Genomic DNA, 143257 nt, shown 5'->3' with positions numbered 1-143257 from the left:
ATCTCCAGCATGTATTTTCTTGACTGGGTTTCCGTAGCTGAAGCCATGGTCCGTATTTGAAAGGCAAATTGCCATCACCCTTTCCGTGGCTGAGGGAAACGGCTAGCAGCGTAGACCTGCTGGCACAAGTCCTGCTTCGGTAGCCACAAGACGGAGCCCTCACGCAGTAAAATCCCTAGCATGCTCGCTTAGGGCTACTAACAGTACCACAGAGGGTGAGCTGTAGGAGTGCACTGAAGGAACCCTCAGCAGATCCTGCTCAGCTCAAAAATGTTAAAAAGCTATGTGCTTCTTCTGATAATGGTTCCTCCAGATTCAGAAAGCACCATGTCATTCCTTGGAGGCGGTAGGCTCTGACTTAAGGCAGCCTTTCCTGAACATTCTCTACAAAGCTCTAGGCTGTAAATTCATCTAGTTTCTTTTCCCCAAGCTGCCAATGTCAGCACACTCTATCAATTTCATCCCCATGGCTGTTTTTCAAGCAAGACAAAAACTAGAGAAGAACACAGTCACTACACAGTCGCGGGTGGAAGCGTGCTGGAACATGGTAATACTTTCCCATGGGGACTGGTGGATCAGTATGGTAGCAAGGAAGGGCCACAGTGACTCTTGAGGTGTAGTGGAAGGGCATTCCATGATGGAAATACTTGTGTCAAGGTACTAACCCATATCCTCACTGTACTTCTCACTGGTCAGACTGGTGATCCACAGGGGATACTCATTTAGCTCATACCCTGATGTGTGTGGCAGTTTCACCTCACTTACTCATTTGAAAGTGGATATAGCAACACTAGTAGTGAGTTTGTCTAATTTTGTTTTCTTTTATTATATTGTTATAGAAAATTGTGTTCATTTTAGTGGTGGGGTTAATTTGGGGAGTTTTTGGAATGAAATCTGAAATTACAGGTAGTGAGATGGCACTAATAGTAAAACCTGTTGAGTCATCGAAGCAATGCAATACAGGAGAATTCAAGCTCTGGAAATGGGTGCTGGGGTAATAAATAATAATAATAATTACAGTTCAAGAACTTTTGACTACATAGATCTTAAGCAATAGTTTGATTTACGTGTCTGTGTGAGTTAACAGGACATAAATTTGTAAGAGGATGGCAAAACTTTCTATTCAAATTATTGTATTTGTGTACATATGTTGTGTTGAAAGAGGCAGAGGTCAACAAAGGGACAAAAATATGGCCCAGCTTAAATATTGCTTTCAGATTCACCCAAATAACTCCTGGGCTTCAATTATTTTATCTGACTGCCAGGTAGGGGTTTGGGGGCACTTTTTCATTTGGTTTGTTTTCTTAATTAACAAACAAACATGTTAAAGACATAAAGGAGAGGATAATTTCAATGTTTCTGTTGATTTAAAAGTTAACAGTAGGTGACGGGAAAAAGGGGGAGTCTCATTTCTTGAGTAAATATAAATGAACACAAATCACTTACTTAAGATCAGGCCATCAAATAAGGTTGTTCGATTTTGCAAAACAAATTGCTAACCTTAAGCATGCCAAATGTATAAGTTGTTTCAGATGTTGGAAATTACAATGCGATTTGGGGCTTCAAAATGGCAGAGGGGTTTAGTCACATAACTTCCATTAATTTCAAATATAGCTGAATGGCTAGGTACCTTGGTTAACTTTGTAAAACTTTTTGTCTTTTTAAATCAAAGCCTAGTTTTAAGTAGTATTTGATCTCAGCTTAGCTTTTCTTGCAGATGTTTCAAATCAGCAAGGAAAGACATTAGTGCCTAACCTTCTGTTCAATTACTTTGCTTCTCCCCAGTTGCCTTTTCCTATTTATGCTAATAAGCAAAATACTAATAATAGCTTTTAAAACATTATTATGTTCCTAAGAACCAAAGCGAGGCCTGTTTGAGTTTACTTAGCAAGACCCTTTTTATTTGGGAACACATGTACATGCTGCTTAATTGTGAAACACAGCTACTGAAAGAAAGATCCAGCAACCAAACAAGAAAGGGCTGAAATGGTCTATAAACTCTGCTTAGTCCAAATTAGTGATGTGGGCAACAATAGTGTGTTGTGTTTTCATCTTCAGTTGCATATATTAACAGCTACACAGGCAAAACAAATTCCCCTTTGTGGAGAATGAATTATGTAAATGTAATTTATAGCATTAATTTGGACTTGTAAATTTAATCCACTCAAACATAAAAAGGTTTTCGTGCACTGAATATTCCTGAGGTGGTTTAATATGCTTAAAATAAATATTGAGCAGCTGACAGAAAAACATGCCTTCCATATCACAAAAGATGTTTTAAAGCAATAATTTAAGTGCCTAATTAATATTTGTTACCCAGGGATTAAACTCATAAGTAAATTTTCTTTCTAAAATATTAATTGTGCAATCTATACAGGTGGCAGGTATTGAGGGGAATAGATTGCAAATGGGCAAGGCAAAGGCACATTATAAATGCTGCTATATTCAGAAATACTTGCCATGACATAAGAACAGTTGGCACAAAAGAGAGTTTGAGTTTCAGGCCTTTGGTGTATGAAGTGCATTTCCATCAGCTCCCAAGTTTCCTGAGTATAAAGATAGTATAATTTCAAAAAAAACCCCTTTTGTTTGAAAAGATTTATGTTAGTAAACGTCAGCAAACGCTTGTTCACCACAACAGAAACTCAGTGAGGCTCAGCCCCAAGCAAAACAGTGAAGTTGCTGCATTGTAGCTGTTGGGCTACCCTGTACTTGTACCTTTCTTCAACCATCAGCCACTTCAGCTTTTGAGCTGATCCATACCTCAGAACTGTTTAAACTCTACCAGATTAAACTAGCTTGTCTTTCCTTTTGTTTCTAAAATTCAAAAAAGAAATTTGACTGGGTAAAACAAGGTAAATCTCCCAAATGAAACGGCACCAATTTGTTTCCTTTGCTTTTTAGAGTGGAGAGGAGAAAGAAAGAAACCTCTGTAAGTGTGAGTTCTCCGCGATTTCTCTCTCTGAAGTTCATCATCAAGTATCTATCTCAGGGACTATAGCATGCTCTTTTACAGTCAGTCGTCTTGCCTTGCTTCAGCCAAAGCCTCCTTATCCTCAGTGATGGATTAGTTTGCATTTAGTCTACAAACAGAAACCTTGTTTTATTTTTCTGAGCACTATCTTTATTTAAATATTGTGTTCTGCAACTTCATCTTCATGCACAGCTAGTAACTGAATAATATTAAACCTTGCTGTATGTCCAGCCAACTGGAAGCAAGTCTGAGGAAATCAAACCTCCCAGCAGATACATGAGATCCAGGCTTGATGGAATTAAACAAAGCTGCTGGTGGGAGGACTTTTGTAATTTGATGAGGTTTTTTTTAAGATTGAAGATGCTCATAAAGGAAATTGGTTTAGATAAAATCAAGGTTCTATCATGACCACTGAAAAAAGAAAAATGTAAAGAGCCAGGGTGTTGCAGAGGTAGAGGTTCTGTTAGGTGTTTGACCACTGGGCTTTAGTGTATGTAAATGGCAGGACATGAAGAGGGTGAAGCAATGCTTTGGAAACCCCTTCTGATCTGAAGGAGTGATACCCAGGGACAGTGGTGTAGCAGCATCAGTTTGTCTGTATTTTCTTATTTGTTTGGCGTTTCAAGCCAGGCTGTGTGAAAGGAGTGTGGCCTACACTGCTAAAAGACAAGATGGTTCCCATACTCTTAGGGTATTGACTAACAGCCTGCCAGTCAATCACTATTAAGTGGAGAAATATGATTAAGGCAATCAGTGATTTTTATAGAAATATCTGAGTAGTTACCTATATACAATATACTCACCCAAATACAAATCAATTTACATTAGTTAATTTAAATTGTATTACACATTCAAATAAAAGGAGGTGATAAGTTCATCTGAAGAGGCAATAATTCATAGGCTCTTAATGTCTCTTCTTTATAAAGACAGACAAAATACCTGCAGATGATGATAGTACATTGGAGGCACATTCATACAGTTTTTATGCACTGATGCCAGAAGGCACAAAGCTGCTGTTTCTCTATTATGAAATTTAGACATGTTTTGCTTTTTTGTAAGCATTGAAGTTAAGTAAGTAAACTCTAATGACAAACTGTCTTATTGTTGTTTAGCTTGTAATAGGTACAAATCTAACCCTGGAATTTTTGCAATCTGTGAAAAAGAAAGACAAGAAAAAGATTAGCTTTAACTCAAGACTATTCCTCATGGTTCACTGAAATTACTTAAGGCTTAATAAATTACTCTTCTGCTAAAATTAAAGCAGAACTTTATGATTTCCTAAATCATGTTAAGAGTTTGGACAAGACTTATAAAAGTTATTGGAAGAGTCTTTACCCCAGCAGCTAATGAGTTCAGAAATCATTTTGGAGTAGGGGTCTGCAGCAGGCTCCTGAATTTTTTTCTGAATCACTGTTGGCCATCTTTTAAATGGGATTCATACAACCTTGTATAGTTTGCTTAATATTTAGGAAAGCTTTGAAAATTCTAGCAAAGAGCATTTTTCAAAGAATTCAAAGAGTTTATAAGTCTAATACCTCTAAACGTTTGTTTTTAACTACTGTTATGTTTTGATAGTTGTGTATTTCCTCTATGCAATCTGTAGCAGGACTGTAGCATAGGAAAGAAGTGGGAAATATTAATTCTAGCATAGTAGTTTTGTTTAGAGTATGCAGCACATCTTATTGCACTGATGCAAAAGGAAATGGTAATAATACAGTGGCAACCAAGTGTATTGAAGCATAGGACAGCAAATGTTGCCAGTTGGCTCTTGCAAAACCTTCTAGAGTATACGTTTCCTGATGCCTTTCCCTGTTGTGACCTCTAAGCCAATTTTTTACAAATAAGGGTGTGTGGTGTAGCTCAGCAACATTTGAGAGCTCAGCCCCTTTCTTCTCCAAAGAGCCTATGAAGGCTTTTGGCTGGTAATCAAGACTCTTGAGATCTCCTTGTGACTCTTTCAATTAAACGTGGGGATAACTGAGAGTGACCTTAAAGATGCCTGGGACCTATCCTTTCAAGATAATTAATAGATATGAAAAGATGCCATCCCCATGTGATTCTGCTATGAAAATGATCCAGGGTGACTTAACAGCCACCACGGAAGGCATCACATGGAGCAAAATCTGTAGCAAAAGCTGTCCTCAACAACTGACATCTGATTCTGGACTGTTTCTTTTGGTGTGAGACACAGGAGGACAGAGATCATACAAGTCCATGGCAAGCAGGGATTATCATCAGCAGGAGTCCTGGTGGCAGGAGAACAGGATGCAATGGTGGGTACCAAAGAGCAAGAGCTTGTCTCCTAGCTGCAGCTGATCATGGGAGAAGGGGCAGCCATGGGTAGGACTGAGGATGAAGACCCACTCAGGCACAGGGACTAACTGGGAAGTGGAAGACTTGTCAAGGCTGAGGGTCTGCACTGCGTCCCAGGGAGAGGGGCATGCTCACAGCAGGAGTGTATGAAGGGAGAAGAAGGGGGTTCTTGTTACATTTCCTTTAGCTGTTGTAAAACTTACAGTTTTACTTGTGCAAGAAAGAAACAGGTTCTTCACAGAATGTGACTCCTAAGAATTACAAGGTGTAATAAAGGAAATCTCTGATGCAACAGTTCTGCCACAGACCTCATATTTCTTGCCTGGTGGGAAATCTAGTATTATCCCAGTGAACTACCCTAATTGGCTCCACTGTGGCACGAGTGACCTAGCAAATTGGCTGTGCCCAGCAGTGAGTGGCACAATGCCACCTTAACGTGTATGTTCCTGTGAAGTTGTTGAAAAATGAGGCCACATAGTACCTTGTTAGACCAACTCTGTGTAACTGACATTTTCCTCTCCTCCCTACTCTCCGCAAGGATTGTTGAGTCTCTTTGGCATAGAGAGCAGGCCGACCTTCTCCATCCTTACCTTCACTCGCAGGACATGCCTATGATGTCCCTGCAAATCACCCTATGCATATGGACTGTTGGGCCTCAAGGTACAATGCAGCAGGAATGCAGCACATCCTCTGAAATAAGAGAAAAAACACCCAAAACCTTTAGAAACCCAAAGCTGCAGCACTGTATTGCAGCAGACAATTTTGACATTGACTATTCCCAATTATTTTTTTATAAAACAGATTGCTTTAGAAGGTGAATAATACAACAACTTATTTCCTTAAGTAAGGCCTTTAAATGCACAATTTGTTATTTAATTACAACATTCTTACTTTATTACCACTAGTGTGTCTGGAAGAATTAAAAAGTCTGCTATGCCTTTTACCTAACATATAAATTGTTCCTGGAACATACTAAGAATTCCATATTACTCTTACGAATTCAAGCACAAGATATGCAACCAGCTTGGTTTTAATTTCTTTTAGTTAACAAAAATATATGTTACCTCTAAGAGATATGGAAATGTCTTCCAGCATGACCCATAATTAGAAATAAATTAGAGTTTTATCTGAAATAAAAAAGCCTCATGTTTATTGCTGACAATGTTTAGTAGATTCATCTTTGTTAATTGAAACAGCAACAGAACCCTTCTCTTCTGCTTCAGGGCTTGTCTTTGTGTTTCAGAGTGTCTAACAGGGTTGTGATATAGCTTTGGATTTAAAAACTGAGACTTGTTCTGTCATATCAATAACATTTACACATCAGGGAAGGCTTGATAACAGCAGGAAAGACAGGATCCACAATGCAGCTAAGTAATTTCATTATTATTCCCAGAACTCTGAATACTGAAATACAGGAACTGCTAACCCTGGCAATTATGAAAACCTGTTTCCAGATAAATTATACAGATAAATTACCTACTGAAATAAGTGTGCATTAAAGACCTTCTTTAAAAAACAAGTAGAATTGAGGACAAATCACCTAAGACCCCCTCCACCCAAAAATCTAAACAGCTATTTTTAGGTTTGTTTAAAGCTCTGAGCTCCTAGGGAGAAGATTTGCCTGGCTAAACAAAAAATGCACTGCTTTTCTGTATCATTTTCAGAAGAGCTTTCACAGAATAAACAAATTTTTTTTTATAGTAGATGTAGTGCTTGCAAAACATGACAGACTGTCAGATTTCAGGGCCACGAATGAGGCAGAAAAGAAGCATGTAACATGCACATTATGAAGCCAGTGCATCTTTGCAGGGGACAGTTTATGCTTGTGCTGCAAGCTTTTTTGGCTTTTGCATTGATCCCCACCAGGAGCATGTTGCACAGGAGCCAGTGACCTACAGCACATCTAGCCTGGGCAGGTGCTGCACAACCAGCATGTCCCTCAGGCCACGCCATGCCATGCCATGCCATGTGCTGTCCCATGCTGTGTGCTATGCCATGCCACACAGCTCCCTCGGCCTCAGGATGGACACAACCCATGCATGGTGCTGGAGGAGCCTGCAGGCAGCTCCTGCTTGGCATCACGATTACACCTCCTGCCTGGACTTGCCCTTGTCTAACAGAAAAGCAAGGAGTTCTCATGGGATGGTCCTTTAGAAACAGAGCTGTTTTCTTGTAAGGAATTATACATGACCTTGAATGACTGAAATGGAGAGTTTCTCCCCACGGACAGGATCTGCTCTGCACAGCACACCTTGGGAAGATCCACCAGGGAGAGCCTGGTGCTTCACAAATGTGGGGCGCCCAGCATCTGAGGGGATGTAAAATGTTACTCACTACCTATATTCCTTTTCTTATTCTGTCTTATTAAAGCAGTTATCTTATTAAGTCTCTTGTTGGGCCTTTCTTACTGAGATTCAGAAAGATCCCTGCACCAGCTCACTCTCACCTTACCCCACCTCCCATGCAGTTGCAGAACAACTCTTAGGTTAGCCAACAACAGCTCTGGAGATTGTGGCTTTTTACTTCTAAAGGGGTATTTGTTATTAGGAACTGAAATAAAACTGCCTCAGTCTTTTCCATTAGCTAGCCACCAACAGCTTCATCTCCAGACAGCCTGGACTGAATTCAGTGCACAGACAGGGAGGTGAACAGTTCTGCATCTCATCACCAAGTGCCTAATCTACCCACTTCTTCCACATGTAAACATTTGTGAGTGTAACAAATTACCTTGCTAACAAAGATCCTAGATGTGTCATATCCTCACTCTACTGGATGCTAGCAAAAGGGTGAAAAAAATAGCCCAGAGAGCAATGTTTAGATATTTCTACAGGCAGTTGTATTTGGGGGCAGTCTTTGACTCAGTAAATCTGGACCCTTTCAAAAGTATGCAGTAATAGATCTTCATGTTTAGTAGCATGTTTAAATGCTGGGTATTCTTAATATTGAAGCGAGTACAGCCTGAGAAAAAGGGACCTGAAAGGGATTTTGTCTTCTGCATTATTATGGACTCTCTTACTTTCCTAGCTTTCATTTAGGCCATTTTTGTTTTAGAAGATGCCAGAGGAAGGGGGAAACCAGCTCAGCAGTCATTTCTAGTTCAGGCAGTTCAGGTGATTAAGCACCAACTTTTCTTCTGAACTGAGATCTGTTGGTCTGAAATCCCCAAGTGACAACATTAACAACGCTCTTTTTTAGAAGCTTTGCATTTGCATGTGCAAGAAATAATGGCAAAATTCTTCCCAAAACAGCGATGAGAAATGCTGTTCTGACATAGCACCTGCTGAGGTGCTATTTTGAAGCTACAAGCTGGATAACAGAGTTCAGAGCTACCATTAAGATTCCTCTCCAGCTGGCACCATTCGGGCATGATAGGATGGGAGAAAGCAGCCCAAGACTAAGCTAAATATGGGTGTGTTGGATTCTGTCTTCCAAGAAGAGGAGGTTTCCTGTAAGGTAAGTACTGTTATATCAGGTCCTCAGGCCTACAGCAAACTAGTGCTATAAGAGTACACCAGTGTTGTAGATACAAATCTGAAGACTGATGAGTGAGTCAGAAAATGTGCTTTAGTTTGAAACTTGAGGGCACAGGTCAATAGCTGCTTTAGAGAATGTGATTTGCTAATTTTACAGGAGCTAAAATCTGCTTGCACAACAGAATGGAATAGAATAGAATAGAATAGAATAGAATAGAATAGAATAGAATAGAATAGAATAGAATAGAATAGAATAGAATAGAATAGAATAGAATAGAATAGAATAGAATAGAATAGTTCAGTTGGAAGGCACCTACAACAATCATCTAACCCAACTGCCTGACCAATTTAGGGCTGGCCGGAAGTTAGAGCATGTTACTAAGGGCATTGTCCAAATGCCTCTTAAACACTGACAGCCATGGGGCATCGGCCACCTCTCTAGGAACCCTGTTCCAGTGTTTGACCACCTTCTTGGTAAAGAAATGCTTCCTAATGTCCAGTCTACACATCCCCTGGTGCAGCTTTGGACCATTCCCATACAGCCTGTCACTGGATCCCAGGCAGGAGAGATCAGCACCTCCCTCTCCACCTCCCCCCCTCAGGAAGCTGTGGGGAGCAGTGCGGTCACCCCTCAGCCTCCTTTTCTCCAAACTAGACAAGCCCAGAGTCCTCAGCCTCTCCTCACAGGACATGCCTTCCAGCCCTGTCACCAGCTTTGTTGCCCTCCTCTGGACGCATTCAAGGACCTTCACATCCTTCTCAAATTGTGGGGCCCAGAACTGCACACAGTATTCAAGGAGAGGCTGCACCAATGCTGAGTACCACAGGATAATCACCTTTTTTTGACTCTGTTGTGCTTGATGCACCCGAGGTTGTGGCTTGCCCTCCGTGCTGCCAGGGCACGCTGCTGACTCGTACCGAGCCTGCTGTCAACCAGCACCCCCAGATCCCTTCCTGCAGGGCTGCTCTCCAGCATTTGTCTCCCAGTTCATACTTGTGCCCAGTGTTACTCCATGCTAGGTGCAGAATCCGGCATTTGCACTGGTTGAATTTCATGCCATTGATGATTGTTCAATGCTTCAATCTATCTAGATCCCTCTGCAAGGCCCCTTGCCCCTCACGAGAGTCAACAGCACCTCCCAGTTTGGCATCACCAGCAAACTTGCTAATGGTGCATTCAGCTCCTGCATCCAGGTCATTGATAAATATGTTGGCCAGAACTGGCCCTAGAATAGAGCCCTGAGGAACATTGCTGGTGACTGGTCACCAGCCAGGTGTAGTCCCATTCACTACAACCCTTTGAGCGCTACCATTCAACCAGCTCTTCACCCAGTGCACCATAAACCTGCTTATCCCACAGTTGGAGAACCTGTACAGAGGATGCTGTAAGGGACAGTATCAGAAGCCTTAATAAAATCCAGAAAAACTACATCCACCACCTCCCCTTCATCCACTAGGCAGGTGACCTTATCATAGAGGGATATCAAATAAGTCAAACAGGTTCCTTTCGTGAACCTATGGTGACTGTGACAATTACATTATTCTTTAAATGCTTTTCAACAGTACCCAGTATAATCTTCTACAGATTTTTTTTCAGGAACTGAGGTTAGACTAACAGGTCTGTAGTTCCCTGGGTCTTCCCTCACACTCTTTTTGTAGATTTGGATAACATTGGCTAGCTTCCAGCCAGCAGGAATCTCACCAGACTCCCAAGACCTCTGATAGATGATCAAGAGGGGTCCTACCATAATATCCACAAGGTCCTTCAGAACTCTGGGATGAGTCCTTTCAGGCCCGACAGCCTTGTGAACACTCAGCTGATACAGTTTATTGCTTACAATTTCAGTGTCCACAAATGGAAAGTCACAGCTCTTGCAGTTGTGATCCTCCAACTGAGGGGACTGGACAGCCCAGACCCTATCTGTACTGTTAAAGACCTAGGCAAAAAATGGCATTGAATGCCTCTGCTTGTTCTTCATCCCTATTAGTCAGACGACCATCTTCAACAAGTATTAGTCCAATGTTTCCTTTAGACGCCCTCGTGCTACTAATATACTCACCCAGAGGCTCTCAACCACATCATCACTAACTGTAAAGGCTCTGCAGTCAAACCTCTCCCTTACATATAGTGCGACCTCCACCTCACCTGTCCTGCCTATCTCTCCCGAACAGCCTGTAGCACTCCATCCCAGCACTCCAATCATGGGACTCATTCCCCCACGTCTCACTAATACCAAGGATATCATAGCTCTGGGAGCTGACCAACACTTCCAGTTCATCCTGTTTGTTTTTCACGCTGTGTGCACTGGTGTACAAGCATTTCAGATATGCTCCTGAACTCTCCGTGCTCCCAGAAGCAGTGTAAATGTTCCCACTACCATTGCCACACTCAGGTGATGCAGTGCCAACTCCTGCTTACCTGATGCAATCCTGTTGGTATCCTGCTTCCCAATCAGTTCACATTAAAGCTCTCTCAATCAGCCCTGCCAGTTCACGCCCAAAGACTCATTTTCCCCATCAGGACGGTGGATCCCATGAGGCCCCAACATACCTTGTCTCAAGGACTCTTCCATGGTTTAAAAATCCAAAGTTTTGGCAGAGGCATCTGTCCTGGAGCCAGGTATTGATATCCTGGGTTTGCCTGTTTCTTTCAGTCTTCCCCCATTATTGGGAGGATTAAGGAAAACACTACCTGTGCTCCCAAATTTTTTAGCATTTTTCCCAGGGCTCTGAAATCTCTTTTGATTGACATCAGGCATTTTGTTGCAACGTCATTTGTACCCACATGAAAGTGCAGGAATGGATAGTAGTCTGAAGGTTGTACTAGGCTTTTCAGTCTTGTGGTGATGTCCCCAATTTGGGCCCCAGGGAGGCAGCAAAATTCCCTGAAAAGAGAGTCCAGTCTGCAAACAGGTGCTTCTGTTCCACACAGGAGTGAATCATCAATGACCATAACTGTTGCTTCTTCTCAGTGCTGGTCTGAATACAGGTTTTGTTGTGAGGGGTATATAGCTTTAATGACACATAATCACAGCATAGTTGAGGATGGCAGGCACCTTTAGAGACTGTCCAGTCCAACCCCCTACTAAAAGGATCACGTAGAGCAGGGTGCCCAGGACTTCCGTCCAGCTGCACTTCGAATGTTGCCAGGTATGAAAATGCTACAACCTTTCTCAGCAACCTGTACCAGTGTTGACTACCCTTCGAGTAAAAAAAGGCATTTTCTTTTGTTTAAATGGAACTTTCTATATTTAAATTTGTGCCCACTGTCCTGTTGCTGGGCAACAGGACATCAAGTTGATCAGGCATGACTTGCCCTTCACAAATCCATGCTGACTACTCCCCGTCACCTTCTTGTCCTTCATACATGTAGAAATTATTTCCAGGATTAGTTCCTCCATCAACTTTCTAGGGACTGAGGTGAGGCTGACTGTCCTGTAGTACTCTCGTCCTTCTTGCCCTTGCTGAAGACAGGAGTGACATTTACATTCTTCCAGTCTTCAGGAACCTCTTCCATTTGCCACAACCTTTCAAAGATAATCAAGAATGGCCTCACAATAACATCTGCCAGCTCTCACAGCACTTGTGGGTGCAGCCCATTAGGTCTCATGGGCTTGCACGTGTCTAGTTTATTTAAATACTCCTTAACCTGATCCTCCTCCACCATGGGTAAGTATTCCTTGTTCCAGACTTTCTCACAGGTCTTAGGGGCCTGGGACTCCTGCAGACAGGCCCAGGTCCTACCACTAAAAGACCAGGGCAAAGCAGCTGGCCCACATTTTTCCCTTGTCTTCCTTGTGCTGGTTGTATACCCACAGAAATGCTTCTTGTTGCCCTTCGCATCAGAATCACAGAATCACAGAATGGTAGGGGTTGGAAGGGACCTCTGGAGATCGTCTTGTCCAACCCCGCTGCTTCAGCAGGGACACCCAGAGCAGGGGGCACAGGAACACATCCAGGCAGGTTTTGAATGTCTCCAGGGAAGGAGACTCCACAACCTCCCCGGGCAGCCTGTGCCACTGCTCTGGCACCCTCACAGGAAAGGAGTTTTTTCTCATATTAAGGTGGGACCTCCTGTGTCCAACTTGAGCCCATTAACCACTGGCCCGTAATCGGCACCACTGAAAAGAGCCTAGTCCCATCGTCCTGACACCCACGCTTTAGATGTTTATAGGTATTTATGAAATCCACCCCTGAGTCTTCTCTTCCCCAGGCCAAACAAACCCAAGTCTCTCAGCCTTTCCTCATAAGGGAGATGCTCCAGTGTCCTGATCATCTTGGTAGCTCTCTGCTGGACTTGCTCAAGCAGTTCCCTGTCCTTCTTAGACTGGGGAGCCCAGAACTGGACACAGCACTCCAAATGCGATCTCACCAGGGCAGAGCAGAGGGGGAGAATAACCTCTCTTGATCTGCTGGCCACACTCATTTTAATGCACCCAAGGATAGCATTGGCTTTCGTGGCAACAAGGGCACATTGTTGGCTCATGATCAGCTTGTTGTCCAGCAGCACTCCCAGGTCCTTCTCAACAGAGCCACTTTTTAGTAGTTCAGCCCCCAACTTGTACTGGTGCATGGGGTTATTCTTCCCCAGGTGCAGGACCTTGCACTTGCTCTTGCTGAATTTCATGAGGTTCCCCTCAGCCCAGCTCTCCAGCTTGTCCAGGTCTCACTGAATGGCAGCACAGCCTTCTGGTGTATCAGCCACTCCTCCCAGCTTGCTATCATGAGCAAACTTGCTGAGGATGTGCTCTGTCCCATCATCCAGGTCACTGATGAATATGTTGAACAGGGCTGGACCCAGTACAGACCCCTGGGGAACACCACTAGTGACAGGCCTCCAACCAGACTCTGCCCCATTGATCATGGCCCTCTGAGTTCTGTTGTTGAGCCAGTTCACTGTCCACCTCACTGTCCACTCATCCAACCCACACTTCCTCAGCTTGTCTATGAGAATGTTATGGGAGACAGTGTCGAATGCCTTACTGAAGGCAAGATAGACAACATCCACTGCTCTCCCTTCATCAACCCAGCCAGTCACACCATCATAGAAGGCTATCAGGTTGGTCAAGCATGATATTCCCTTGGTGAATCCATGTGACTTCTTCTGATGACCTTCTTTTCCTCTACATGCCTGGAGATGACCTCCAGGATTAACTGCTCCATCACCTTTCCATGACAGAGGTGAGGCTGACTGGCCTAGAGTTCCCCAAGTCCTCCTTCTTGCCCTTTTTGAAGATTGGAGTGATATTTGCTGTCCTCCATTCCTCGGGCACCTCTCCTGTCCTCCACAACCTTTCAAAGATAATAGAGAGTGGCTCAGCAAGAACATCTGCCAGCTCCCTCAGCACTCGCAGGTGCTCCAGATCTGGAGTTGAATCCTACACCAGATTCAACTCCAGGTGGGTTTTGGCTTTCTTAACCACATTCCATTCAGGCAGTGTTTCTCTGTTCATCCTGAGTTACCTGATGCTATTTTCACCTCTTGAATGCTTCCTTTATATGCCTGAGTTTTGTAACGAACTCTTTGTTCACCTGTGTAGGCCTTCTGCCATCTGTGCTTTAATTCCTACATGTTCTTGGAGGAGGTGATCCTTGGAAATCAACATCTTCAGTTTAGTTATACCTCACAGACTGTTAGCCTTCAGTATAGGCCTTAGGGTATTTTTTTTTTTTTAGATAAAGAAAACTGGAGAAAATGGTCATGGTTTGAACACGAGTACAATTACTGTCCACTTGTCTATTAAAATAATAATGCCTTCAGACCGTAGTTAGAAAATGTATTAGGAATCATCCTTCATTTTTCTAAAAGCATTAGGGGAAAAACTTAGCAGGGAAGGAAAAGAATGACCAGGTTATTTTGTGAACAAAACTGATCACATAGGATAAGAGGAAAGGTGGATGTCACCCTAAGACAGCTGAAGGAAAGTGACTTGTCTGTGGGCTGAGTTATTTAAGAATCAAGCAAGATTTTCGGAAATACTAAAGGCACTGGGGACCTCCTTCATCTGTTGCTGCTGGGACTCTATAAACATAGCTCACATTTTCCAAACCTTTGTATCATCTAGCCCTTAGATTTGTGCTGGCAAGGAATCCTATTTGGAACAAGGGAAAAGTGTCTGTAAGCAGTAATTTGCAGAACAGGGGACTGAGACTATTAGATGCTTACAAAGAGGATCTGTCTCTCCCTTTGTTTAAAAAGTGCCTAAAAATGTAATTCCATGACTCTCTAAATGCTGCTAAAATTCAAACATTAAAATTATAACAATACTATGGTAATTTCAGTGATCTAGTCTGTCTGCATTTCATTATTTTTTTTACATGCTGCAGTCTTGATAGTTCTTAGCTTACTATATTTACACTTCTTAAAATTCAAAGATTGGGAGATTAAACTTTTTAAGTTTGTGCAATATTTTGATCTTTGTAAAGTCACCACTTACCAGTAAAAAATATCCATAAATAAGTAAATAAATGTTTCCTTCATGATGCAGTATCAAGTAAAAGGACAAGAAATGGAAAGGAAGGTCAAGTCTTACGTCACTCTTAAGATAACTGATTTTAAATGCTAGCCAAGACACCGAGACATTGAAAAATGAAAATTAAGGGAAAATAGTATGTAGAAGTTTCAATTTAAACCAATATTTACTGGTGTAACTCTATTTTTGGATATGGCTTTAAGTATTAATTTACATTTTAATATGCAGGCCTTAAGTACAAGCTGTCACATTAAACTGATACCATTGCCTTTGGAAGTGTTATTCTCCGAGTATCTGAAGAACAGCAACTTCTTTAAGAGGAGCCTACATTTTACATAAAAAAAGCTCATTATTCAGCAGTTAAGTAACATCAAACCTCACTAACCTCTGCACTTCATGAGCTCAGAAATACCATGGCAAAATCTGCTGTTACATAAGGTAATTACTCATTCTGACCACCTGCTTTCAAGATCCTTTGCCAAATCTCTTTACGGTCAGTTTTCATCCCTGAAATGAGCAAGAGTTAGAAAGCATCACTTCTTCAAAGGGTTTTCATTACAAAGGTGGGGAAAAGAGTATTTGTTGCCCCATGCCTTGATTTTGTCTGTTTAATAGCACATAGTACTTGCAGCTATTCTTCAGTTCACTGATACAATACCTGTGCATACTTGGGACTTCTTAAACTCAGTTTACTTTACTTAGTTTCTTTAAAAAAAACCCAAAAGATTTAAGCACTCTCCAGACACCCAGGTTTGAAGCCATTGACCACACTAAATAGATTATTTTAATAGCAGGATTGAAAACCCACCAGTTTTGAAACTTGCAGCATTTATTGTTACAATGACCTAAAACTGTTTCATGTCATAATGGCAACACCTAGCCTAAGTGATTTATTTGCAGTATTTCATCTTATTGCCAGACAAGAACATAGCTGTGTTTCCTCACACAGGCAATTATAGCTCTAAAAGCTTTGGAAAAGAAAAAAATATGTATTCATTCATTTGTGAGTAACCCCTGTGCATATGACAGCAAGAGAGATGCATTTTCAGTGTTGTATATCACCTTTAAAAATTGCTATCTACAGAGTTCCTGCTCCTACAATGAGGACAGAAAGATGATGACAGAACTAGAATCTAGTATTCTACTCAACAAATGAAACTTTAATACTACAAGTTCCTCTTTTCATCGAAGTGAATATTATTTTGTCATGAACTGCAGTGGCGGCAGTATTTTGCCCCTAGCAAATACAAATGCTGAAAAGCAAGGAAGAAATCTAATCATGGAAGACAACAAAAGAAGCAACGCGAAAGGATCAAACCTTTAATTACTTAATCAGCTATACAATATAACCATATAGGGCTTTCCCTGCCCTTTCCAGCAAGGTACATTAATAAATAGCCTGCCTTAAACAAATACAGCTAAGATGTACTCCAAGACAAACTAGATCCAGTTAATGAAAGAGAATGTGGTGTAACATATGCATGAGGAGGTGCTCTTTGCATCTTAACAGTGATTTGAAATTGTCTGGTTCACCTGGACATGTGTGTTTTTTAAATGTCATTGGCGAAGGAAAATTGATTAAATGTAATGCTATAGTAAACAGGAGGCTGCTGTGGATGGGTCTATAGTATAACAACAGATGGCACAGGTTAAATCTATTTATTAGCAGTCCCTTGGCAGGGAGACTGAAACAGAGAAAGAAAAGAGACAAACAGATGCCAGGTGTAACATAGCACTTGACATAATGGTTCCACAGCTTAAAACTAAAATACATTTTATTTTCCTCTCTCTCTCTCAAACTTCCCTTAGCCTTCCACCAGCAATTTTAAAAATTTACTGTTTCCAATTAGGAATTTAAAAAAATATTCACAACATTTACTCTAGGATATTGCTGGACAGCTGGTTTTCACTACTGAAAAACAGGAATTTTATTTAATTATTCCAGTGGAAAATCAAGGACCAGAAGTAATGCAAAGTCATCAGTGACGGAGAGCTAGTTTACAGGCTTAACTGCCTGTCAAGCGCTTTCACACTAAACTCCCTCCCTTCTTTGTTTATTGTACCACTGCACAGTAGTTCTTTAAGACTGAGGATGCCATTTTCCACAGACATTATTCTTGTTTCTCTGTGAAGTTCCTAAAGGGATTAAAAAAAGTATTTTTAGTGTTTTAACCTTGTTTTTAGCCTCAAAAAACTAGAGGGTAATACAGTGGTCTGTGCGTTCAGAAGATAATTATCCTATTATTGTTCCCTCAGAGCTCATTAAAATGGCAACACATTTCTTTTTTTAAGGGGACAAGGCTGCTAACTCTGGTGCTAGTAATATAGTGATCATCTCTCTGGGCTTTTTTCCCCTCTTCTTTCAAAGGTTTGGAGTTCATGGGAAAAAGGGTAGTTTGGTCTCCATTAAATCAATCTCACCTCATATCCTTTTGTAAGTGTGAAATTAATTCTAAGTGATACTGATTATAGCAACTGTATCCTGGCCTTGGTCAAACCTAATTACTATTTCATGTGGTGTTGCACTCCATTATTTTTTCCAGGTAATGTGGCCTCCTTTTCGCTCAGCAGCCTTTACAGGCAGCTCCTTGTTAATGAATAGTAAAAGCTGAATAAACCTACGAAGAGTCTCAAATTACCTCTTTTGCATTGTAAAAAGATATGTGGATTGATAAATACACTAGGATGTGTTATTATCCATTATTCAGTTTTACAATTAGTGAACACCTGGCATGGGGAAGGTGAGACGGCTGTTTGCTTCCCATCAGTATTAATGTTAATTTCCAACAGGCACCGGAGAGCACACCAGTTTCACCCTTTTAGAGGAGATAAAAATGTGAAACAAAAAATAATTTTACCTAATATTAAGAAATATAGATTTAAATGTTAACTCTAAAGGTTATGGATTACATGCATTTTCTTAAAGTATCATTTGTATGAGGCTTCCGTGTAGACTTGAAAAAAGACTAATGAGAATTGTGAAAGGTCAGTCTATTTCAAGTCTACAAAATAACAGGAGAACAATAAGATAGGTCAAGTAGGTGTAACACTGCAGTTGGGGATAGACAGACAGAGAACATTTTGTCTTGCTAGCTGATATTATTCAGTAGAGCTGAATCAAGTTGGGTTTCAAGTATAATTTAAAAAAAACTCTTCTGTAAATCACAGGTAGGAAAGCTTGTTAATGTTTGTTTGACCTCTGCTGGCTGTTGATTGGTTCCATGTCTTCGGTCCCCAGATGTGTAAGCTACAAATTTCAAAGAAACATATGGATACAGCAGGCTTGCCAGTCAATGGTATCTTATAAAAAAGAAATGCTGAACAAAATAAAGGCGAAGAGAATATCTGTTTAAAACAGCCTTTTGTATACCCAGAAATTCACAGCTAAGACTGCAAGTTAAGCAAAAGACACAGGTGAAAATATTCATTTTAACTTTGACTAGTCTTCACGGAATAAAGGAAAATTTATGCATAAGGTTGTAGATTATTCTTCTTCAATGCATAGAGGGGTATGTTTTTCTCGGCACTGAATGAATTTCTTTGATGGTTTATACTGAAAGCAACATGACCCTCAGATACCAAGTAGTATATTTATCAAGAGCACTGATCTTTTAGATCAATGTATATATCAAAGTAATCCAGAATGCTTTTCTAGAGGGAATGGGCAGAGAAGACAGAAAAAAAGAAAGGCTTATTAAGGACTTAGGAGGAAGAAAAAAGAAAGACATGTTAAGGAATATGTTATAAATACAAAACTCACAAAAATACAAGACTCACTCATTTATAGTGCCAGTCCACATAAAGTCCAAACTGTTCAATGTGTTACTAAACAAGGAATAGTCAACCACAAAACATTAAGGCACAAAATGTTCTGCATAATAAGCATCTCTTAAAATGACAGTGTGAGAAAATAGGCTGGAGTCTTTCAGTGCAACCTGCAGACATTTTCACACCAGAGGATATTTCAGCTGACTTCGGTAGTCTGCTGAGATTTGTTGTTCTGAGTTTGCGGTTAAAGGGCACTGATCATTAGAAGGCAAGAGAGGCCTTGGTGCTATTCCAACTCATAAAATGTACTGACTAAGACTCAGCAACATAGAAGCTCATTTATACCACCATCTCACAGGAGAAAGCATGTTTTTGCTTTCCTTTCCTGTTCCTGCCTCACACTCTAGCCTGCTTATGGGATCTATAGGATGTGCAAAGCCTGACAGCCAGACACAGCAATGCCATAAGGAAGGGCAGGAGTCAATGTCAGTGCCTCGCCAGACTGCAGGAGCCCACAGCTCAGCATAAGCAGGTCTTCCTTTTTTCACCAGGTAAAACGTTTTTTGGACCAGGCTTTGAAAAACTCAATGCTGTCTTTTAAAGAACAAGTGGAAAAGCTGCTGTCTTTAGACATACAGTTGTATTTGATGTGTACAGATTATTTTGTCTGCTGGTTTAATGCTAGGATAAAATAACTAATATAAATATGTGAAGTTTTATTAGCCATGAAAGTCACATCTCAAATGTATATGCATTGTCATTTTTATGGCTGTAGTATCAATCCAAGTTCATGAGACAATAAGTTTTTAATAAACCCTTTTTATTAACATCTCTTCTACAGAGCACCTGGAGCTAATATATGTTTAAGAATACTTCAGTATTCAAATGGTCTTATAGCTTGATATTCCCTGACTGATATTAGTTCTTCCACAAGTACTATCCCAACTTTTCTTTGCAGATGCTTGTGTCGATGGAAGAAGTACATTGCTGCATCTCAAAGCAGCGTTAGAACTGGGGAAAGTGATACCACTTTTATAGTGAAACTATATCTCTACAGGTGAAAAGAATTACAGGACACAAACATGAACAGAGTAAGAGGCCGTTCACGTGGCCCAAGGAGACAAAATAAGACTAATGAGGATTAGTTCTGTGAAATACCTCTTCAGGATACAGACATTAAAAATAAATGTAGTCTGAAGACACTTGAAAACTTAATATATTAATAAATTTGCTATAGTCTGAGATGCAAGTTTGCAGCCACTGTTCTCCTAACCCTAAACATGCTTGCTGGGTGCTTAGCTTCAAATTCATCTGAGGAAAGGCACATGAAGACATTTGCTTTGGATTGGTCATTTAATAAGCATACTGCTTTAGATATGGCTAAGTGTACCAAATGCCGCTCTTGGATAAACAGGTGTGGTTGTCCTGAAAGTCCGCTTGAACAACAATCCTGTGCAAGTCAATAGACATCCATTTACTGTGAGTTCTGATGATCCTACAAGCCAGGAATAAAACAGAAACACTTGTGTTCCAGCCTCTGCAAAGTTAATAATACTGCCTTTTAACTGCTCTTTAAACTCCTCACATCTGCTTGTGGTCATGTGTATTACATTAGTGTCTGGGCATTTAGGTCAAGTCTGGGTATGCACCTGCTAGGACCATACAAAAGCAAGATGGGTAGCTGCAGGCTGGAAGGTAGTGCATCTATTTGCTGAATATATTCCACTTCAAAGTGATATCTGAAAGATTAAATCTTCTAAGATTGGGCCTTTTCAGCATTGTCTTGAAACAACAAAAAAATCCCATACCATAGGACTGAACATTTCCTAAATGTGAATGCAGGGCTTTCTAGAATCCTTGAAAATATCTCACTAGAGATGCTGTAAAGGTTTACCAGAAATAGTATGTGACGTATGTTCCAAAAGAAGTTTTCTCTTTTGGGGCAATAAGAAGAACAGTACTCTATCTTTTTAAAGCAACTACAGAATTCACTTTCATATACTAGTCACTATGTAAAACTTGTTAACCTTATCTTGACTATTACTTCATTAATACGTATATGCATTCCTTGCTTGCTAAACACCATGTCAATATTTTACAAAGAGGTTTTAATCTTCTAGTGTTATCTAATAAGATAGAAGCTCTGTGTTAAGATGACATGATATTCCATAACTTAAAAAAATTTGTAGGGCTAGTAAGGCTTTAGATGTTCTCTTCTTAATTATATTTGGTGTTAATTCAAGAGCAGATGTCTCCTTCCCTATTAGTGCTGAATATAGGGAACCTCAAGGGATAGGGACTGAGAGAAAAATGTAGTAGCTTCTCTTCTCTTTGACTTTGTGAAAAGACATCAGTGCTGGAGGCTAAACATCAGTATTTAAATAAGTGTAGGTGCATGTAGAGTCAGCTGGAAGTTTATTGGGGTATACAGATTGCTTAAGCAGAGAAGAAAAGGACGAAAACAGACTAGAATAGACTATTTCAGTTGGAAGGGACTTACAGCGATCATCTAGTCCAACTGCTTAACAAGGCTGAATGTGCCAACAGGAAGAGAACAGCAGGCTACCCAGCATGGCTTTTTAGTAAAAGATGGAGAGAAGGGTCTGAGCCAGACTTATACCATTATGTAACCAGAAATCATATACAACTTGACTTCCGCAAAATAAAATTTTCAAAGTTTACTGAATGGTACTTTTTGTGGGAGGTTCAGGCCAGGCAAGGAGGTGTTTCATTCTTACTGGTTCTCCTGAGTACATTCTGGGCAATGGTGAGTTTAAGGGGTCCTAGAAGGGCAAAAGATGGCTCTTAGCAATAATGTTTACAGGTTGCCTGGCTATTCTTCTAAGGGGAGGGGGGAGGGAGGGAAAGTCAACAAAGTAACTGGCACCATGTGATCCCAAATTTCTCCATCAGCAGCTAGAGCGATTCGGCCACCATCTAGGGTGATGTCACAATGATGTGAGAATACTGCAAAGCCAAAGTAATAATCAGAAAAGTAGATTTTGAAGGTGTTGCTGGTGAAGATGTACAAGAACAAACTATATCCAGCAGAAAAAAGCCAGAGTGGGTTTCTGCTACCTACAAAAGCAAAGTGGAGACCAGCCTTTTCTGCCATGCTGTTAATCACCTATAGATGACTCTTCCACCTTATTACATACTTATTTTACAACTGGCTTTTCAAAGCAGGTGTTCCCATTTACAGAATCCCTCCCCTGAGAGGCCTTTACTTCTCCACCTACAATTAGTATTGCTAATGTTGTTCTGCTAGGCTCTTTCATTCTCATTTTCCTTTAGTCCTTACATTATATTGTGAGATTTTTCTTTTCTTCTGAGTCTTAATGCTTTTCAGCTTTTCATCTTGGATTAAGAATTTCTTCTTGATTTGTTACCAACTCTGTCTGGCTTTTTTTCTATCTGAGGTGTGTTCTCCAGGTGTATCCTATCCTAAGAGAAATCTTACACTCCCAACATTCTACACAAATGTACTTCCTATTCTATTATTTTTTGCCCATTCTTCATCTAATGAGGCTTGAAAGACTGTCACTCTCTTTACTACCAGGCCTGCCGTATAGTAAGCATTGCCTGCTTCCACCGAAGTAAGTTAAGGATGCTCCACTCATTTAAGAAGGTACTTAGAACTCTAAATTAGAACTCTAGATTATATGTGCTCCATAAAACTGTATTAATCTGTACTCTATCAGACAGACTAGATTCAGAAAACTAGTATAACTACATGGTAGCACATCTGTCTGCCAGTGTCCAGGGCATTTATAACAAAGTACAAGTTCAATTGTATAAATGTTGCAGTGCCACAAATAAGGCATGTTTAATTTTCAGCGATTTCTTTTTAATCTGATAGTAACATGGACAGAAGAATAAGATTTTATAACTGTGTTAGAGGAGAAGATCAGTGATTACAGGAGGAAACTTAAAAGTAGAGTATCAAATTAGTGACAAAACTGGGAACAGAACCGAGGCTTTTCTGTTCCCAGTCTCAACCCTTATGCGCCTACTCAGGCTATAAGACTGTGAAATAAAAAGTGTTTGTTGTTTATGATAACATCCCTGGCTTGCCTATATTAGTTGGCAAAAAAAAAAAAAGAGATAAATGGAGCTTACCCACCTCTATATTGAGGAACAAAAATTGTCAAATGTTACTTACAAATTAAAGATGAAGTTGTGTTTTTACCACTAAGGTAGTGACTTGGCATGTTTTGATATGTGACACCTTTAGCACTGGAAAATCCGTATATACAGTTTGGAAAGGCTCTGAGATTTACAAACCACTGTCATAAGGTCCACTGGTACCTCTTTGTACTTAAGAAATATTTTAGTTTTGGTAAGAAATTTCAGCCACTGATATAGGAAGAGATTAAACTACATAGACCAAGTGCTCTGGAAGATAACACAGACTCTTCATTCCAGTAAGAAGAGTGGGTGGATGTTGGGATGGGTAGTTTGATGCAATTATCCTTAAAATGCATTTTGCTGAAACATTGTATAAGAAGCACAGTTCCTTCTTCTACTTACTTCCGTTGCCTATCATACAGTATGAAACAATTAAGAAATGCCTCATTAAAATGTTTGCTATAATTTAAAGCTAGCTCAATTTGGAAAAGATTTGACTCTTTGTCTTGCATATAATGTTGTGATTCATCTGTTTGCAGTTCCTTGTTGTTTGTTTCAGTGTTGCCATAGCAATTCTTGCCTTTCAAGTACCAAGTAAATTGTTGAAAATATATATTTTCTTGATTATGTAAACAGCATGCTTCTATAGAAGGAAATACTTTACTATTATGTGCGCTAACATTTCATCTATTGTAGCTACAGTCTCCCTCTTCAATACTTAAGGTCTTATTTCCAAATTCTTTTTTATCATGATTTCAAAAGACTCTGCCCTCACAATGACATTCAGAAGATTTGCTCCTCAAAAAGTGCACAGTAATCAAATTATAAATTTTAATGTATTTCTTTTTTCATAACTGTTTTGTAGTATCCTTGTGCAAGCCAAACGCTTAACAACAGAAGTCTGCAACACATGTGCCAGAATTGCAGTCTAGTATCTCTCTGTAAATGGAATTCCTTTCATGCATCTGAGCAACCCCCAAAACAAAAAGAAATGCATCAGAAGATACAAAGCTCACAAATGGTTTGGCATCTTCCTGCATAAAAAAAACCCGATGTCTTGTAAGAACTGCAAATAAACATAGAGGGAAAAGGAGACTGGATATTGCACAGATAGTGTCATTGGCTTTTCAGGAACGGGGCTTGGGAAATTTTTGGTTTTTCAAGATCATAGGATAATCTAGGTTGGAAGGGACCAAGGTCTCTAGTCCAGGCTTCTACTCAAAGCAGGATCAGGTTTGACATCATATCCAGAAAATCATGTTCATTTGCCCGGTGTGCAAAACACCAAAATACACACAGAGCAGAGGTATTTTTTCCAAGTCATTTTTGTGCAAAGTTTGGTGCTAGGTAGTAACCCACAAAGCTGGCCCCTGTACCAAGAAACTGCAAGGCATTTATACAGTTAAATACGTCAATCACAGCTAATATTCACATGCCTCAGCTAATAATTGGTTAATTATTTCTTGCTTTGATGTAACAGTACAGCTCACTTTAATTTACTGTGCATGCTCATAGATTAAGGGATTTACTAGAGCAGGTGGTGGTTCCTGGCCTATGGGCCTGATTTTCAGTATTACTACAAGGATAGTCCCCCTACTGGGCACTTTGTTTTAGTTCTCATCCACATTCCAATTAGTTGTTTTCCTTGACTACACACTTTATCACCCAGTTCTCAGCTGCTTCTGAGGTGGGATGTTTGCTTTAATCCATCTCTCAGTTCTCCTCAAGCTATCTCCTCAAGGATATAGTCATGAAAGAGGTGTTCCCTGTCTCTCTCCATTTCTGTCTCTGGCCCTGAGCTTCTGTTTTGCCAGGCTCGCATAGTTCATTGTTATCTCTTTAGCCGACAGTTCCAAAAATTCCATTTTCTTAGGGATATCAATACAAGACTGCTGAAGTCTTTATCAGGGAAGACTAGAGATGGCACGATCACCTTCAGGCACCTGCTAACTCTGTGCTTCACCTCATGTGGAAAATATTTCTTATGATATCCTCATTATATGAACGTTTCTTGTTTCAAATTATGTTTGTTGAGCTTGTCCCCCAACTTCCTGCCATGGACCACTGTGAAGAATCTGGCTTCATTTTCTCAGTGACCTTCCCATAGGTACTGGAGAGCTGCTGTTAGGTGCCCGGCAAGCCATTCCTCTAGCACCCATCCTGCAGCCTTGTCACAGGGCCTGTGCTCCAGCCTCCAACTGTCTTGGTGGCCCTCTGCTGAACTCTCACCAGTTTATCAATATCTTTTCTGTACAGGGGGCCCAAAACTCACTGTAGCATCTAGATATGGGCTAACAAATGTGGAGTAGTGAGGGATAATCACCACCTTCAAACTCCTGGCCCTGTGCCTGTTCACACAGCGCAGAAGGGTGCTGGCCCTTGCTGCAGCCCACACACACATATTGCACCTGCTCAGCTCCCTGCCCATGAGATGCCCCAGACTATCTACACAGTGCTTCCCTGCCATTGCCAGGTTTGTGTCATTTCCAGGGTCTTAGCCTTCCCAGGACTCAGCACTTGTCCCTGTTGAATTTCATCACGTTTCTGTCAATGTGTTCCTGCAGCCTACCTAGGTCCCTCTGGATGGCAGCTCCTTTCTCAAGTGTATCAACTGGTTGCCCCCAGTCTGGTGTCATACACCAAATGGATAAAAGTGATGATGGACAAAAGTATCCATCACCCCCTCCCCCACTCGTCGATAAAGTTGTTAAACAGGAAGGTCCCAGGACAGACCTCTGCTGTACCCCACTTGCTACCAGCCTCTGGGCAGAGTAAGATTTGTTAACTACTATCAATCATTCAGCTATTTTTTAATCCATCTGATTGTCCACCATAATGTCCTAACAGGACTATTGTGGACAACAGTGCTAAGAGCCTTGATAAAGATAAGTGGCATCCACTGTTCTCCCCCTGTCCACAAATCCAATCATTTTGTTTCCAAAGGCAGCCAGGTTGATCAGGCATGATATATCCTTAGAAAATATATGCTGACTGTTCACAGCTTTCTTTACCTTCACTGGCTCAGAAATGGGCTGTAAGAAGAATCTGTGACTTTTTCAGGAACCAAACTGAGGGTAATCCCTTGTAGTTCCCCAGGCTGACTTTTGGCCTTTTTTGAATATGGGCGTATTTTGCAGCATTTTTATTTCTTTGTTTGCAGAGATCTTTCCCCATCTCCATGACCTTTTGAAGGTGACAGAGGGCAGCCTTTCAGGGAATTTGGACACTTCCTTCAGCACCCTTCAGTGCAGGCCACTGGGTCCCAGGGACTTGTGTGGGTTGATGTCTCACAAGAAATTCCTTACTCAATCCTCATCCCCTGGAGAGCCCCTCTCTTCCTTGAACCCTGTCACTGAGCACAGAGGCCTTTCAGACCTTGCTAGTGAGACAAGGAAGGCCACAAGTAATTCAGCCTTACCTGTGTACACCGTCACTAAATCACCCCCAACCCATCTGTCAGCAGCAGTTTCACATTTTCCTTGTTCAGTCTTTTACTGCCAATGTCATGGCAGAAGCTCTTCCTGCTGCCCCTGACATTTCTTCCATGTCTCAACTCTATCTGAGCTTTCACTTTCCTGATAACATCCCTCCTTCAAAGGCAACATTTCTTAAATTCTTCCTTTGTAGCCTTGCCCTCCTTACCTCTCCTGTACATTGCTATTCTGAAACGGGCTGTGCTATGAGTTCCCCATTTATCCAAGCTGATCTCCCAATATATTTACTTGATATCCTGAGTTTAGGGTGGTCTGCTCTTGTGTTTCTGAATAAGCCAAAATCTGTTCCTCTTAATTCCAGGATCTGTGCTCTGCTGCTCTCCTTCCTCACTGCTCTTGGGATCTTAAAAACCACTATTTCATGGTCACTGTTGCTGGGGTTGCCATTGATTACCACATGCCCAACCAGTGCCTCCTTGTTAGTGAACAGCAAATCCAGCTGTGTGTCACCCTTGCTTGGCCCATCCAGTATCTGACAATCCTCAGAAATTTTGCTTTTTTGTGTCCTGCCAAACTGCCCTTCCAGAAGTTGTCAGGTATGTTAAAGCCCCCCAGAAGACGTGGAGTCTGTGACACAGGGATCTCCTTGTCTTGTTTAAAGATGGCTTCACCCACTGCCTCAGCCAGGCTGGCTGGTCTGTAACATATTCCCACTACGTTGTCAGTTTTACTGGCCTCTCCTCCGACCCGGGCCCACTAGCTCTCCCCACCTGCTGTCTGTCCCACACATCTGACTGGTCCTTTGCATAGATAGCATCCCCCTCCTCCCTGCCCTGTGTGTGCTTCCTGAAGGGCTTGAGTCTGCCCACCACAGCACTCCAGTCCTGTGATCCATCCCACCTCCTCTGAGAGATCCCAGTGGTGTCCCAGCTGTGTGACTGCACATGGTGCACTAGTCCCTCCTACTTGTCTCTCAGGCTGTGTGCGTATATACTGACACACTTGAGATGCCTGTCTCTTCATTCCATTTTACTGTTTCTGAGGTTTCTCTTCTTCTTGATCCAACATCTCCTCACTGAACTGTGGGTTGCTACCTCTTTTTTCCACCATTCCTAGTTTAAAACTCTCCTCAACCGTTTGGTCAGCCTGTTGACAAAGATGCTCTTCATCTGTTTTACTAGGTGGATCCCATCTCTTCCTAGCAGTCCTCAATCCACAGATTGGATCCTTTGGTGATAAAAGCTAAATTCCTGTCCATGACACCTGCTATACCTCCTGTGCAATGATGCATTCATTGGTTCATGTTGACCTGCAGAATCCATCAGCTCCCTTCCAAGCCTTTCTGCTAAACCAGCAGGCCAGATGAGACCCAACCTGGGCTATCATGCCCTTGAGCCTCACCTCCAGAGCCATGCCATCACCCTCGATATATCTTGGCCCTATCACTGGAGCCTACACAGCTGAGCAGCAGGGAAGGATAGTGCAAGGGCTGGGTAAGCCACAGATTCCCAACTCCACGTTCCCCACAAACAGCAAACCTCCCCAGACAGCACATCAGGTTAGCAGATGTGGGCCTCTGGAGTCACCCACTATTACTGATTCCTTCCAGTGCTCCTACAGGATTAGGGCTCTGATGCTTCTCCAGATGGGGCTTTCTGCCCCTCACCTACTATCAGGGCTCTATGTCTACTGTGCAGCTGCAGATCTGCAGGTGGAGCAGCAGCTGTCCTCTTGCAGCCAGAATTCACAAGCTTCCGGCATTCAACCCCCGCAGGAGTCTCTATGTGCCCCACGGCCAGTCACAGTCTGCCTGTCTCTCCTTGAGGGCAGCTGGGCTTCCTGCAGAGCCTCTGTGAAGATCTTGTCAGCACAATGCCTCCAACTGCCCCAGCCCTGGGACAGCCTGCAGCCCTGGCCACAGGGACCTGCCTCCTCCCCCTGGAACTCTGTCTGAGTCCAGGCCTCTGACATGTTTTACCCGCTGTAGCTCAAGTAAACTGTCAGAACATCAAAGCAGGGGACAGTCAGTTCCAAATACCAAAATATTTCACAAAAATTCAACTGCATCTCAGTGAAACATGTTGATGGTAAAGGATATTCTGCCTCTTATCTTCCTAGTCATGGTATTTCAGACTTTTCCCACGAATACAGTATCCAATATTTCCAACACTATTTGCCACCAGGTGGCTTGGGCAGAATAGCCTTTTCCTGCAAGGCTATTTCCTGCTGCCAACCATTAAGGTGTCTTCTCACAGCAGTCATTCAGTCTGGCGTTACCTCTCGTACGTGTCCTGCACCTGCAACCTATGTACCTAGCCCCACATAGAGGACCTCACCATAGAGGAAGATTTTGATGCCTTATTTATTCTAACAATTTTCACAGACAAATTACAAGGTCATATTTTGACCACTGTAGTTTTCCACTCCTGTTAGCTAAATTTCTGGTGTTTACAAGCAATCCCAACACCTTGTCTGAAACCCAACTCTTGGTGCCATGTTGTCCCCCCTCAGTTTGCTTCACTTCCACAAGGCAACAGCAGCTCTGATTAGTTAGTGAATTCCTCCTGGTGAATTCCTCCCATACTGGTAAAGAAAAGCATAGCAAGACATTGAAGGATGAATAAATTTAATCAGAATCTGAATTCTTTGTCACAGACCTGCCAGAAACTTTTGCTGCCTGATGCCCAGCTGAATTATTCATCTTCTCTTGAGACTAAGAGTAGCTCACAGGAAATTCTAGACCTTTTGTCAGAAAAGTCTGTTGACTGAATTATTTGGAGAATTAATTTCCTATGGGTAGATTCACCAATGTGCTCTTCCTCTTCTCTGCATATGAGAGAGAGATACTGGAAAATACAATCCTTTCTGACTCCTATTTTTCAGGGACTCCTAGTAAGATGTAGATCTGACAAGCTCTCCTACACTTTTGCCTGTGAGACCAGTGTGGAAGACTAGAAGAACATGGCTGCTGTTCAACTGCCAGCCCCTGTAAGCTTGAGTCTCTAGCCAAGCCCTAATTAGTTTTGGGGTTTGGGAAGCAGATGCAGTCACAGAATCACATCTGCAGCCACTTCTGAGTGGAAGCTACGTGGGACATATCTTGGTTTCAGGCCCAGTATGTTGAAGTGCATGCTAAAAAGCTGTTGATTTTCTTTACAAGGTGATATTAACCTACAGTTGTGGCCAAGGTGTCCAAGAAACAAAACATGTCACCCTTCCTAGAAGTTGATAGTTGCAAGTCAACAAACAGGTAAATAATTCAATTTATTAACTCTTCTGTTTCTCTGGAACAAATGGAATAATGTAAACATCTGTATTTATATAAAGATTTATACACCTATATACCTTCCTGTTTTTATGCACAGAAATCCACACTTCCATGCTGATAAATGTGGTGGCAGCTAAGCTAACTCTACATCCCTATTTAACAGGAGTTTCAAAAGGTGTAGTAATATTCTTCAAAGCTCCTGTAATACTGGTACTAAGCCCTATTTTCTTCTACCTACCTACTTGCTTTTCCTGGGCTAGCTTATAATAAGCAGGTCCAATACAAAGTAGACCTGTAGTCTTCCACCCTAGTGCAAGTAATGCTAGTATCACCTTATTGTTTACATTCCAAATTCTGTTTCAGCTCTAGCCAACCCCTTATCTGCACTCATAAACACTAACATTTTCCAAATATTTCTGAAAAATCCCTCCCACACACATAAGCAATATAGTGTTCTATCTGGAGCTGCAGGTGTATTCATAAATGGGCAATGAACAGCATTTCTCATCTGATGTTTGAGACCCAAACTTGGAGGCTGTGTGATAAAACAACTGACCACTATAAGAATTTTTCTGTAACATGATTGACTGCTCAGCCCACATTCCTTCTCCCAGCATTCTGGAGAACCAGACAGACACATCCTCTGACCACAGACAATCTTTGGAAAACCTGCAATAACTGTGCGCTAATGGCAACTTTTACCAATATTAGATATAAGGTCTTCACAGATTAGACTCTACTTTCACTGGCCTTGAAGATGAGTTTGGAAGGATATAGAAATCTCTGCTGTTGTTCTGGGACATCTTCACCTAAAAAGATTAACACACCATAAAGTTCCACTCTAATCAGAAATTTGCCCTACAAAATTTCCAGCACAAACTTTCTTTTTGATTGAGTCCAAGAGGCTTCCAGTCTAACTCTTTTAGCCTTAAAAATTCAACCTGGAAGTTAGGAATTTGGATTTTTTTTTCTTTACTTGCATGTTGTTCACCAAGCAAACCCTGCAACTTGAATGTGAATTTTGGTTGCCTGTATCCATCTATGAGTCAGAATGGAACCTGTTCACTTGCTCACGGCTCAGCTCTCTGGTGCCAGGAGCAATAGTCTGCTTCAGGCATTAAAGTCCACAGGAGAAATTTTCACACACTCTGTACAGAATGATTGCATTAATTTACTTCTTAAACAATTACAGAAGACATCTACCTATCTTAATGGACTTTCAACTTTCAAATATTATTACTGCATACCAATAGGAACATCATGACATTCTGAATGTGATTTATTGGCAGTGCCGCTGCTTTCAGCAAAAATAAAAACGTATACGGAAGCCACGGTTGAATAACCTTGTATCATAACTTCTTTGGGAATGTGTGCAGGTACATCACAAGTAGGATATAGCTGGTCAGGAAATATTTAAATCAGTATATCCAGTAGCAACATTTTGAAAACACATTTTTTTGTGAAAATATCATGATTGTCCAAGCTGAAATGTATGAAAGACACTAACTTAGCTCTACAGAGTTTTTGTTGGGAAGCTTTTATAGCATCCCAGGTCAGACTGTCATTCCAGATGAGAGAGGATGACATTGAAAATCTAAACATTTTATCCAGAAACTGATATTTCAATGCAATTCTGCTTGGGCAAATGCTTTAACAGTTCAGCTTTTATTTCAATGCAGAACAGAAACAAACTCAAAAAGCTTGGCTGTTATAATGAAATTGAATTCTCATCTTTCACCAGCTCTAAGAGTTTTATTATTTTCCAGAGGATTACAAAACTGGACTCAAAATTTTCATGCAGACAACAGTACTTTTTAGTGCCTATTTCATCAGAGGATCTCAAGTGTAATTAATTAAGCCTTGCAGTACTCCAGCCATGAACATCATACCTACATACTACAGAAAATACAGCACAGCACTTAAATAATTTCTCACTGTCAAAATAGTAGCCTGCCATGGAAATTGTATCTCCTGACTCCCAGTCCTTTTACCTGAACACAACAATCCTGTCAAGTTGTGGGAACTAATGACTATCATTAAACCAATCCAAAATATTACTGTCCACAAAAGCAGAAGTTACACTGTAGGTCTCAGAGGAGACAAAAGCTAAAAAGAACCTGTATTTAGTAAGTGACTTGTTATCTGTCAACCAGGAAAGTTCAAAATAATTTCTTTTCTTTTTCAAAAAATGAGCTATTTCAGTGTTACTGTCATCAAGCGATTCACCATTTATTTGTTGAATAAGAGACCACTGTTACATCTGAAATGTGGACTAATTATTCTAAAAGCATTAATCAATTTGTTAAGAACTCCTTGGTAATAATATAGTCTCTTTGTTGCTACCACAGTAAGATTTACCTCACATAACCATAATCTGCTTACTGATACAAATACTACCTCCTTTTAGTTAATTTCAGGAAAACATTTTAGAAGTGCTCTAGGCTGAAAGGGATGATAAATAATTTTTAGACTGAAAGTTGAAGTGGATTGATTAGGAGCAATTTTTTATGTTTTACACAATAAAAAGATGAACTACATGGTTCACGGAGCCAATTTGCAGAGCAACCTCTTCTCTCTAATTGCTGCTAGACTAATGTAGAAGCACACTCCTAGGAAGTAGAGAAATCCATTTAGCCAATCATGTCATTTAAGCAGCGAATACAAGTAGTGGATTTTTCCATTACCTTTCATAATAGCCTTGCTACATTCCACCTGTGACCCTCATTTTAAGAGTGCAATGCTCTTTTATACAATTTTGTAACCATAATAAAGGTCCTCTTCAAAATTTTTCAAAGTGGACTAAGGACATTTTTTAAAAAAACATAATTAGGGACATAACCAACCTCACTAATTCCTGGTAATGTATTGTAAAACCAAATTATTTGCAAAAAGGTCTAATAAATTCCCATCTTCAGGAGTAGATAAGAACATTTCCTCTATTTCCTTTGGCACAAGAATCTAATGACTATTCTCTTCTGACTACTTACTCTGTGGTTGTCCCAGTTACTGAAAAATTTGTTTTAAGAATTGTTTGGGTTTTTTTTAACAGGAAATGGGCAGACTCCTATTTAAATCAGAGAGGATTTTTTTTAATACTGTTCACATGAAAATAGGTAATATATTGTTGGAGGGGAAAAAAGCATATACTTAGCTCCACCCATTATAGCAAATCAGAGTACACAGAATAATTAACTTTATGTTCCAGGTGTCTTGTCTAGGGACCATTTCTATTAACTGCTGGAACTACATTAAAAAGAACAACATAAGTAAAAACAACCCTAGGAGCAGAAGTGTGTTCTGTGCAATGCTTCTAAGCTGCTTTACTGAAATAAGAACATGTTTTAAATTTTATTTTTCATAAATACCTAGAAAGAGAATGCAAACATGTTTGAAGAAAGTGTTCTTCATTATTTTAGAATAAAAGCAAACAACATCATTGACAATGTCAGGTTATAGAGAGTTTCCTAATAGACTGAAATACTTTTATACAGTGTTTTCTGATCTTCGGCTGCTATCTATTAAGTAAGTGTGAGGTGTTGTGACACTGTTACCACGAAGTATTTCTATGTCCTAGCAAGACTAAATTAAGGGAATGATTCAGGAATAACTGTGCTAATTCTGCATTATGCACACAAAGGTCACCAAAACCTGAAAAACTGTTACAGCTTTTGCTGCAGCATACAAATGATCTGTGCAGAGAAAAATAGAAGAACTGGTAATGCCAGGTTATTTTTTTTAATGACAGCAGTGCTACTTGTAACACATTAATACAGCTAACAACACTCCTGTTGCTTAATGCTCCACTTTAAAACATTATTAGAGAAACCTGCCACTTTCTGAAGGCTGTACTAACATTAACCACAGCAATTCAAAACAAATGTTAAATATCTGCTACTTGTCTAAATACTGATTTGAATGTGCTATTTAGATACCATAACACCAAGACTAGTATGGATACATCTGTTTTGTAGTATTTGCTGGTTTTCAGCAGCACCTGGGTTTTTAAAACGGGCCTCACAATGACCTGGTTGGGATGTTAGAAAGTAGTTAGTAAATATATTTTTACGAAGGCACATTTTAATGAACATATTGTACATACTGATAAAGACAGGGCATAATGCTTTTAAAATAATTAGCATCTTGAAGAAGGGTCAGTAGTCATGGTCTGCCTGCTGCATGCGCTGGTAATCCCACTACAGATATGGGATTTACTGAAGACTTACATAAAATGAGCTAAGTAACTCAATCTTCAAAAGAATATGACTTCTCCAAACTGCTAACAGCTCATGACCTGCTCCAGGGAAACCAAGGAACAAGTGAAAAATGGGCTATGATGTCCTATTTGAATAGCAGGAACTGAATTAGCAAAGGCTGTTTCAGCCAACACCTACAAGTCACTTGGAAGCACAGCTGTGGGTTGGGCTCCACCCTGTATTAGTGAAGTGGCATCTGGACAAGATGGGTATAAAATTCTGCCCATGAATTTCTTCTAAAGGCTCTTCTCTTTTGCTCTTTCCTGAGACCCTTCCTAGCAAACGTTTGAAATTGAGTAGGGGAAGTTGTGTCCTGAAATGTTTATACAGATGTTTTTTTTCCCAAACACTGTTGTGGCAGCATAATTTCACTGTCTCTGTTAGATTTAAAACTGATTTATATCAGTAAAACTGGGAAGAGAAGCAGGCAAGCATATTTACTTAGCATTAATGTAAAAATCTTAAGCAAGAACAAACTTTGCTTTTAAGGTGCAAAAGGAATTCTCACAAATGAAGTTTCACACTTGCACAGTGTGGATAATATAAGCATTTTGCCTACTGATTTTCTGAAACAATTTACTAAATAGGCAACTTTTGCAAAATAAGATAAATAGTGTTTTAAGATCAGACCGTGGCTCTGAAAACTGGAAAACCTCAATTTTTCTAGTACCGGAGGCAGTCATCAGCAGTTAGCTTCTTCATGGATTCAGTCCTTGATATCAGGGAAGTTTCCCTTTCTGTTGCAGTAACCATATCTTCTTTACCATTTCTTGCTAATATATTGAACAGGTTGCATTCCTAAAGTTAAAATTACCCAAATAAACCCAGTTATTATCAGAGATGCCTGCTATATGTGAAGTGATATGATTGCTGAGTGATAGTAGTTGTGCCAGCAGAAGTCCCTAGTATAAATAGGATGCCACTGGCAAAACTACATTGATGATTCCAAGTGGTAGATGTAGAAACTATACAGCTGTGGATAAGCAAATTTGGCACATTTGTATGTCATAGTCCTCTTTTGTCAGGATAAAAACAAGCCTTTTAGGTAAGCCCACTTTTTCTAGGTATACCTGCATCCAACCCTGGGACAGCTTTAGGAATATCTATCTCAAGCATTGGAACTGCTCAACAGAAAAGGACTCTGTATTTTAATCCTAAAAAATGTTACAGCTGCTTATAATTTTATAGTAATAAGAAAATACATTTGAAGGGACCTACCTCTGTTCTGTAGCTCCAAACTCAAAGCTCAAGGCTTTCCCAACCAATCTGGTCTAACCTGTTTCTAAAGGCCTCCCAGCCATGGAGCCCACCACCTCCCCAGGTTCATAATAGATTTATTTGAGATCTTTGCATATAGTATCTTTAAGAGTATTTTCACCCTGTCTAATCTGAATCTTTTCTGCAGTAATTTAAACCTGTTACTTCTTGTTCTATTGCACACACGGAGAACAGATTGATTTCTTTCCCTGTAATAATCTTATGTAAAAATCTTATCTGTATTTGAAGATTATCATGTTTTCCCATTTCTCCCTCCCATCTTATTTCAGGTAAACAACTTGATTTCTTTCAACCCATCCTCACCACATTTTTTCTCTACCAATGACCATTCTTGCTGCTTTTCTGGACTTTTCCCGTTTGGTTCACACCTTCCCTGAAGCATAGTTCCTCAATCTGCACAGGGTAAACCTGCACAGATTTAGCAGTGCTGACCACAGAGTTACTTCATTGGTTTTGGTTGGGATGTAGTTAATTTTGTTCACTGCCCCCTGTTTTGGATTTGTGAACAAACCACTGTATATAACAGAGGGATGTTTTAGTTATTGCAAAGCAGTTGCTAGGCAGCATCAGGATCTTTTCCTTTCTCACACTGCCCCACCACCAAGCAGGCTGGCGATGCACAACAGGTTGGGAGGGGACACAGCTGGGACAGCTGACCCCAAATGACCAGTGGGATATCCCCTGCCACATGGCATAGTGCTCAGCAATTAAAGCTGGGGGAAAGAAGGAGGAAGGGGGGATGTTTGGTGTTACAACATCTGTCTTCCCAAGTAACCATTACTCATGTTGGTGCCCTGCTGTCCTGGAGATGGCTGAACACATGGCTGCCCATGGGAAGGAGTGAATGCATTCCTTGGTTTGCTTTGCTTGCATGCACAGCTTTTGCTTAACTTACTAAAATGTTATCTCAACCACAGGTTTTCTCTTTTACCCTTCGATTCTCTCCCCCACCCCACTGGTGGGGAGGGAAGAAGCAGCTGCTTGGGGCTCAGCTGCCCACTGGGGTTAGCCTAGCACATGCACATTTCACATTTTAATGCTTTTCATATTTCTCTTTTGACATCTGTCCTTTTCACAGTCACAAGAGGCTGAGGTCTGCTACATACAATAACCCCCTTCCTGAAGACCTGCTCCCTAACCAGTTACTGCCCACACTTAATTTGAGCCGTCTTCAAGCTTAATTTGCTCCTCTCCAAGTGTAATACCTTGTACTTGTTCTGACTCGATTTCATTGTTGGTTGTTTTTAAATTATATGCCCCATTTGCCAAGGTTGTTTTGAATCGTATTTAAAACATTCAAGCATTGTCCCAGATTCCGACCCCAGGTTAAACCCAGAGAAATTTTAACAGAAATAGATAAGTAATTTCTGAGAGGAGGATGATGGAAAAAACATACTATTTTGGCAGTGGCTTGACAGATGTTTTAGAAATACTAGTGCATATGATCCCATCTCTCTTACCTCTGTAGTCATAGGCAGTATACCCCCAGCCTGGCTGCCTGTCCCTTTCTGTCACACGATCAAGCTTCCTTTTTCCCAGCTCTGCAAGTTGCCAGTGTCCCAGCTTTCAGCTTCTGCCCATCTACCATCACCTTACAGTTCATGCTGAGACCCTTTCCCACGTCTGTTCAGTTTCTCACCTTAGCTCTCCTGCCCTTTTACCTCTGCACGCCTTCACATACCCAAATTTCCTTTTTGTCTATTTATCCAACTCTTGCCTTCTTTTTACATGTATCTCCAGCTTTGCCTTCCTGTTCTTCTGTCCAGGTTCTAAGAAACTCAGGACTGTCCTCTGCCCCTGGACAACCCTTTACAAAAATATGATTTGCTGCATCTTTCATACTTTTGCTTCCTCTAGCCTCTCCCTTTCACTTACTGTCTGTCTTCTGAAAACCCAGTCCTCTTCCCTGCATTTGCTTTCTCAGACATTGAGGTCTGCAGGGCAGGAAGAACTCCTTTTCTCTTAGCAGGTGTGCTAAGTGCCAGGCTCCTGCTGGCAGCCAGTGATGGCAACTATGGGGAAAGCCCTAGTCAGTCATTTCAGTTTTGTCACGCAGCACACAACATGCAGTACAGTTAAAACAGAAAGCCTCTAAAGAGAGGGATTGTCTGTGTAAAGTGGTTACTATCAGACACCCTACTTTATTAACAGAGTATCTACAAATATAGGAGGTAGAGTAGAGTGAGATGACAGTGCTGCCTCCATTCCAGCTCATACGTGATTACCTGAAATCATATGAAAACCATAACACTTGACTTTGGAGGAAAGTGTATATGGAGGAAGGTTTGAGATTATGAATCCGCAGGCTCAACTATCGGGAAGTAGGCAAAAAAACTTCAATATTTCTGAGATGTAAGATAAAAAAATAGTTATGCCAGTCTCATGAGTCTTGGAGCAGAAATCCCATCCCTAATTGCACTATTGCTTTCCCATTGTTCATCACTCAAAAGCCTGGAACAAGGAGGGCTTGTGATGGAACAGTGCCACATTCTGATAATCTCCATCTTCTGAAATTAGTAGCTTCAACTGTCTTCTGGATTTTAAATCACATGGCAGAAAAACAGGTTTTTCTGAACAATTCTACTTAATTTCCTGTATCTGAAAAGGCAGACTTCGGAGGCAACAATAAATTGCCTGGGGTACTCAGCTCGCTGAGTTGGAAGACAGAGATGGGGAGCAGAATGAAGCCCCCATAATCCAAGGGGTAATGATTAGCGACCTGTTACACCACTTAGACAGACACAAGTCCATGGGGCCAGATGGGACCCACCCAAGAGTACTGAGGGAGCTGGTGAAAGCGCTCACCAAGCCGCTTTCAAACCTTTATCAGCAGCCTTGGCTAGCCGAGGTGGTCCCAGTTGAGTGGAGGTTAGCAAATGTGATGCCCAACTACAAGAAGAGCAGGAAGGAGGATCTGGGGTACTACAGGCCTGTCAGCCTGACCTCAGTGCCAGGGAAAGTTATGGGGGAGATCACCTCGAGTGCCATGAGAGCAGGACCAACTATATTAGACCATTTAGTTAACAAATAAGTAACTAAAAAAACAATAGTACAAATCCTAATGAACTTACAGTTCAAGTAAACAAAACAAAGAATAGGAGAAAAAAGTATAAGTGGTATACACAGCAGGAAAGTGAGAAACTGAAAGAGAGGACTAAATTATTGGTAAGTCTTCTGTGTGATTGAGATACTTGTTCTTAGCAATATAACTAGTTCTGTGTATTTACTTCTCTAACCTAAGGAAGATTTTCTTTAGAATGGCTATACCTTCACTGAAGTTAACAATTCTCAAAAAGATCTTTCAAAAGAATACTATATTTACCATTTCATGTAACATTGCTATGAATTCCAAACAATTATTTATTAGTATTATGATGATTAATCTACCACTACTTATAAATGTTCAGTTAGTGTTTTAAATTAGTTAGTTTCCATGTTTACACAGATTAACTTGTGTAGAGCTTTTTGTTTGTAGTTGGGGTTTTTGTGGGTTGTTTTTAAGGTTTAAGAAATTTTACTGATATGGGGATTACAGCATTAACTGTACTTCTGTTAGTGACTGTGAGCATATCAGATTTTTTTAAACAGATTATCCTGGATAAGGCCTGTGTTGTAAAAGAAAGGGATAGCAATGACAGCAAACTAGGGATACATCTTACATTGACAAAATATTTGTTCTTTAGATATAAGTTTTTCAGTCCCTGATTCAGAGACAGTACACAAGAACCGTATTTTTGGCCAACATTTGTTATTCACCAAACCTTCTGCTGTAGGTCTAGTCCAATTATTACATTTTCTTAAATCCTACCAGAAACTGTTAAGTGCAGCGGTACAACCTCTGGCTGAGGGGGTCCACAAGTCTGAGACTGTTGAAAGAACCAGGGAGGTAGCACTATATGCTAGCCATGCTACCCTTGGTACCTAGTACTAGGCATTTTCAGGGACAAAATACTGAATTACATGGGCTGTTGCTGTCAACATTTACAGACTTCCTGTATTTTTGTTTATTAAAAAAAATTTATTAAAGATTTCATGTAGTTGCCCTAGTATTCCAACATAAGTTTATAACTGAATTCTTGTGTGTGAGTTTATTTATTTTGTTTACAAATGGTTTTCTACACACTGGAGTTGTTGAAAATCACATTTTGTGTTCACCATATCATTTATATATTTTTAGTAATGTATTCTGAGAACTCATTAGGACACATGGGTGGAAAATTCTCATTTAAAGTAGAATAGTTGTTAACCAACTTTAAAATTTAATTAGAACCCTTTGCTGCATTTCATTATGAGGTTATTTCATAATTACTCAGCAGGTCCTAGGTATTTACTAATGCAGAAGTGACAGTACATGATACTGCTGAATTATAACTGCACAGCTGGAGAAGATACTTAGAGAAATAAAGAACAGATAAATGCATCATTTAAAAAGCATCAGGGGAAAACACAGCATTGAGCATCCTTCCCTCCCCGCCTTTGCAGTTGTAAATAATGCTACAAGATTCAGCATGGTTGTCTGTCTTCTAATGGCTTAAGGAACTGATCAAATAGAACCAGTTCGTTCTTTACTTAGGCAACTTACACGAATTGGGATAATAGTACCTGGAAGAAAGCTGTGCTCCTAATCAATGGCAAACTGCTACAACTGGCCCTGTACTCTCTGCTTTCAATTTAGTGCAGTAAGTCAACAGGATGGGGTAGAATTGGGTCAAAATATGCTGAGACACAGTACTTTTTTTTCCCTCTGGGGAAAAGAACCCCTAAACCTACAATTCCTTTTGCTTGAGTAACACCTGCATTGCATACCCTCCCAAATTCTACCATGAAAAATGAAGTTACCACCATCATGCAAAGCTTTTTAAAGAATATGGTAATATATTATTACCTTTCAGAGTGATAAAGACATGATTATTATCCAGACATTATTTGTGCACTCATTCACAGAAGTACAGTTTATATTTCGACGCTTCCAGACATAAGAAATGAAAGTTCAATGGAACCCTTATGAGAAAACAATGATTCGCTGTGCCTTCCTTCCTCTTTTGACTAGGAAAATTCCAACAGTAAACACAGTTTAGATACTGAAGCCCCTCAAATTAAGCAATTTCTTCCAATTATTTTGTGTATCTTCACTGGTATCTTTAATCAGCATGTAACTGATAAATATGTTGAAAAACATAAACTTGTATGTTTTTCATTTTAACTTCTCCTGCAGTCAAATTTGGCTTTCTGCAATCACTTACTCTTTTTCAACATCCCAAACAGCTTTGAATTTCCCTTTTTTTGCCTTCTTCTTTGCTTATTATTCTTTACTGGTCCCAACAAAGCCATTGTTTGATTTATGGAAGAAAACAGAGGATACAGTAAGCTTTTTCTCATTGTGATATTCAGAGCTCAACTTCTTAGTTTCCTTCCCTCCTGTTCTTTACTTGGCCTCTTCCTATATTTTAATCCGATTTTCCTCCTGCTGGTTCCAGAGGATGCGTGTTGCAATCCACCAACAGAACTGTCGCTGTGGCTGTGGTTTCACACGCATTAAAACAGCATATGCAGCTCTCTGTGACCCTCCCCCTGCTTCTTTCCACCCCTGCACCATTTCCTCCTTTGTACCTCAGGGAACTGATTCAAGCTAAAATCAAACCCAGCAACTAAAGAGAATTTTTAACCCAGCAGCATTATTGTGATGTTTTTGATAGTTTTTATTCTAGCACAAAGAAGATGGTGTGTAAGCATGAAAACAGGGGCAGGAAAGGTGTAATAATAGCTTCTTTTAATGGTCAGGTGGTTCATATAGATCTAAATTAAATGCAGAACTACCATATGAAGGGATCAGCTCCTTAATTTTTTGCAGTCAGCCAAATTCCACCCAAATCTTAAGGTGCAACACGGATGCTATTTTATTAACTGGGGTTATTACACAGCTTCTCCAAACTGGCACAAATTATACCACCGTATGCATCTTTATACCAATAGCACAGTGTCCAACGATTGCCAGTCTGTGTCAATTGTATCACAAGTAATTTAGTTGCACTGAACCTGCCCCCCATAAAAACCAGCAAAACTCACTTTCCATGCCTGAAAGGCAACAGGTTATCCCAGACATCTGAATGGTTTGCAGGCTTCTTCCATAGAATAAACATCCAAGTTTTTTTCCAACAATATCCTGGATGAGACAGTACAGTCAAAAAACCCCACAGCAGCTTTCAGTTTTGACACACACAGTTTGTAAGTACTATGGGAAATATTAAGGAGCACTTCTTGTAGATGAGTTCTGCTATGAGAGCGCCCAATAAAAATTTTGCTACTGATTGCTCTGTGCACACCACTAGTACAACATCAAATACACTATAAGTGTAAGGAACTCTGCTTCCTTACCTAGAACAGCAACCTTAGTTTAAATTTATTTTTCTACAGAAACCAAATTAAATTAAAACTAACAAATTATGTGTCTTTTTTTAATGTTGTTTTATTTAATCTTTTGCCTTTTTTCTCTACTTAAGAAAGGAAACATCTTGCTAAATTACACTTCCTTTAAGATATCTGACCTTGTCATCAATCACCCCTTATTTTCCACTAACAAATTCTCTTCTTCTAACAATCTCTTACGCTCCCAAGATGAAGTCAGAAATGCAGACACACAATTTCTCAATATCAGACCAACACAAAATCTTAGCTGACAAAACATTAGAACATGCCTCTGTCATGATAAAAATTTGGTTTGCTTACTTCCATCACTGAATGCTTTTCTTAAAAATTTTAAATCCTTGGTATAATACAATAAGAACAAACTGAATGTATTTCTCAGGAAGATCTGAAGTATTAAATTACACTGAAGACATAATATTGGATTTACAGATTCAAACATATTCATTTCACAAAATAATGAGTCTTCACAAATAATGTCGAGCTGCACATTTAAATCCATTTAAGATTATAAAAATATTAATATTTTTTCTTATCACACATTTTCATGTATCTGCAGCTGAAAAAAACTTCCTGAAAGAAAGCTTCCCTTTACAAAGAAGCGGCAGCAGAAGCTACAATATTTAATTCCTACCTACAAGACAGTGGTTTTGTAAGAGTTCCATCAATATATAGTATACTGTTGAAGTATATCACATTCTGTGTCACAAGAATAAACCACCATTAGAAAAATATATTAAAAATGGATAAATACATAGCCATACTGGATTTTTTACATTTGCTTCTGTCTATGCAGACTGATCAGCTCTACTTATATATGAATAAATAGAACTTAGCTGTGCCTATTCACAATTATTTAACTTTTTAATTTTTGCACATGTACCCAGAGCCTAATTTACTGGTTATTATAAAGGCCGCTACAAAGATATCATTAGATCAAACTAATTCCCTGTTCTGTTTTTCAAACAGCAGAAAAGGAAGAATGAACACTGAATCAGGAGTTTTAAATGCAATTGGAAAAAAATAGTCACCGAACAGGTATTACCTGACAGAAGAGCACAAGATTTTTTTCTTCTTTTTTTCTTTTTTTTGGTCTCATGAGTGGTCACCTACTATCACCAATACTAGAGACAGTAGATGCGGTATTTTGCTGGAGATGGGGGATTATTTCACACCGTTCTCCCTTATTTTATATTAAAAGATTATAATTACATTCTACAACACTAGTACTAGGAAACAAGAAGGTCATAAATAAAAGCTAATGTAGTTATTAAAAACATCACGTTGCACCAACCTCATGTTGTTTCATGAATAGCAACAGACCCTGTAAGACATCTGCTTTTCTCCTATTTTGGTTTTGCCTGCACTATCAAATGTGATCACATTACAGTATTTAACAGCTGATGCCTGTCAGCTTTGTATATGACCACTTGTGAAACAAAAAGCAAAACTTATTTCAGTGTTCTTGCATACTTAACATGTATTTTAAAGTAGTATATAATTTATTTTATATAGGCCCTTGCTGCACATACGCTTGGCAGCATAGTCTTGGCAGCCTAAGGGTATTTTTCCTCGATATTTGCATTCGAGTAACTGACTTGCAAGTAAAAGGTTCCAGGCAGTACGCATGTGTTTTCACAAAAATGTATCATCTATTGAATGATTATTTGCATGTTTAAATAAAAAGTAGATCCTTATTTACACTTTCTATGAAATGGCATTTTCTAGTTTGGAGAAACTGTATGAGGGCAATTACACTAATAGCTGGTACCAGGGGGTAAATTACCTAAGCATGTGCTTAGGTAGCCAGCAGCGCTGGGGCTGCTAAGTCTGTTTTTCTTTAAAATAAATGCCAGATTTGTGGTTTAATAGCAATAATGCTTGCCCATATTTTATATAGAGTACACATCTATTACATGATGATTTTATTGTAATTGTAAGTATTAAAAGAAACTGTCCTAAATGCAGAAAACTCAGTTGTGGATATTTAGCTTGTAATTACATTTATTTCCTAAATGCTTAGAGGAACAAAACATTTCCTTTTAATTATCATAAATCACACTCTTTTCTGTCACACATTCTTTGAACATATGCATATTTTCACCTCAGTGTTTTAAGACTTTTTTAATCCAAAATAATGCTTTGAGAAGGTTGTGATTCTGCCAGTGCTTTAGAAGTGAGATCAGACCTTCATGTGCTGCAGTAAATGCTACCATTGCCTCATATTTGTCCTATAATTATCAACATCATTAAAGAAAGCCCTTGACCCTTTATGCAGAAATAATAATCTGCTCCCCCACCCCCACCCCCCCACTCGATAGCAAAGGCTGCTCTCACGCAAGAACAAAATTCAAAACTACCAAGAATGCAAACACAAAAAAGTTGCTTAAGACATCAGGGCTAACTGTACCAGCCAAGTTAACTGTGTAGGCTCTCCGTGCAGGCTGTGCAAGGAGTTAAGTGCTTCTATAAAAGGGCTAAATCACTGGGCAGGGAAATAACTGATTTAGCTAGTAAGAAGCACTAAGAACTGAATGTCTCCCAGCTCCCACCTCCATCTACACATATGGTTCTTAACAGAGCTGAAAAGCCACTTGGATCGAAATTCCTACTGCTCTTTGAGTAGCCACAGAATTGAGGCAAATTTGTTTTCCTTTGCCGCAATGAGCTTGTGAGAGCTCCCTCAGGAAACAGGGAAATACCCTTGCCCTGACAGCCCTCTATCTGTAAAATCCTTATATGAATGTCCCCCTCAGTTCATCCTACTCTGTTCACTTCTCTGGGTCATTCTGTACTACCAGGCTGTACTATCGATACACATGGTATTTGGGAAGCATGCATTTTGCCCTTTTTCACATTAATGGAACCTTGTTGGAATCAATGACAGTTTTGTCCTTGGAAATAGTGTAAACGTTAGATTTTTTGGTATTCGTCTGCCACAAAACAATAGGCTGTATATTGCCATTGCCTTCTAAGTAGTATTGCCTAATCAAACAAGTCATGTTCTTCCACCGTCCACTCTGCCAACACAGTAAAAGGTATTAAACTATTTTAAAGCCAGCATTAGCTGTGACTTGTATTACAATATGAAACTATCATACAGTCCTTCCCCTGAAAAACTTACAGCTTACACAGGCAATACAGATAGATACCAAAAGAAGTAGGTGATCCATGAGCGGATGACAGGAAAAGCTCTGCAGCACCTGCCACTAGTGAACAAGAAATACCTAAAGATGGGAGGGTTGAGGGTGTTCCTGGCTGCAGCAGTCTTGACATTGTGTTAGTTTAAATGCTCAGTAAAGTGAGCAAGTTAAATAACACATCTCTGAGCTTCAGGAGATCTGACTGCAGCTTATTTAGGGATCTGCTTGGATCCAACAGGAGACTGCCTAGGTAAGCAGAAAGGCGCAGTGCAGTGGGTTGCTTTTCCGGAAAACCTCTTTGAAGCACACAAACACTGGACAGTGCAGACAACCACACTGGTGTGGCAGGAAGCCAGCATGGCTCGGCAGGCAACTCCTGACTGAGCTGACATGTGAAAAAGGAAGTACACAGAGGGAATTTCAGAAAGAATATAGGGACACAGGCCAAGCATACAGGGATGAGAAGGGCAGCAAACAAGGCTTCTGTACGTTCATCAGGAGCAGAAGAAAGACTGAGGCAAATGGAGCTCAGTGAGAGAGGGGACCTACTGACAAAGGACATGGGAAAGACTCAATTCTTTTTTCACCTTGTTTTTCACTGGTTAAGGTCTGCTTTCTGGCCTCACATTTCCCCGAATCTACAACAGGATCTGCAGAAAGGTAGTACAACCCACGTCAGGGGACAGGGGAGGGAGCACAGCGATCCTGACCAGAAGACCATTACACCCTGAGGAGCCAGTGACCCACATCATGGTTAACCTGAGCGGGTGCAGTGTGGGCTTCAGGCGGCGTTAGGCTGTGATGGGCTGTGCAAAGCCCTTGGCCGCAGGACAAGCTCAGGACACAAATGGTGCCAGAGGAGCTGGTGTGCATCTCCCACTTGGTACCAGAGAGATTATGCCACCTGCATGGCCTTGCCTTTATCCAAAAGTGTTAGCTCTAATAACTAGCATTTTAAATGGTACTTCACAGAGTCCAAGTGAGATCATATGTACCAGTACCTGCTGGTGGAAACAGACTACTTTACCCTGCAGCCACATAAAACACTCCATGGGACCAGACAGGGTGCTGCTGAGGGCGCTTGCTCATGGCACCACAAGGCCACTCTCTACGGTATTGCAAAGCTTACGGCAATCAAGAGGTTCTTGGTGGCTGGAAAAGGCAAGTGTCACACCCATCTTCAGGAAGGAGGATCCAGGGAACTACCAAGTGGGCAGTCTGAGCTCAGTCCTAGAGGTTAGAGCAGATCCTCTCAGAATCCATACCTAGGCACATGAAGGGGATGGTGACTGGGAACAGCCGGCATGGGTCTACCAATGGCAAATTGTGTCTGCCCAACCTGATTCCCTCTAGGGAAATGTTTCTGACTGTGTAGATATGGGGCAAGCTGGGGAGAAGTTACCAGACATGGCAGGGAGGGGCAGGGGGAAGAAAAGGGAAGCAAGCAGTCAGTGCTAGAGAACCAGTGCCATAGGGGCTGGACACATGGACTGATAGAAACCTCCTTAAGTTCAACAAAGGCAAATGCAAAGTCCTTCTTCTCAGCAGAAATAACCCCACGCAACAGTGCGGGTTGGGGGCCAACTAGTTAGAAAGCCTTACAGAATAGGCCTGTATGTCCTGGTGGTCAGGCTGAACCTAAGTCAGCAGTGTGACTTTGCAGTGGTGACAACCAGCCACAGACGAGGCTCTATCAGAGAAGCAAGCAGGTCCAGGAAAGCCAGCCACCTTCTGCTTTCAGCACTGTGTGACTGCATGTGGAGTGCTGTGTCCTATTTAGAGCTCTCTAGCACAAGAAAGCCACTGACATAGTGAAGCAGGTGACCAGCAGACAGCTGCCAAGGTGGTCAGGGAGGTGTAGCACATGCCATCCCTGGAGAGGATGAGAGAACAGGGTTTATTCAGCCTTAAGAGAACACTAAGAATCAGAAGCAGGACAAATTCTGACAGCAACACACTGTAATTTTGCCCTGTTAGAAAACCCAGTGTAAATAGGAGCAAAATCCTTAAGGACATAAAAGATTAAAAAAATGGCACGCTGGTACAAACGTATGCTACACATACTTCCGACGATGGAGAAGCTGATTTATAGGAAACTTCTACCTCTTCTTTGAATTCTTTGAATTAAATTTGAATGCAATGTCAGGCTGCTGTTAACCTCTCATTTGTTGGCATTCTGCTCCTTCTAAGACCATAATGCAGAGAAGTGGATCTGAAATGAGTGGTACTATTTACATTTTAAAGTCCTTTTTCCCCTTTCGCCCCAAGTAAATACATTTAAGTTTGCTGGCCTCCAGAGAACTTCACAGTACTGTACTATAAATCACTTTTCCCTCCCTATAACAAAAAGCTTATTAATGTTACTGCCTTTTTGTTCTAAAGAGAAATACTTGACATTATTATACCAAGGGATTAAGAAATATAATTATTTAGGGTTTTATATTTAAAACCAAATGTTACATTTATTGTTCTATCTAATCACGTTCCATACTCAGCTACCATGAATATTTCTCCTACCAATATAATCTATCTTTTGGTGTGAAGTGACAGTACTGGAGCAGTACAGCACACCCTTCATGAAATCCTTTAATATTCCTAACTGATACTTTAAAATTACATTATTTCAAACTAGATGTTGCTTCCTTCGGACACTGCCTTAATTCAACAAGAAGGAAGTTTCTGGGTTATAATGACATGCATTGTTGTGACAGAACTAGTATCCAGTAGGATTACGCTAGTCCTCAAGCTGTTCTTGCCAGCCTGTTTGGAAACCTGCCACATTCTTCAGTCCAGCCACTGCCTTGTTCTACAGTTTGACAGTGAACACCTTTAAAGGAAGTAGGGAGCAGCAAAGTTTCTGAAAACTTTATTTTTTTTCTACTACCTTGCCTTAGTGACAGAGCTTTTATATGGGATATTCCGATGCAGGTTCCTGGTACCAGCATAGCCAATTTATTGTTTTCATTTTCTTTAATAACTCTAAGAAAGGCAGGAAGAGCAAACTTTCGTCATTAGTATTACAATATCCAAGCCATTGTATGAGAACATTGTAGGTTTTGTACTTTAAAACTGAATTAGTTGGAATATTCTATTGTGATCAGCAATGAAAAAATGCGGTTTATTTTTCACATTAATATGAAAACATTCCTGAAGAATACAGCTTCTGAAACTGCACACAGTCAGATATACTGCAGGTACAGAAGTCTCCGTAGCAGCTGAAAGAACACTAGAAAAAAAGTGAGTTTGTAAAATAGCATGGAGAAGAGAGGACAGAAAGATCATGAACTGCATTCTGCTAGAAGGCTACATGAAAGCCATGAGAGCAGCTGCCACGACAATCGCCTTCAGCAGCTTGTACAGGAATTCTGTTGCACTCCCCAGCAGGAGAGTGGCCATACCTCTGCTTCAGGTCACTCCCGTGGTCAGCTGGGGCTGCAGCCTGTTCTCGGAATTCAATCTGTACCAAGTCTGATTACCTGGAGGACTGTGACATGCGCCACTGCTTGGCACAATCAGGCAATATACACACACACCACATACACACAGCACAATAGCATTAAGACTAGTAATAGAGAAGTTGGTTCTGAGAGCCAGTAAGAATGAAACAATGACTGACTGGTACACAGAGCCACATATGCCATTTTATGTTTGACATATTGCTCCTAACTAAGCATGCTTTCACAAAACTACTTTATTTCCTTCCTTTTTCTTGTCTGAAAAACTATGCAATACTTTTCATTAATTCCAAAAGCTTAAACAGATCTGGAATCATTTTATGCCAGAAAATTGCACTGAAATACCTACAGAGCCAGTCAAGCTCTAAAGAGTTCGCAGTACTGACAGTTGCCTTCTTGCTTGCACTGTAGAACAGGCTCAGGAGTTGCCTTCCAGGAAGAACATCCTGTAAATGAAGACAAGGACCACAAGGAGGAGGGGGAGAAGGAAAATGCAGGCAAATAACTGTGTCTTTAAGGCAGCTGGGGGGGAAGAGGACGGAAGATGCATGAACTCCTTAGCAGAGATGACTAAACCTTAACACAAATGCAGAAAAAGGGCAGGTGCGACTTCATCAGCTGAAACAAAGACAACACTTAATTTGATCTCATGCTTTAAATGACATTTCTCTGGCTTTGCACAAGTAGAATAAAATCTGTGGCTTATTTGTTCAGCTTGAACTTTAAGGACTCCTATCCTTTTACATGGTAAGGCCAAAACTTCAAAGGAAGTTTCCGTAACTTGTCATAAATGTTTCTGTAAAACTGCACTAAAGGTTTACAGTCAGCTGTATTACCCTTTACAGGGATTATGTGAGATGAAGCTTGGTCAGTTTCATACTAAGCAGCAACTTTTTCTGAAACTGTAACTGAAGACCCAGCAATATAGGTTCCACACATGAAAAAGCTTTTTCTGTTACCATTCTAAATGAGGTACAATTCCCAACAGCCTCAGAAAATAAACCAAAAGATGACGCACAGGGTTATGGTTTGCTCAGGTTCTCTTCAGAATGGGGAAGGAAAGGGGAGGAGAGGAATGAAAAGGGCACAGGAATTTATGCATTTCTAAACTGCATAAAACAAAGCCTAAAAGAGCTCAAGATTCCTGCTCCTCCATTTTTACCTTACTGAGCAAATTACCTCCAGTTTTTCTTAGGTCACTTGGAGTCTCAAAGGATGCTTCTCACTCAGCTGGGGACAGGGCAGTAGGGCAATACACACAGTCTCTCCCAGCAATTCCTACTGGTTCAACAGGCATTGTTCCGAGAGAGAAAAGCCTCTCAAAAGAAGATTCTGACAATCCAACTGAAAAACCTCTCTCCTGCCTACCAATTTTATATTCTTTGCAAACACTGTCAACACTGCCCAGGATTCTCCTGTTGTTGGTCGTCTACCCCGACAGAATTTTACTTCTTCTAATTTCAAAGAAAAACAAAAGAGAAGGGAAAAGGATGGGAAGAAGGAAAAGAACAAAACCCCCAGTCAAACCATTTCTGATACTCTATACACTCAGCAATGTGCATATTTTTCTTTTAAAGTGACTAAACAGTTTCCACCAAAGTTTTTAGTTAAACTTCAACATATTTATTTTTATGTTCTAAAAGCAGAAATTAAAAAAAACAACAATAAAAATTAAGACCAACATTAAATACACATGTACAACAGGTTTGTAGCACAAGTATTCGACTACACTGTGAAAAGGTTAGACAAATGATCATAAGAGTTAATGAATAAGGTTGCCTGTGGGTTCAAAACTATTAGCAATGATTAACATCAACATGACAAAAATAGATTCCCCATATATTATAAAAATTCTTCTTTGTTAATAAAAGACTTAAAAATATTTGGCGCTATTTTTGATTTATTTTTTATAATATACAGCTTTTTATCTCATTTGTGTATAGGGTTGGGGGTTTCTTCTCCCCACACCTGAACATTTAGAAGAAAATCTTTCATTTCTCTACCCTTCAGGTTCTACTACACTGAATATGTATTGGAGTTTTCAGGTTGGCATAGTCAGAAGAGACTGCATTTAAACAATAATTCTTTATTTAAGTTTACTCAACTGCTTTCCTCCAAGAAAAGGCTGATAGCCTCCTATAGTTACTTTTTACAAATGAGGTAAATAATTCCTGAAAAAGTAAAATAACAAGACGGTTTGTTCATTGTTTTCCATTTGCTGACAAATTCTGCTGCTCCAGGTCACCTGTCAACGACATGGAGGATTTTACAGAATGAAAATGATACATGAGTATTTTAAATCAAGACAGAAATATTTGAAGGCTTATTTCAGTACTGTCACCGTAAAAAACAAACTGCTAATTTTGCTCCAACAGGTCATCTCCTCCTCTCACTTTTCCATTACTTTTCCTGATAAAAGACATACCACTTAGCTTTAAAATTTAACTTTCAACAGTCTTTCATGGCAAATCTGACTTAAATGTTTCCTAATACACAGTGTGCAAGTTTGCACACATTATTTGTACAAACGTTTCTTCAATTGTTCTAGATGCCTTGCATCAGCATCCTGGAGAATTAATACAGTGGCTTTAGACTGAAGTGGATTAAACTCTATAGTCATCAAACAACAGAGATCTATCAGTTGTTTTTGACATTTCTCTAAACCATCCTTAAGCTTCAGATGTGAAGCTGGATCCTTTTTCAGCCTATTCATTTCAGGCACTGAAAAGCCAAGCAAACTTGTTAGAATATCATCAGCAAAATCTACCTCAAGATAAGCTGAACCATCAGAAATTTTTGCCTTTATACTCCAGGAGCCGTTGCTGCTTGTGAGGCTTCCAGTAAGAGTAACAAGAAAACACTTAACTTTCAGAACTGTAACAGTTTCTGGTTTTTTTGCAAGGAGAAGGGAAATATACGTGAAAGGTGGAGAATCTAAATCCATGTGTGCCTCTGCTGCTGTGCAGGGCAACGCCTGCAAATCACGCCCCTTCTGATCTGCTTCTGGATCAGTTTTTGAGAAAAATACAGGATAATCATTTAAGAGCCTGTTGCCAGAAGTGTGCTGGGATTTACATCTGCTCTCATCTAGGTCCGTATCATTCTGCCTTTCTTCAGGAGGATTTTCCAATGAAATATCTGCAGAACTGCAGGTCTGATGGATGGTATTCTGCTGTGAAAAGCTACTCATACTATTTCTATCTCCATCAAATATGGTTCTTCTGAAAGTTTTTTGCTTGCTGGTAGCTTCTAAAGGCTTATCTCTTTTACTTACAGCAACTTTTTCACAAGTGCCATTTAAAGATGAATTGCAGCAGCTGCTAGATGGGTGTGGAAGCCTCTCAGTAATTAAACCTATGTTTCTGTTCATGACCACTGGCAGCACTTCTTCCAGCTCTCTTTCCATCTCTTCTTCCAGAAGAAAGTCATCTTCTACAGGAAAGTCATTTAAAAAGTCATCACCATATTCTATGGGAGGTGAAACTTGTTCATCTGAATTAAGCAAAAGGCTTCCAGATTCCTGCAGCAAAACATTTCCATTGCGTGCAGTCAGTGAACCTGAGGCTGTACTAGAATTTTTGCTCCTACTGCAGTATCCACTTTCTAAAGATGCTGTGTTGTTTAAAGTAAATTCATTATTTTCATCAAGACTGGCTAAAAGCTCTTCATCCAAAGGGCCTAGACTTTGTTCTAATTCATCCACAGGCCTTGAAACAATTTGGTCATGACCAGCTTGTCCAACAGAATTAGGGCTTTCAGTTCCTCCAATTAATCTAGCAAGGACTCTTTCCTGAGAATACTCCCCCAGAAGAGCATCCACTTCACCCCCCAACAGTTTCACATTTTCTGGTTTAAGAAGAAGGACTCCAAGACGATATGCAATATTACCCTGTACAGTGATTTTTGTTCCAGGAGGAAGATTACTGTGGAGGACAGACACTGGTTGGTACTCCATGCCCTGAATTTGATGTATCCCATCAGTTAGTTGCAGCATCAGCATTCGAGTAGGCTTTGCTTCCCAGGGCTTCTGGAATGCCTGAGTACTGGCTGTCACTTCCTCATTTACAGTATTTTTCCCTCTCAGCTTCTGCAACTGGGAATATGCTGGCTGGCTAACATCAACCAGTGAATCAATCTGTATGGAGTAGAAGCCTGACAACTCTCCTTTGGGAGCATCTAAGATACGGTCAGGCAAAATGGGATATTCCAAATCTCTTAGATCCGTAAGAAGCCATTGCTCAAATACCTGCCTGTTAATCTGAGCTTGACTTAAATTACTACCAGTATTTTCTTCCTGGATCCAACTAATACATGCTTCCAGCCATGTCAAAGGAACTTTAACATGCCATGTCGATGAAAGCCAGGTTTCCACTCTTGCTGCAATGTTAGATGTAGACATATTCTTTTAAGTTAAGAGAGTGAATTCCCTAGAACAAAACCCAAAAAGACAGTTACTCTTCTGACAACAGCTAAAGTTACAACAATTCTCTTGCTTGTGTTACACAGAATTTGCTCTCAGTTGAAAGTTTTGCTACTCTAAGAGTGACAACATAGAGGCAATTCAAATTAAAAACATTTCTACAGATACTAAAAATAGACATGCATTTCCAATGTTTAAGGTTTCAATCAGCAGAAAAAGTATGTAAACTTCACTCATTATGGAGTATCAGGAAAGTATGGAGACTTCCACACGCAATCCTGCTTGGTGAATTCTCCTTTTCTGTTGATTTAATTATAAACATACAGCTGAAATCCTTTTGTTATGTGTGGAAAGCAAATGGATGAAAAAAACCCAAAACCAGAATTAGGTTGTTCTATACATGTCCTCTATTTGTTTTGGTTTTATCTCTGTGGGTGCTGCTGTTAATAACCAGTTTACTTCAGAAATTGACCTGAAAAGTTATTCACCCATATTGTCAGCATTGTTGAGGTAAGAGACCCCACCTTCAACAGAAGCACACTGGGATTTGTATGCCCTTTTATCACAAGGGTGACTTTTACATGGCAATTGGTTGAAAGCTTTGTACCCAACAACAGAAAAGTAGCCTGAAACATCATTGTTATCTAGAGACCCAGTCCAGGGTTTGGCTGCAATCGCACTAAATCTTGGCAGTCATCATCTCAGGAAGAGCAGTGGTTAATAAGCTCTAGCTTCTTGCTAGTTTAGGAAGTAGTTATGCATGAATAGAACAGAACAGAACAGAATAGAATAGTTCAGTTGGAAGGGACCTACAACAATCATCTAACCCAACTGCCTGACCAATTTAGGGCTGGCCGGAAGTTAGAGCATGTTACTAAGGGCATTGTCCAAATGCCTCTTAAACACTGACAGCCATGGGGCATCGGCCACCTCTCTAGGAACCCTGTTCCAGTGTTTGACCACCTTCTTGGTAAAGAAATGCTTCCTAATGTCCAGTCTAAACCTCCCCTGGTGCAGCTTTGAACCATTCCCACACATCCTGTCGCTGGATCCCAGGCAGGAGAGATCAGCACCTCCCTCTCCACCTCCCCCCCTCAGGAAGCTGTGGGGAGCAGTGCGGTCACCCCTCAGCCTCCTTTTCTCCAAACTAGACAAGCCCAGAGTCCTCAGCCTCTCCTCACAGGACATGCCTTCCAGCCCTGTCACCAGCTTTGTTGCCCTCCTCTGGACACAGTCAAGGACCTTCACATCCTTCTCAAATTGTGGGGCCCAGAACTGCACACAGTACTCGACGTGAGGCTGCACCAATGCTGAGTACCACAGGATAATCACCTTTTTTTGACTCTGTTGTGCTTGATGCACCCGAGGTTGTGGCTTGCCCTCCGTGCTGCCAGGGCACGCTGCTGACTCGTACCGAGCCTGCTGTCAACCAGCACCCCCAGATCCCTTCCTGCAGGGCTGCTCTCCAGCATTCATCTCCCAGTTCATACTTGTGCCCAGTGTTACTCCATGCTAGGTGCAGAATCCGGCATTTGCACTGGTTAAATTTCATGCCATTGATGATTGTTCAATGCTTCAATCTATCTAGATCCCTCTGCAAGGCCCCTTGCCCCTCACGAGAGTCAACAGCACCTCCCAGTTTGGCATCACCAGCAAACTTGCTAATGGTGCATTCAGCTCCTGCATCCGGGTCATTGATAAATACATCAAAGACATACTGGGCTGCCTAACTGTGCCTGGATCACGTTTAACCCCTTAAAGCCTTAGAAAGAATGACCAAGGAGCTCAACCTCCCTACCGAGCGCCACACAACAAGAAACACTGTAGTAGTGAAGAAACACCAGGTTTGGGGTTTTTCTGCTGCTATAACTTGCAGCGAAGAAAACCCGCCCTGCCACCGTGCTCTCCCCAGAGTTACCCCACTCACAAGACAGCTCCGTAGCCCAAGCGTAGCGCCAGCCTGCCGCCCCCGCCGGCCGCTAAGGGAGGGCAGGGGAGGGGAGGCCGCACCCCGCAGCCTCTCGGAGGGGCCGACCTCGCACTCGCACTCGCACTCGCACTCGCACTCGCACTCGCACTCGCACTCGCACTCGCACTCGCACTCGCACTCGCACTCGCACTCGCACTCGCACTCGCACTCGCACTCGCACTTACCGGCGGGGCGACCCCGATCCACCGCACCAGGATCGGAAGGATCAGGGGGGCGCGGCTGCGCTTCTCTCATGGCCCCCAAAAAACCCCGCGCGCCTCAGCAGCCAATAGGAAGCGCGCGTCGCGCGCGCTTTTAAGCATCGCGAGAGCCCTGCCTCCCCCACCCACACCCCACTCGGCGACGGGCAGCGAGCACAAGGCGGGGGTTTCACAGACGCCATTTTCTGTTCCCTCGGCCGAAGTCGCTCTCGCTCTGCTTTGCCACCCTACAACCCGTCCACCGCGGCTCCCAAGGGGCAGGTGAGGGTACCGATCGGCCGTGGGGCGCCGGTGCGGGGCGGGCAGCGCTGTCCTCTTCCCGCTGGCCGGGCCTGCCCGGCCTGGCGCTCACGGAGGGCGGGGCGGAGCGGGGGCTGCCGCCTCAGCGCCCTGATGGGCAGCGGCCTTACCCAATGAGGCGTCGGCGGTGCCGCGCAGGGGAGAAGCGGCGGGGCCAATCGAGTGGCGGCGCTAGCGGCCGTGCGCGTTGGCGGTGGGGGTGCTCCCTTTTTTCTCCTGTACGCGGTGGGGCTGGTGGCGAGCGCAGGTACGCACAGCCCGCGGCGAGGAGGGGGCGCTGTGGGGGGGGGGGACGGGGACAGGACACGCTGGTACACGGGCCAGGCTGTGCCCCTCCGGGCGTTGCTGCGTGACACAGCGGTGCGAGAGGCCCGCGCGTCCCCTGCGGCGGGGCCTCAGCCCCCGGCGGCCGCCGTTCCTCGGGGCCGCCGCGCACTTCGACAGGGAGTGTGGCGGAATGGGGCGGGAGCTGCTTGGAGGAACCGGTGCTGAGGACAGCCCCTAGGGCGGCTGGGGGCAGTTCGGGGGTCCCGCCCGGCCCGAGAGGAAGGCGAGCGGTGCGGGCGCTGTCCCTGCGCCCGGTGGCCCGGCCACCGTGGCTCCCGGCGGTGCGGGGGCGGCCGGCAGCCCTAGCGGGTTGCGCTGTGAGGGCGGGGAAACGGCTGCCGCCGCCGCCTTCCTGCGCCCGCCCTTGATAACTCTGTGCCCGGGGCGAGTTGTCGGGAATGATGGCGGGCGGAGGGAATGGCGCTCTCGGCCACGGCGGGAGGCTGCTTTCGGGGGCGGCGGCGGGGACCCCCTCGGGCTGCGGGGCTGCCCCGTTCCGCCGGCTGCGCCGGCGCTTGGCCCGCGGGTCGTCTCCTTTGTGTCTCCCTGGGCTGAGGGGGTAAATCTCCCCGCGGCCGCGTGGTGGTGGCGGCGGCTTTTCCGCTCCGGGCTCCGCCTAGCAGCGGGCAGGCGCCATTACAGCGGCCGCCATTTCTGCTGGTCGCCGGCGGGGAGGCGAGGCGAGGCGAAGCCGGGGCGGTGGGGGTTATGTAACGCCTCTGCTCCCCCGCCCCGCCGGGAGGGAAGGGGCGCGGAGGGCGGGCGGGCACCGGGGGCCAGCCGGGCTCCGCGGGGAGGAGCCGCTGCTGCGGGGCCCCAGAGGGAGCGGGGCCGGAGGTTCCTAGCTCTTATGCTCGTGGTGGCTGGTGCCGCCTCCCGCCTTTCGCGGCTGCTTTATCCCTCGGGTGGTTATAAAAACATGGCGTTCACCGGGCGAATCCCGCGAACTCCATTTTCCCAGCGGAGCGCGGTGACTGAGGTCACCTGGGGGAGGCCTGGCAAGGCGGGTAAATAGGCGCGACTAGGGGAAAATAAGCTTGGGGCAGCATATTGCAGTTCGCTCCTCGCAGCCCTGAAATTCTTGGCGTAGTTGGCAATGGAGTAGCCGGGGTCCGAAAGGGCTGTTTAAACCGTGCAAAAAACGCACCCGGCCCTTCCCAACTCTCCCCCACGTAACAGCATGTTGGCAGTCTCTGGCTGGGATTTCTGTATTATTAAACCTGCGTGTGCCCGTTAGCTAGCTTTAAGTGCCTGGGAAAACCAGCGTGTGTTGGGAAGGCAGTGCCTGCTGTTAGCCTGTATGCGCAGGGCATCAGTTACACATTAAGAGCTGGCTGAGAGCATGGCTAAAAAAGTTAAACGCACCGCGGTTTTTTTCTCTCCTTCATGGATATTGCCATGAGTGGCTCTTTGTTGAGGCAGTGGAAAAAATAAAATCCAAGGGGGCAGATATGATTGTTTGGCTGTGTTATCTGTAGAAGCATGCTTCTGAAGAGAATAAGTTGCAAAATTATTTCTTTTGTCCAGACTTCACTCTAATGTGACTTACTAGTATTCCGAGATTAACTTAACAAAAGCAGGTCGCAAATAAGATACCTATTTCAGAAAATCATAGTGAAGTTCAGCTGCTTTTGACGTTCTTGGTTGTGTGGGTGCAGAGGATTATACATAACTATGCAGGGTGACATTTCTGAAAGCTTTTTTCAGTGGGGCGAGAAGTTCTAATTTGTCTCTTGTTCATCCTTGAGTAGAACGCATGCTAAAATGTCTGCTAGTATGTTGCTAGAGAATTTATAAAACTAATGCTGACAATTACCATAATAGGACTTTTTTTAGTTAAAATTGTTTAGAACTAAACAGCAGGAGTAGATCATTATGTAGTGTCCTTAAAAAGTAAATTCAAGGCATGTGTCCTATAACATACTGAAAATAGGAGCTGGATGCATGTTCGCTTTAAAGATCTGAAAATAATTTTCAGTAAATATGGTTATTTAAAACTAGCATGTGCCCAAAAGCTATAATTCAGACAGTAATTGTTTATCTGTGAGTTTACAGACTTATCTCCTATCTACTTTTAGGGGTGGTTTTGGCCTGGGTATACTTTCTCTTTTAAAAAGAAACTTTGCAGCAAAAACTCAGGTCAAACCTCTGTGTTTTGGCTGTAGTGAGAATTGGAGCTGTAAGTGAGCAAAGTCACGATTGATATATGCTGTTTTTATAGGCTATTGAAGCAATAGGCTGTTGGATTTTGATCCCGCCCAGAATACTTGAGTTGTTCTCTGCAAGGATATATAATAGTGGTAAGTTCTAGAAGCAGGCATTTCTTTTTGCTTTTTCTCTTTAGTACGATCTGCAGTTTGCCATTTCACAAACTAGATGTACCAACTTCTTTTTTCTTCAACAGGTTTTGCCTGCCTGTCTAAGAAGAAAAGGAGATGGAGACTGAACAACAGGAAGAGACCTTCACAAACACAGAGACAAATGGTAAATTTTTTAAAGGAGTATTTCTCTTTAGAAAATAAACTCCTTAAATTTCAGGGTTTCTGGATACTTTGTAATGCTTTAACTGTATCAGATGTTTGTATCTGCAGTACTTTTGCATACTGCATTAAATATTTTCATTTTTAATTAGACTGTATCATTACATATGCTTTTGAAGCATAAATGCATAATCTTTCTGTTGGGATGTTTTAGACATGAGGTAGGTGGTTGACAGTTATGACTAAAGATTTGAAAATATTTCAGGGTTAAATATTCATTACTTGTGGAGAGCGTAAATACATAAAAATACTATGAGGCATATCCATTAATTGCATTCTGTTCATTGCAGTTTTTACATGCAGTAAACTTGGGTGAAATACCTGTAAAGAGCTTCATGAAAAAATTCTTGGACATCATTAGTGAGGAAGCTAGGGCATTAGTGTTTTTAATTCATGCCAGTTTTTTCCAAACAGCGTTTGAAGTGCTACTTTACTGTTATTCTACCAGTATTTCAGTGCTGGACAAACTACATTTGAGCTTTTTGCCAAAAAGATTTTTCCTGATTGTAAATTATAAGTAAATGCTGTGTGGGTGATGCTGCACCACATCAAACAGCGTGTCATGAATTTCTCACTGACTGTGTGCAACATTCTCATTTAAACCACAGTTCATAGATTTTTTTTTTTTTAAAAAATGGATTTTCAGTAGTTAATTGACATGGAAGCTGTTGAAGTAAGGACCTGTTTCCGTGCTATGGCTGCTCAGAGTAGGCATCAGTAATTAGCGTTGGGCTAATAGGAGAGAATGTGTTAAGAATACAGAGCATAAATTTGGCAAGTGTTCTAGCTTATTATGACTTAGAAAGTTAAATAAATGTTTGTGTTTCCCACCTATGGACCTCTCTACAGGCAAACGTCCTGCAGAAGATATGGAGGAAGAGCAGGCCTTCAAAAGATCTCGGAACACGGATGAGATGGTTGAGTTGCGCATCCTGCTTCAGAGCAAAGTATGCTTTTTCATTTTACTGGTTTTGCTTATAGCATTGGCTCATGACAGTAGTGTCCAAGTGTATGTTGGGATATATGTTTAGAAAGAGTATGTACTTTATTTAATTCGAGATACCTTATCAGGAATAATTTAAGATGTGGGTGAATGGGAGTAAAAGTGGATTGTGATGGAATTATCTTCAGTGGTTCTTTTAAAGGGTAAGTCCCTACAGACAATACAGTTATTTTTAAAAGATGTACTTTCTGAAAAAAAAGAATAGAAATTGTAAGGTGTTCTTATATTTGAGTGAAAGGTTGTTATTTTGAGGGGAATGACTGTGTTAGTCTCTGGAAAGGAAGCCGTTTAGAAACGAATGATCAGCTAGTGATTGTAAATTAAGTATGAGGGGTGAGACAAGAACGTGCTTAGGATTTTAGTAATACACCCAAACAGATGTATTAAACTTATTCAAATATATCAACAGGAAGAAATATGGGAATAATACATCACAGATTGCAATGGTTTCGTTGAGAAATGTAAATAGTTACAAGTAAAGTTGCTATGTGTGAATTTCCTCTGGTGTTTCCAGTTGTACAGATGATTTGTCCTTTCTAAAGTGTTTCAGTCTTTTGTGTTGGCTTGGGGGAATGTTCCCTTAACCATGGGTGGTATTTCTGACCAATTGTCAAGTTACATGGGGTACTGTGAAGTGTTTTGCATGCTAATGTATGATCTGTGTAGTAAAAGCAATGCTTTTGCATGTAATCCTTGAAATAACCTGGTAAAAATATAGTTTTGCAGTTACTGTTCTGGACTACCTGCCAGTTTATTCCTGTTGATGATAGAAACTTGAAGTTGTTGGCTGTTAACGTCGGCTTTAACCATTTTCCAGATAGACTGCTCTGAGAAAGCAGTCCAAGTAACAGATAACAAAATAAGCACTTGAAATTATCGAGAAATGTTTGGCTTGCAAAAATGGAATTTGCAAATATATTCCTTGAAAAACAACTTTCCCCTGCCCCTCCCAAAAATCCCAAACAAAACTACACACCCCACCCCATCAAAACTAGGAAAACAAAGTTGATCAAATAAATTAGGGAAACCATTGACCAACTTTATGTTCATACAGTGTATTTTTTGAGAGCTATAGTCTCTGAGATTGCTTTAACCAGGCAGAATTGCCTAGGAACTTCCTATTTGGAATTTAAGTATTAGTTGCAAAACTGAATGTCCGTATCTTTCCAAAGGTCAGTGGCAAAAGCTGTTGGTCATTTTTACCATGGACAAACTATACCAGTTTGTTTCAATTTGATTTAAGTCTTTGAAAAGCAGTGCCTGCCTGCCCCCACCTCCTAGGCTAACAGGGTAATGGTAATGCAAAAATAGATCTACCATTCTTGATCTTGCATTCAAAAACATAGTCTTTGCAGTCTTGGCGTAACATAACTTTTGAAAACTATTTTCCAGAATGCTGGAGCAGTGATTGGAAAAGGTGGCAAAAATATTAAGGCACTTCGTACAGACGTGAGTATATATGAGTTTGAACTAATCTAACACCAATTCTTTCAGAGCGCTACCTCGAAAGCTTGATTGCGTGCATTTCTAGAAATGGGAGCAATTCAACTCTAGACATCAACAGTGTAGTTACAAGCCATATGTAGTGATTGTTAGAGTAGGTAACTTGGTTCTTCAATTTCTGCTGTAATTAAAACCCAGCTTGACTCATGTGGCGGAAGAGGTTTATTCTAAATCTCTTCGCTTTTGAATAGGATTCCACTAAATTACACACTTCAAGTGAGTTAACATCCTGATTAGAAATACTGACAAAGCTTAAAACCCTTAATTGTACCATTTCCCATATGTGTGACTCAATTATAGTACTACTGAAACCACTCCAGGTGGCTGGCTTAACCCAGTGATAGTGGAATTCTTTAACTTCCTTTAAAGAAGCAAACAAAACAGAATGACCCATCTGTTCTATAACAGCTTGCACATGAAGCACAAAAGCATTAATTGTTAAGGTTGCTTGATTTAAATATGAGTATAAAACAGTAAAAGAACACTCTTCTGTTACTTGGAAGCATTTTTAAATGGTCATGACTTACTTGCCTATATACATCTTACAGTGGGTTGACTCTTGTGATTAGACACATGCTTAGCCTTAATGTTGTGTATTTATAAAACTTGGCAGTGCTTCTTAAATTCCTTTTGTTTACACTCCTGTACTTAACATCAGCTACAATTTCAACAGTTTTTCTGATCAAGGCGCTGTTCAACACAAGATTTGGCAATATATCATTACAAATCAGTTCCAACTAAGTTCATAAACTACCGCAACTAGAATGGAGGTTTAAGTTGAAGTGGCCAGGAATCATACATATGCTCACTAACTTTGGCATCTAGTTGGTTTTTTTAGGGTGTTTTTTTCCTTTTGGGTTTTTTTTTCCAGTAAATAAATACGTCACCAAAGTCCAGATAATTTAGATTGGTCTGGAAAACTAACTTTCCCGATTTGCCCAAAGTTCTACTAATATCAGTCTCGACAGGTTTTGTGTCTACCCTCATGAGCCAGCCTGCTACTATGTTAAAAGTAAAAAGTAGTTTAGTCAGATCAAGTGACTCATTTTTAAGGTCCATACTGTTAAGCCACAGTCGGTGTAGCAATCCGTTATTGTGTTAGTCTTCAGAACAACTTAAGCTTGTTTCATTAATTGAGAGTAATGAGTATAGTTTGTATTAAATTAAAATTTATTGCTTTTCCCCCTTTTCCCTCTCCTTGTTTTTTTGGCCATATATCTCCGTTGCCCATGTACTGGATCGACTTGCCCCTGCGTTGCCCACCATGACGTTGGCCCATCCGCCCCTGAACGCCCATGTGAAAACCCTGGTTGGCTATGCCCAAAAATGTGCTCGTTGCCAAACGGGTACCATACTTGACAACTTCCGATTGAATACCCATGCCCAATGCCAACATCCACGAACGCCAATGACCAATGCAGTACAATGCCAGTGTTTCAGTCCCAGACAGCAGTGGCCCCGAGCGGTATGTCCCAACAGTTTATGCCTCACTGCCTGATTAGAAAGAGAGAAATGTATTTTATTACCTGCCTTTGATATAATTAAATAGTATCCCCTTATAGACGGTGTATTGTTTTTTTCAAGTTTTCTGTCTTATTTTCCCCATTAAGTCTTTTTGTCACTGAACTTTTACGTGAGTTGCCCACCCAAACAATCCACTAATTTTATTTCAATGGAAGGAGCACAGCTTCAAGTGTTGCATATTTGCTGCATTGTAAATCAAATTGTTTCAAAATAGTCTCTCGCTCTGTCTTTGTGGCCCGCCTTGCTCCCCTCAACATTACCTGTTCATAATTATTTCTGATGAAATGCTAACTCTGGTTCACTTCCCTTCACTTCTCATTTGTTTTGTCTTTTTTTGTCTTGCATTTGTATTTGTTTTCTTGGAGAGCCCATTAGTAATCTGATTTCTAACTGGTCTCATAAACTTACTCCAGATATGATGTTCACCACTTGCATATCCCCACTTCTTCTATGAGAAGGTGTGCCAGTTTTACCAATGTAATAGCGAGGGTGTCCTAAATTAGTGGTGGCGGGGAACACGAATATTCACTTCTGCTTTCAGTTCTGCGTCAATTTCTTGCCCACTTAATCTGAGCCCTTCCAAAAGCCCATTCTGTCTTTCTTTCTCTCTCTCTGCAAGACCTACCTAATCTTAAATTTATCATGCATATATATTGGGCATAAACAAAGATGCATGTGTTGTAAATTGAGCAAAGAGGTTTACTTTAAATGGGGAATATTTATTGTAAGCTCTTCTGTGTAGTAAATCTCTTTAGAATTTTATGTAAGATGATGAAAAACTTTACTTCTTCTTTTCCACCTTCTCCATATCGTCTGGCGTTATGGCCTCCAACAGCATCTTGAGTATAAGCGCAGACATCGAGACAATTGGAGAAATCTTGAAGAAGATTATCCCTACTTTAGAAGAGGTATGTCTCTTAATGTTTGTTTCTTCCTAGAGGTAAAAGATCAGATTTTGAAGTTAGATGGTTCTAGATGATTTGCTGCTTTTTAAATACAGGAAATCAGAAAATAAATAATGAAAGCCTTTTAAAGAAAGGTTATAGCTGTCGAGCTATATGTTGGCATTTTTTTGGGTAGAGGACAGAGTCAGTCGCTCGTTAAATTTAACGTTTTGAACAGCCTTCCCCTTTCCAAATACTTGCCTCCTGACTTGTTTCATCCCAATTTTGAAGCAGTTGTAACTTGTATCCTGCATTGACTTTGTAAGTAAGAATGTTGCACTGTTTGTTATATTCTTAAATCTTTGTAGAAGGTTATGCAATGTAATAAACAAGGCAAACTGATTTGGCATCAGTTTATATTGAGGTGAGGTGCCCAGATAGTTGTGATCCCATCAAAGGAGATAGAGGATTACATTTCAGCAAGAAATGAAGTCATACCATTGTGTTTGGAGAAAAAAAACTACTAAAACCCCAAATATTTTAAATTTTTGTTAACATACTTTCATGTAAAGAATAATATTTTATTCTTTTCCTTATATGCGTCTGTCTTACAGTATCAACACTACAAAGGCAGTGACTTCGACTGTGAATTAAGACTTCTTATTCATCAGAGTTTGGCAGGAGGAATTATTGGTGTCAAGGGTGCTAAAATTAAAGAACTCAGAGAGGTACTTGTTTCCTGTTGGTCTGAGATTTGGGTTTTGTTCAATAAACAACTTCAGTGTTTTGTGTTCATAAGGGGCAAATGTATCTTCTGTGCAGTAATTCCTTCAGAACATACTGCATACACAATTCCAATGCTTTGAGGTTGATCTGTGAGTTGCAACTTTTCTTGCAAACTCTCAGATGTAAAGTTGTTGGTTATAAAGCCTACAGGACTTAAAATCAAGCTTCTAAGCAATATTTGTGGTACAGTAATCTTTTTAAAGAAAGGATTTTTCCCCCTCTATTAAAATGGTACTTTCCACTCCTAGAATGAACTGCTGCATAGACTAGATTAATTTGTGTGGTTGGACATGCAAAATGGTTTAGAGTAAATGTATCTGCACAAACTTACAGTGATAATTCAAGGGATGTCTGAATATTACTCTAAAAGGGCTTTATTACTGTATTTTTTAAAATCTACTTTCTAGAAGACCATTGTATTTTTTCAGTGAAGGAATGAGGTTTTAATAAGCTAAGGGTCTCTGTGAATGGAAAACACCTGTTTTCTGTCCTTTGTTAGAGGCAATTTCAGATCAGTTCAGGTACAAGCTGATACCTGTTTGCACAGTTAAGAAAGGCAAGATAACTAGACATAACCCTAGCAATATCACTGTCCTGCATTCAAAGCATGTTTTCCTGTGTCCTGGTTAGTATAACCCGCAAGCTTGCAATAGATAGGTGGTCCTTTTGCTAGTATTTAACTAAATAATGGTGTAGACCAGATAATTGAAAGAGGAGAAAATGGAACTATGTTGGTACAGATTTAAAAAAAACACCAAAACCAAACAAAAAAAACCACTTAAATTTGCTGTGAGAACTCAGAAGCAAGCATGCACTTAAAATAGCTGGGAATTTAACTGTTTTTTGGATTGTTTCTTAAAAATGTTCTAATGAGTTTATAAAGTTTAAAGTACTTGTATTGGACAATCCTGGATTTCTTTTCTTCAACAGAACACTCAGACCACCATTAAGCTCTTCCAAGAGTGTTGTCCTCATTCTACTGACAGAGTGGTGCTTATTGGTGGAAAACCTGATAGAGTCGTTGAATGTATCAAGATTATCTTGGATCTTATCTCTGAGGTAATGTTTATTAAACTTATTCTTTCGTTGGCATTCATGAATGTTAGGGATCATCTGGATGAAAAACGGTTTCTTTCAGTTTCTATTTTGAATTCAGTACCTCCTACTTCCCTAGTAACAATGACTGTTACCACCTTTGGAAGCTTTCTGTTTTCTAGAATTGGGCTGCACCTTATGGGGGAGGGAAGCAGTTTTTGATGCTAGTGGGCCTTTATTCATTATTTGCATATCTTAATAAGATGCAAGAATCGAAGAGGAAGCAAGACAAAATTTGTTTGGTTTATGTTATTGATAAGTAACAGCAGTTTCTCTATCATAGTTAAGTTCACAGGAAACACATCACCATCTCCTCCTTTCTTACCAGCATTATGAAATTGAGAACATGTTCCAAATGCATAAATTCATATTTGTTTGTTAAATGTATTTATTTAATTAAATATGCCAATTGTAATAGTCCTGATTGGGTTGGGGGGGTTCTTTGTTTTAGTCTCCAATTAAAGGACGGGCCCAGCCTTACGATCCCAATTTCTATGATGAAACTTATGACTATGGTGGCTTCACAATGATGTTTGATGATAGAAGGGGACGTCCAGTAGGCTTTCCGATGCGTGGAAGAGGAGGTTTTGATCGAATGCCCCCTGGTCGTGGCGGACGACCAATGCCTCCATCGAGAAGAGATTATGATGATATGAGCCCTCGCAGAGGACCTCCACCACCTCCACCAGGTCGTGGTGGTAGAGGTGGCAGCAGAGCTCGTAATCTTCCTCTTCCTCCTCCACCACCTCCTCGTGGCGGGTGAGTTGTTGCATAAATAAATTATACAAAACTCACATTGTGTACAGTCTTCTGAATCATGTTCGGCTTTCCAATGTTTTTCCTGCCCTTCATGTTGGTAGTGATTATGCAGGACTGAGTGTATTAAACCAGATTATTTCAAAAGTGTACTGGAATTTAATTATTTGCTGCACTGTAGTAATCTCCCAGGGCTATAGTCAGTAGTTCTGAAACTTCTAAGTCATTCACTGCTTGGCTAGAGTAGTGTGAAATTAAGTTGCATGTGAACCACAAGTGTGAAAATTTAAATTCAATCAGAAACTAATTTATAATGCAATTCACGTGCTGCTGCTTTTTTCATTTTAGAGATCTTATGTCCTATGACCGAAGGGGCAGACCAGGAGACCGTTATGATGGCATGGTATGAGTTTGAAATTTGCCTTCTGTTTTGTAAGCACGCTTAGCATGCTGACTGTTAAAAGATACTGCTGCTGAACAGAAGCACCTAAGTGTGGTACATGCATGGTTTTCTGATGATAACAACCAAAATGTGCTGTCCATACAAATGGTCCCCTCCTGTGGGAGGAGTGTTTTGTGTGTAAGTGGTATCTGAGACATGATCTGTTTTCCTTCTTTCCTCCCTGCCATTAAAAATGATATGGGAAGTTTGACTGTGCTCTACCCTGCAGGTTTTTTTGCACTGACTGTCTTAGATTTTTTTTAATCAGGGTGACAGAAATAGGAATTGGTAGGCTTTTCAGATAAAGAAAACACATCAGACAACTTTCTCTTAAATTCTTTTAATAAAAGCATTCTTAACGCTACTGTTGGAAAACATGAGTACAGATAGAGTAATACAGGTTATAGAATAGTATCTATGAAGAGCTCTAGTTGATCTGGAAAGTGTTTGATCTTTAAAGAATTCTTGCCTATTTGCTGGTTTCTCTGTGCAAAAAATCCACTGTAATTCTAAATGTTTTGGAGCAAGGACCGCTGCTAAGTTGAATACTAAATTAAATTAGGTACATGAAACCATATTAATTCTAATACTTGCTGAAGAAAAAAAAATTTTCTTCTATGGAAGCTTAAGAAAAGGCTTAAAGATATTCTTCCACATTATATTCTGAAATGCAACTTCCCAGCAGACATCTGCTGTTGCACTAGATTCCTCTTCCCTGGGAAGAGAAATCATATGTGTCTGGGAGGTAAATACCTATAGTATCAGTCATCTTTTCTCCTCTGGGTTTGTTTGCCACCTTTAAGATGACAGGTGAGACAAGCGTGTCCCCCACTTAAAATCAGTGGAAGAGGAAGGAGTGGAGAACAGCAGTGACATGGGCTCCCTAAATGGGATTTACATCTTTCTTCCTTCTTGGGAGTAAGAGTTACTGGAAGTGTATATTGCAAGAATGTCATGTACTTAGTAGAAATAGTAAAAGGAAGGATTTGCATGCAGTTAAAAGTGTGTTACCCATGGTAACTGTACCTCTTAAACTGGAAGAATTGAGAAGTATACTTCCAAGATTCCTTATTTGTATTTACATGTGTTCAAAGCTCAGTTTTTGTGTTCTTATATTTGCAGCTAATGAAGCCAGTGCTAGAGCATATAATAAACTGAGCAACCTGCCCTTCTTTGGGTATCTGGTTGAGCACAGTCTTACTTAGTTTAACTCTTGGGCAGTAGTGTGGTCTACTTCTATTCCATTCCAGCTAGAACAGAAAATCCATTTTGGCCACTGCTTAGCCTGACTTCTGTCAGGTTTACCTTTGCTTTCCAACATGAGTTTCTACAAGTAAGTAGAATCATCTCTGTTCATGTTTTTAATTCCAAAAAGCAATTTTTCCTCTTCACAGTGAAAGCTGCTCATGGCTTTGGCTCCTTTATGACCAAGGTTCATAACTGGCCTGGTTAAAATGAGGACTGCTCAAACAGAAATTAAATAGCTTTTGTTGACTGCTCTGGTTTTAGTTAACCATGATCCTAGTATCCTAAATTGTATAAGCACATAAGAAGTCTTCATGTGGGTTGTGTCATGCCAGAGATGTAAGGTCATCTTAGGGTACCCTTGTTTCATACAGAAACCATTCTCTAGCAAAATATGTAAAATAGAGTAAACCAATGTCATCGTGGTTTGTGAACTAGGTAATGCATGGGAAAGGCTGCTCTGAGAGAGCAGTAGTAATCCTCCACATAAATTCCATTTTACACAGTTGCAGTAAAAGGCAAGAATAGATGCTTTTCTCAGATGAACATCTCAATCGTGGAAATGTTGAATGTATTGGTTGGGGTTTTTTTGGGGGTGTGTTTTAGTTTGTGTTTGTTTGGGGTTTTTTTTGCCAGTTCTCTTTTCCACTAAAGGCAGAAAGACTGAGTAGTTCAGGACCTTTAAAATTGGATGCTGAACTATGAATTTTCTGGAATTCCAGAGATACGACAGTAGTGACAGCCTTGTAAATGCCGAGATGAGAAAAACCCATTTCAATTTTAAAAGATAGGTTAATTCCCCTTGCCTATGCAGAGTCACCCACTTCATGAGATACTTGTCTGTTAGCTTGGCTTGCCGTTGTAGTTTAATTATGCACTGCTGATAAAAGAGTTCATATGGTTTATAATCTGTGGTCTGAAGCTTCTTCCTGAAGGACAGTCTTACATTGTTTCTCTGTTAACAGAGCTACATATTTCAGTGTGTAACTAATCCAAAAGAAATGCCTGTGAAGAAAACCTGAATGTATTTCTTTAACACCCTCATCCTCTGAGGTCTTTCAGATACATAAACACACACAGCTACCAGTGAGAGGGGTGGAAAATAAAGTGGACAAGCATATAAAGTCATTTTATCCCCTCACCTCTTCTTTAATTAACTGATGAGGTACTGAAAATTTTCTAAGTACCAAACACTTTAAAATCTCAGTTAATAGAGACTTAAATCAGAATGTCTCCTGTTAAATGGACTGTCTCTTCAGAGAGTCCAGTGTCTCCAGACTTCTAATGTGCTTTGCCCCTTCAAGTGCTTCCTAGTTATTGATCTTTTCTAACTTACATATGTGTACATACGTGCATTTTGCTGTATGAACACTTGAACAAAGGCATATACACTTAAAATACAAAATATTCTTCATGTTAGAGATGTGACGTTAACAAGCATGTAAAAAATCAGTAAAGCAAGAATATATAATTCTATTTATCCATGCAGATGCGGAAGAAAGTAACAAAATTTCACTGTCCTTGGTCACTGTTAAAGAGGGAAGATTATTATAAAAAAATGACATGAGTTAGGACCACATACATTCTCTTTCATTAGATGTAAAAGTTAAGCTCTTTCCTTTACCCAGCCAGTGTGTCATCTGGTTTCTATTCTAGTACCAGTAGTCACTACTACAAATGAGTCTGTGCTGTAGAATATTGTTTTATATGTTAAGATATCCTGGGTGAGAAGCTGTTTCTAGAGTGCACAGACATCAATTGCTGAAACTGTAGAATTCCGAAAAAAAGAAATGCTACGTATCACAGGTTTTAAACATTATTAGATTTCTAATATAGTTAGGCAGCAGTAGATTGTTAGCCTAGTTATTTGGCTATATGAGGTATATGGAAATGAGTTGGTAGAACATGAGAAGCAGTGCCCTTCCTGCTTGACCTGCTGTTGGCATAAATACAGTCACTGACAGTTACTTGTTTCAACCTTACTAAGCCTTCTTTTTCTAATGCATAGCAGAAATAAAAGATTTTTCTAACGCATGGCACTTGAAGGCCATCTAAAAGAAAAGCTTGTTTAAGCTTTGCTCTGCCATTAGCTTTCTGACCTTCTTTGTTAGAGGAAAAAATCTATTTACACCACATAAATAGGCATAAGTGAGTATAACCACTTGCAGTTCCCCCAAAGTGAAATTGAAAGACACAGAATCTTGAAAGTGGTCTAAATCACATAGTTTAAGTCTTTGTCGTAATATAAATGTTTCTCTGTACCAGTATGTGTTTCTTCCCTAGCTAGCCATAAGTCTGCATAACATGGCCTTAACGTAGATTTCTTTCCTCTCTTTTTCCTATTATGTTGTGTCTGGAAGATGATGCAGTGTCATGTGGATGCCTGTGATGACATGCAGCCACCAGAGTTGGTGAGTGTGCTCAGCCTTTTTTTTGAAAACTCTTTTGTTGAACAAGTTAAGTGATAATGGGAATTTCTTGATCTTGAGTGGTAACTTGCACCTATTGAAAATCATAAAGCTGTCCTCCTGACTCAGAATTTATCAGCAGTTTGACTTAATAGTATCTCCTGTGCCAGCAGGTAGTTAATAGAAATGTGGAAGTATGCAGCAGCATAGCCAGAAGAGAGGAGCTTTTCTGTGCCTCTTTCTGCCTCCTTTACACTCCTTTTTCATGCTGTAAATAGTAGCTTTTTCCATAACTGATGCACTGTAGATGCATGCATTTAGGATATATATTTTGTAGTCACTTCATAATATTCATATTTCAAACAGCAAATATTGAAAGTAGCTTCTTACCTGTACTTGTGGATAAATTATGCTTTACTTAGCAATGTATTTGAAAATATACCATTTGATCAAATAGGTTTTGGAAAGGGAAGTTACGGGCTTTGTCAGGTGTTCATGCTGTCTAGAAGATGGCAAAGTGCTGCCAAATATTAAAGGATCGTTCTTAGCTTACATAAACACAGCAAATGTAATTACTTAACTCATCTGCTGTCAAGTTCATTTGCTGTCCTATAGTCTGGGGAGGCAGAATTGGTCAAGGAAAGGATTGTTCTTTAAAACAGATTAGCCGAAAAAGGGATCCTGTGGCAAATATCAACACAAATATGTCTGTGTGTATGGAGTATGCTGCTCTGATCAGCCTCTGAATAGCCTTAAACAGAGTCCATTGTATTTTGGACTCCACTACAAGCTCTGTTAGGTTGTATTACAATCTGTATTGCTAAGTAACATGGTTACACAATATAGGCTGTGTAGAGACAGGATAAGCTCAGCTCTTTGGTCTGAGTAGCTTCCATTTTGGCTGTCTAAAAAGGTGGCTGGTAAATAGTATTTTGGGAGACGTAGTTGTGGTTGGTTGAACTTGGTTGGCTGCCAGGTGCCCACCCAGCTGCTCTCTCACTCCTCCTCAGCAGGATGAGAGGAGAAAACAAGGTGGAAAAGCTTGTGACTCTGATGAAGACAGGGAGACGCTTACTAATTACCGTCATGGGCAAAACAGAGTTGACTTGGGGAAGATTAATTTATTGCCACTTAAATATAGAGCAGCATGGTGAGAAAAAAAGAGGAAGACTAAAACCACCTTTCCCCCACCCTTCACTTCTTCCCAGGCTCAACTTCACTCCTTCATTCCCTACTGTTCTACTTCCCCTGCCATGAGTGGTACAGGGGGATGGGGAATGGTGAGTTGCAGTCAGTTCATCATACTTTGTCTCTGTTTCTTCCTCCTCACACTGTTCCCCTGCTCCAGTGTGGTGTCCCTCTCATGGGACACAGTAGTTCATAAACTGCCCTAATGTGGGTGCTTCCAATGGACTGCAGTTCTTCCAAGAACTTGGTCCAACCTGGGTTGTCTTCCTGGGGCACAGTCCTTCAGGAACAGACTGCTCCAGTGTGGATCTCCCCACCTACAGGCCACGTGTCCTGCCAGGCGCTTGCACCTGCCTGTGCTCTCCACAGGCCACAGCTTCCTTCATGGCCTGTCTGCCTGCCCCTGGTATAGTATCCTCCACAGGCCGCAGTACGGGTATCAGCTCCAGACTGGTTCTCTCCATGGGCTGCAGGAGAATCTCTGTTACCGTGCCTGGAGCACCTCTTCCCCCTCCTTCACTGTGGTGTCTGCAGGGTTGTTTCTCTAGCTTTTTTCCCCCCTTGCTCATCTTTCACAACCACAGCCAGTGCACGCTGGTGGTGTTTTACACTTTCTTAAATGTTACCAGAGATGTGCCACCAGCTTTGCCGATGATCTCGGCTTTAAGCAGCACTGGGTCTATATTGGTGTTGGCTAGAACTGACTGGCTTTGTCCGGAACAGGGGCAGCCCCTGGCTTCTTCTCACAGAGGCCACCCCAGGACTCTCCCAGAAGCTGAATTCTGGAGAAGCGTGCGTATTTATTCTCTGCTTCTATAGGAAAGTATAAAAATGGGGTCCTGTGCACCTGGAAGTCATTAAAGGAAATGAAGCACTTGATGTCAAATACTGGTCTACAAATACTAAAAACAAAAAAGAGGCCAGGAATGCTCATTGCAGTGATTTGGATTTGGTATATGGTGACTTTAGCAGGAGTAACTCATGTCATGAGAAATCTGTTCCAACGTACAAAGATGTAGTTGGAATCGAGAGACAAGTTATAGAGCTACTTTTAGCTTTGTTTTTTTTCCCTGAAGATGTAGATAAAGTAGGACAATTGACAGTCACCAGGTAAACATTTTGTCCTAAAACTGGAGGCTGGAGTATTTTCCTGAACTGTATTAGTAGCATTAATAAGGCTGTCCTCTGATCTTTTCATTTGAATGTTAGTTTAGACCAAGGGGCAGGAGTATGTCAGCATCAAGAGCTGTCTACCAGCAGCTGAGTTAGTGAGACTGCTTGGTAAACAGGTATGGCTGGATGCTTTATGCCACTTCATGGCTTGCTCCTAGAGGTTTTGACAGGGCAGGTTAAGAGGTTGATAAGATTTTCCCCCACCCACCCTTTTGTTTCTTGGTCTGCCCTCCAACTCAGGATGCCTTTGATGGCACAACACTGCGGAATTTATAGCAAGGTTGGGGGTTGAGGTTTTTGCATCAAATAGGTTAGGAGTTAACAATATGATACTTAAGATAAAAATATGTTAATGAAGTATGGCTATTCACTGTTTTAAGGTGTGGTTTTTTCTTTCTCTTACAGTTTGAGGGTGGTTCTGGATATGGTAAGTCTTTATATAGACTCTTTACATGTACTTCATTATGTAGTTATTGAAGGGCTTGATGCATACGTTTAAATCAGACTATTCTTATGCAGGGGGGCGTGGTTCCTATGGAGACCTTGGTGGACCCATCATCACAACACAAGTAACAATTCCCAAAGATGTAAGTAAAGTTGACTTGCTTTCAGCTTGAGTTTTCTCTTAAGAAAAAAAAATGTCACAGCCTTGTCTCACACTAGATAAGTAAATCAGAAATATTTAGAGTGCTTGATAAGGACTTCTAACTTTGTTTTTCTGAATCACCAGAAGTCAATTCTTCGGGTGTTTGTTTTGTCTTCACTTTATAGACATACAAAAGAATTGTATTAATTGTTAATATTGAGTAGATCGTGTGGTTTTTGCAAATGAGCAGCTAGTTCTCCCAGTTTTATCCCACCTGTGTTCATACAATTAATATTGCAGGGGATGTTTTCAGGCTGTAAAGAAGTAAGCTTCTGTTGGAGCTCTAAAAACTAAGCTTATGGAAGCTACTCAAACACTGCTGTGATTTCTGTAACTGTTTTTAGAGAGGAAGTTGTGTCAGGAAATGAATGTTTGCTTTCTCCCCTAGTTGGCAGGATCTATTATTGGAAAGGGAGGCCAGAGAATCAAACAAATACGTCATGAGTCAGGAGCTTCAATCAAAATTGATGAACCATTAGAAGGCTCAGAAGATCGGATAATAACTATTACGGGAACACAGGATCAGATACAAAATGCACAGTATTTACTGCAGAACAGGCAAGTTGAAGTTTAATGTTGTCCCTACTGTCAATTTTAAACTGACTTGTACATTCTAAAGCTGTTCTTCTCTGTGGTAGAGTTTTTAGAAGGCAGGTTGTAACTACTTGAACCTAACTTCTTCAGTGGTAGTTCTGCCTTGATTCTCTTCTGTTTTCTATTCTAATTATAACGAAGACACCCTCAAAACTAATCTTGCTGGAAGATGCCTTAACCAAGCAGTCCTCTCATTTCTCTGGTGAAAACTGCTGCAAAAAAAACTACTTGTCATAAATAATATAGAGCCTGTAGAAAATATAGAAGATATCAGTGGATGTTGGTCTAGTTCTGTGTGGAAGACTAGTGATTTTGTTGTTTTTAGATAACTAAATTGACAACAAATCACAGTCTGCCATATGGCACAGATCATGCCTCTACAGGACAAGTTGAAACCGATTTGGTGCTGTTATGCAGCATTTCACACCTTGCTGACATTACTTTGTCTTTCCTGCCAAATACTAACAGCTTCAGATTTAATTTGCTTAGGTTTGCTTTACTAACACGTTGGCTCTCATAGCAGATTTTAATGTTTTAACACAAATGTTTGGCTTTAGATCACTAATATTTAAATATGCCTAATACATTAATACACCTATAATTATTAGCCATTAATATTATAAAATTATTTACTTTTAAATGACTTAGGAATTTGTAATTTAATCTGCTCTAAGAATGTCATTGTGAATGTTGATGTAAGATGTATGGTCCATCATTCTAATACATGCTTTTTTCTTTTTCTTTTATAGTGTGAAGCAGTATGCAGATGTTGAAGGATTCTAATGCAAGATTATTTTTTCTTTTTTATAGTGTGAAGCAGTATTCTGGAAAGTTTTTCTAAGACTAGTGAAGAACTGAAGGAGTCCTGCACCCTTTTTTTTTTTTTTTTTAAATCTGCTTCTGTTTAAAAAGCCAACATTCCTCTGCTTCATAGGTGTTCTGCATTTGAGGTGTAGTGGAATCTTTGCTGTCCACCAGATGTAATGTTTTAGTACCTTACAAATACTCGGGTGGGGGGGAAAGGCGCATGAGGCTAACACTGAAATTTTGAAGCAGCAGCAGAGAGAGTGAATTTTATTTTTGTTCGTTGGTGGTGGGAAATTGTAATGTTTTTCTGTAATTGTTGTGAACACCTCGCTTGACCTACACTGTTTTTCAAGGGGAGAGAATACGGCTAGTCTATGTGTCCTTGGCATCCTTTTAAGAGCAGTGTGCAGAATGTAATGCTCTTTTTCAGGGAACGAATGATTTTCAAATAAATTCAATGAACCTATTCTTGGTGGTCATTTTTCTTCAGATATACATAAGGTAGTATCAAAAATGGATACACCTGTTTCCCCCCCCTCCCCCAAAACAATGCATAAATGAAAGGTCCTGTTAAGCTTGATCTTCTGCTTTGATATAGATGGGATTAGGTAGGGTTTTTTAACGAACTAAATTGTTTCCACAGTGACTCTGCTTTGCTGTTTGGGAAAAAATGCAAAAACATTCATGCAAATGTTGTGTAAAACTTGACATTTTTGCAAGTGTTTGGCCCTCTGCAGCACATATATTGGTGACAGTATATAAATAAAATATTTAAAAAACTTTGGTGTCACTGAGTAAACAGTGGTAAAGTACACCTGGTTTTAGACAGCTTGCTTAATGCAGATAACTCTGTTAGAAATGACAGTTGCTGTACCATTACTGAATGACCTATAGTTGTTTTCTGAGCTTTTTATTTGTATGAGGTAGACGTTCCTATAAATTGGCAAATCGATGGTATCTAACTCTGTAACTGTTTTTCATTGTATGCAAAACTTAAACTTGTTTGGTTTCCCTGTTGTATGTTGAATTTCATAGGAATTATTTGTGAGAAATTAAAAAAATATAAAGCCTCTGGATATATCATGTAATACCTTGGCATTTGTATTTATAGTTTACAAGTTCTAATCCACTTCCTGAATAAAAACAAATTTGAAAATGCAGGAGTTGCTTGTATGGATATGATGGGTCCAGACTAAGAGGGGGTTCCTTTATGGTTTGGTTGAGTGTTGGGGGTTCCCCCCCGCCCCGCCCCGCCCCGCCCCGCCCCGGGCAGGGGGAGGGATTCACTTTGCCTTTTTGTAATGGCGTGAGGTAACTCCTGACCTAGTAAAGAGCTACTCTGACACTTCAACGGGGAGGGCAAGGAGCCGCGAGGCTGACCGGGGCACCGCTACCATCAACCCGCCTCACAAGGAGGCTGCTCCTCGCTTTCCGGGCGGGGGGCGGCTCGGCGGCTTCACGCGCCTATGGAGGCGCGCGGCCGGGGGGGGGGCGGGACGCGAGGTGGGGGAAGGCCCGCCGGGGCGGGCGCTGAGCACGTGCCCTGCGCGGCTCGGCGGGAGTTGGGGGCGTTCTCCTAGAATCGCCGACCGGCCGCGGTGTTCGCAGGGCCCCCGCGGGGTCGGCGCGGCGTTCCTCGGGCCTCCCCTCCCGCCCCGGAAAGCCGCCCGGCCCGCTTTTCAGGCTGCCCCCCCTCTGCGCCCGCGAGTGGGAGGTGCCGGCCCTTCCTCCACGCCCGAGCGGAGGCGGGCCGCGGATCACCGGCCCACGGCGGGCTTTGGGGCCGCGTTTTGAGCAAGGCGGGGCGGTCAGCGGGAACCGCGCCGCGGAGCAGCGCGGGAGGGCGGCGGTGGCGGATGCGGCTGCTGCTCCTGCCGCTGCGCTGAGAGAGGGCTGGGCTGGGCCGGGCCGGGGCGGGGCGCGGGAGGGGCCGGCCTCAAAAGAGTGCGTGTTTCCTGCCCCCAGAGAGAGGCGGTTGAGTATGGAGGTGTTCCCGTCCCCCCTGGAGTCCGCCCGGTTTATAGCCGGGAACAGCGAAGATGTTTGGGTGGACGAGGAGGGGGCACGGCGGGTGGCGGAGAGTTTGTTCGACAGAGCCTCGGCGGCAGAGTTCGGGCTGGCGGGGTGGAAGAGCCTCCACGAGCTGAACCCGCGGGCCGCCAGCGCGGAGGCGGTGGACTGGGTCTTCCTGGTGGACTCGCTCAACTTCTCCTTCTGGTCCGAGCGGGAGGACCACAAGTACCTGGTGACCTACAAGGGGAAAACCTACAGCGGCTACTGGTCCCTCTGCGCCGCCGTCAACAGGGCCCTGGACGACGGTCAGTGAGCGCCGAGGGGAGCGGGGCCGGGCTGGGGGTTGGAAACCGAGCCACGAGTGTGAAATGAAGGCGCTACCCCCGGAACGGGAAGCGTTTCTGCGAAGCTTTGCTCGCCCTTCTAGCGCATCTGCCTGTGCGGGCTGCCCCGTGGAGCTCGGGGGAGGTAACTGGACGCGCTTTAGCAATCATACCCTCGCAGAAAATGTGTAACTTGCGGCTCTAGTTGGGTCATGGGACATCTCTATTCCATTAAAAAGACTTCTGAGCGGTGTCTGTAGTCAGCTGTTCAGGGCTTCGGTTATTTCACGTGTTTTCTTAAGATCAGTCACCTATTTCTGTGACAAATGACAAAACGAGGCTTACACTGAGAATCCTCTGGACCAACCTAGTACCGAAGCGGCTCCAGTAAGCCTGAAAACCCATATGCCTCCACAACCAGTATTTTAGCGCCCACTCTTGTTGCTGTTATTTGGGGGGGGAGGGGGGGCGGGGAATCTGTTTGTAGGTAGAGGTAGAAGTTTGAATTAATTTCCTACATATTTGTTTGTAAACTAAAGGAAGGTTTGTGTTAAGATACTTTTTGTAAATGCACGATGTGATCAGGAGCTAAGGGAAAACAGGCCTACGCTGACTAACTATATTTGCCTGCGTGCTACATAAACACCACACTCAAAGGCTAAGCAGCCGGGAAAAATGATGTATAAAATGTAAGAAGGGTTGCACATCGGAAGTTGTTATCTGCAGAAGGAAGCAGTGTGTACAGGCACAAATTCGATTTTAAGCAGTGTGTGAGTGCAGTTATCACTGGACGCTCAGTTGATTTTCAGAGTTCATGGGCTGTTTAGATCTTAGTGTGTAAGTGCCCTCGTCTGTAGCAGGCCACTGCATTATGCCTTAGGATATGTTATGATAGCCTAAACATCTTATTTTTAATTTTCTGAAGGAATACCTATTACCAGTTCATCGTATTTTGCCACCATGACGCTTCAACAAGTTAGGCACGTATTTCGCTCTGACACTGAAGTGCCCATGCCTTTGATTGAAGAACGACATCGAGTGCTGAATGAAAGCGGAACAGTTCTGTTAGAGAGATTTGGAGGATCTTTCCTCACCTGTGTTAAAATGAGTGAGAGAAGTGCTCAGAAACTACTATATCTAGTACTGGAAAATTTTCCTTCATACAGAGATGAAGCTGTGTTTCAGGTAAGCTAGTTCTAATGTTGAATTATTTAAAATAAGCATTTACTCCTTACTGATTTTGACTTTAAAAGATACCTCTTAGGTTGTCGATATAAGTTTTTCTGAGATGATAGTCAGTTCAGAACTGATCCAATATTTCTGAATTGTTGGGGTCTGTAATCCAGGAAGTGGAAGGCGAACAGAAACACTTCTACGGAACTCAGTGTTTTCAAAAATAAAATTCAAGGGAAATAAGGAAAATCACTATTATTTTAGTATTTTTGCCCCATCAACTTAAAGTAAAGGTATTTGTCTGTATAATGAAAGGAGAATCAGACTTTGAAACAGTTGATCTTAATTATGTAGATTGTTATGACTCATACAGGTAGGATAGCAGGCTTTTTTAAAAAGTACTTTTGGACCACAGTATACTTTTTTGTTAAGCTGGGGCAAAATTATTGGGATTTTATTTCTCTGTCAGTCTAAACTCTGTCAAACCTCAAAAATTAATCTAAACCTTTGAAAACAAAATAATGAAATCTATTAACAGTAGAAGAAACCTGATTGCCTTAGGTAATTAAATAGTCAGGAATGTATTTCTAATGGCAAGAGTCACCTTTTTTCCACAGAGGAGAGACATTTTTTTCATATGCTGTCTCTGTCTTCATCACTTTGTTGCAATTTATTTTCATATACTCCATGTGTCCAATTAGATCATGACTCCTTAAAAATCCATAATATTTGACATAATTTCTGCCTGAAAAATCATAATCTTTTTTCCCCCTCCACTTTCCCCCCACCCCTCGAATTGCTCCCGACCATCTCTCTCTCTTTCACAGAATCACGGAATGGTAGGCGTTGGAAGGGACCTCTGGAGATCGTCTTGTCCAACCCCGCTGCTTCAGCAGGGACACCCAGAGCAGGGGGCACAGGAACACATCCAGGCGGGCTTTCAATGTCTCCAGGGAAGGAGACTCCACAGCCTCCCTGGGCAGCCTGTGCCACTGCTCTGGCACCCTCACAGGAAAGGAGTTTTTCCACATACTCAGGTGGAACTTCCTGTGTCCAGCTTGAGCCCATTGCCCCTTGCCCTACTGTTGGGCACCACTGAAAAGAGCCCTGCCCCTTCCTCTTGACACCCACCCTTCAGATATTTATAAGCATTGATGAAATCCCCCCCTCAGTCTTCTCTTCTCCAGGCTGAACAAACCCAGGTCTCTCAGCCTTTCCTCATACGGGAGATGCTCCAGCCCCCTGATCATCTTGGTAGCTCTCCGCTGGACTTGCTCAAGCAGTTCCCTGTCCTTCTTAGACTGGGGAGCCCAGAACCAGACGCAGTATTCCAGATGTGGCTTCACTAGGGCAGAGCAGAGGGGGAGGATAACCTCCCCTCGACCTGCTGGCTACACTCCTTTTAATGCACCCAAGGATAGCACTGGCTTTCGTGGCCACAAAGGCACAGTGCTGGTTCAGGGTCAGCTTCCTGTCCATCAGTGCTCCCAAGTCCTTCTCAGCAGAGCTGCTTTCCAGCAGGTACTGTACTGGTGCATGTACTGGTGCATGGGGTTGTTCCTCCCCAGGCAGAGGATCTTGCGCTTGCTCTTGTTGAATTTCACGAGGTGCCTCTCAGCCCAGCTCTCCGGCGTGTCCGGGTCTCGCTGAATGGCGGCACAGCCTTCTGGTGTATCAGGCACTCCTCCCAGCTTGGTATCATCAGTGAACTTGCTGAGGGTGTGCTCTGCCCTCCATCCAGGTCATTGACAAACAGGTTGAACAGGACTGGACCCAGCACAGACCCCTGGGGGACACCGCTAGTTACGGACCTCCGGCCTGACTCTGTCCTGTTGATCACAGACCTCTGAGGCACCCAGCTCTCTGTCTGCCTCACTGTCCACTCATCCAACCCACATGTCCTTAGCTTATCCACAAGGATGTTATGGGAGACAGTATCAAAAGCCTTACTGAAGTCAAGGTAAACAACAACCACGGCTCTCCCTTCATCTACCCGGCCAGTCATACCATTATAGAAGGCTATCAGGTTGGTCAAGCGTGATGTCCCCTTGGAGAATCCATGTTGACTACTCCTGATAACCTTCTTTTCCTGCGCATGCCTGGAAGCGACCTCCGGGATGAACTGCTCCATTGCGTTTCTGGGGATGGAGGTGAGGCTGACTGGCCCAGAGTTCCCCGGGTCTTCCTTGCCCTTTTTGAAGACTGGAGTGACATTGGCTACCCTCCAGTCCTCAGGCACCTCTCCTATTCTCCACGACCTTTCAAAGATGATGGAGAGTGGCTTAGCAACAACATCCGCCAGCTCCGTCAGCACTTGTGGGTGCGTCCCATCGGGGCCTGTGGATTTGTGAGGATCGAGTTTGCCTAGGTGACCTCTAACCCAACCCTCCTCAACCAAGGGGAAGTCCTCCTTTCTCCAGATTTGCTCTCTCACCTCTGGGGGCTGGGATGCCTGAGGGCCAGCCTTAGCAGTGAAGACTGAAGCACAGAAGCCATTCAGTAACTCTGCCTTCTCTGCATCCTGCGTCACCAGGGCCCCCACCTTGTTCAGCAGCAGGCCCACAATGTCCCCAGGCTTCCTTTTACTGCTGATGTATTTGAAGAAGCCCTTCTTGTTATCTGTGCCTTCTAGAGCCCTAACCCATGGGACTCCTCCAAGGAGGTGTGAAGAGGCCAGAGTTGGCTCTCCTGAAGTCCAGGTTTGTAATCTGACGTGTTGCTCTGCTGCTACCACATAGGATCCTGAACTCCACCATTTAGTGGTCACTGCAGCCAAGGCTACCCCCAGCCCTCACATATTTACTCAGAACTTCTTTGTTAGTATAAGGTCCTTCCTTGCTGGCTCTTCCACCACCTGTGTAAAAAACTTGTCCTCAATGCTCTGCAGGAACTTCCTGGATATCGTGTGCCTTACCATGTTGCTTTAACAGCATACAAGTTTTGTCTTTGGCCTGGCTTATATTCCTGTTGGATGTGATGACTCTAGCATTTCCACTTTAGACCCCACCCCTGAGACCAAGTTGGCCAGACTGCTGCCAAAGATTCCCTTGCCCCTTGTAGACAGGTGGATTCCATCCCTTCCTAACAGGCTATGATTGCTGGGGAAAATCCTGTTGCCTTAAATGCCAAAACTCTCACGACAGCACTAGACGCGTAGTCAAGAGCTGACTTGCATTATTCATCTATTACTGCTGCCCATTTTTCTCTGAACGGTAAAATGGAGGAGAAGATGACTTGGGCACCAATATTTTTCAGTTGCTTCTTCAGGGCTTTATAGCCTTCCTTGGTTCTGCCCAGGCTCTGGCCTAGAGCATCATTTGTGCCCACATGGAAGAGTAACAGCAGATAGTAATCTGTGCTCTTGACAGGTTGTGGAATCCTCTCAGCAGTGTCTCAGATTTTAGCACCTGGAGGGAGCAAACCTCTTGTGACTCCCAGTCAGGTGGGCAGATGGGTGCCTCAGTGCCTTTTAACAGAGTCACCTGCTATGAGCACTCGTCTCTTTTCTTTACAGTATCCACTCTGTGCTGCCAGTACAGTTGCACCTCGCAGACCTTGGTCGTGAGTGTCTACAGCTGTTAAAACTTCTTATCTGTTGTTGTTAGTGACGCTGGAGGCTATGGACTGAAGCAGCACCCTCCTTTTGTGGGTTGAAGGGGTCCCAGGATCCAAGGTACCTCATTCTCAGAGGTGTCTGCCACAGGAATGTGGTTCTGAAACCACCTATTTCCACCTCTGGTCCGCTAATACTCTGCAGCCTTTTAACTGTTTCCTGCAACGCAGCCACCTGACGCAACAGGTCATCAACCCATGCACACCTTGTGCAAGTACTTACCTTTTCATAAGGAGAAGGGTCTGGGCACTCGCTGCAACCTACCGCCTGTACTGAAGCCTCTTCCTTATCATTTCCGTCTGGGTGGGTGCATCAGACATCTCCGGGGCTTTTTCCGTAGGAACCCTGGTTTTAGCTCTGGGGCGAGTGCCCACCATTTTGGCAGAGACCTAGAGCACTTCCCTGGGCTGTGGGCCTACGAGCAGGGTGCAGTGCCCTTCCTGCGCAAACTGCCATGCAGTGCCCTGGCTGATGTGCCATCCCCTGTTCTTAGCGCTCCTGGTCACTGGTGCTCCCTAGGGCTGTTTAAATCTCCCGCAGTTGCTCCTGGCCCCTTTCTTCTTTTACCTTGAGGATCTCTGCAGCTGATAAAGGAATTGAAACTCTGGTAGAATTGTGAAAATGTACAACTATTGAGAATCCATGCTAACTCTTGTTGATTCAGTAGGCATTGCACGAATGACTACAGACCAGAATTAACCCATGCTTTTGGTAGGGTTGGCAGGATACTGAAGCTTTTTGGAGCCCTTTTCCTGAAAGAAACTGATGGGAAGCAAACAAGAGACTGTGGTATTTTCCAAGTCTCTGGTTTTGCCTATACACACATGATCGTTATTTAGCATCAGTGTGATATGTAGCTGCTCCTGTGCTCAGTTCCATCTGCAGTAGTATTTGGCTGTTACATCATTATGTCCAAAAGACTACTGTAGTGATAGTGTAGCCTATACTAGTAGCCTGTGCAGTCTTTTCAAGGTATATCCCTGCAACACAAATCACTGGAATTTTGAACCTATTGCATTTTTCACTTAAATCTCCCCTTCAGTAGGTGGCATGATTTTATCTTCCTTTGTCTCCTGATATGAGGTAAGATATGTTTACAAGAAAAATCGGGTTCTTACTGAATAATCTTTGAAGCTACTAATTTAATTAATTGGGATTTTTACATATAAAGTAATTTTTGGATTATTTTTATGATCAAAAAGGAAATATTTTACCAAGTAAAGTGATAGAGTATTTTCTTATCTTTATAGTGACTGTATTCACTGACATAATGTCTTTCATGAGATGATGCTGAGTGCTTTATAAACCAAGCCTCCCTAAAAGCAGCAGCAGCAGACTACAGAATGAAAACATGTGCCAAAAATTATCCCAGACCATAAGTACTGACATAGTAGTAAAGCCTATTGCATGAATATGGAAGCTGTTTTTCTGCTTTCACTAAGCAAGAGGTGTATTTTGAAGGCAGGTGAAATGATGTAGACCAAGTTTACACCCTACTTTAAAAAAAAAATAAATCAGTGTTAGCACCTGTTGCGAGGTCATATAGATCACAGTATCAGCATAATTTCTGTTGCAGCAGGTTGAGATCTCACAAGAGGTAAGGCTTTGCATTCAGTAAAGGCTTAGGAGGGAACTGAAAAGATGGTGAGAGATCCAAGAGCAAAACAGTGTTATTCAGTAACTCTCCATAATAGAAATGATAGGATTATAAAATAAATTCTGCAGTAGAATCATACTGTCACAGACTACTACAGCCGTCCTACGTTATGACCTTCTAGAACTTCTAAATTAACAATTCTTTGGTTATATGTTTTTCCAAACACATACACAAAATATTTTTTCATAATTACACATCTCTGAATATAGTTGTAGAAGTTGCCTGTGTTCTTTTGCTTCTGAAAAATGAATTGCAAACCAAAACAAAAATTCCTAAAGGCTTTTTGTCCTTGGGTGGATAGTTCATATTTAGATGCTGTGCTGAATTTGAATCCTGACAGTTTAAATACTAGACTGTATAATACTCGCCTATCAGGTTTTTCATGTTCTATCATACACTGTGGAGTCCTTTCTGAGCTTCCAGTCATTGATGTTACATGTAGTTATCTCTTATTTCCCATCACCCAGGACCGAGGCTATAAAATTGTCATGATCCTCCTATTCTTTGGTTTTTTTTCCTAGCTGTGCTATCACATTTTGCTTTTTGCAAACACAATGCACCTTGTTTCTTTTAATGTCAGTAGGTATCAGAGAAGACACAAGTGTCCCTATATGTGGTAGCTTCTCCTGGAAAGTGAGGGTGTTGTGGGGGTGGGGGTGGAAGGGGAGGGGTGGGCATGGTGAAAAGTCTAGTTGTATAGCCATCTGGTAAAAGTTCAATTTTTGGACAAATTATACTATTCTTGAGGCACAGTGTCATCTACCTAATGCTTTCCTTGCTTTCTGTTGACAAGAAGGGTTGGAAAATTTACTAGAAATGCTTAACAGTCTTTTTCATATGGAGAATTTTACATAAACTTTAGAAGCTCTGTGCAGTATAAAAATTAACAATAATTGAAACAAATTATAAATTCATCTGCTCAGTGGCAAGTCCCAGACAGTATCTTTCCTACCAATTAAATTGCAGAATGAGACTAAAAGTTCCATTTGAATTGCCCCTTCCTCTGCTCTTGCAGAATGGTGTGGTGCTGAAGATGAACAGGTCAGAAAAATCTTAAAGCTATGAAAGAGCGTTGTCCTTGGTTTCCATTAGCTTTGGGGCAGCAGGAGCTGTGATGGGATTTGATCTGTTAATTTTTTACTTCCTGTTGTAACGTTTCAGGTGATGTTTTATTTAACATACAAAATTGTGTATGTTCTGCAAGTATGGAATGAAGCACAGGGAAAGTAGTAGTTTTTGGGATGTTTGCAGAAGTTGTTCTGTGAAATGTAGTTGGACATCTTGTTCTCAATGTATTTGGAAAATAGCATTTAATGACAAAAATATGCTTCACTCTCAGGAATAGTGGCATCTTGGCAGTAAATAAAATTAAATTAGCTTTAAAAAATGCCATTTATAAATCGTGGTGGTGTGAAGGGTAGAAGAATAAAACTGGAAATAAATCGAATGCCCACCTGTTTGTATTTCAGATTAACCATTCCAGTTACATATTGTTGTTCATCACGTTGTCAAAAGTCGAAAATATCATCAAGCTGTAAAGGAAAAAAAAAATTATAACCCACTAATACCTTTTTTCTTAAAGATGCGGATTTACATCCACATGTTGTGTTTATCATAGAGTGCAAACCTTCTCTCCTTGAAATAAAAGGTTGGATCAACTCCAGAGTTTCTGAAAGAATTAATGTTTGCTGAACCCCCAACTACAGTGTTTGCCAAGTGGAAGTAAACCAACATTGATGTGTTTTGAGATCTGATTTTTATTCTACTGCAGTGTCTTCTATGTTTTTCTTTTATTTCAGTTTATTTATGAGCATTCCATATGATATGTGTTCGGGGTTCGATATTGTTTAGAGTGTTGCACTTTTATTCTGTTTTAGTTAACTAATATGTTTGCTTTACCAAATGATAGTTTATGTCTCATAAAGCAATGTAACTCTTACCTGCCTCTCTCTGTACCTGCCATTTGCTGTATTTATTGATGTTTCAGGCACTTACATAACCTGTAAATTTCTTTCTTCAGAAAAAAAAAGTATCTTTCTATAAACGGGCACAGATACTGGTGGCTGATACATGGAGTGTATTAGAAGGCAAAGGAGATGGCTCTTTCGATGACATTTCTAGTCTGACAATATTTGCTGACTACAGAATTCCTCAAGTTCTTGTTCACTTAAAAGCAATGAATTATTCTGAAGAACTAATGAAGAAACTACGTGAAGGTTTGTTGCTTCTTTACTAGTACCAAGTAATGTAAGATTACTCTTGACATTGTAGATGAAAGCTGCTTTTAAAATGTAATGTTTTGTCCATGTAAGGGTTATGTGTATTTTTTTTTCTCCAGGGAACAAGGGCTTCTTATGTAGTGATGAGGTAACAGGAAAGATCTAATGATCTCAAATGAGATCTTAGGGTTACATTTTTATAAAGATCTAACTGTTCATTGGATTAAATATTGATAAGTGAAGGGTTAAAGAGACTTTAAGCCAGTTGATCTCCAAGTTTCTGAAGGGCTGCTGTTGCTGAAAACACTTTGCAGCGTAAGTATGGCTGTGATTTTTTTGAAGTTTAGATAAAAGAAGCAATGATTTATTCATTAGTTCAATGACAACATAAAAGCATGAGATTTCCTCTTTATCTGGACTGAATTGCTAGTGGCAAGCAAGGTAAGCATCCATTAAAAAAAAGATTGCTTTAAATGAAGTTAATTGCATAAGACTAGTCTTGTTTTTAAGCATGGTTCCATCTTCCAGTAACTTCCAGTTACTAAATTCTATCTTAAAGAATAAAAACATAAACCAATCCCTTTTCCACTGTAAAAGGACTGTATCTAGAGCTGGGGCTGCTATTATGCAATTTTAAAATTACACAGCAAGATAAAAGGATGAAGGCAGTCGTCCATGGATCTTAATAGAATGGCTCTGTGTGTGTGTATATATATCCCTATATATTTATAAAATAGTTCATGTGGACAGTTTCTTTTCCATGAATCCTAATAAGGACATACCCAATCAAGTCATTCAAACAAATAGGTCCCCTCATATCTTTATAGTTTTTTGGTTTTCTGATGGGTGTTTTGGTTTGGGGGTTTTTTGGGGGTGACAGTTTTCGTTTCTTTTTCTTAAATTTTTTTTATCTTAGAGTTAGCATGTCAGAAAATATAGTCTCTAAAAATTGTTTGACTTGCCTTTTTGATTCCACAATCAAAGAAATATAGTGTGGCATAACCCAAATACCTGTTCTTTTCTTAAACCACTCTCAGTATACAGGATGTTGTTGTAATTGAGGGGGAGGTAAACTTACCAGTGCATATGGTAAAGCAATCATTAGAAAATGTGTAGCAACACTGCTAGCAGTTGTAATGCAAATCATGAAAAATGCAGTCCCAGAATAGAACACGTTTGGGAGGCGGGGGGCGGGAGGAAATTCAGACCATCCTGGGACTTCACTCTCTTGAATGTAATTGTATTGCTGTCTCTTGTGTCCCGCAGGAACAATTTTCCAGTCTGGAGATAAAGAGGAGGTGGAGATCCGTGGCTGTTCTATTTGGTGTTGTGCATTGATTTGTAAGCACCTGCTGGAGCTCTATGAGAAGAAGGGTCATGACATGCGTGAAAAGATCAATGCAGTTTTACTCGATTATTATCTTTGGGACTATGCCAGGGATCATAGGGAAGAGATGAAAGATATTCCATTTCACCGAGTACGGTGTATATATTACTAAGGCCAGTCTGATACCAATTTTTCTGATGAATTATCTTTTGAATTGCATTTTGTCGTATACTAGTTTGGAACTGGCTAATTCAAATGCTCATTTTGTGATGATGTATCAATAGCTTGCTTATCAAAATCAGAATCTTTTGCTCACTATGACTGGAATTAATAGTGTAAACTTTGCTGGACAATTCACCTTGATTTGGCATTTATTACTCCTGCTTTGAGTTCTGTGTTTGTGTACGTACATGTATTTGCACACACATGTATGTACATAAGGACCTCTCTGCATGTATCTGAGCCCCCCAGGCAGGTACCTTGCCAGGCCTCTGCTGCTTGTGTCTGTTGCTTGTGTTCAGCAAAGGGGTGTCAAGGATAACAAGAAGGGCTTCTTCAAATACATCAGCAGTAAAAGGAAGCCTGGGGACATTGTGGGCCTGCTGCTGAACAAGGTGGGGGCCCTGGTGACGCAGGATGCAGAGAAGGCAGAGTTACTGAATGGCTTCTGTGCTTCAGTCTTCACTGCTAAGGCTGGCCCTCAGGCATCCCAGCCCCCAGAGGTGAGAGAGCAAATCTGGAGAAAGGAGGACTTCCCCTTGGTTGAGGAGGGTTGGGTTAGAGGTCACCTAGGCAAACTCGATCCTCACAAATCCACAGGCCCCGATGGGACGCACCCACAAGTGCTGACGGAGCTGGCGGATGTTGTTGCTAAGCCACTCTCCATCATCTTTGAAAGGTCGTGGAGAATAGGAGAGGTGCCTGAGGACTGGAGGGTAGCCAATGTCACTCCAGTCTTCAAAAAGGGCAAGGAAGACCCGGGGAACTCTGGGCCAGTCAGCCTCACCTCCATCCCCAGAAACGCAATGGAGCAGTTCATCCCGGAGGTCGCTTCCAGGCATGCGCAGGAAAAGAAGGTTATCAGGAGTAGTCAACATGGATTCTCCAAGGGGACATCACGCTTGACCAACCTGATAGCCTTCTATAATGGTATGACTGGCCGGGTAGATGAAGGGAGAGCCGTGGTTGTTGTTTACCTTGACTTCAGTAAGGCTTTTGATACTGTCTCCCATAACATCCTTGTGGATAAGCTAAGGACATGTGGGTTGGATGAGTGGACAGTGAGGCAGACAGAGAGCTGGGTGCCTCAGAGGTCTGTGATCAACAGGACAGAGTCAGGCCGGAGGTCCGTAACTAGCGGTGTCCCCCAGGGGTCTGTGCTGGGTCCAGTCCTGTTCAACCTGTTTGTCAATGACCTGGATGGAGGGCAGAGCACACCCTCAGCAAGTTCACTGATGATACCAAGCTGGGAGGAGTGCCTGATACACCAGAAGGCTGTGCCGCCATTCAGCGAGACCCGGACACGCCGGAGAGCTGGGCTGAGAGGCACCTCGTGAAATTCAACAAGAGCAAGCGCAAGATCCTCTGCCTGGGGAGGAACAACCCCATGCACCAGTACATGCACCAGTACAGTACCTGCTGGAAAGCAGCTCTGCTGAGAAGGACTTGGGAGCACTGATGGACAGGAAGCTGACCCTGAACCAGCACTGTGCCTTTGTGGCCACGAAAGCCAGTGCTATCCTTGGGTGCATTAAAAGGAGTGTAGCCAGCAGGTCGAGGGGAGGTTATCCTCCCCCTCTGCTCTGCCCTAGTGAAGCCACATCTGGAATACTGCGTCTGGTTCTGGGCTCCCCAGTCTAAGAAGGACAGGGAACTGCTTGAGCAAGTCCAGCGGAGAGCTACCAAGATGATCAGGGGGCTGGAGCATCTCCCGTATGAGGAAAGGCTGAGAGACCTGGGTTTGTTCAGCCTGGAGAAGAGAAGACTGAGGGGGGGATTTCATCAATGCTTATAAATATCTGAAGGGTGGGTGTCAAGAGGAAGGGGCAGGGCTCTTTTCAGTGGTGCCCAACAGTAGGGCAAGGGGCAATGGGCTCAAGCTGGACACAGGAAGTTCCACCTGAGTATGTGGAAAAACTCCTTTCCTGTGAGGGTGCCAGAGCAGTGGCACAGGCTGCCCAGGGAGGCTGTGGAGTCTCCTTCCCTGGAGACATTGAAAGCCCGCCTGGATGCGTTCCTGTGCCCCCTGCTCTGGGTGTGCCTGCTGAAGCAGCGGGGTTGGACAAGACGATCTCCAGAGGTCCCTTCCAACCCCTACCATTCCGTGATTCTGTCAAACACCTGACCCTCAGCGGCCGCGCTTGGCGAGGGCTGAACGGTTGCCGCCCCTAAAAAAGCCGTGTAGTGCGATCAGTGGCACGGCGCCCACCGGCCCCGCCTCTGATGGGGAGTCTCCGCCTCGGGCGGCAGGGGGAGGCCCCACCCTGTCCTCCAGCCTCTAGGGGGCGCTGTGGGCACCGGGCGGCGCATCCCTCTCCCGGAGGTCGGCGCCGCCGGACGTTGCCGCCGTTGCCTAGCGAGGCACCGTAAACAACGGGCACAGACCCGTGCCGCCGCCTCTCTCTCTGCCAGGCCCGGCCGACCCCACCGCCCCGGGCGCCCGCCGCCCTCTCTGTGCCTGCCTCCGCCCGGGCCTGGCGCCGCGGTGCGGTACCTGGGAGGCGGGGGCCGGCCCGGCAGAGCCGCAGCCTCAGCGGGGCCGGGCGGCGCCGCCAGCCCCGACGCCTGGATTCCGCGGCCCGGGGCGCTCCCGAGCCCCCGGCGCGATCCCCGTTCCGGCTCCTTTCAGGTTTGGAGTGACAGGCGCGCGGCGGGGCACGTAAAACGCGCCGTCCCGCCCTGCACGCGCCCCGCCGGCAGAGTTCCCGCGGCGGGCGCACGCGCAGTGCCGGCACCGCACCGTCGTGCGGCATTGGCGTGCACCTATTTCGTGCTCCCGCGGTCTTTTAGGAAGTCGTGAATAGGAGTTCCCGCTCTTTCCCCCGGCCCCGTGGCTTGGTTTCATTTTATTCATTTAAAAGGGAGGTGGGAGTGTCAGCACTTTAAAACAGCACTTGCTAGGGGAAAAAAGTAGTGTACCTGGATAAACAAAGCCAGAAATCGATCAAAATGTGTTTCGAATCTGTAGTTAGTAAGTTTATATAGTTGTTTATGTAGTTGTTTCTGATCGCCGTGTCCTTTATGATGCGAGTGTGATTTCGGTTTCGTGCTTCGCTTGTTTGTTTTACTTCTGTTAATAAAATGGGGCTTTGGGTTTTTTTTTTTCAACTGAAGATAGTTTCTCGACTCTGGATGGCTGAGTTCTCAAACTAAATGGAATAAATTGAAACGCCAAAACTCTCTTCTTTGTAACCAAAGGACAACAGTTTAAAGCAGTTTGTTTTCAACAAACTTGAATTTTGGGGGCTTAGCTGATGAGTTCTGCCAGTTTGGTAACACAGCTTTCTTAAAGGCAATGTGTGGACGTTCAGCAAACTTTCCCTTGCACTGCAGTGATTCTTAGAATTAGCAAAAAAACCCAACCAGCCAAATATAAAACACCCCATATGCTAGGATCCAGCAGCATTTGGTATCTGTGGTGATTTTTGAATGACAGCTGCAAAGAAAGGCCATTCCCTGCTATTTACAGTTGTGCTGCTGTACAGTGCTTATGTTGTAAGAAGGAATAACCATGGAGTAGTATTAGCATCCATGGTTGTTAAAATATATAATTAATAAAAAATAATTAAATGTGTGCTTAAACATACAGATTAAAACCAGAGGAATGCTTTATGTGTAGTAATTAGATACATTTAAAATCACACACCTCCTTTGTAGGCAACACAACTGGTTTCTCTGTTCTTGTTGAGTTAAAATGCTTGACGCTTCGTAAGTGGAAGAAGGTTTTAAGACGCGTGTGTCTATACATATAACTTTTGGAGAAAAAGGTTTTGTTTGACTGGTTTATGTTGCCTGTGCAACCAGGCAACTTAAGGTTAAGTCTGCTAGCTTGGAAATTAATAGAGGCAAAATGTATTTATTAATTGATTTATCAGTTATGAGTACAGCTGCTTTTCTATCAGGTACTTTTCAAGGGTGTAATGGTGCTTATTTATTCTTTAGGAAATGTGGACTTTCTGCATCAGCAGGAAATGGATTCTTATGTATTATGTAATGCAGAAAACTTTTTCTTAGTTGCAGACAACTGTGGATGAGGTGAACACAGGAGCGGTAACAGATTTCTTGTTGACTGAGTGAATACTGCGTGGGGAGCGCAGGGATGGAGTCTGTCATGGAGGAGATCCCAGTTAAAGTTGCAGTTCGAATCAGACCTCTGCTTTCCAAAGAAGTACTTCATAACCATCAAGTGTGTGTGAGATTAGTCCCAAATACACAACAAATTATCATTGGGAAAGACCGTGTCTTCACTTTTGACTTTGTATTTGGCAAAAACTCAACCCAAGAAGAAGTTTATGCTGTTTGCATTAAGCCTCTTTTAGTGTCTTTGACTGAGGGATACAATGCTACAGTGTTTGCATACGGACAGACAGGTTCTGGGAAGACTTATACCATCGGAGGTGGCCACATTGGTAGGTTATAGAAAGTTTGGAGTTTTTTTAAACTGTTGAACAATGTGTTTGTGCAAGTTAAATACTTAATACATAGCAGATGATGCTGCAGAATTTTTAAAGGCTAATGAAAAAAGGTATTGTAAAAAATGCTTCCAAGGTTTATGTGATAATTAAACTTTTCTAAAAACAAATTATCCATAAATTAGACTATACCAAAAATACCTAAGAAAAAGCAATTTATAAAGTGCTCTTTCTCATTCCTATTTTAACATGCAACTTAAATTAGAATTTCTTCCTGAAATGCAGTGTTTTGGAGATTCTTGCTACATTTATCTTACCTTGAAGATGTCTGCATTAGGCAATTAATTGTTTGCTTGCTCATTCTTTGCTGGTTTTTTTTTGAGAGACATTTCTATGACATTGTAGAAATTTATGATTTAAGTCTTCCAAATGGATATAAGTAGATTATTCTAAATCTCTTGGTAGGTATTAAAATCTTCCTTTTGTTTAGAATAGTAGAATCATAGAAGCATATAGGTTGGAAAAGATCCTTGAGATCATTGAGTCCAGCTGTTAACTAGCATCACCAAATCCACCACTAAACCATGCCCCTAAGCACCATGTGTACACATCTTTTAAACACCTCCAGGGATGGTGACTCAACCACCTCTCTGGGCAGCCTGATCCAATGCTTCACCCCTCCTTCAGGAAATTTTTCCTAATATCCAACCTAAATCTCCCCTGGCATGACTCGAGGCCGTTTCCTCTCATCCTATCACTAGTATGTTGGGAGAAGAGACCAACACCTACCTCACTACAACCTCCTTTCAAGTAGTTGTAGAGAGCGATCAGCCTCCTCTTCTCCAGGCTAAACAACCCCGGCTCCCTCAGCTGCTCCTTATAGGACCTGCTATCCAGACCCTTCACCAGCTTCATTGCCCTTCTCTGGACACGCTCCAGCACCTCAATATCCTTCTTGTAGTGAGGGGCCCAAAACTGAACACAGTATTCGAGGTGCGGCCTCACCACTGCCGAGTACAGGGGCACGATCCTGCCGGCCACACTTTTCCTGATACAAGCCAGGATGCTGTTGGCCTTCTTGGCCACCTGGGCACGCTGCTGGTTCACGTTCAGTTGGCTGTCAACCAACCCCACCCAGGTCCTTCTCTGCTGAGCAGCTTTCCAGCCACTCCTCCCCCAGCCTGTAGCGTTGCATGGCATTGTTGTGACACAAGTGCAGGACTCAGCACTTGGCCTTGTTAAACCTCATACAGTTGGCCTCTTAATTCTGCTTACTGTTAGAATTTCACTTGTCTTTTCTCTAGTAGTACTTATTTAATGTTTTTATAAGTACCATTGCTAGCCAAATCTATTAGGTAGTGGATGTCACAATATAAGGCTGTTCATAGCTCAGAATTTTTGTTTTATAAGTATATTTAGTAAATTTATAGTTAGATGTGAGCAACTATTTTTTTGGTAAAAGAGATTCTTGGTATCCTCTTATAGACAAACAGTTAGTTTCCATATTCTTGAATTAAGAATGCTATTTATGGAAGCATTGTCCTGTGCTGAATACTAAAAAAGAATAAAAAATGAGATTGGCATCAGTGTTCCATTTCTACTTTGAAAAAATAGGAAATTACTGTCAATGTTGGTCATAAGTCTTGTCTCACCAAGTTACTAATGGTCTTTGCTGTATTTAAGTGAAATTTATAGTATCTCAAACCCTTGCGATGTCGCTGCCAAGCATAATGAGAAGGATTAGAGAAGAAATCTATACTCTGAGGAGTACAGATTTAAGGAAACTCCATATTTTTCATAACTTTCATAACTATAATATTACATGATTTGGAACTTAACTGTGAATCCTATTAATGAATGCAAACAAATATTCTGAATCCCAGAAAAACGAATATTTACAAAACTCCCTCAGAACACTGAGCTCTTCAGACTCCTTAGTACATTGAGTAGCAAATATCACAGACTTGTCTCAGTCTTCAGTCTTTGTAATTTATGCAGTAGAATGACTGCAAATTTCTGTGACATCTTTGCTTATATTTTAGCATCAGTTGCAGAGGATGAAAAGGGCATAATCCCACGGGCTATTCAGGAATTATTTCAGCATATTTCTGAAAACCATAACATTGACTTCCACGTGAAAGTATCTTATATAGAGGTTTACAAGGAAGAACTTCGAGATTTATTGGAGTTGGAGACCTCTGTGAAAGAATTGCATATCCGAGAAGATGAAAAGGGAAACACAGGTAGGATTTCAGCTCTAAAATTTGGTGTGTGTGGTTTCAGTTGTGTTCCCAAGTTATTCTTGCCTTCTCTTGAAAGATCTTAATCATTACTAATACTATAAAAAAGTTATGTTTTCAGAATGTAAATTCAGTTTAGCTGATTTGAAGCAGGTTTGATTTTAGATGCCTGTGAACAGAGTAGATGTTCCATCAGAAATGGCAACAAGTGATAAAGTAGAAATACAGTTATTTTTTCTGCAAAATTTGTCTAGAAACACAATAGTGTGTGATTATTTGCTTGAATAAGTAAGGTTATAAGTTAAGGTTTAAGGTTAAACCTTTGCTTGTCCCTTCAAAATTATAATAGTTAAGCCGCTTATACTGTAAAGATCTGCCTCCCTTTCACTATGAAATGAGAAGATGATAACATTTCATTAAGAGTAGTATCTGGTATTTTTTGGAGGCTTTGAAATTAACACTTATCCTGTAGTTTTCCTGCTCACTACATGAAAATGCTAGAAAAATCCACTGCAGATATATTTTATTCTGAAACTGTATAACCTGTTTTGGGGTGTTTTTTTCTTTATTGTTTATATTGTAGTTGTTATGTTTGCTCTAATATTAGTATACCATTGCACTGAGCAGGCATGGTTTTCTGGAAGAAGGCACTAATTTAGCATAAATCTTGCAGACAATATCATTGCCTCATAAGGACCTCACAATATATTTTAAACTATTTGTCTTCTTCAGTACAGTTTGAGTCAGCTTCTGTTGAATGTGTGTGCTAGGGCATTTTCCATCCTTCATTAAAACAAAAAATATGCTTGGTAGGAGTACTTGGTGAAAGTACACTTCCACATCATTAGATTACCAATAGACACTTTTCCAAAAGGCCCAACTACCTGAGCTATATAGAATAGAAATTCTGTTCTTACCATAGGCTAGGAATAATTTCTACTACAAACTTTTTTATTTTTAGTCTTTTTTTTTTAAACTGGCGAAATATCCTCTGAGCTGACTTGTTATACTTTTTGTGGATAGTACTAGACTGCAAACTGCAGATGGCAATATGCAAAGGAGTAAAGCTGTGTATTGTGTTTAAGATACTGTTTCAAATGCTATGACACAATACACCCATATATTAAATATATGCAGGTTTCAGATGTGTTGTACCTCACATTCACATATCGATGTCTTCTTTTTCTATAGCTATATGCTATGACATCATAATAATGCAGGCTTATATATTTCTCTGATCTGTGTTTATAGTTTGACTATTCCTAATTGCTGTAAGAGTTTGCTGAAGTATTTAGAATTAATTGAATTATTCATGCTTTCTTTGGTTTGGTGTTTTAAGTGATTGTCGGTGCTAAGGAATTCCAAGTAGAATGTGCAGATGAAGTGATAAGCCTGTTGGAAAGTGGCAATGCAGCTCGTCACACAGGCACAACACAAATGAACGAGCACTCTAGTCGATCTCACGCCATTTTTACCATCAGTATTTGTCAAAAACAGTCTGCAGAGTCTCAGAAAAATACTGATGCTGCACAGGGTTCATCTTGGAAATCAGTCCAGATGATTGCTTCAAAGTTTCATTTTGTGGATTTGGCAGGATCAGAGAGGGTGACAAAGACTGGAAATACTGGTGAACGCTTCAAAGAATCAATTCAGATCAACAGTGGTCTGTTGGCCTTGGGAAACGTCATCAGTGCCCTGGGAGACCCAAAAAGGAAAAGCGTACATATTCCATACAGGGATGCTAAAATTACTCGTATTCTGAAAGACTCACTTGGAGGAAATGCCAAGACTGTCATGATAACATGTATAAGTCCATCCTCGTCAGACTTTGATGAATCTTTAAATTCCCTCAAATATGCCAACAGAGCCAAAAACATTAGAAACAAACCAGTTGTAAATTACAACCCTGATCAAGACCGGATTGATGAAATGGAACTTGAAATCAGATTGCTTCGAGAAGCTTTGCAGAACCAACAAGTCAGTAACCAGTGTTCACATGATTTAAATCAAGAAAGAACTCGCATCAGTTCACTTGAGGACCAGCTCACCCGGCTACAGGTTCAATGTTTCAGTTACAGAAATTGCGTAGATGAAGCCTTCCCTTTTCTGGTTGATTTGAATGACGATGTTAGCTTAAAAAGAAGTCAGCGGGACAGGTTACAGAGCTGGATCACTATGGTACAGGAGGTAAGGAAGGAAGCTCTCACCTTGCAGCAGGAAACTGCCACAGGGATGGGGACCAGCCAAGAGCCACATCACATCACAATTCTTCAGCTAAAGAGAGAACTAAAGAAATGCCAGGTATTTAATTATAAGTTGATTATTTAACTAACTATGTGAAAGAGCAGTCTGCTAAAACTTGCATTCCATTTCAAAAGATATAAAACTGTTACACTTACCTGTACTTAATTTGACAATTTATAGTTAATTCACAGTCTTGCATAATGTCTAATCCCTGGGACCCAGCTTTATTTTAATGGGTGATTGAATAGACAATCATCTTAATCATGACAGGGATAAGTAAAGTAATTTTGTATTTTGGCTAGTCAGTTTCAAGATGATTCTATGAGGCTGAGCAGTTTTATTTGTTAGATTTCTGGTTTTAGCTATGCTAGTGTACTAGGTCTGGCTGGGATAGAGGTCTGGCTGGGATAGAGATAGCAGTTTGTAGGGTGCTGTGGTTTAGATTTGTGGCCAGTACAATGCTGATAGACACTAACGCTTTAGGTCTTGCTGAACAGTGTTTGCACAGCATCAGGCCTTCTCCGTTTCTGCGTCTGCCCCGCAGTGAATGGATTGGGGGGTGCACAAAAGGTTGGGGACACACACACATAACCAAGCAGATGTCCCGAACTAACCAAAGGGATATTTCATGCCATATAACATCATGCTCAGCAATTAAAAGGGAGAGGAGGAGGTTTCGGGAGGTTAGCCATATTTTGTCTGGGAACTGGCCTGGAAGGTGGTGAGTGATTGCCTTTGCCTCATTTGTTTTCTTTTCTTTTCTTTCTGTGTTCTTCCACTTCACCTTTACTTACTGAACAATTTCTATCTCGACACACAAGTTTTCTTGCTTTTACCTTTTCTTTGCTCTTTCCCCCGCCGATCCCACGGGGTTGTGGGAAAAAAGTGAAGGAGTGTGCTTAGCTGCCTACTAGGGTTAACCCACAGCAGTCTTTTGGGGCCCAACATGGGCATCAAGTCCTTCGAGATAATAACAGATTTGGATTTGGTTAGAGTGTGCTAGATTAAACTTCTAGCTGTTATACCTGTTTAGATAAGTTGTTTTTTGAGCAGCTGTTAGCAGATCATGATGGTGGCATATTTACTTGGGGTGCTGACTTATGTGTTCCCTCAAGTACTCCGATGCTTGATTCCCTTCTTGCTGTACAACAGAATCCAAGATCCATTAATGAACGTTTTCAGATTTTGCAGGTTAGTGTGTTGTTTATCACTTTTTTTTCCTTTGATTGGGAGAGCTATGAGAAAACCACTGGCCTTCAGCCTAATGTGGTATTTGGGTTTGACATCACTGGTGTCCCAGCACCCCAAAAACCACCTCATGGACAAAACTAGCAACTATACTTTCTGCCTTTTCTCATCTGAGAGACAGTTTGTGAAGAGAGGAAAGTATGGCACCTATCCCTTCCTTCATCCAGGATATGTTTTTATAGCCTTGAGGTAATGGCTTCTCAGTTCCTTCAATACCCTCGTGTAATCAGACTGTTCATACCGGTGTGTGTTGTAATCCTGATTTTGATTATTGCTCGAAAGGTTAAACAACTAATTGGGGATGCCACACGGGCACATGCTTTAAGGCAGTTGATCCCTGGGGTGGTACGGTGTATGGGAGGAGCTGGGCAGGTGTGCAGGGCCATTACTGCCTCTGAAAGCTTGGGATTTCATGCCTGGACAGGCTCATAAACCCATGAAACTAATACATCATGTGAAAGAGGCAAGGTGAAGCACAGCGACTTCTGTGTTGGGACCTGGCCCATGCCTATCAAGACACTGTCCAGTTCCCACAGAGATGCAAGAGGGTGTCCTGATCTAAGAGCCCACAAACAGGCACTGAGGTCTCTTGCTCTGAGACCACACAGACAGATGCTAAACCAGAGACCAAACCCTCAGCTGTAATAGTTGCTCCTGTAGTCAAGAAGAAACAGTGGAATCAGAGGTCAACTCAGTTAGTAAGAGAAGCAGCAGCTCCTCCTGAGAGGGGAATAGAGGAAGAATGAGAAGAGGCAGCCTATTCTGCAGCAGGATGGGGAGGAAAGAGATAGAAATCATAAGAGGCAGAAACTACCCAGTCCCTATCCCTGACCAAGGTGCAAGATAGGCAGAAAGATTTTGTTGGTCAGCAAGATGAGTGAATTGCCACCTGATTGCTGCAGTGCTGCGATAGCGGGGCTAACTGTCCAGAACTAGAAGGTAGAGAAGGACAGCGGCTGGGATCCATTCCTAGGGACTGTGGGATTGACAGAGGGATCAGAAGAGGGGCAGCCACCCACAGCCTCCAGAGGTGGCTCTTATCATGCATGAAGACCCTCTTAAGGAAGACACAATAATCCAGTGAGGCAAGTGGACTACCACAATGAAGGTATCCAGTGTCTGAGGGAATTAGCGGTGGTGGAGGTGGTCTACAGTGATGTGGGGAATAATCAGGCTCCCAAAGATCTGAATGACATACAGTGCACATGGTCTGTGTGGCAGAAGCCTGTACAGAGTGCACTGATGTCATGCGCCAGCAACCTAGTAATGGTGGATTGGGCTGGCACTGAGGCACTAACGTTGTATAGATGGGTCTGCCAGCTTTGGCTATTCGAAAAGAATCTCTGTTTGCCCTCCCTGCTATGGGCTTGCATCTCAGCTGTGGGAAAACTGTTCCACAAGGTCCAGCAACTCAAAGAGAATGTGGATAATCTCTCACTCCTTGCCCCTGTAGGCCAGCATCTCAGCCACCACAAGTCAGCCTTTCTTTGCTCAAACAAGAGGGAATGATGGGCACACACCACATGCCACCCTGTGGTTCTAGCTGTGTGACTGTGCAGGGGATATGAGGAAGTGGGATTGTGCACCCACCTTGTTCCTAGAAGTCTGTGTACATGAATTGTGGGAAAAAGCAGTGGTTAAAAAGGGTCCTTCCAGGAAGATTACTGCTCCAGTTGCCATCAAGTGATTCTTGAGATGCATTAGATGGGCTCAGGACCCCCCTCCTTTTTCTGATACTGATCCAATGGACTTAGGTCCACGTGGGTTTGAACCCCATGCCTTCTACCATGGGACCATGCTGGTTTGTAATAGGACCATACCTGTGAATAGCCCTTGTAGCGTAGCCTGGGCAACAGAGACAAGGGCTCCTCTCATGGTGTAAAGAATCCTGGTTTGCAATTACAGGAGTCAGGTAATGAATGCTCTGGTTGGGAATAGGGGGACCCTCCCTCCAGCCAAGTGGAGGAAAGAGATAATTGGATTTACTTTGGTTTTGGTGGACACTGGTGCATAGTTACCCTAATCCCATTGGGATACAAGAAGACCTAACATATCTGGATTTCTGGAGTGACAGTTGTTGTCTGTGTTAGAAGCTGAGGTGAGCCTAACAGGAAGCAAGTGGCAGAAGCATCCTATTGTCACCAGTCTAGAGGCCCGTATATCCTTGCCACAGACACTCTCAAAAGAGGGTACTTCAGGGATCCAGAGTTACCATTGGGCCTTTGACGTATCCGTTGCAGGTTCAGAGAAGATTAAACAGATGTCATTGATGGCATCACTCTGTGGGGCAACACAGCTTGGGAAGTCCTTGTGAAAGGGAAAAGAAAATCCAGGTTCTTCTGAAAGCTGGTTTTACCATAAAACAAAACAAGATCAAAGGACCTTTATGAGAAATTTAGTTTTGGGGAATAAAATGGCAAAATGGGTGTCATCACATCCTAGCAGATGTGATCAATAAGATGACAGCCATGTCCACATAAGTTAACAAAAAGGAAACCCAGGCATTCCTAGGTATTGTGGAATTCTGGAGAATGCATATTCCAGGTTATAGTCAACTTGTAAGTCCTCTCTATTAAGTGACCTGAAAGAAGTATTTCAACTGGGTCCCCGGGCAACAACAAGCATTTGAACAGATCAGTCAGGAAATTGTTCATGTGGTGGCCCGTGGTGTACGACGGACATGGAGTCCATAGGGTATAGGCACAGAATCACTTTATTATAAAATTCTTTAATTATATTTAGCATTTCAGTAAAGGGGAGGCCCCTTTACTCCCCCATCAGCACCTGATTCCTGTTCCCAGTATAGCTCAATGCTTATATTTTCAGTTCCTTCTGGCAGGCACTTGACTCTTGTTTTTCAGCTCCTTATCTCCGGAATTTAGCCAGCCACCTGTTGTTTTCAAACCACTGGAACATGCAGAGCTTGTTTTGTACGTGCCCTTTCCTTGATCCATCATCCTTGGTCGTTTCAGCAAACAGGCCAAAGCTGCATTTTTCTCATGGTGTTTTTATTAAACAAGATGTTGCTCTCCACAGTGGCACTTGGGCCAGTCCAGGCAGGACCAAATGTGAGAAATGTGCATTACACTGCTGCCAGGGAGCATAGTCTCAGCTGGAGTCGCTGGAGAGATCTGAGGTTGACCTCTAGGGTGTTGGAGCTTTGGGTATAGAGGATCCGAGGCCCACAAAAACCCCAGCTGAAAAGGAGACACTAGCAGCATATGAAGGGGGAGCTTCATACTGAAGCTCAGCTTCCCTTGACAGTGCAATTGTCTGTAGTGCATTGGATGTTCAAAGGAAACATCCACTCTACCCAGCATGCACCCAATGCTATGTGGAGTAAGTGGGTAGCACTAATCACACCATGGGCCTGAATGGAGAACTCCAAATGCTCTGGAATCCTGGAAGAGATCATGGGCTGGCCAGAAAGCAGTGACTTCGCAGCATTGCCTGAGGAAGTGACTCATGCTGAAGAGGCCCCACTACATAATGAATTACCACAAAATGAGAAACAATGTTCTCTGTTTACTGATGGGTCCTGTTACATTGTAGGAAACCACTGGAGGTAGAAAACTGCTGTGTGGAGTCCCACATGACAAGTTGTAGCACAAGAACATCTGAAGAAGGATGCTTAAGGTTTCTTTAGTCTTTAGGCTGTTAATCCGAGTTGCAGAATGAGGGGACCTGTCCTTATTTTCTCATTTGAGAAGTGTATTAATCTTATGGTTAATGCTGAGATCATGTGGCTACATCTTACAGCACCCTAAAGAGAGTAATTGGATTTAGGTATCTGCTTCAATAAAGTAGCTTTGGTTATGGGTACATTATTCCCTTTGGAAGAAAATCCAGAGATGAAACAGAAGTGAAAAAGTAGCTGGTAGAAACCAGATAACCACTTGGACAGTTTGCCATACATACCTCAAAAGTTTGTAGTTCTGATCACATCTTTTAACAACAAATGAGGTTTGGGTTGTGTCTTTTTTTTCTTTTTCCAACTGTAAGAATAATAACGTCCCCTTTTGCCCAGCTCAACTTTTCTTTTATTACCTAGCAAGCTCTAGTTATGGATGAAGAAGTATTTAGCCAGAAGGATCATGAACTGCAGATACTGCAGAATCAGATAAAGACATTACTACAGGAAAATGAAGAACAACTGGAATCTTTAAGGGAGGCTGAAGAAACACATAGATTACAGGTATTTTTCCTCTGGTATACATTACATATATCTGTATTGAACCATCGTTCCTCTGTTCAAGACAGGTCCCTCAACGATTTTTTTGGACATAACTACTTGTCAATTGTATGGGCATTTTGTTTGAATTAGAGCTGTATCACTTAATGAGTTGAGTTCATCTAGCGGATGAAGCACGACAGTGTGATTCCTGAAGTTTGTGTATCAGCCTAGCTGTGCCACAGCCTTCCTGTATTAAATGAGGTGAATCGTTCACCCTTTCCATGCTTTCTAAAGCATAACATGCACCCCTCTCCCCAGGTGTGTATTACTGCTAAGTAGTTTCAGGATGATTAATCTATTATGATTTGAAAGGCCTTTAAAGATGCTATACAATCTAAAAAAGACTGTAAAGATCCTATAGAATGCTGTAATTGAAAGGCTGCATAGAAACATATTTTATTATAGGTTTATTAAGATTTAGAGTATTGTTCCCTTTTGACCTTAAAAGACAGAATTTCATCCTAATTTTCTGATCATTTACTGTTAGAGAAAACTGAGTGACACAGTGGAAACATTGCTTGCCTCCTTCCTTCTCTATATCTTGTGCTTGCTGATGGAATTATGATGGGTAGTAAGTGTATAACATTTCAAGATCCAGGAAACCATAAATAGAATAGTTAATATTTTCCTGGCATTGCCTGTCACGTGGATGATACAGAAATTATCATCTGACTTTTTAAAAGAGAAAAAAATAAGCATGGCTAGCAAGTACTCTTCTCCTTATACTACTTTTCTCCTTTTTCCTTTTCTTTGCTGGTGTCTTGGGGAGAGTCAATGAATGAAAGGTAAGTATATGAGTCATCATCTTTTTCTTCCCTCTGTCACTTCCTTTCTGTTCTGTCACCTCTGGCTAGATAGATTTTTTTAAAAAAAAACCTGTACAGCATAGTGTCAACTTATTACACGGAGACAATGCTTATATAAATTCTGGAGGACACAAGGTAGAGGTAATGAACAGAAGCAGTCACAGTGTAGGTAAAAGATCATGATTGTTTTAGTATCAGAGACAGGAGAGAAGCTGGGGAGCTCTCAGGCACCATGTTGGTACTTAATCCCCTAAACTACCACTTCTATTTAAAAACATATAAAATAGGAAGAATAATGAAAAGCAAACACTTCTGTCAAATATTTTAAGTTGTATTTACAGGAATATGTAATTTAGTGATATATGAGAGAATAAGAACTTTAAAAGTAGCATGTACTAGATAGATATTAAATGTTTATGCACATATGTATTTATGTAACATGTACATATGTGCATATGTACATAACAAATATGTATTTATGTAATTTATGCACTGTGAGGTTGTATGTACAAGGGTATCTGGACAAAGAGTCTTAAAATGATTAAATAATAGCTTCAAGGTGGATCATCTGGCCTTTACTGCTTGACAAACCATAACAAATATGGTATTAATATGTATTTTCTATTTCCTGTGACACAGGAATATTATGTATTGTATTCCAACAAAATATCATTTTGTAAGGCCGTGTCTATGTGACTTTGGAAGGCACTTGCAGTCTAAGAAAACAAGATATAAAGAATGAATAAAAATGTATTATTCAAAGAATGAGAATGCAAAATATTCTTCATAGAATGCTTTTGGTTGACTTCACTAGCTATTCTTCAACTTTCCTGTTGTTATTAGGCCAGATTTTAAAGGTACTTTGAAAAGAAGTGAATGGAATAGAGGCAGTTGAAAATGGATATAATCTTGGCCCTATGGATTAATCAGTTTCGGTAAGATAAGTAGTTTTGAACAATGTACAGAAGAAGCAGATAAGTAAGCTTCTTCTGTAGAAGAAGCAGATAAATAAGTTCTCCAAACTAGCACTACCAGCAAAGTTGAGGCTGGGTAAAAGAAAAAGTAGTAGCCTGTACAAGGGATCCTGGGATCACATACATGTTTATGTTTATTAATACAAATAATCTTTAAAGTGGAACTGCTCAAAGAAGAAGAGGAAGCCTATATATATGTTTAATTAATTAGACCCAGACCATGCATTTCATTTGAACATTTTTGTTGAATTCCCATTTTATTTCTCCATAAACACACATATAAAGCAAGCACAGGATGGTAAGTATGTCATCTACTTCTCACAAGATGACTCGATAAACTAACATAACTTACTTGGGACAGGTCTTTCTGGACAAAAATGTGTCTAAAATTTATTGGAGTTGGGGGTGTGTGTTAGGTTAATGATATGCCATAGAACTTTCAATTTGTTGCAGAATTTGCACATGCACTGCAGAAGAACATAGGGTCAGTGTGTGATTTACAAGATTCATAACTTTTTTAGAAATGGTAAATATGATACAGATCTCATGATCAGCAACAGTCTTGCTTTGTTTTTTTTCCCCCGTGAGAATGAGAAAATGGTGGAACAGCAAATGCTTATTGATCAGCTAAAAGAAAAATTACAGAGTTTTACAGACGTGAAAACTTCGGACTTCTCAAGTGCTTGTGGAAATGGACCAGCTGTTGTGGCACCTGCAAGGAGGCCATACAGCGTCCCACTCACAAAGAGTCTGGTACACTCCCTTCATCCACCTTCAGGGACAGAGACCCGAAAGGTAAGGTTTACCCAAAGGTTACTTTTTTTTTTCCTTTACTTTGTAATGGTTATAGTTCAAGTTCAATAATTAAACTTGTCACAACAAATTACGGCAGCTTTCTTAGATGCTGTTTAGCTTCCCAGTGAAGACTCTGAAAAATTACTTTTTATTGTCTTGCAATATATGCTGTGCCACAATTGTCCAAAATGGTCAGGCTTAAAATTACCACAAGTGTTAAAGCTCTAGCCTTTTCTGGGGTTTTAGAGGGTTCACATATGAAGCATTATCAAAAATGAATTATTATTCTTACTGATAATTTGAATATCTTGGATAATGAGTTGCTAACAGTGCCATCTTCCACATTTGGAACAAGTGCTCTAAGCTCTCATAAAATCTTTTGTTACAAAGGTCTTCACAGTTATTATAGAAAACCTCTCTAATTTTGCTTGAAAACTCAGGTGATGACAGACTGTAAAAATATCAGTAACGAACTGCTGAATTGTTGCAAGTGTTTTAACTCAGCACTTTTTTTGTATGCTTTTTACAGGTATATACTAGCCCTCCTGCCTTCTCTCTGGCCAGGGTAATGGCAGAATTCCGTGCTCGCAGCCAGGTGATACTGAGCAACATAGAAGATCAGGATAAAGTCCTTCACTGCTACCTCTCTGATCAGAGTGATGAGGAAGAAGAAAACACAGGCAGCAAAAGGAAAACCTCATTTAAGTAATTGTTTTGTTATTCTTTAACTTTGTGACAAGTGTATAGCAAAGGTAGTATTATTGCCTAATCCTGCCATAATATGAGACCATTTGTGATGTTATTTACAGTAAACTTATGGGATCAACTGGGCATATTACAAAATAAGTTTAATAAACATAGGTTTTTGATTTAATAAAGATTGCATAATCCTTGTTTTGGGGCCAGAATCTACCGTGAAGACCAAGGTAGCGTGGGGAGCAGATGGGAAAGAAGGTAGATATGCTTATGTGAACTTGGGATTCTTTTCTGTTAAGATTATGTACTCTGCATGAAGCTTAAGGAAAAAAATCCCTGTGCGTTTGGAATGTAGCATGTTTTTCATTCTTCCTTAGGCATTCCATAAACCGAACATGGACACGAAAACAGGCTTCTCTGTGCTTTCTTCCTGATCTAAGCGACATGAAGCGTCAAGCAGACAAGTCTCATTTATGCAACAAATCTGCGCTACAAACAGACACAACCACAGGTAAAATAGAAGTCATGAGCGCAAATCTTATTACAGTATCAGAATATGCATAATGTTTTTAGCACATGTAATTATTTTTCCCAGCTAAATACATGTATTTGATACAAATGGGGTTTTGGTTATATCTCAAAACATAGGGTTTTGAGATCATCTTCCTCTTTCTGAAACTGATATCACTGATATGACCTTAATGTTTAAGTCATACTTGTTAGCCAGAAAGCACTTCACACACCAAAAAGCTGTTTAGATATAAATATTTAGTGCAGCTTCGATGAAAGAAAATAGATGCTATTATGTTATCAGAGATTGACTGAAATGGTTTCAGGAATATTCTTCCTCCCACTTAGGGTCTTGAAATGCTAGTGCATGCCATCCTTTCTTTACCTGTTTAGACACATGGCAGGCAGGGCAAAAGACTCTTTGCACTATTATCTCCTTTTGATTCTTATAATTCATATGGAAGAACTCCACATACACAATGTTCCAGAGCACTATCTTTTGGATATACAGTGTATTTCAGACTTTTTAATGTCCATGTCCATATTGCTTTGTTTTCTTTCAAGGTGAAGAGATTGACAGCCTCCAGAAAAGTCATGTTTTTAACATGCAGAAGTTAAAGAATTCAGAGTTGAGACTCACTGAGGCCGAGCAAAAAATGAGAGAACTTGCACTTAATATCAAAATGAAAGAGGAACTTATTAAGGAATTAGTAAGAACAGGTAACTGGCTACTGCAGGGAGAATTAGAATGAAGAAGTTCATTCTAATAAATATTCTAATTTTGTAGTTCATTCTAATAAAACTTCTGAAGTTCTGTATGTCTTAATTTTTATGTAATTATCTTATGCAAGAATACTTTTAATAACTTAAGGATTCATAATTTTCATTAAGTACTTGCTATGGTTACATGTAAGGCTGTACGTTTTGATTACAGCCTACTCTGCTACAATACACAGATGCATTTGTTAAATATTTTTTGTGCTCTGCTGATTACTGCGTTTATCCACCAATAGTGTAATTTTTCATGTATGCTCAGTGCTACTGATCTCTTCGTGGACATGTATTTGTCACATGGTGTCTGGGATAGGAGAGAAGATACATCACAGTAGAGAAGCAGGAGTCAGACGTGGATGGGGGAAAAGATCAGTGTCCCTCTTAGCCTATACTCCTACATCTGTCCTGGTATATATACATCTGCTAGAAACTAGCCTTATGATGACAGTAAGGAACTCTGCTCAACCCCTTCAATCACACTCTTCTGCACATACTGTCTGTTGAGGTTGTCATCTGTCACTGTGAGAGATTCGGTGCCCCCAGAAATCGTACTTTGGGAAAGATTGCCCAAACAGGGCAATTCAGAGAGTGGAAACAGAATCCAAAGTTGTTTACAGATTATTAAGCTGAAAGTTGAGTAATAAATAAATAAATGGCATATTCTTCTGGAAAAAGCAAAATTTATTAAATACAGGAGAGCCATATTGGTAAAGACTACAGTGGACAGAAGAATGTCACTTATTTTGCAGTTAGGTGGCACTTTATTTGGTGACATCAGATGACTCATGAAGAATTCAGATTTAAGACTCCTTCCTTTATCTCTATTTAAGAGTTAGGAAGGAACTGTATGTATGCAACCCTAAAGGATATGGGTTGCAAAATGTCTCAGAAATTATTGGTTTAGCCAGAACGAAGTAAGTAATGATCCAACTACTGAATTAAGTATTCCATTTCAATGGATTATCCGGCTGTTTTTAAACTATTTGGGTATGGTGTCTTTAAGGTAAGGATGCTCAGTCTGTAAGCAGGCAATATTCTTTGAAGATAACTAAACTGGAGCAAGAATCTGAGCAGGCCAAAATGGAATTGGCTGAAACGCAAAAGCGGCTTCAGGAGCTGGAGAGTAAGGAGCTGAGAGACATTCCTGAGAAAGCCAAGTTACAAAAAGAGTTCCGGAAGAAAATGGATGCAGCTAAGCTGAAAGTGCAGGTATTTCTGATCTGACCATTGGGATCTGCAAATCTCTGTCTCACTACCACCTTTGAACTTTAACACTCTGCTTGTAAAACTCTCACTAGTTTTATGCATTGGAAGCTGGTTGGATTGAAGTAGCTAATGAGAAACTTAACACTATTATACTCAGAATGCAATTTAACTTTTATGTGGTTAGATAGGTACAGTACTTTCTTGGTAGACGAGAAATGAAGAAAGAAGTGGGTGATACGAGATGCTCATACACCGTTGTGTGTAATACTGTAAGAGAACCTACACAAGGAGACTATTACAAGTTTATTACCTGCTGTAAATAAAATCGATGTTTTATGAAAACACTATATAAATTCCAGCTCTAAGCAAAACACTGTGATGGTTTGCAAGACCAGGCCCAATACAGGCATATCTGTTTGGCATTGACCTTCTACTTATAAGTTCTGCTATACTGAAGTTTAAATTCTGTGTAAGGCCTGCCTAGGTGCTCTGTGCCTCTTTGTTTTAGACTGATGGGTCAAAAAAGCACTGACCGGAAAGAGGTAGCTGGTTTATTGACTTGAGCTCAGGACCCGCATTCTGGCACCATATGTCTCTGCACATTTTCCAGAGCTGTGATTTCTGTTAGATTTTACTATTTGCATTGTATTGCCAGGCATTAACTGTATCTTCACCTTTTCATGTTGCTTTCATGAGACTAATTCTGCCTGTGCGGATTTTACCAGGTAGCTCAGAAACCACAGAAATAGTGAGCGATTGTTTGGGCAGAAGTTAGTAAGTCTTGCTGTCTCTAAGAATTCAGTGAAATAAAGAATGAAGCTGAGTCGCATTTTAGTGTTAAGTTTTCCTGCTATTAAGCTGAAATTTGCCATGAATATTCAGGCCTTACAGAAGAAGCAGCAAGACACTAAGAATCTGGCTTCATTATCTAACCAAAGTGAGAGACGAGCAACAGAGCTTGAGCAGAATGTGGCTCAGATGAAGCATCAGCAGACCCAGCTACAGAAGAGACTGTGTGAAGAGACTGAAAAAAAGAAGCACCTAGAAGCAGAGATTCAGCGGGACCAGCATCAAATTAAAGTAGGGGCCTTCCTATTGCTTTATGACAGCGAATGACATGAGCCAGTTTTGCCTCTAATTCTCCACAGACAATAAACTATACTGCCAGGCTTTCTGTAGTTTTAAGTAATTACTTTATTGGCAAACGCACTGAAGAAATTGTCTATAAACATTTTCACAGAAATCTTCAGTTTGACTTTCTCTTCAGCTTTTTTATTTGTTTGTTTGTTTTATTATGTGATGTCTAGTCCTGAATTGCAATTTTACATGTAAATCTGGGGTCACTATTTCAGATTATATACTTGTGTGGACTCTGGCATTAAATGCCTTTAAAAACAGACTGACTGAGGCAGGAAGAATGGTGTTTTTTGTTTATTTATAGGAACTTCAACTGAAGATGGAGCAACAACAGAAGATCCTTAAACTTAAGGATAAAGAGATTGCTGCATTTAAAAAGAAGAAAAATAACTCAGTGGGAACTTCACAGAACCTACAGGTAGCTAATATATTCTGAATCTGTGTGGGCCCTCAAGAAAAATCTTTCTTCATCCATACTCATCTCTGTAAAGTGCTTGGAAGAAGAGTATTCATTGATAGTTTTGTCTTCTTTTTTGCTGTAGCAAAAATTGGGAGTATAGTCTATCAGCTCTTGTACTCTGTTTGAATGAAGGAAAGAAAAGGCTCTGATGTCTCTTCTTTCTGTGTTTTGTCAAAAATGCTGATTCAGATACCTGAGAATTCAGCAGGTTTGGTTGTCTGGTAGGTCTGAGGGTGACCCTTACGAGCTCTGTTGTAAACATTCCATGGTTTGTTTGTTTCTTTGTTTTTCCCCTCTGGTATATATGACAGAGGTATGTGGTTTGGTTGTTCCTAACAGCGTTAGAAAAGTAGGTGTTGTATGCAACAGTGCCAGATGTGGGCATTGGAATATGAGAGTTTAATGAGTTGCTCAAGGTCTTTAAAGGTAAAAGAAATTTTAAAAGGTAAATGAAGGCAACTTTTTAGTCTTACCAGGAATATATCCACTGATAAACTGTGGCTTCAGAATAAGTTTATAATGGACTGTGCTAGCAGGATCAGAGCTGTCATTTACTGTCTGTCTTTCTGTCAGCATTGTAATTTCTTGTCACTTCATGTTTTTCCACAAATAGTTGGTCTTGTTTAACTACAAGGCAATGAGATGGACTAGCTGAATTCCTGTGGTACCTTCCAAACCTAGTTCCTGTGATTTTATAGAAGATACCTATTTATGACACTGTTCTTAGAAACAGAATACATTTCATTAAAGACATCTGATACAAATTTGTTTATACAAGATGTAGTAATGTAACATTGCTGAGCCTCTTTTTAAGTCAGTCCAATTTCTGTAATATTTTGAGTCAAGATTATGTTGCAGAATTAATGTTAATATTAGAGATGTCAATTTCTTCTACAGTTTTATCAGTTATTCTAAAAAAGAGAAACTACAGTCATAAAATTCTGACCCAAAAAGTCCTGGTTAATGTTCTCTGGATCTCTAAACTTCAGAAATTAGAAGAGCAGAAGAAATGGCTGGATGAAGAAATGGAAAGAATTCTCCAACAGCACCAACAGTTAGCAGAACTAGAAGAAGATTTAAAGAAAAGAGAAGCTATTGTAGCCAAAAAAGAAGCACTATTGCAAGAGAAAAGCCACCTGGAAATCAAGAAACTGAGATCTAGCCAGGTGATTTAAGAAAAACTGTGAAACTCACCACAGTTATAGTGCTGACTGAAAGAGTTTGCGGGGGGAGGCATATAGGTAGCAGAAGAGGCTCAGGCCACGTGACCTGAGTCTCTACCACTGCCATGAAGGTATTGTGTAGCTTGAGCAAATCAACATTTAAAATGTGAATAGCACAGAATAATAACTATTATTAACTTTTTCTCCCCAATATTCCAACAACAAAACAAAACTAAAAAATCTGAACTGTGGAGTTGTGTTATTGCATATACACAATGACTCAGTACTTTTGCAAACTAAACATGACAAGGAAAAATTTCGCGTTATCTATTTTTCAGTAGCAAAAGTGAATAGAAATTGAAGTAGCATTGTCACTTATAATGACTAGCCCCTCTAATTTTTAGTATGTAGAAAACTGCACGTTGAGTGTTTTTGTTTTCTTCCATCTTTTGAGTAAACAGTAAATTATATGGTAGCTGTCTACTCAAAAGAAATCGGGTCCCATTGCAAGAAGCAGGCAAGTCTTTCACTGCAGAATGTGACAGTCTCACCTACATTTTTCTTACTGGAAGGAGTATCTCATTTCGATATCTATGGTTGCTGTGGGTTTTTTTTAGGCTTTAAATAAAGATAGTATGAAATTGTCTACTCGCTTAAGTATGCTGGACCAGGAACTGTGTGATAAAGGTATGCAGCTTCAGGGCAGCACCACTGAAGATAAGACAGACATTTTGGAAAAAATTCAGATTCTCCAGACAGAAAGGGATCAGCTGCTCAGAAGAAGAAATAGTGTGGATGAGAAACTGAAAGATGGTAAAGTGTTGTCAACTGAAGTAAGTAAGCACTTCTGAGATAAATATAGATTTCATGTAATGTATAATAAAGCATTCTATTTAGAACATAAAATGTGTCCAAGTATTGGACAAACTAGAACCAAGGAACTGAGGTTGGGTGCTTTTTTAAATAGCAGTGTTGAAATACTGCTATGATAGCACTACTTACATACCAGTGAACAAAGTTTATGTTCAGAGGTACTTAATTCAGCTAGTGCCTTGACAAACTCCACTGGCCTGAGGATCATATAATCAGAAATAAGGGAATGAGAAGTTCATCAGTTAATCATAGGCAGTTAGTTCAATGTCAGGACATAGAACAAGGCAATGTACTTACATAGTGGTGCCTCTTGATTCTTTTCATAGGAGTTTGTGAAAAAGCAAGCTTCACCTGAAGACCTCCATATTTTTACAGTGAAAATAAGTCATGTTACCTGGATGGTCCACACTTGAGCTGATCAGTATATTTAAGTTGAAAATATAATAAATTCATATAAAATGCACAGAATATTTATAGGTCTGGAGAAGCAGTATGGGCATGTGGCTCAGGTGATAATGTGCCAGAAATAACCCTACTTGCCTCACTGCTCAGTATCTTCTACAGTGCTTCAGGCCATGCATTTTGGCCACTTCCCTATACAAGTCATGGTCACCAAACTCCTTACTGACCTGATTAAGTCATTAACCCAACAGAAAACTAGCACAACCAAAAAAAAAAAAAAGAAGTCAAACTGTGGGGAGGATGAGACAAGGATAAAAAAGGAAACGTGATATCTTTTTTTGTGATGAGCAATTTGACCGACCTCTGTATCATGGAAGGGGTACTATGGCAGAAAAATACAAATGTTCTAGATTTCAGGTAGATGCTCTGCCTTTCCGCCCCCCCTCCCCCATTCCATTCTCTGTACTGCATTAGTTTATCTTGCCCTTAAGTTTAGTTTCAGTCTTGGGAATGAATTTTAAGAATGTCTTATGTATAGAATGATTTATTCTACATTTTTTTAAAGATCTCGCTCGTGTTTCTCTGTAGGAAGAACATGTCCTTTTCCAGCTGGAAGAAGGAATTGAAGCCCTGGAGGCTGCTATTGATTACAAGAATGAAAGTATTCAGGATCGCCAGCAGCTGATTAGGTCATCTTCTCAGATTCTTTCACAGAGTGAGAATAATGTAATTGGAAAACTAGTTTCCCTGTCTGCTGCAGAGCTCAGAGCTATCCTCTTTAAATATTTCAACAAGGTTTGTTTTGGCCAATGAATAATATTTTATCCTATTATCTGTTACTCTTCTAGATAATGACATGAAATGGTGTCAAGAAATAAAAAGAAATTTAATGAGCTTTTGGTGAAAATCTCTTCAGGTTACATACATCTGCTGTTAATTCAGATACTTCTAATTTTTACGTTAACCTAAATAAGATACTTGTGTGTTAATTTCGTATATCTTGTTTTGAGGTCATTAGCCTAAAAGGTTCTGCCAATCTGGAAATTTCCACTGCTCTGTGTTGCCAGCTTTTGGAGCAGCAACATATTTAAATAGTGGTGTCATATTGAAATTCTTCTCAGCTGCAGGCTTCAGAAACCTCAGGCTAGTATTCCTATTTTTCTTCTAAATCCAGTATAACTCTTTTTGCATACACTGCAAAAAGTGTGTACAGCCAAATAGTGAAGAATCATATTGACATCTGGAAACATAAAAATGAAATACATTAGGACATGGTATGTCTTTGTGACCTTGGATGAACCTTGGGTGATTTGGTGAACAAGCTGTGGGATGCAAGTTGGAAGTTTTCTAGAATTAGGAGAACACTGTTGTTTCAGTTTAAATTCTGCACAGGGTATTAAAAAAGGTCCACTAGCCCATGTGTTCAAAATGTACAGAGCTCATTTTTAAACTGTGAACTTGTAGTGGCAGGCAACTCTAATATTAACTTACGACTTAACAGAGACCATTGCTTTTGCAATCTTTAATCTATTAAGCAGAAGGGTAAAAGCTTTTATGAAAATGGTTTGATAAATCAAAAGAAGTGTATTTCTTTCTTAGATTGTTGGCCTACGAGAGTCTGAACATAAATTACAGCTGCAGATTGAAGAACAGGAAATGAAGGTCATAGACCAGGAAAACATAATACGTGAATTAGAATCTGCACTTGAACACATCAAGTTGCAGTGTGACAGGCAGCTGACCCTACAACACAAAGAACATGAGAAAAAACTACAGTTAATACTGCATCATTTCAAAGGTATTTGATTCTTGAGGGGGTGGGGATTGTACAGCAAGTATTGTCTTCAGTACCTACTGAGAAATACTATATTACAACTGAAAAAAAAGGATAAGGTTCAGAAATATATTTTGGCTGTTACTAATTCTGATGTTGTGTAGGATGCTGAGGAACAGGCACATGGTGTCTGTATGAACAGAAATTGAGTATTTCTTTAAAGTGGTATCAGAATTGTTGTATTTTCATACTGAATTTGCTGATACTGGAAAGTTGAAAGATACCGGTCCTGCTGATCTTGACCTTCTGAATATTCCTATTAAAACTTTCAAGCGGGGTTGGCATGGCCTTTCTGGTCCTGTTTCACACCTAGTTATAATGTACAGACTGCAAGCGAAGCATCAGTGAGATACAAGACCTATTCTGCCTAGGTGGGCATCTTGATTTTTGGCACAGAGATATTTGGTTCTTAAACTAGTTTTACTTGTCCTAGAACAAGACAGTGAAGGTATTGCAGAAACATTGAAAGGGTATGAAGTAAAAGTTCAGCAATTGGAAAAAGACCTATTTTTCTATAAGAAAACCAGCAGAGAGCTGAAGAAGAAACTGAAGGGCCTCTTTGGAGAGTCATCCCATCAATTATTGGCATCCACTAAATGTAAGTATAGTATCTTAAAATATTTATAAAGTTTGTCAATAGACCATTTGACGGGTGGTGAACACACAGAAGTATATCAGATAGACATAAAAATAATGTTTTTACTGAACTAACAGTTCTCCAGGAATATATTACTCCTCTCCCCCAGTTTCAAAGGAGAGACAACATTGATTTGTAGCTGTAGCAGTAATATACCAGTGGTTTAAATTGTTGTTCTGTTTTCTCTAGATTCTAACATAATTTCAGCATCTGCAACCTCAAACTGTTGTGGTTAAGTAAAAGAAATTTTACTATTTGAAGGGGTCTGAATGACATTGTAACTAACAGCTTTATCATATTCCATGCTTTGATGGACTGCTCCCAGCACTTGATTTCATAATAGTTAGTTACTGGGAGATTGTCAGTAAAGAGTTCCATACTTTCAGTTACCAACTTACTTTAGATAGTTACTAAGGCTAAAAGAGAGGATTTATACACTTGTAAAAAAAAAAAAAAAAAGGGCTTTCCACTGTGATTCTGTGCTTTGACACAAAAAAAAACACTGCAAAAAAGAAAGTAACAACCAACTGCTACTATAAGTTTTTGATTGTTCCATGTCCTACTTGCCAGAATCCAATCCTACAATAGAGCTATTTGGGTGGAGGAGAAAAGGTGGTTCAATTTCTGTCACTATTTTGCCTGTCTCACACCTCTTGACCCTACCACCAGCACCTCACATGCACAGTACAGCCTTCCAGGCCCTGTATTTCTCCTTAAGGCTCAGCACGGCTGCTTCTTCCTCCCAACAGATGCTTCTGTTTCTTTCCACTCGGGCAGTGCTGTGCCTTCCTAACACATAGATGCTGATCACATACCTGCTGCTCCCACAGTGAATTAAGGCTCAGCCCTTGCCCTCTAGGCAGGATAATGTGCCAACACATTCATTTCACTCTCTACAACTACCTGAAAGGAGGTTGTAGCGAGGCGGGGGTCAGTCTCTTCTCCCTAGTAACAAGCGATAGGACGAGAGGAAACAGCCTCAAGTTGTGCCAGGGAAGTTTAGATTGGACATTAGGAAAAACTTCTTCACCAAAAGGGTTGTCAGGCATTGGAACAGGCTGCCCAGGGAGGTGGTGGAGTTTCCATCCCCGGAGGTATTTAAAAGAAGGGTAGATGTGGTGCATGAGGGTATGGTTTAGTGGTGGACTTGGCAGTGATAGGTTAGCGGTCAGACTTGAGACTCAATGATTTAAGGGTCTTTTCCAACCTTAACGATTCTATGATTCTACAATTACTTCAAAAATAATAAAAGCCCTGCATGTATATTACAGTCGAAATTGCAGAATGTATTTTGTGTGTTGTCCAAGTGTAATTTCTCACTCTTTCTGAATATATGGACAATTTCATCTTTGACTGTCATGGTTCAGTTGTTTTAAGACTGCCTACTAGAGTACATTACAGGTTAGAATGGTGAGGCTTGTATTGCCTGCACCTAGTCAGAGGAAAGTAACAGCGAATACCTCTGATGTTCTTCTGGGTGACAAACTTTTTAACAGAAAGGACAAAATGTGAGGTGCTGATAATTTTTTTACCCAGTTCATTCTAGAAGTTACTGATGCTGTAAAACCATATTGACTAATATTTCTTGATGGCAGGCACGCAGAGGAGTTGTAATTTTTGCCTATTTATCTCCTGACAAATTTCGTTTTAGATAACAGTGCTGGTGACAAGGTATCCAGTCAAGATGAAGCAGAAGTTGCTTCTGAAGAATTCAAGTTGATGCTTAACCCTGAAACCAATAGTCAACCAGGGAAGATAAAAGAAACAGACAGAACAAGTATCTTAAGAGCACAGCAGAATTCATACAACCTTGGAGAAAATGTTTCAGAATTTGGGTGCAACAAAGAATGTTTGTCGAGCACTAGTGATGGCAAAACAGGAACAGATGAAGCTCTGCCTTCAAAATTTCATCCTCAGCTACCTTCTGCTATCCAGAGAAGAGAAACCGCAACACAGTTTCAAGGAGTAACTCCAGTAAAACTATCTCGCCGAGAGCTACGTTATATTCCTCCCTCTGAATTATCTTTGAGACGCTCAAGCCTTGGAGTTGGTGTTAGTTTTATTGCTCCGGATTCTATCGAAATGGACAAAAAGTCTAGCGTCACTAAGACATAGTTACTCTTCATTGCATTTTTAGTAGCTGTTGCTACCAAAGCAACTGTATTAGGTTTCTTTGTTCATGGTCTGGTTAAGTAGCAACCATGGATAAATAAGTGTTCTTTAGTTCTTATTTGTCACTATCAAGTAGTTAGGTGTTATACTTACAGTTTCAGTGAATCTGAGATGGATTTTAATTAGCACAGTACCTAAGAACCTTCATTCAAAGGTCTTTTAACACTGAATAAATGGTTATGTTGGTTTGAGTTTTTTTTCAGCAACTTCAAAAAATACAAATGTTTTTTCAGAAATTGCACTGTGAAGCGCACAGCACTTGTGTAACTAGGGTTTCTTAGAGCAATATTGTAATTTGCTTTCTTGGGTGAGAAACAATAAACTATTTAATTTATTCGGATATATAGCTAGAAAATTTAGTTGCCAGTCTGTCATCTACTATTTATAATTACTGGCTTCTGTGCGCTTTTTATCTAAAAATATTTTATACGAGCCATGTTCGAGATCAAAGTCGGTAGCTAAAGATAAATTTGTTCCTGAAAAGGAACATAAAAATACTTTTTTTTCTTCTTTATGGCTTATTTATGAACTTAAGAGAATTTGTTACTTAATTTTCTGGTTTTGTTTGTTGGGCTTTTAAAGAATTGCAGTTGGCAACTCCAAGTGTGATATTTATTTCTGTACTACTAAAATGGAAAAAAACCAGAGGACCAAATTCAGCATCCTTTAAGTAAGCCAGATAGACCAATATATTATTTTATTTGTACTAATTAGTCATGTCCTGTCACAGACAAATTATTCTTCTGGATTCAATATCTGCTTCAGAGCAAGGATTACAAATATCCTTCAAGTTACTGCTATACTGCTGTTAGTAATGTATTCAGGATGAAAAGCAAATCTTTTTTCTAAGAGGACAGTGGTCACTAAGAAATGTATGTTTAACAGCTGCGCTAACTTGAAGGCAGAGACCAGAATGTCCGCACTTAAATGAGATGAACTCTTCTAACTGTACCTTTCTCCTACATAAAAAGTGGCAGTGCCGAAAGTAAGGTTAGTTTTATTTTAGTGGTGGACTTCAGCCGGTTGTGTTTGAAAATGTCGTCTTAGATTATTACATGCACTTAGGAAAGGAATTTTTGCTTTCTGCTGTTGTCTAGGCAAGGTCTTGTGTATAGCACGTGTGGCTAGAGGTATAAAAGAACTGCATTTTTCCATGCTGCAAGCCCAGCTCAAATCTGTCCGTATTATGAAGATGCTGTTACAGCATGATAAATGGACCTATTGTCTTGCGGCACATTTTAACATTTTCTGAGTAGACTGCAAAATATTTCATTCTAATAAGATAGATAGACCACTTAATATGTCAAGTGACATTATCTTTCACAATTACACCTAACTATTACCTGTTGTCCAGCTGAATTGTGAGATAAGGACTGAGGTTTGTCTTGATCGTTTTTTGGATTGGGCTTGATTGTTTTCAGTGTCATGGAAGTACTGGGTCCTAACTAATGCGAAGTTGAGTGTTAGTGTATGTATCATTCACTTAATGTTTCAAGTCCAAAAGCAATAAACAGCAACAAGTAAATACAGTTTCAAGTGTGTATTTTTTTACTACATCTCCATATTAAGTGAAGGAATTGTTGAAGGCATTTCTTCTCAAGGTAATACTGTGCATTATCATGCACCTCATACCACCCTAAAAATAAACACAAATTCATCTCCTTTTGAAGTCTCCACAAATTAAAAACCTCTTATTTATGGATGCAAAATAAGCAAGGGAAGATGTAGGAGAGTACAGCTCAGTCACTAGTAGACGTCAGCTGGTACTTGAGGTCTCTGTAGCTGTGGCACTGCAGGTTTGAGCAATCATTCAAACATGAGATTTGGCATGCCACACATACCCATTTCAAGACATAACTTTAATGACACCTAATGCCAAGCCAGATGAATACATCAGCTACGTTTGTGATCTTTGGAGAAGTGGAAGAATTATTGACTGTGAGAGGGAACTCACATAAGCAAAGCAGTGAGAGAGGCCAGTGAGGCAGTCACACAGGGAAGAGAAACCTGAACAGTGACTTATGTTCTCATTTATGTAACTCTAATAGAGCTAGTAAATAAAATGGCTTTACCTCTTTCAGACAACATGTAGCTCCTCTTATTTCTGCTAATTAAAACCAACACTTTATCTGACAGGCTTTTGCTATCACTCTCTCTGTTTTACTTCGTTGATGTTATTCACTGGCATTTACGGCCTTCATTGGCATGGGGGTGAAAACAATACGGAGCTCATTTGCCGTGATCCGCCAGGCCACTACTGCGCTTATTAACATCTCTTTCTCCCGCTATGTCCCGCTAAAATGAACTGCAAAAAAAGCCATGCGTGTATCAGTTCTGATGTCTAGCTAGAAACTGTGAAATATAAACAAGTTTTTCTTGTGATCTGAATTCTCTGTTATGACCGTCTGAGCACGGTGATGGCGGCGTTTCTGTAACAGACCCCGGCCCTTTCCATTGCTGACTCTGCTTAGCACCGCGCGCTCGCGGCGGAGCTACCCCACGCACGCAGCCCGCAGAAGTTCGCCGACCTGTGCAGGCACCGCACCGCCTTTGAGCCGCAAATCTGGCTTCTGCAAGGGAATGGCAGTTTTACCCCGCCTACACCGAAACAAAGTTTCGGTCTCGGTAACTGAAAGGTGCGATTTAAGAGGTACTGAAGCTCCAACTCTGGGTGGGAGGCGGGGGACCTTTTATCCTGGCAAAGTGCTTTTCAACCCGGCTGATTTGAAGCTTCCAGCGTGAATTTGCTTTTATTGCAATGAACGGTACGTCAGCCCCGGCTGTCAGGGCGCGCGCGCTGACCGGTCAGGTCACTCCGCACAGGGTGTCCAATAGGTCCGCGAGTATTTCGAGACTCCCAGGGGGATCCAGGCACACGCCCGCTCTCCCCATCATCCGCCCTCCTGCCGTGCCGCTCCCCCGCCCCCCCCCCCCCCCGAGGAGGGGGCTACTTGTTTTGCCAGGGTACGCCCTCAACCCACCACAGCGGCCCTGCGGGGCGGGGGCGGGCGGACGGGTGGGCACCGACAAACGCAGCGCAGCTCCGCCGCGGGGGACGCCGAGGTTTGGCGCCTCCCCGCTTGCCTCCGGCGCCGGCGGCGGCGGCTCTCCCGCGGCGGCAGAGGGCGGGTGGGCGCCCCGGGGGGCGAGGAGAGGCGGCCGGGCTGCCCCGCGCTCCGGAGTTATTTTGGTCCTGCCCGCAGCCCGTACCGGCCGCCGGCGGCCGGCCTGCAGCCGTAAGGCCGCTGTGACGCAGCGCCCGGAGCGCAGCGCGCGCCCCGGTGCCCTGCCCCCAGCCTACCAGCGGGCTGAGGGACGCCGACCCACCCGCCGCGCCCCTGCCCCCGCCCGTTATAACCGCCCGGCCGCCGCCCCGCTCGACTCGCTGCGCCGTTCCCCTAGCCGCTGCCGCCGGAGTGAGTGTCCCGCCGGGCCGCTCCCACCTGCCGCCCCCCTCCGCGGAGCCCCTGCCCTGCGCTGCCCGCCGTGGGCAAGCGGGCGCCGCGGGCCTGTGGCGGCGGGGCAGGAGGGCGCCCAGGGGCCGCGCATCCCAGCGGGTCCCTCCCGGCGGGAGGGCGGCGCGGGGCGGAGTGGGCTGGGAGGGGCGGCAGGTGTCGGCCGCCGGGAGCAGCTGGTGGGTCTCCGGCGCCCGGGCGGGTGTAGCCGAGGGCCGGGGGACTGGCCGCCGCTCTCCCCGGACCGCCCCGAGGTAGCGCGGCCGCCTCCTGCGGCGCGCCGTCCTGCCTGTAACGGCCCTGCCCGGTGCTCCCCCCGTGGGTAACGGGGGCTGGCGGGCGCCGGCTGGGACCCGCGGGCGGGGGGGCCGTGCCTGCCCGCCAGGGGAACGCGAGCGCCTCCCCAAAAAGCTGGTTTTTCTGCCCGTTGGTTTTTCTCCCACAGAAAGGGGCTCGCCGCGTCCGGCGGCGCGCTTCGGAGAGCGGCACGTTGGTCTGGAGAAAATGCAGATGCAGCAAAAATACTGATACTAGTTAGAAGCCGAAACGTCGTCATTGAGACATAGTATTTACTGATCACTGGTTATTTAGGGTTACCAGTATGTGTTGGTATCTAAGAACGCTAGTATCTTTTTTTTTTGTTTTGTTTTGCATTAGTAACGCACAATGAACTGAGTGTGAAGTTTCAAAGTTTGTTAGATAAAAGTTCCTAACTTTAAAGCTTAACTAATTAACTTTTTTTTGGGGGGGTGGGGTGGCGGGGTGGATTAGAGGAAGAAAAGTGAGGGAGGTTATGCTGTCAGTCAGCATCCTGTGGTCAAACTAAAGTCAGACTTGTCATTTTTACATTTTAATCCTGAGATTAAAAAAAAAAACAACCCCCGTTCTCCTTTAAAACCATTATTTTTTCCAAAGCGCAGCAGTAACTCACCTTATTCCCATTTCAAATTATGCAAGGCCCTTTACCTGCCTTGAGTTTGTTGCTGCCAGTGCTGCAACTCTCAGGTAGATTTCTGAACCAGGGTTGGGGTTTCTTTGGCTGTAGAGTTAATTGTGAAATTTTCTGACAAGCTGATGACTTAAGTAATTTTTAGTATTTAGAGCAGTTTAATGCAGATTTATAGCTTTTGATCAGATAGAATAAAACAAAAGCAACTTAAATAGGGAGAGCTTGTCTACTGGGAGGACCTCCTGCGCAAAACTTCCCGTAAATGCGCTGATAAGTAGATTGAGTATGCTGTAGTAAATGTATAAACGGGCAAAGATCAATATGTGATGTGGAGAAGGTGTGAAGGTTGGTCAGTGCCATCAGGGAGTGGACATATTTCTTCATTTACAAATGTATACTGTGTATTTTAGTGTTGTTTCAGGTTTACAGGCAACTACTGAAGTCAGCTGATACTTCAGGTGTCTGCTAAGAATGCGGATTGATTGTAGATTATTATACATATGTGTTTTGGTGGTAGAAACAAGTAGATTGTATGTGGGAAGAAGCTTTAGCATGATGGTACCCTCTTTTCAAAGTTTTCTAAAATCTGCATTTTTATTAGCAGTTTACTTGATGATGAAAGTGGTTAAATAGGAAATGGGTTGTATTTCGGGGCGCTTCAGCATGTTTTCCTTGAAATAGTAAAACTTCGCATTTAAAGCTATGTGTTTGTTTCACAGATACCTAAAGGTGTACAACTAGCTTCAGACTAGAGCTTCTTAAGTTGTGGTGCACTGCTCACTTCTCAGAGGTGCCTGAACACTTGCCAGTTACAGGGCAACTCATGTGCAAGTGCAGAGCTGCACACAGGCCAGGAAGCTGCTGAGGCTCAAACAAAATAAGCTTGTAGATCTGTGTTAAACTCATATTGGACAGTTCACAGCAGAGCTTTTAAAACTTAAGTATTTCAAAAGCTATTTCACCTTCAGCATGCGGATAAATCCTAGTAACTGCTACAAAAGGGATTTCAAGTTAGGGTAACACCAGAAGACTGTGCTACTTTTATTACCTCAGTCTTTGTTACATCATGTCTAAAACGAGACTGAAGCTGTTTGGGGCATGACTGATCTCATGTTTCTGAAAAAATACTTAACACACTTCAGGGGACTGAAGTTAACAAGATACTTTTTCTTTTCACAATTTAACTTCCTAAATACCTTTCTCCTTGTTTACCCAGAACTTGAGGTAGAGTAAGCAATTTGTGCTTATAAATCACTGTATCAGGGGTGCTAATGTAATACATTACATGTTTCATAAATGGGACCAACTTGGTATAATCTATTGATTTGGTATCAAATTCCAAAATAACCTGTTCATGTAAGCTTACATGCTGTACAAAAAAGCCTGACCTAGGAATGAGTAGAGCACTGAAAAAAAATTACTACTTGCTGGCCATCATAAATGCTTTTATGTTGCCTTGAACATAAGAATGAAATGTAATATTCCTTTTTAATGATTCTTTTGGGTAATGGTCACAATGGTGACCGTTTACCATAGCATTGCTTCCTGTTGATATGTCTGAGCAACTTTAGAGCACTTGTACAAGTTTGTCCTTGAGAAGGTCTGGAATTTAGCAATAAAACAGGCTCTTGAAATTTCTGTAGTTTTTCATGCTCTTCTGTAATAGTAGTTAACAAGCAACACATTTGTAGACCATCTAAGCAGTCATCAACTTGCTATGTTTACAGTTCTCAAACTGTAAGGATTCCTTTCAAACAGGGCTTTAAAAAAGTATGTATTGCTTGACTACACCTCTCTGTCATAGTGCATGAGCATAGCTAGGTGTCAGTTTTTTATGAAATTCATAATCACTGATGAAATAACGTCACTTTTGGTCTTCTAATTCTTTAAACTTTGCATTGAAAATTTGCAATTAGCCAAATATTCCTGTGCCAAAAATTCAACTTTACAGTAGCTAAATGATTTGTACTTGGAAATTGTGTCTTGGGGAAAGACATTGGTGTTAGTTACAGAGGGCAACAGAAGGCTTAAGTGTGTGTTGCAGTTCTGCTAACCCCCAGCGCATCCTCTGTGTTGTGCTGTGAAAACAGGTGAGCCTAACATTTGGAAGCAGTACCAGCCACAATGCTGGACTCTCCTTCCTGTGGGGAAAACTGCTTGCTGAGTCTCCAGTGGCTTGGGAACAAAATGTTACTACTTGCAAAATAAGAAATAAAGCTGTTTACCTAAAACTGGAGCCTGCATATGCATAATAACTACTTGCTTACTTTCTCAAATCTGTTTGTCAGTCTTGAAGGTTAGCATGTGAAACAGTTTTGGAGCACTACATTGTTCCAAACAAAAAAATCAAAACCAAGATACAGGTTGTTTTTTCCCCTCCAGATCACGAAGGCTAACTTCTTTTAAAGCCTTTGATTTGTGTTTTGATCAAACACAATCTCAGAACAAATGTACTAGCCTAAAATAACTTGTTTTGTAGAATACTTAAGGTAATACAACTTAGTAAAAATAAAGAAATAATACTGAATTTCGGGGTTTTTTATATTAGTCATGCAGCTAACAGATATGAGTTAGTGATTGTTCAGTCAAACACTGTTTTCATTCTTATTTCTGTGTTACTTTCCTAGGAAACCTAATAATAAAAAGAAGCCAGCTCAATAGAATTTCAATGTGGCAATGGCATCTGCTGTAATCAGTTCAGTTCCGACGACTGCATCTCGTTTTGCTTTATTACGAGTTGAAAGTGATACTGATTCAGAGCCTGGAAAGGGAAGACATGGCCAAGGTGCCAGTAAATCTCAGGCTTCAGGGAGGGGGTCATCTACAAATGAAAGAAAAAGAAAGAAAAGGAGAAAGAAGAAGGAACAGCAGCAGAGTGAGGCCAATGAGGTAAAGGATTATATCTTCAGTAGTGGGTAAGGCTGTTATCTGATAAATATTTTTTGCTGTCCCTGAGAAGTCATTGTTTTGTTTTTTTTATGAAACAAATGCTACTTAGTTGCAGAGACTGCATTTTGTCTCTGCTGTATTAATAATTCTTTATACAAAGGTAGGATTCAACTATATTAGGTGAAATTTTTTAATGGGAATAAATTGCTAGGTTTTACTTTTTTTGACAGCACCACTTGAATAATTAATTCTGGTGAAGGGAATGACCTTTCTAAAAAGCGATTGCTAGGAAACACCTTGTTTTCAGAGGTTTGTAGGTAGTCAGTTCTAGTTGCCTGCTTGGGCAGCCAGCATGCTAAAATTCAAAGGTGATTTCAAGGTTTTTTCTTTTTAGGAGATAGCTAGACCTGCCTACTTTCTCTAAAGTCTGTTTTGCTAAACTGTAATTTGCAGGTTTATCCATCACTCCAGCCCCCTAATCTATTAAATCCAGAGCCCTTTTTTTCTCTGTGAATTGGTTGGTGGAGTGGAGAACAGTGATTTTTCTGACATTGGAATTATTAAGCCTCAGATGAAATGGAAATTAAAAAGCGAGACTGAAAAAATTGTTCCAAGATTCTGGGAACTGGAATTCTAGATTTGTGTCTGACAATTTATCTGAGATAATCTTTCTGCCTGAAACTGTATACATCTCATCAACTTAAGTATGTAAAACAAATAAAACTTCCAAACCCATCTATTTTTGTTTTATGATACGTTAAACCTTAAAATCTTTGAAATTTTGGTAGTTGCAGTAATGCTAAGTGAAGTGATTTTTTTTTTTGCTTTGCTGTTTTTATACATATTAAGTTTTCAGTAAGCATACCCTGATGTTTCTTTATGCCTGCCTTAACAGCATCCAAACTTCCAACACCATCACATCAATGTGTGTATGGCTATGGGTTGTATATATCTACAGAAATTCATTTGCACAGAAATGATACTTGATCCTGTGGCTGAGGGGCAAGTAAGGGCTGACCCATTTTCTTCACCCCAGCGTGTACTAAGTTTGTCACTATACTCTACTGAAATTATAAATTGGAATGGTTCACACCAGCGTTATTGCCAGCACTGTAACCTGAAGAAGGAAGTAAGGGTTTTAGTGCTGGTACAGGCAGCAAGAAAGACGGAGCAAAGCAAAAAGCAGCATGGCAAGGGACTGTTTGGAGGGGAAGGGAAGTAGTTCTGAAGTGTCTGCATTATTGCCTCATTTTAAGTAACTTTAAGCTGCCATTTTAAGAATCATGACACTCGATAAACACCTATCAAGAAGAACATTGGTGTTGTCCTTTGTTTCTCTTTGTTTCATCTTTCATCTGATAATAGCTTCTTTCTCCCTTCCAGGAGCCTTTATGTTAAGAAAATACCTGTCTCTAAATTGATAGTAGATTGTATCGGTGCCTTTATTTTCACTCCAAGCAAGGACCAGAGTGTCACTTAATGTTTAAGCTTGAGCAGTGAATGTTTCTCTGAGCTGCCAAATGTGCAGGTTACTTGTTCACTATCAAATTTTATAATTATGTAAGGTGTTTTTAAGATGGCACTGTTGTATCCATATGGTACAGTGATTTAAAAATAATTTTTATTTCAGGTTCTTAAAATGTGAGTAACTTTAGATTGTTGGGAAACTGTAAGGACTGTCTATGTTGTTCTCTTTCTTCCTGAACCTCTAGTTCCTCTGTTTGCTAATGCCAAATCTGTGAATACCACCTATTCTTTGGCATTATTTAATTTGGGTCAGGTGTCAGGACACCATAATATCTGATCAACATGAAATCTGTCATGCACAGTTACCTCTTCAGATTTGTTGAAAGTACTTGCAGGTAGCAAAACATATTTTTTCATTTTTTATTGTTATGTGGCTGTGGTGATTCTGATCCAGTTTTCCATACTTTTACGTTATGCTGCATACTATAAAGGACTAAACAAAAATGTATGCCAAAGTACAGAGTAAGCTAAAGCACATGCATGTCTATTTGCACATTTGCCTGAATGCCTTTGTTAGTAAAGACTGTTTCTGTTTACCTGTCAACATTCTGATTAACGTTAAAAATATTTGTTTTTCAGCTAAGAAACCTTGCTTTTAAAAAGATTCCTCAGAAATCCTCACATGGAGGCTGTCTATCTCAGCATAAACAAAAGGTGCATACTGCAATGCAGGAGGACTCTCAGGAAGAAAATTGGCAGGAATGGAGGCAAAAAGATGAGCAGGTACAGCTTACTGTATTTAGCTGTCTTTGACTTTCCTGAAATACGTTACTTCTTGAAGTTAAGTCTCATGGATCAAGTGAGATGGCTAGAGAGGAAGCAACAAAATATTGCCAGATAGAAGGAAAGGTTTCCGTGGAAATTCGGGCCACATCTTCGCTCAAACATAGTTTAGAGCCAGCACATGCTGCTGTTCACACACCTCATAGCTGGACTGTGAATACTGGAGTATGGTAAGAGGAATTTCTATCATTTGGACAAGTAGAAGTACTTTAGTGGAAGGATGGTGTAATGCTGTGGTGGGAGCAAAGCTGGGGATGTTTTGGTGGAGCAATATCTGGATATGCAGTACAGATCCATAGGAAACCAGGCTTGGTAAGTTCTGTTGGGCATGGAGTTAACTAGTTCCTTTCTAGATAACAAAGAACACTTGAACTATTGAGCGCTGACTGTCCTTCAGCACACTGTAGGGTACTCCTATCAGTCTAAGAGCCCCTGGGTTTTTAATGTTAGAACACCTTTTTGGTAATCGTATTGTTAGTAGGGTTCATTAACACTTGAAGAATACAACAGAGAGAAAGCAAAGACTGACTGTACCTGTATGAAGGCCAATATAATGTTTTCACTGTGTTTCTTCTTGCCAGAGCTACCACAAACAGCAATTACACAGTGAAATGTACGTAATCCAAAACAGTAAAATAATCTCACCTTCAACAAATACTATTGTATTGGCTTGCTCTCCTTGTGATGTCAGTTAGGAAGAGTACTTAGAGTTACAATTAGCCTTTTTGGTTCTTGACTTGAATTCAGCATTTAAAATACTGCTTTTTGATACTGAAGAATGTGTAGTGATAGTCTTCTATGGTGTTCTAAATTATATGAATGTCTGAACTGTTTGTAGTACTTCAGCTATTTTAGACCAAAATAGCATAGATGGACAAAGAGAATTTGTTTTAGTGCATTTTTTGGATGGAGCTTAAAGAAATGTTTTGGTATACTTTTTTCTAGATTCCTTTTAAATAACTGTCTGCTATGCACTCATTCAATGTAGATGATAGTTTGGGCTGTTTTGTTATGCTTAAAGGTGCTGCTCAGAGTATTAACTTTGCACAAACCTTTTCAAGGCAAGCTACTAATAAGTGACACCAACTAGATTCATGAAGCTGTCAGACTTCTATGCTGGCATCTACTGGGATGTTATTTTCTTCTACAGAGGAGTTTTCAACTTAACTCTCACAAAAAAAGATGGTATTGAACTGCTTCTGGTTCTAATTAAGACATGATACAGAAAGCCATATTGACAAAAGACTTACATTTGGATACTGTCCTTGATTGTTTTGTATCTTGCTAATGCCTTGGTATAGGTGCCTCCTTAAATAGAGTATAGCCAAGTTCTTAAATTTGCAGGCTTCTAGATGATTGTCCTAGCAATGGAGTAATGACATAATAATCCTCTTGAAAATTTCCAAAGCTAATTAACTTCAGTATTACTTTTTAAGGTATAGATTTACTTTGCTCAGTACTTGCAGGTCTTTTATTCTTTGTGATAAAAAGCAATTATTTCAGGTAGAAAGAATTTTATAGTCTAATTACTGGGTGGTGAAATGGTCAGACAAAGTAAACTTAGTTATAAACAATCAATTCTTACTAATTTCAGTCAAACTGACATCTAGACTGTGAAGTTACCTTGGGATTCTTTTATTTTTTTTTAAATAACTTTAGAGTAATTACCACAACTGTAAGATACAGTAGTTACAGTTCTAAAGACATCTCTGCCCATTTTTATGAGGAAAAAAAAATAATAGCCAAATGCTGTCACAGTGCTTGAGGTTGAAGAATAGACTGTTCTGCACCACACCTACATTTTCAGCAGCTTTCTGTGGTCACAGTGGACTGAACATAAAGAATGGAGGTACAGTGTGGACTGAATATTTTTCCAACAAATCCTGTGTTAACTTCTCTTTTGCTATACTAAATGTTCAGCTAAATGGTTGACACAGGCATGATCACTGTTAGATTGCAGTGTTGAGATTTTGTAAACATGCAATAATTAAACTTTGTTTGAAGTTACTGGTATGACTTTGACACTACAGGTTTTGAGTCAACCACAGAGGTTTACAGGGAACTTTTTTGCTTCATAAATGGTTTAAAGCATTTGGTTTCAGATGTCAAAGTGCCAAAAAGTTGCCCAAACTGCTTTAAACTTACTTTTAATTTTACCCCCCAAAAAAGAAAAAGAAATTGCTACTTGTGATTCCTGTCTCAGAACAACAATCCAAATGCTTGCCATAGCTCAAAGTACATAACATGGAGTGCATGTCTCATGCATAATGAATAAGATTCCTTTTAAAACCATTATTTCACTGTTTGTAGATGCTGTCCCATGTATTACAGCACTGGCAGGCATTGAATTAACTTTTTTTCTTATATGAGGGGAAAAAAAAACACAAGTGGAAATGCTGAGGAATTTAGTTTAATTATAGTGTATGAGTTTTTAGGCTCTTAAGGAGAATTACAAAAAGCCTGTGAGTTCCCACTGATTCCTGCAGCAGCTTACTAACAAGGCAGTAAAGCACTTGTGACCCTGAAGTAAAAATTAAGAAGTAATGGCCAGTGTCACAGAAAGAACCATGAGCCTTCAATATCCACAGCTATTCTTTATTTTTTCTGTTTAATATTAACACCAACAGTTTCAGTAATAACTTGTTCCATTGTCTGTAATCTTATTGCCCACTGCCCCAGACAGTTACATTTCAGCATATACATTCAATGTTAATTTCTGAAGGAACAGATTACAGCATTTGTGTATCACTTCTGTTGAATTGTTATGTTCTGTAAGACTATAATTTGATGAATCCATCAATAACTCTTATTTAAAGAATTGCAATCTTAAGGTAAATGTGATTACGGACACAAGGCACAAGTATTAGAGACCTGGTGCTCTGACCGTAGTAATGAGTGAAGAAAAGCGTATGCTTTAGAGTAGGTCTGAAAAGGCAAATCTGCTGAAGAATAATTTGTCTAGTCAATCTGAGCACAGGGACTCAGGGCTAATACATTACTGAGGGCCACAGGTAGTGTTTCCTCACGCTTGTTCAACACATAGCCCATTTGGCTGTATCCTCTAAACAACCCAAGAGGAGGTGGGACAGGCACTTTTCTAGCTTCTGTGTAGTTTAATTGTGAAATTACTTGAAAGAAAATTTGGGATGTTGATGCTCCAAGCTCTTATCTTTCCCTTCCTGTGGCTGTGCCAAAAGCATGAATGCAGGTGTATTTACGTCTTTACCATTCCACCCTCCTGAAGTTGCCTTACTTTTACTGGGGGATGTTGCATGGTATGTACACGTGTATACGCAGAGATTACCTTACCCAAGTCAAGTGCCTTAGCCTTTGAGCAGTGAGGTCCTGCTTTTCTCAGCCCACAGGGAGGGTGTTAAAGTCCTTATCGGCTGTTACCAGCTTATTGCATCACCACCCCTTTAGGAATATAAACTTGATAGGGTCTATTATAGTTTTTTAAGAACAAGTTGTATTAAAGGCAGATGCAGAGGAAAAAAAATTAAAGGGACAGAGAGAGAGAAGCAATGCTTATGTTGGTGTATTATGCATTAAAGGAAGAATCAGTTAAACTGCCTTGAAGCCCACAATAGCACCACCGTTAAAATTAGCAGGAGATGGTAGTTAAAACTGACAGGTGGTCCCTGTAGTAGGACGAAGAGGTAGGGTCTTCTTTCAAGATGAAGATGAGAAGTGTTGGAAGCTTATGAAAAGTGTGATTTTTTTTTTTTTTTTAAATTGTTGTGGGAAAGACGGGATGAGCTGCAAAGTTGCTTCAGCAGACTTGAGAATGCAGAACTCCGAAACAATATGGCATTATTCCACATCTATGATAATTTTTTGAAAGGTTCATTTCACAGAATATCTTTTTAAGTCAAGGTTGTATCAAATGTCCATTAGTGCTTTGAATTCTTATGCTGTCCCTGTGTTTTCTTCATAAAGTCAGGCTGACCATATTGTAAGATTTAATAAAAGCATCTCCTCTCTGAGGTGGAGAAACTGATTGGCAGGAAGGTTCAAACTGCAATTGGCACCTGCTTATGTGAGAGGAGAGACAAGAGTTTGAATTCTTCAGAGTCAAAAGGCATGAAATCCTAGTTTCCTTTCTCCAGTAATATAAAAACCTTGCCTCTAAGGCCCAGTGCAATCAGTTGGTGCTAAGCATGAACCACAAACCAAATGCAAAGCTAGGAATAACACACCCTGAAGTCTGAAATCTTGTAGCAATTTATGCCCAGAGCACTCTTTTACTGTGTTTCAAGTAACGACTCAAAAAGGTTTGCCTTAACTGTGGATAAAACTAGAAGCCTTTCTTATGTGAGACTGATCATATGAATTGTTGAGCAAACAACTAGAAATGCATGTGCTTTTACACCATATAATAAATCACTTATAGGCTTATGTCAAGCATATGGGAACTTGTAAGGGGTTTGGTTTTTTTTTTAGAACATGGTTCTTATAGATAAAAAAGCTAGTGTATGTCATGCAGCCCAGTTGAGAAAAGTACATTAAGACCACTTAAGTCATGTATTCACTTAAAAGCCATTGTAGTTTATTCTGGAATTAATGAAAAGGACCTCATTTTGAAATTCAAAGAACAAGAAAGTGATGGTTAAAGTAATTATCTTTACTAATTAATATTTCAGTTAAGGGCATGAAAAGGAGAGAGCTATGATGAAGAACAAGGCTTCCGCTTGGTAGTCCACCACACAAAGGATTGTAGTGACTCCCTAAGACAGTAGACTTCAAAGAAACAAGAGTCTTGCATTCAGAACAATTTAATCATTTAATCTTGGTTAACTTTGCTGTAAGCAGTAACATAGGTTATTAGCTGTTTATACATTTAGATTATCCATGATCTACCTTGACTGTAGCATCTATATCCTCTAGGTAAATCTTTTCTTTTGGTTCTGTTGGACTGTTGCTGGTACCAGTTTTCTCAATTCAGTCCTTCAACCTTGCACGCAGCAGGAGCTGGACTTCCCTGCACTTTACTATTTTCCTATAACAGAAGAAAGAGAGATCCCATCTTTCATTCGTCTTTCGTTGTTCCTATTCTTTTTCTTAATATCTAGAAAGCTTCAATTTTCTTTCCATTTCCCAAGAAGATTTACATGCTTACTTTTCTAAGAAATGAAAGAGAACATATCTTGAAATAATTCAGGTTTTGTTAATTCTGCTCTTATTTTAAAAAAAAAAAGCGTGCTTAACCTAGTCTTTTCTGTGCAATGGATGAGTGCTTAGACTTTTCTGGTGATCTACAATGGCCACTGTAATCCTTCAACATACTCTGGTTTTCATGTTTCAGACTAGAAATAAAAATTGTTAATGAAATCTCACGTAAACAAATCATCACGACAGTAGCTGTATTACATGAAGATTTGCACAGCTTATTGTATGCTTACCTCATCACAAAGTTTCCTGAAGCGAGATACTTTAATACTTACGGTACAAAAAGGTTTATTAGCTGTTAATAATGCCATGTCGCATCAGTGAAACTTAGCTTTTTGGCAATTGTAGTGATATGGGTATTGAAACTGAAATTTTACTGTGGTCTTAGTGGTTTTGTCTGTTTTTTTTCAACAACCTAGTCACATTAAATATGTGAATTTTGTTTCTTCAGCTGACATCTGAAATGTTTGAAGCTGATCTTGAAAAAGCATTGCTGCTAAGCAAACTGGAATACGAAGAGCACAAAAAGGTATTTACAGGACTTATCCTCATGTAAAACCTGTACAAGTTTGAGGCTTGAATTTTAAAAACAAAGCAAAAAAACCCTCCTGAAAGTACCGTTTCTTCATATAATTGTTAGCTTACACTGTTCAGATGCTGAAGAGTTCAGAGAAATATTGGATTTGAAAGAAACCATATATAATACTATTGGGTGGTTTGGTTTTTTTTAATTGGCCTGTAAAGGTGGAAAATTACTTTTTCAATTTTCTGGCATATAAATGTGCTGAGATTTCTTAAGAGCACAACAAGGGATCCTGACCTTCCTCAAAAAATCAAGCACATGTAACAGTAAGAGAATCAAAACACTGACTTCTCCTTAGGCCTTAAAGTGTTACTTATGGTTGAATCATTGCATTTTTCCTAACATCTTTTCTCTATTTTAAGTATTTAGTCTAATAAGCTCTATACATTTTATTAGCTTATGGAACACTTAAGAATTGTTCTGAAAAAGTATGCTTAGATGGAATTTTTATTTCTAATGTGAAGTTGCTTCTTACTTCTAATAAACCAGGAGCCAATAAAGTGTTATAAAAATATGTAAAATGCACATGCACTTTTGTGCAAATATCTCTGTATGATACATCACTTTTTAAAGTGAAGACAATCTTTAGACATAGTAGCATATCACTGTTTGTAGGCTTTTAGAGAACTACCTCTAAATAATTTAAAATACCTACTATATAATCAAAACATACAGTACATAAGTGTGCTGAATGGATCTTGTTTCTATGGAAAGAAAAGCACTCCATTTTCTCCTTTGCTTTCTATGTGACGATTTTTTCTTAAGACGATTTACCATTTAAGACTATTTTTAATATTAATATATTTAATTAGTATTTAAGATTATTTTTCACAGATGGGACATTGATAATTTGCTAAGAAAGTTAATGTATATGTGTGTGGAGACGGGACTTCAGTTCAAATCACTGTCACGTACTAGGCTGTCTGATTTCAGTGGGAGTAAGGTCAATTGGTAGAGCATTGCTGCACACTAATAGCTCTCTGACTTTTATTGAATCAGTACATATATTTTGAAAGTAAAAAAAGGTACAGTAGAGTTTTTGTTTAAAGAAAGTGCTAACCTGCATTGTGTAGTACTTTGCCTTCCTGTGTTTGACTACTGTGTATTCGCAGTTCATGGGTTTCTGGATAAAAGTTGATGTAGGTGATGGAGGGCGTGTTAGGCTGATAGTTAATTTGCTGTTTAGTGAAGAGCAATGCTGTAATGCAGAGAACAGAATCGATGCTGAATTGCTGATGTGACTTGCACTCTTCAAACCAATCTGAAGCCCGCAAATTGCTATTCAGGCTAAAATCTCCTTTAGTACGTTATCACTATTTTTCCTTTAAAGCTTCAGGAAAAAATATTTGGGTATTGAAAATTATACCAGTGGGACTTTATTCTTCTAGGAATATGAAAACGTTGAAAATACTTCACCTCAGTCAAAGTCTGTGAATAAGAGAGAGAAAAAGAACCAGCAAGGAAAAGACAAACCTCTCACTGTGTCTCTGAAAGACTTTCAGTCAGACAGTAATATAGGTATGCCTTATCATACCATATGAGCTGTTCTACTTGGAATTTTCATAGTGTGTGTGCTAACAGCAAAATGCCCTTCTGTCTCTGTTCATTAATACTGTGTTTAAAGAAATACTATATGAGTTGCGGTTAGTGTGTTCTACCAAGTCTAAAAGCTAAGTGTGCATTATATAATAATGGACTAGCTAGATTAGCAGGAAAAATGAAGAGGTTAAGGAAAACATAATTTCATGTAGTATCCCTGGGGTGGGTGGTGGATTCAAACACTCTTAATGTGACTTTTTTTAAACCATCTAAGTGAGGGTTTTTTGTTTACTAATTCTGCACTCCTCAGGCAACTGAGTTTCTCTGCTTCCTGGGTAATAGCAAGTCATTTTTTGCCTTTCTTAATGATACTGGCTTCTATTAAGATGAGTAAATACTGAAATAATGTATAATCTACTCATTACATGCATTATTTCTATGTTTAAAATTCTTTCATCTGTGTCTATAGAGCAGAGATTTGAATTTTAGTGAAGAAATCAAGGTAGACAGTAGAAAAGTAATCTGTATTCTGAGGTTTCTCTTTTTAAGGATATTTTTATCTAAATCTACAATATTTATTTACACACATTATTTCCAAATAATCTGAATAGAGAAAGACTGAAAGCACAGCAGTCTGGAAGGCATGGAAGGCATTCAGGTATACAGTGAGATACATGCTATAAAAGCCTAAATGGACTTAAAAAGAAACAGATCAATACATTCCTTCAGTGTCTGTACCAAAGACATTGCCTTCCCTTTTAACTGAAGCAAATGACAATTGGATGCTGCTTTTGATTAAGTACTCTGAAAGGCCTACAAGAAGATGCAAATACAGGGATTGATGTAAAATATAGTTTATAGTCTTGGTTTCTAATGCCAGTTGTACAAGCTTTGAGTAACATATTGATGTCTCTTTTTTCTGCTTTTTTTAGATAACATTGCTAAAAAACATGAGGTGAGTCTTATTCAAACTAGTTTAATTTAAAAAATGCACATAACTCATGTTTAGAAGATAATTATTTTGGCACTTTCTGTAGCAGCAATCAACTACACGTTCTGAAACTGACTGATTTCCATCTGGAAAACTTTTACAGATGCAGATTTAAGAGATGTATGTCTGCAGTTCTTGTATCTTGAACATAGTATTGGCTTTCTTAGAACTACCTCTTGCTTTAGTTTTCAGATAGTCTGCAACTTGCAGATCTAAAAGCATGTTGAAAAAATATAAATTGTAGTACAAAAAGGAGAAGCAAATTAGATAAAGTACTGTGATGCTGCTGTGTTGTGGTGCAGTCACAAATACTAAAACTCTCAAAGGGAAGAATAGTTAATAGTGAAAGAAAACATAAATTAGTATAGTTGCAGTGCAAAATTATTAAATTCCATCTTCATGCTTTTGTGTAATCTCATCAGCTAAATCTTAACTGTTAATTCATTTCCAGGGTTTTCAATTGGTATCATATTCTCTAGGTGGGAGTCATAATGTTCTCAGTACGTACAACGTAAACCTTAATATCTAGATGTAATGCTTTTCCATGACTTAAGCTATTTTTTAAATATGTTGATTTTAAGCTCAATATTAACTCATAGGTAAAGGAAGATATGTTATAGTACTTATTTTTGACAGGAACTGAACTCTTCCCAGTCATCGTTGCATGATGGAGGATTTTTCAACAGGCTGGAAGATGATGTTCAGAGAATACTTGAAAGAGAGAAAAGGAGAGTCCAGCTCACTGCTTGCAGTGAAACAAATAACTGCACATCTCATGAACACAACCAGGCATGTAAAACAGCAGTCATTCTGAAATGAAGAAGTTTGCCCAGTGAAGCTTACTCAATGATAAGGGTTCACCTGAGTAGAAGAAAGGACAAATCAAAAGTGTGATAATCTTAAAGAATTAGATCCCCCCCAACACTAATATTTTAGCTATCTGAAGAGGTATTTAAATGACTTAATTTTTTAAACATAAAACACTTGTGATTGAAATAATTTTTGCTACACAGAAAATGCCAAAATTTCTTACTGTTTCTTATACTTTTGATATCTATGCACTCTTTCTATTAAAAGCTCTCGTCTCTAACAAACAAGTAAGTTGCCTTTCCCAAGTATTGACCAGATATGACTAAACTATTCAGTGATATTTTCTTCCTTACAGGAGAGTGTTTTGAAAGATGGAAAAACAGAACAACTAAAGCTGGAGCTTGAAAAAAAAGATGCAGAAATTGAGCAACTGAAAAATACAGTAACTCAGTGGGAGGTACGTAGCTGATACCTTCAGATACTAGATAAAACTTTATTATACATCTGAAACAAAGTATTAAAACTTGACCAATCTGTAGAGCTGCTTCAGGCTGGTCACAGATTACATATTTACAAAGCAAATTATTCCTTCACTACCACATAAAGTGGTCTTTCTTGGTAAGTAAAGCATCTAAAATAATAAAAAGAACCAAGACAAAGCATCCAGAAATAAACTTCATATCTGGCATGTCAGGCACTACGTGTTTTCTAGTCTTATTTTCATGGTCAAAAAAAAAAGTGATCTAAGACTAGGCAAGATTTTGAGCAATCTGATCTGCCTTGGAAGTTAGCTCTGCTTTGAACAGGAAGTGGACTTTCTTAGGTCTTTTCCAACCTTTTTTTAAAATTGTACTCAGCTTTTTTCATTTAATAACTACATATTGTTAGGATCTTTTTTGTAGATTCAGTCCAATATTTGAAGTGGTTAAAAAAAAAATCCATGAATATTTTTCAGGTTTAAGAGAAGTTCCTTTAAAGCTGCAGTGTAACAAGAATGGAGTCCTGTATTTTGTTATCTTTTCCTACTACATACAAGTGAAATTGGAAATCAAATTCAGCATATGCAAAAACACACCAGGAAAAAAATATTTGCTCATTAATAATTATATGGTATTGCTAGATACTGGAGTAGCTAGAGAAAATATCTCTGTCTCCCTGTTTTTAGTCCATGTAAGCATTGTCTGGATAGCATCTAGAGCAAAAAGGGTAACATTTCCATGAAGAACTGGAATTGTAACAAAATACAGCAAAGCAGCATAAAATTATTTTATTTTATTACTATTTTTACTCATTGCTTAAAGTAGACTGAGCAGGTTGACAGACTGAGAGTTTTCTGGTGCCTCAAAGAACTTTTACTTGTAGTAAAAGATATTAACTTTGTTAACAGCTGTTTTAACTGTGTACTGAAGTTGAAATCCCCAGGTGACATTTTAAAGTATAAAACCATATTTACCACTATCTAATGGTAAGGTGGAGATAATCAGGTCGTGGCTGGGAGCACTTGATCACGTTTGACAGAATAAACACTATGCATAAGGATACTGGTGAGGTGATGGATGATGATAATACAGCTGTTGAATGTTATGAACTTGTCCAGAGACCTTAAGACAGCTTTAGATGGCCATGAAAGGCCTGGCTTAAATGCAAGTTAATTATTCATTCTCCAAGACTGGTGTGGTACTCAGTGGAAGATAGTAGCTTCTTTATTGCAAAAAAAGTATGCCTGATATTAAACTTCTCACAAGACTTTATACAGTCTGCTCTTGTAGAGATACTTGTGACAGGAAAAACAAGTTTACAGCTAAGATACATGGCTAGAACTGACATTGGTGGCCAGTTAAGGAAAAGAATAACTCGTGAAGAAAGAGTGGTGATGTCAGATAGGTTGGAAAAAAGGGAAAAATAGGTTCTTGAGTAGTAAACTGTAAAGAGTTGAAAAGGAAAGAAACTGTAATATAATAACTGCTGAATAAAATAATCTGTAGAACAGTAGAGTCTTGTCCTACTTGCCAAGTAATGTGGCAAACTATTTATATTATCTCAGTGTCTAGAAAGTGCATTATAATTGTTCTAAATTTTCAGGGGAGAAGCTGCAAGGCCCTTGATGCAGCAGGAATACATATATACTTCACGCGGACCTGCGCTATCAATGCACTGACATAACTTTATGTTAACTTGCCCTAAGCCTTGTGCTTGCCTCTTCTTGACTCTGTTATTAATCCACTTCTCCTGCCATATATTCCTTACCTTGGCTGTGGTTTAATTAAGACATAGATGATCTTAAAAGTCTTCTCCAACCTAAATGATTCTGTGATTAGTTTCTCCACAGAAGTCCTAATTATAAACTCTTAAGTTTGACTCTTAGTTGTTTTTAGTAGGGTGTACCATGAGCCACCACTGTGCCGTTGTGGCCAAGAAGGCCAGTGGTATCCTGAGATGCATTAAAAGGAGTGTGGCCAGCAGGTCAAGAGAGGTTATCCTCCCCCTCTGCTCTGCCCAGGTGAAGCCACATTTGGAGTACTGTGTCCAGTTTTGGGCCCCCCAGTTTAAGAAGGACAGGGAACTGCTTGAGCAAGCCCAGCGGAGAGCTACCAAGATGATCAGGGGACTGGAGCATCTCCCTTATGAGGAAAGGCTGAGACACTTGGGTTTGTTCAGCCTGGAGAAGAGAAGACTATGGGGGGATTTCATCAATGCCTATAAATATCTAAAGCGTCAGGACAATGGGACTAGGCTCTTTTCAGTGGTGCCCAATGACAGGGCAAGGGGGAATGGGGACAAGTTGGAACACAGGAAGTTCCACCTGAATATGCGGGGAAAACTCCATTCCTGTGAGGGTGCCAGAGCAGTGGCACAGGCTGCCCAGGGAGGCTGTGGAGTCTCCTTCCCTGGAGACATTCAAAACCCACCTGGACACGTTCCTGTGTCCCTGCTGAAGCAGGGGGGTTGGACAAGATGATCTCCAGAGGTGCCTTCCAACCCCTACCATTCTGTGACTCTGTGATTCTGAAAACATACTCATTCAATCTCTTTAATACAGGCAAAGTATAAGGAAGTAAAAGCAAGAAATGCACAGCTTCTGAAGATGATGCAAGAAGGTGAAAGTAAGAAAGACTTTTATCAGGAAACTTACAAGTTCTTTTAAACATGGAAGGAGCTTCCAAAGCAGCTTTTTAAAAATAACTTGGCTCTGTGACCATTATAAAGAACTATGAAGCTATTAATTTGCAGGGACTCCAGTGAGCTACAGAATCTGGTGGACCACACAGTACTGCATTTCTGTTATTATATGATCTAATAATCATTTGCATGTTGACATAATTCTTTGAAATATAAACTGTTCAGTTAGGGTTTAGGTACAATGATTATTTGAGTTAGACTTTCTTTTGCTAGTGACAACTCTGTTCTGGACTGATCTCATCATAATATCTGTTTAGACATACTTGAGGAAAGCATTCAGTTCTTGCATATTTGCAAGCTGTGCTTTGAAGTCTTGAAAACATCATTCTACACCTAAGCCAGTTTTTTGCCACACAATGAATAGAAATATCTAAACCACTGGATTATACATGCAACTGTGTGATTATTTTCTTTCGTTATATTACTATTCAAAGTTTTTATGATTCAGAGTTTGTTGTCAAAGTTTGGGGAAAATTATATATACACTAGGATATTTAAATATGTTATCTTTAATACTTGTTATGCATAGCTATCCTTTAATATTCCTAATCTTGCTTGATGAAGTTGAGTCTATAATGCTAGCCACAATAATTCTGTTACAGAATTGTCTTTGCTTTTCAATTTCTTAGTTTAGCTGTTGCATGTAGTTTCTTCTCCAAGCTAAATTTTCAGCTGCTAAGAAAAGCTCTTTTTTCTCTAAAGTATGTTTACAAAAATTATGTCTAATGTAGTTCAAATGTTCACAATGTGATTGATCATTGCAAATTCTGATTTGGAATTTTATTAGTTCAGGTCAGTGTCTGAGCCAAGATGAAATATTTTTATCTTGAGAGGAAAGGGGTGAAGTTCTGAAGGTTTTTTCTTCATGGAATAGTAACATGTTATAAAACAAGGAATTTTGTGTTTCCCTACAGACTGAGTGTTTGGAATTTTGGGGAGAAGAAAGTTCATGGCAGGACTGAGCCTTAAATAAAAATTTAAAGAAGTTTTCCAAGAAAAAAATCTTTCTTCATATTCAGAATTTCAAGTTATCCACAGATATTTCACAGACAGTAGCTAAATAAACATCTCTGTTTGAGTAAACAGAAGTTTCCAGAGCTATGACTGAGCTCATATGTGAAACTTATGATCCCAAAATCTTCATTCATTGCCAATACTCAGTTTTCTGATGGACTTTGTTCACAGTGGGTATCTCTCAGTCCATGCTGCTTGCAGGGTTAAGTGTGGGGTAAGCAGTGCAATGTTGGGATTTAATCTCCAGAACGTTTCAAGCTGCTACTAATGGCAGTGGTAGCTAATGGTTGGCTTTGGTCTAGAATGATCCTTACGCTGTGTCTGTCTTTGTCTGTAGTGAAAGACAAAGCAGAAATACTCCTACAGGTTGATGAATCTCAAGTTATCAAAAATGAATTGACCGTACAGGTAAGCAAGCATTTTTAAATGTAAAATTTCATGGGCATTTCAAAGATGCTGTTTAAGGCAGTGATAGAGGCAGGGAAGGGAGGAAGCTGAAACAAAAACTTGTTTGACGCACAAAATGTTACATTTCATCCTTAGCCCTGCACTATGTGTGTCAGGGAACATGTATTCTGTAAATCTCCAGTATGACTCACTTAGAGGTCTTTCTGGAGAGACAGCAGACTTCATGGCTGACATGATTTTGCCCTGAACAGCACTTTAGGAATATAGTTCTCTGGTAATCCAAGCTAGGAAGCTCAGAAAGGTGCTTCAGAAGATGCTTCTTTCCTGGGTGGGTTGTTTTTGTTTTTGTGTGTTGTTTTTTTTTTCTTTTGATTTCTAGTCTCAAGTTTATGAACGCAAGTAGGCTACAAATTACTGAAGACATGTCAGTTGGCAAGTCACTGTTGCAGAGAGCACACAAGACTCTCATGCATAGTTTTTGGTCCGCAGCAGCTATCAATTCTAAGCCCTTGACTTGTCCAAATGGCTTTCATGTAACACAGTACTATTTCTTGCAGGTGATGTAATAACTGATTTTGTAGTATGGAACACAGATAAGCTTAAGTGTTTTATGGACTAAACTAATGCAGAATCCAAATTGTCAGAAGAGTGTCTAACTTCATAGCTCTTCTATATCATTCTACAGATAAACCAGTAAATGTTGCTTGGAAAATAAGTCATTAAAGAATACTTCACTTGCACTTTCATGCACAATGACAGTGGTAGTCACTCTTGAACTCATCGAGTATTACCTGTTTGTCCAACCTCACAGGCATTAAGGATATCTTATGAATTCTTATTCTGTATGCTTTAGGTAACTGTACTTCATGCTGCATTAGAGCAAGAAAGATCCAAAGTGAAACTACTGCAAGCAGAATTAACAAAATACCAGGTAGTTGTTTTCTGTATTTGTAAGTTTACCTGTTCTTGGTGTAGCTGAGACTATCATGAGGTAATGTGCTCTGAACTGACCTATTAGCTCTAATTTTTCTAGTTTAAAAAAAGTTGATGGGTCATATTGTAGGGGGAAAAAAAACATGGTAAAACTAAAGGACAGCTTTGGCAAGTTGAAGTCTACCTCCTGTTTTGTACTTTAAAACTTCTTGAAGTATGCTCGTCAATAAACATACTTTGAGAAACCAACCAACTTGTACTTTCCAAGTCTGTGTGCAACTGGACTAACTGTAGACTTCATGGCTTCCCCCCCCTCCCTTTTTTGGTTCTGTATCTTAGTTCCATCTCTAGCCAAATCTTTGTAGGAGATTCACAGCAAGTTGTATCAAAGTATGAGTGATAAGATCAGTGTCTTGCTGACTGTGCATACACTGTTTTATTCAACTTGGCTGCTAATGCAAGTCATGTTAGTGAATTTCAGTTAACTTTTGCATAAATAGTATGCTGATTAATATTCTGACTCTTTGAAGAGTGACAGTATGTGCCAACAGGATTTGTACTTGTGGATGACTTGACACATTTTGAGGGGGTTTTGTTTGGCTTTGGTGGGTTGGTTGGTTGTTTCGACAGTGACCTTTTGCATAGGTTACAAGGAGAGTCTGTACTCTATAATGGAAACTTCTAAGGTAGCCATGTAGTCTGTGGCAAGCTATCCTATTTCAAGTTACAACACATTGCTTGTGTTGGAATACAATAGTTTTGTGAAAACTGGCTCACTAAGCCATAATCAATTTTTCTGAAGAAAAAAATATTTTTATTACATCAAATTCTTTGGCTAGCATTACAAGGAGTTTTGTACATAATCTGCTTTCTTTGTGTTGTCTTCTTTCCCTTTATCACTTTACCACAAGTGAGCAAGTTGCTTCTCAAACTTGTCTTGCAGCAGTTGACAAATATATATGGTTATTCAGTCCCTTACAGACAAGCTGAATGCTGATATCACTAACTGAAACTAAAGTAAATCCCTTGTCAAATTCAGTCATTCACATCACTGTCCTGACTTACAACTTCAGTCTTTGTTTTCCCCTCCTGTCCATGCCTTTGCTAATGTTAAGTATTTTTCTCTGTAAATAGAAATTTTTGAATAAGATGAATTTATCTTGTGGTTAATTGTAATAAACAGCATTAACAGAATAACAGTAAAAAAACCTTTAAAAAATGGTCTTGCATGCTTAGTCATTACTGCAAAATCATTTATTGTGTTGCTTTTTTCCCACTGCCCTCCCCATCCTAATATGCTTTTATCTTTTCACATCTTGCTCTATTTCTTGCTTAATTAGGCACCCTGGGTTGTTTTTTTTTGTTTGGCTCATTGGGTTTTTACTTTTTTGTAATTGGGATTTTTTTGTGGGGGGCTTCTTTTTGTTTGGTTTTCTTTGTAGGAAAACTGTCTCATCTGCCTTGCAGAGATTGTTTTTACTTTTATTATTCGCTCCTGTAATTGTGCAGGCTGCCCAGGACAGCCCTTCTTATATGACTACTTTTTGTGGCATTGTCTTTGATAACATGAGGCCCACTTTTTTTATGGAATACTGCTTTGAAACATAAGAATGCTTTTCAGAAGAAACTAACCAAAATCTATGGATTAAAAACAAGGAAGCAAACACAACAAAAACAAACAACAAAAAAAGCAATAAACCAGTGTGGCTTTATACCTAGATGTTAACATCTCTGTTATGTATCCTATAAGTGCATTGACTGTTTTAATTTATATAACAGTATTTTGTGTTCAGAAGACTTTGTGTTCCATAATAGCTGTATAATTTAACAAAAGTATGCGACTTAACTGCTGATATTTTTCTTGTTAATTTATACTACTTTAATATACAAGAGAATTGTGGGTATGAAGTGTCATGTCTAGTATATTAACTAAACATTTGTTTTGATTCTTTCTTACAGAGTGGGAAAAAAGGGAAAAGGCACTCAGAATCTGACCAGTGTAGGTGATCTCCTCTGCCATTGGATTCAAAGCAAAAAACCATCATATCTTTCTTCAGGGTTTTGCAGAAATCTATATATTTGTTGTACAACTGCTCAACTATGCAGTTTTTGAAGAGAAATTGACAATTATTAGTTTGTTTAACAGTCTGAATAATCGATTTGTTGCACTTTCTGCTACAGAAAAGTTAGAAAAATAGTATTCCAGCAGAGCTGAAACTAATTGTAATGCCATTAGTTTTTCATCATTCAATAAAATTTACTCTTGCATTTCTGTGTTTGAATTCTTGCTTTCACAGAAGATCTTAATTAAGATGACTAATGACTATCAAGATTAAAATGCATTAGTGTGCAAATGGTCAAAGTTTCACGAAGTCAAAACTGGAAATGGGACAGCTCATGCAAAAGCGTCTTGCAATTGCAGGGTATCATGAGGTTCAACGAGGCCATGCGCAAGGTCCTCCAGCTGGGTTGGAGCAACCCCCGTTATTAGTACAGGTTGGAGGATGAAGGGATTGAGAGCAGCCCTGTAGAGAAGGACTTTGGGATACTGGTGGATGGAAAAGGGCATGAGCTGGCAATGTGTGCCTGCAGCCCAGAAAGCCAACTGTATCCTAGGCTGCTTCAAAGAAAGTGTGGCCAGCAGACTGAGGGAGGTGATTCTGCACAAGCTTGGGACTTTTGAAATAACAAGGTATAAGCAAGAGCAAGCCCTCTGTTTGGCACTTCATTCACAGACGACTGTCACATAAAACCCAGGTTACCGTGCAAGGTATTTTGCAAATGAGTCTGCTGTTTAGTGTTACTAGTCAAAAATACCACCAATAACAGATTAGGTTCGCAGACTTATATTTTTGCTGAGGCAGGATGAGAATCACCCATACATTTCTAAAACAGAACCCCAAAACCATTATCAATACTTGTGGGTTTGTCTTCTTCTAATTATCAGGATCTAATGTGCTGCTTCTGAGGTGCCATGTTTTAGCTGGGGTAGAGTTGATTTTCCTCACTGCAGCTGGCGTAGTGCTGTGCTCTGGACTTAGTATGAAAACAATGCTGATAACACACCGATGTTTTAGTTCTTGCTGGGCAGTGCTTGTACTAGTCAAGGACTTTTCGAGCTTCCCATGCTCTGCCGGGTACACAAGAAGGTGGGAGGGGAGGGAGTACAGCTAGGAGAGCGGATCCAAACTGGCCAAAAGGATATTTTATCACAATAACATCATGCCCAGTATGTTAACAGGGGGGAGCCGGCTGGGTGCAGCAGGCTGCAATCGTGGCTTGGGGGCTGGCAGTGTCGGTCAGCAGTCGTATCATTTGTAGTTTTGGTTTTTTCCCCCCTTTTTTATTATATTTTGTTGGGTTTTTTTCTTTTGCTTTTCCAATTCTCTCCCCATCCCACAGGAGGGGGGAGAGTGAGTGAGCAGCTCTGTGGTGTTCAGTTGCCAACTGGG

The 143257-nt window shown here is 40.7% G+C and overlaps 5 protein-coding genes across 22 annotated transcripts; 4 read left to right on the top strand and 1 right to left on the bottom strand.

Annotated features, from left to right (window-relative positions):
- Window positions 1-50275: 50275 nt before the first annotated feature.
- On the bottom strand, window positions 50276-55368 carry RMI1 (RecQ mediated genome instability 1). Of its 2 annotated transcripts, none has more exons than XM_064439033.1 (2): window positions 55265-55368; window positions 50276-52810 (listed from the first exon to the last, which is right to left on the bottom strand). In XM_064439033.1, the coding sequence occupies exon 2, from the start codon at window positions 52780-52782 to the stop codon at window positions 50899-50901; it is 1884 nt and encodes a 627-aa protein (XP_064295103.1). In that variant the 5' UTR covers window positions 52783-52810; window positions 55265-55368; the 3' UTR covers window positions 50276-50898. The 2 variants fall into 2 exon arrangements, with proteins under 2 accessions (XP_064295103.1, XP_064295104.1); XM_064439034.1 differs by lacking the exon at window positions 55265-55368 and adding an exon at window positions 54958-55028.
- HNRNPK (heterogeneous nuclear ribonucleoprotein K) lies at window positions 55129-75374 on the top strand. Of its 11 annotated transcripts, none has more exons than XM_064439042.1 (17): window positions 55132-55254; window positions 57842-57920; window positions 58025-58104; window positions 59010-59107; window positions 60556-60612; window positions 62088-62131; window positions 63026-63098; window positions 63689-63802; window positions 64791-64919; window positions 65407-65714; window positions 66060-66114; window positions 69759-69809; window positions 71015-71086; window positions 72573-72594; window positions 72672-72754; window positions 73202-73371; window positions 74157-75374. In XM_064439042.1, exons 3-17 carry the CDS (start codon window positions 58056-58058, stop codon window positions 74188-74190), a joined length of 1359 nt encoding a protein of 452 aa, XP_064295112.1. In that variant the 5' UTR covers window positions 55132-55254; window positions 57842-57920; window positions 58025-58055; the 3' UTR covers window positions 74191-75374. The 11 variants fall into 11 exon arrangements, with proteins under 11 accessions (XP_064295110.1, XP_064295105.1, XP_064295111.1 ...); XM_064439036.1 differs by having other exon boundaries at window positions 58998-59107; XM_064439038.1 differs by lacking the exon at window positions 55132-55254 and adding an exon at window positions 55432-55540 and having other exon boundaries at window positions 58998-59107.
- Window positions 75375-76142: 768 nt separating this feature from the next.
- On the top strand, window positions 76143-86916 carry QNG1 (Q-nucleotide N-glycosylase 1). The gene is made up of 4 exons (XM_064438332.1): window positions 76143-76532; window positions 77476-77735; window positions 85014-85209; window positions 86479-86916. Exons 1-4 carry the CDS (start codon window positions 76196-76198, stop codon window positions 86709-86711), a joined length of 1026 nt encoding a protein of 341 aa, XP_064294402.1. The 5' UTR covers window positions 76143-76195; the 3' UTR covers window positions 86712-86916.
- Window positions 86917-89086: 2170 nt separating this feature from the next.
- On the top strand, window positions 89087-117093 carry KIF27 (kinesin family member 27). Of its 2 annotated transcripts, XM_064438383.1 has the most exons (18): window positions 89087-89387; window positions 90773-91167; window positions 93213-93413; window positions 94750-95711; window positions 100954-101097; window positions 103505-103711; window positions 104241-104416; window positions 104785-104918; window positions 105482-105637; window positions 106695-106900; window positions 107780-107977; window positions 108339-108452; window positions 109484-109660; window positions 110275-110490; window positions 111521-111727; window positions 112532-112730; window positions 113200-113364; window positions 115055-117093. In XM_064438383.1, the coding sequence occupies exons 2-18, from the start codon at window positions 90858-90860 to the stop codon at window positions 115516-115518; spliced, it is 4236 nt and encodes a 1411-aa protein (XP_064294453.1). In that variant the 5' UTR covers window positions 89087-89387; window positions 90773-90857; the 3' UTR covers window positions 115519-117093. The 2 variants fall into 2 exon arrangements, with proteins under 2 accessions (XP_064294453.1, XP_009503365.2); XM_009505070.2 differs by having other exon boundaries at window positions 89087-91167.
- A 988-nt stretch (window positions 117094-118081) lies between these two features.
- GKAP1 (G kinase anchoring protein 1) lies at window positions 118082-142073 on the top strand. Of its 6 annotated transcripts, none has more exons than XM_064437933.1 (12): window positions 118082-118211; window positions 122607-122868; window positions 124975-125118; window positions 130799-130876; window positions 132319-132448; window positions 133402-133424; window positions 134097-134249; window positions 134626-134727; window positions 137311-137374; window positions 138802-138872; window positions 139726-139803; window positions 141765-142073. In XM_064437933.1, exons 2-12 carry the CDS (start codon window positions 122656-122658, stop codon window positions 141810-141812), a joined length of 1104 nt encoding a protein of 367 aa, XP_064294003.1. In that variant the 5' UTR covers window positions 118082-118211; window positions 122607-122655; the 3' UTR covers window positions 141813-142073. The 6 variants fall into 6 exon arrangements, with proteins under 6 accessions (XP_064294003.1, XP_064294006.1, XP_064294007.1 ...); XM_064437936.1 differs by lacking the exon at window positions 118082-118211 and adding an exon at window positions 118246-118340; XM_064437937.1 differs by lacking the exon at window positions 118082-118211 and adding an exon at window positions 118801-118991 and having other exon boundaries at window positions 137311-137368.
- Window positions 142074-143257: the final 1184 nt, after the last annotated feature.

This window comes from Phalacrocorax carbo, chromosome Z (genome assembly GCF_963921805.1).
Source record: "Phalacrocorax carbo chromosome Z, bPhaCar2.1, whole genome shotgun sequence".
NCBI lineage: Eukaryota > Metazoa > Chordata > Aves > Suliformes > Phalacrocoracidae > Phalacrocorax > Phalacrocorax carbo.
Note: the sequence above shows the minus strand (reverse complement) of the source record. Positions and strands in the feature narration are given on the sequence as shown.

Excerpts from the sequence above, each read along its gene's own strand:
- QNG1 (XM_064438332.1), top strand. The coding sequence starts at position 76,196 with ATGGAGGTGTTCCCGTCCCCCCTGGAGTCCGCCCGGTTTATAGCCGGG. Across the intron at positions 77,736-85,013 it reads GAGATGAAGCTGTGTTTCAG|AAAAAAAAAGTATCTTTCTA; the intron begins GTAAGCTAGTTC and ends TTCTTTCTTCAG. Across the intron at positions 85,210-86,478 it reads AATGAAGAAACTACGTGAAG|GAACAATTTTCCAGTCTGGA; the intron begins GTTTGTTGCTTC and ends TGTGTCCCGCAG.
- KIF27 (XM_064438383.1), top strand. The coding sequence starts at position 90,858 with ATGGAGTCTGTCATGGAGGAGATCCCAGTTAAAGTTGCAGTTCGAATC. Across the intron at positions 95,712-100,953 it reads GAGAACTAAAGAAATGCCAG|CAAGCTCTAGTTATGGATGA; the intron begins GTATTTAATTAT and ends TTTATTACCTAG. Across the intron at positions 110,491-111,520 it reads GTAAAGTGTTGTCAACTGAA|GAAGAACATGTCCTTTTCCA; the intron begins GTAAGTAAGCAC and ends GTTTCTCTGTAG.
- HNRNPK (XM_064439035.1), top strand. The coding sequence starts at position 58,056 with ATGGAGACTGAACAACAGGAAGAGACCTTCACAAACACAGAGACAAAT. Across the intron at positions 58,105-58,997 it reads CACAAACACAGAGACAAATG|ACCTCTCTACAGGCAAACGT; the intron begins GTAAATTTTTTA and ends TCCCACCTATGG. Across the intron at positions 66,115-69,758 it reads GAGACCGTTATGATGGCATG|ATGATGCAGTGTCATGTGGA; the intron begins GTATGAGTTTGA and ends TGTGTCTGGAAG.
- GKAP1 (XM_064437933.1), top strand. The coding sequence starts at position 122,656 with ATGGCATCTGCTGTAATCAGTTCAGTTCCGACGACTGCATCTCGTTTT. Across the intron at positions 125,119-130,798 it reads GGAGGCAAAAAGATGAGCAG|CTGACATCTGAAATGTTTGA; the intron begins GTACAGCTTACT and ends TTGTTTCTTCAG. Across the intron at positions 130,877-132,318 it reads AATACGAAGAGCACAAAAAG|GAATATGAAAACGTTGAAAA; the intron begins GTATTTACAGGA and ends TTATTCTTCTAG.
- RMI1 (XM_064439033.1), bottom strand. The coding sequence starts at position 52,782 with ATGTCTACATCTAACATTGCAGCAAGAGTGGAAACCTGGCTTTCATCG.